The 144,179-nt window shown below is 35.4% G+C and overlaps 1 pseudogene; it reads left to right on the top strand.

The window, feature by feature from the left end:
- The first annotated feature begins 27,248 nt into the window (after positions 1-27,248).
- On the top strand, positions 27,249-96,879 carry LOC134380245 (dynactin subunit 6-like; annotated as a pseudogene).
- Positions 96,880-144,179: the final 47,300 nt, after the last annotated feature.

The raw sequence follows: 144,179 nt of genomic DNA, 5'->3' as shown, positions 1-144,179 counted from the left end.
AACTGTATTCTTGTCCTTGCCAATCACAGTGGGAGATCTTAAACTAGATAGAATATATGCTGGTGTAAGGAGCTGACTTACTCATCTCTACACTCAGCTACAGATTCTAACAATTTTCAGTATAGCTGTGCAGAGTAAACTATTAAATTAATAATATGTCAAATTTCTCTTTAAGAATCTACTTCTCAAAGTGGTGTGTGTGTATATACATACATGAATGAAATCAGTATTAAATCATCAGATTGTAGTGGCCAGAATTGGTATTAATATTAGTTAGACTTGACACTATTTTACATTAAATAAATTTTGTTTCAATATTATATGATTCATTAGCACAAAGCACCTAATGTATGAAAGGACACTGATTGCATGTTGGAATTGTAGATCATCTTTGGATGTCTATGTTTTACAGGACAAGAACCTAGAACCTAAATTAATTAAATCAACTTATATAAGGTCATACAAAAGGCAGTTAACAGAGCTCGGAATAGGAAGAAAGTCTCTTCTTACTTGACTCTGTGGATTTACTTTTCCACTGTGTTCCCATGTTCCTTTTTATCATTCTATTCTTCGGTGCTAACCATTAATAAAATGTTAATATTCTTGCCCTCCTAACAGCAAATAGTAGCTTTAGTTAGGAGCTATGTTAGCTCTTGCTATGTACTATCACTTCAATGTCTAAGGAATTTACTGATACTCTGATGCTGAATGCCACTGGATAAGCTTAAAACTACCAATGGCCATGTTTTAGCAGTTAGGGATTGTGATTGTGGACATGGCTGAATCCTCTCTCCTGCCACCATCTTCTTTGGCTTCCTAGTAATGCAATGTCATTTATGAAGTATAGTCTCTAGAGGAATAAAATAAAACAGGAGTTAAAGATTTCTGAAAGATGTAAGGAATGATGTGATGATTAATTGAATCAGAGAAAAATATGACAATGGATTAAATCATTTGTAGACAAATGGACTAAACATACTCTGGTACTAATTTTGTCCTTGTTTACACTGTGGTGAGTGTTACTAGTACTTCTAAAATAAGAAGACAGGATTTCCTTGTAATGTCTAAAATGTCTTATTTCCCAGCTCTATGTTTTTGTGAGTAAAACTTTTATTAGAAATGCCCATTTCTTGTAGATCTGTTACTTTGAAGAAGTCCTTCAGTAATTTTATTAGTTTGCTGGGGCTGCCATAACAAAATAAGATGGGGTGTGTGGTTTAAACAACAGAAACTTACTTCCCGCAGTTATGGAGGCTGAAGTCTGGGACCAGGTGTGCAAGCATGGTTTCTCCTGAGGCCTCTCTCCTGGGCTTGCAGACCGCCCCTTTTTGCTGTTCTCACGCAGTCTCTTCCCTGGGTGTGGGTAGCCCTCATTTCCTCTTCTTGTAAGGACAACAGTCAGGTTGGATTAGGCCTCATTTTAACCTAATTACCTCTTTAAGGGTTCTAATATCAAATATAATCACAAAGACTGGGGATTAAGGCTTTAGTTATGAATTTGGGGGTGGGGCACAATTCAGCCCAATTAAAACCCTTAGTAATGATGAATACTTATCAAGCCATTACTATGAGCAGATGCTTTCTAAGTGCTTTTAAGGATAGCCTCATCTAATGATTATACAAATCTGTAGGATAGGTAGTATAACCACCATTTCACAGAGAGGAAACTGAAGTTCAGAAGGGTTAGTAACTTGCTCTAGCTCCCACATTCATTTAACAAATATTTCTGAGCCTCCCCACTGTGCACTAGGAACTATTCTAGCAATTGCAGATATCACTATCAAACAGATAAAGTCTCTGGTCTGGTGGTGTGAATAGATAGTAAATGATTCCATAACCACTTAAGTTTTTGTCACATTGTGATAACTACTCTAAAGAAAAATAAAGCAGATTGTGCATAGATCGGTGCTTAGAGAAATTTGTTCAGACAAGGGGTGTTTGAGCTGAGACCCCTCAGTGAGCCAGGCAGGTGGCCTCCTGCTGAAGCGCATTCCAGCTGAGAGTAGGGCAGGGGCACGCTCTGCAGGTGTGAGGACCAGCAGAGGCCAGGCTGCCACAGCACAGGGAGCCGAAGAGAGTGTGCCAGCAACGGAGCGCAGAAAGATAACAGGGGCCAGGCTCGAGGACCAGCCATCGTGTGTTGGTGGAAGGATTCTCACTTTTGCTTGTAATGACTTAGGAAGTTATAAGTAGACTTGTGTATGAAAGAATCACTCAGGATGTGTTGGAGAACACAGAAAATAATTTCCATTCACACGGAGAGATATGGTGGACTGGACAAGGTAGGGCTCTTTGGTGAATCTGGGTCAGGTTCTGGATATGTACTGAAGAGAGAGTTCACGGATTTGCTGGCGGGTGTCGATAAGAAAGGAATCAAGTTGGAATCCAAAGTTTTCAGTCTGATTAAATGGACCAACCCATTGCCTAGTCCTATTGATCTTATCTTCCAGATATGGCTCATCTGACAACACTTCTTTCTATTCCCATGACTTTGGTTTACAATTTCATCCTCATTAACTACACCAGTGAAAGCACCTGCCTGCTCTCTCCCTGCCCCAGGTTATTTACTGCAGCACAGCTCTGAGGTGCCAGCTGCTGTCCCTTCCCACTTCAGTCACTCTCTGAATAAAGGACTGGCACCACAGTGATGTTAAGAAACAAATCAGAGGCCTGAGCCTCTTTCACACTCTACATCACTCACAGTTGATGGGGCCACCTGACATGCATTTATGTTAACATTAAATTAAATAATGGATTTAAGGCAAATAACACAGTCCTGTTCTGATTTTCACCAAAACACATAGATCTACCACCGTGGATCTTTTAAGCAAAAATATAGCATGTTTTAGAGCTTTACCCTTTTAAAATTTTTTAAATTTGTATCCAAGTGAATAGTTTAAAAGTTAAATGAAACAAAGATATCTTTGCTCCTTATATCAAAAACAAAACAAATCAGAACAAAAACATCCTGGAAACAGCTTGAAGTCCATTGATAACAACCTATTTATATAAATTTGCAGACATACATAGAGAGGAATAGTAAGCAGGTGTTCAGAATCATGGAGGAGTAGTGGCTGTGCCTATACAGACAAAGGACATAAAAACACTAAGTTTAAAAAGTAAGTTACAGTGTAGGTTGTAAAATCTTATAGACGTTGTTTGCATTAACCAGGACAAAAAATAAAAAAGGCAGAAAAATGCCTGTCATATATATATATATATATATATATATATATATATATATATATATATGTATACATATGTATTATATATGTGTATACACTTATACATATACATGTATATATATGGGGTTTTTTTGGCAAGGAAATTAAGGATAAAGGTGCTATGGACTTCCTTTTAATTTTATATTTTCTTTATTGTTTGAATTTGTTTTACCTCAAGCCTATATCACTTCTGTACCTAAAATAGTTGTTAATTAAAAACAAAGAAGATAACAAGAGTTTATATATTCACATAGAAAAATAAATTAAATCCAGTTTTGGAGAGTTTTTAGTACATTTAGTTCCTGACATTAAGTTTAAAAACATTATGTAGTCAAATGTGTAACTCTCACAAATAGAGAAGATATTGTAAAGGTAAACAGCTTGTGGCAGTCAGTGGAAAGGATAATACACAAAATAATAGGCATTTAATACTTCTTTTAGTCAGAACCATAAAAAATTCATGCTTACGTCTAATACATCCACTTATTCAGTTTTTCCACAAGAAAAAATAAATATAATAGCAGCCTCTTTCCTTACTCTACAATTTGAATATTTTAAATTTGATAGGCTTGGCTGTCCTTTGGATTTAGCATATGGCAGTCTCATGAATATCAGCACTGATATAAAGATGATTTAAGAAAAATTCAGAAGCACAAGTTCACTTTTAAAATGTGGATTTGTTTATTTACTTAGCTTGACTTATGATCTTTCATTTTTTGTACTTATTAAGTATAACTTGAAAAGAATAAATTGCTGAAACTGTAATAGGAAAACCATATAGAAACCTTTGGCTGAGAATGCACTAAATACACAGGGAAATTAAAAATATGAACATTTCGTATATTTGACGCAATAGGATGCCATCCATATTCAGGAAATGTCAGAAAGAACATACACTTTAAGGGAGATAAGAAGGAACAAAAGACTAGAAATGACTGAGATCTGTGACTTTTGTGGTTAATTTTGAAAGTATATTTTAGTTGAGTATTTCAAAATGCCATGTATTAATTGAATTGCTGAAGAAATAGAATTTAAACAGAAATTATGTGACCAAAAGCACATTATGACCAACTCAATGACCATCTCCTTGTGCCTACAAGTCAACCTTCAAGTTGAATTGATTGAGCCCCTTCCCCAAACAAAAAGTAAAAGTTATGTTGACCACGTTCTGTTCTCTGACAAAACCGTGTTATAGTTGTCCTTATTGGCGTTCACTGCTCAGGGACTGAATGCCCACAGCGGTGTATAATGTTAGCCTGTCCTGTCCTATATTTTGGTTTTGACATATAAGGTATTCAAACACATTTGATAATAACCTGAAGTACCTGATGTATTTAGTCATTCAAATCACTCATCAATTTATTCCAAAAGTACCTGTTGAATCTATTTGTGCAATGGAGACACAATGGTGGGTGCAGGATTATTAGATATCATAATGTAGAGAAGGCAGTGAGATTTGGAGAGATAAGATTTGGGTTCCTATCCCAGCCTTGTCTTTCACTAGTTGGGGAAACTAGGGAAAATCACTTTTCTTCCCTGAGCTCAAGAATGCTAATCTATAAAATGGAAGTACCTTGTTGAACGTGCCTATATATTCGAGCAATTCTTAAATAATATTATATTTCTGGAGGCACTTTGTGGGTTTTTACACGTATGTTTACTGTCAAACCTTTTATTGAAAATACCATACAGATAGCTTTTAGTACAATAAAAATAGAACAGAAAAAGTTTAAATTCTTAAGAAGAAAACTCATTTCACATGAATAAATTTAAGGCGTTTTGATGAAATTATCTTTCTAAAATCATATAAAACTGTTTGCAACTGCCTTGACATGGTCACATAGACACAAATAAAACTTACATGATCAGAACTCAAAGTTGATCATGCGTTTATATTTAACAAAGACTGTCAAATCCCTATCAGTATGGAGTGCCCATTGATCGTTTGTGTGCTGGCTGCTCCACGAGATGTTGGAATCATGAGGGAAGAGTTTCATCACTTGGCTCCCCACAGTGATTGGAAATTCAAGTAAACCAAGCTGCGGCAGAAGTCAAAAATGAATTCTATTCCAAGACTTTCTAAAAAAATCAAAGGATGATTCAGATTCCAAAGTTGAGAATAGCTTGTGAAACTACTTTCTTTCCCCATAGAAACCTACACAAATAAATAACGTTTGTATACCACATATAGTTTATGGACCAGTTGCCTTTTCTTTTTCTCATTTGATTATTACAAAAAAAAAAAAAAAACTTACCATAGTAGTTATTGTCTTCATTTCCAGCATATGAACATGAAATCTCAGAGATGTGGAATGACTTCCTTAAGGTAACTTGGTAAATTCCTGCCATCCCCCTAACTCCAAAGCACTGGTAGTGCCACTGAGCTTTTCCTCTGTAGGCGTATGGAGAGAGAATGGCTGAGTACAGGCTGCGTTATGGAACGCAAGGTGTAGAGTACACAGATTTGAACTCTCTGTGTCATCACAAGGAGCTTCATTCTTACATTAATAATCTCTCAGTTAATAATGCTTTGAGAAATATCTGTGCATCTGCCTAGCCAATACAAAACCATCAACTCAAGGTGCCTTTGAGGATGAGGCGTGAGTGAGCTGAGGATGAAGGGGCAGAAGAAAAAGGAAGCTGTTTAATTAATGTACACCTGCCTCTACCGTTATGTAGCTATGAAAGAAAACCTTTGGTGGTCATCCAAAGTTAAAAAAAAAAAGAGATGGCATTATGTGCTTTAAAATACTTATTCTAATTCCATGCTATTATAGCTAGTATTCCCTTATTTCTAATCCTATTTAAGATAGTTCTCCCAAGTATTAAAAGAGGGATGCCTAAGAAGCCACTCCCCGTTTAGCTCACTTTAATGCTGAGGACTAATATTGTATATATGAATGTGAGCATTTCTATTATGGACAGTACTTAGTATGCACATTTACCAATAGTTGGAATAAGAGAAAGATTGAAGGAAGTGAGACTACTTTGAAACTTAGAAAAGATGCCAGACAAGACTAGCTGTAAAAAAGACTTGATGCAGTAACAGTTCAAGTTGATGCACTATTTAGGAGAAAACAATTCTTGGGGTGACTTTGGGGGTCCACTGATAGCCTACTTTAGACTCTATGATAATGTAGGTGCATGAGAACACAGAAAGCTTATAATGGGAAGGTCTGTCATCTGAAGTTCTGTAGGGACTGCCGGGGCAATTACTCAGACTATACCATTTTAAATGTTGACCAGGTGTGACATTCCTTATATTTGCATATTTGCTCTATTGAGCTCTATAAATTACTTTTATAAATAAATATAATAGATGCACTTAAAAATGGAGGCAGTATAAATGATTTTCTCAGTAATTTAAAACAGGTCGAATTTTAAGGTGGGAAGAAGACAACCTGTAAGTTGTAATACCAAGTTATTAGATGTTCTTATTGCTAAATGTATTTTTGGCTTTTGATTTCTAAATTTTCTCATGTAAAATAGCATTTTGCAAAACTTTTGGTCACTGTAATCACACAGTCAAGAACACTAAGTAGAGATTGGGTGAAACAGGGATAGGTTATGCCACAAGGTTTGGTGATTCCTATTCACATATTTGTGCTTTTATTCATAGCACATGTATTATTCATGTACTTCGCCATTAGAACTGAGGATACGATAAAGAGGAAACACAATGCACATGCACACACACAGACTATCTCCTTCTAGAATGCACTATCTAGTGGAAGACACTTATGGTCAATGGTAATCACAATAGAGTGATTTTCTGGATCATGATTAAGAAAGCCCAGGAGCTCTGGGTACACATTAGAAGGGCAGTTTTTTTTTTTTTTTTTTTTATGCTGGGGGAATCTTGAAAGGCTTTCCATAGGAAGGAAGTTGGAAGATTGGATCTGAGGCAGATCGTGCTTAGTAAAGAAGAGCATACAAGTATTCCAGACAGACTTCAGAGTATGTTCTAAGGGTCGGAGGTTTGCTTCTTGCATGAAACGTTCAATTCTGAGCAAATACAGTCACTCTTAGGGGTTAACTCTCCCAGGTTAAGTAAAGATTCTCTAAACTGTTACAAAGGCCTTTTGCTATGAAACCAACATATAATAAAAAAATGGTTGATAGAGCAGAGCAATTAATCAGAACAACAATAAACACATTTCTCTTGGGGTGAGTACACATTACATATACATTCCTGCATGCACACATGCACACACACACACACCCCATCACTTCTATGGGTGATTAATATTCTTTGGTTATCCTTATCTTATCTGAGTGAAATAAAATGTATTTTTTAAATTATGCATTGTGTATTGATATGCATCTCAATTTTTATGTTCATAGTTTAAAGTGTCATTTTAACAATTATTAGTGAGTTTGCTATTACATTCATACATATGGAGAATATTTTAAGAGTATAGTGCATAGAAATTTTTATCTTTAAAATGATCTTAAAGAACTTAAACTCCCATAAATTTACATTGTACATGTTGTATAAAACAATAATGGTTTTTAAGATAGCTTTGGAAGATTAAAACAGAATTTATAATGAAATTTGGAATTTCCTGAGTAAACCTTTAAAATATGAAATATGTTCAACACTCCCATTCAGATGTGTTGACTATGTATGTTGCTTCTGGCTGGTGGCAGAAACTTCTAAGTGCAGTGTGAAAGGGAAGTTATAAGTTACTTGAAAGTTGGCTGTTTCTGACCCTCAATCACAATCACAATTTCTGAGAAAAGGTCCTAAGTAACTTCATCTGTGAGTACTGAGAAAAATTATCTTGTTGCAGAAATACATTTTTCTATTGAAAAAGAATTTTATTAAACAGATATTCAAGATATGGCTGATTTTTCTAGATTCACAGTATCAGCCTTTCCAATAAGCATTTTTTTTCTCTAAAGGCTTTGTTATTAATATTCTAATTTTCCTCAGTGTGGACTCAAAAATCGGTCACTTGTAAGCATTTTTTTTCTCTAAAGGCTTTGTTATTAATATTCTAATTTTCCTCAGTGTGGACTCAAAAATCGGTCACTTGAGTCAGTTGATTCAAACAATCATGAAAATAACACTACTTACAATATATTTTAGTAGCGTTGGGGTGAAACTATGACCTGTAGCATAAGCTTCTTAGGAAAGAAGCTTCTTACGAAAAAAATGTATTTCTGCAACAGGTAATTTTTCCCAATGCTTACAGATGAAGTTACTCAGTATTATACATATTACAGATATGAGGCGGAATTCACCTGATTAAACTACCTCAACTGATCTCAACATTATCTTCTATTTGTCATCTCCTTTTATTTTTCCCCTAGTGTCTTAGTCTATTTTGTGCTTCTATAGCAAAATACCCTAGAGTGAGTAATTTATAAAGAACAGAAATTTATTTATCATACTTCTGGAAGCTGGAAGTCCAAGAGAAAGGTGCCAGCAGGATCCTTGTCTAGTGAAGGCTGCTTTCTGATTCCAAGGTGGCGGCTTGTTGCTGCATACTCTGGAAGAGGCAGGAACACCGGATCCTCACATAGGGAATGGTGGAAGTGCAAGAGGGAATGAACTTCCATCAAGCCCTTTTATATGGACACCCAACCTCATTCATAAGGGAGCAGCGTTATGGCCTGATCACCTCTTCTATGCCCCACCTGTTAATACTGTCACACTGGCAACACATGAATTTTGGATGGGACACATTCAAACTGGAACACCTGCTATGTTTGTTATTGGTACAAAGTTGTGGAGGATTGACATTGAATCTTTTCATATTACAGTACACAGTATTACCACATTTAGAGTACTAAATTTGAATCTTTTCATTTTATGTCATTTTATGAGTGATATGAAGCTAATGTAAACTTTCACTATTTCTAACATAATAAATGATGACATGCTTTAAATAATCATAGCTCACAGATAATGTAAGTTAAGTCCCCATGAATTTTTGCTGTTATGCTTACAAAACTTGGCCCTATTTCTACTGTACCAAAATTATTATTCATTTCTGCTAAAGTTTAAGTTTTGTAGCATGAAAGAATTTTGCAGTTACACCTAAATTATGGTTCTAAATATACCTAAATTGGCAAAGCTTTTTTGGGGTCAAGAGATTATTTCTGAAGTATAGCTATGACTAAATTACAATGGATTTTAATTTCAGGTATGTTTCAACTTTACAGGAATTTAATTTTACATCAGAGACTTTGAGTACATTTCTGTGCTAACCTTTTATAAGTGAGATGAAACATGTTATTTAAATACATAAATCATTATTTTCTCTGTTAAACTATTGCCTTATTGAAGGTAGTGGCTCTGTGATATTTATCCCTGTGCCTACATGGATCACTTTATGGTTCACATATTTTAGGTGCCAGACAATACCTTCAAATTATAATGAGCAAAAGAAAACAAGCAAATAAACCAAACACACACACACACACACACACACATACACCAGAACCTCATTTGATTACCAGTGGTAACTATTTAGTCACCTTTAATATCTTATATATAATTAGCTTTCTATTGAGGTATAGAAAGTTACATTTCTTAGTTGTATTTGTCTGTGGTGATCATATAAATGATATATGCATATACATAGAACCACACACATCATATAAGTGTTTGTATATAAATTATAGAAACATCCATGCTCATATATACATGCACATATGTGTCAGAGTAATAAACAGAAAGTTTTTGAGGAATTGATGAAAAATTTATAATTCAAATAACAGCTTTATTTTGCTGACTTGGTAAAGAAAGAAAATGTTTATCAATTTGAACTGACCTGATTTGCCTATCACTTTTCCGCTTTGTATCTTTTAAAGCACAACTTCACAGTTCTTATGTAGGCAGTGAAAGTTGTTTCATTTTTTAAAAATTTTTATATTCGAATCCGTTTCCTAACAAATAGTTGGGTAGAAATACATATTTTGCAGTGAATTAGAAAATGAGTAAAGAAGTCAAGGTGAATGGGAAGCAGGGCAAGAGTAATTCAAGAACGCACACCAAAGGCTGGAGTCTAGGAGGAGCACCTACATTTGGCTCTGAGATTCCCCCCCAAAAAGGAAAAGACAATACGCGATGTGATCTCAAAGCTCATAAATACAATAGTGAGTCTCTCACAAGCAGCCGGTGTTCTGGATTGCAGAGGGGGCAGTGAAAATAGTCCCTCAGCCCTCCATGAACACCACCTCCTCTGTAATGGTTTCCATTGCAGGAGTCACCCAAAGCCAAAGCAAGAGCTCATTCAAAGGGAGAATTTCTCGGGGGGGGGGGGTAGTTTTTATATAATAAACGTTTGAGGGTTATTTTCATTTTTAAATAGGGTAACTTACTTAAGATCATAGAAATAAAAGACTTAAACATCGCCAAGTCTAGTATTATTTTACAAGTGATTTTTTTTCTTTTTTTTCGATCATTTTAGCTTCATTATCACACGTGGTAGAAAAGCTCATCTTCTTAAACATATTTTCTGTATCCCTTTTCTGACTATAAATGCCTTATGAGCAGTGACTAGTCTAAAATCCACTTCACTTTCAATGTCCATCTCAAATGCTACAATCTTCAGAAATTCCTTCCTCTGTCTGAACCGTGGCCACGTGCTGGTCCTGTCTTGCAGCACTTTTCATATTCTGGGTTTTCTTGTTATGATTTGTACAGTAGGCATCTTTGTTTTGTAGATACTCACATTCTAATGGTTCTACTGGGGCATGTACACCTGCGGATGCCTGCTCACATGTCCTACACTCTGTTGACGTGAATGCTGGCATTCACTAGTCAAGAGATGTGATGTTGACCAGGAATAGCTATGTAATTTATGGCAAAGTAAAATATTCACAAGGTTTCTGTTGAATGTATTCTCCACTTTTGGTATTAGCTCAGTTACAATTCCAGGCCTAGGTTAACATCTAGCTATAAGCTTTGTTAAAATATGAACTTTGAAGATTTTTTCTTTGTCACAATAGCTATGGTGTGTTAAAAGACTTGCTTAAATAAAATCATCTGTAAAGAAAATTCTTAGACTCTTTATGTAAAATATTTTCATTAGAGGTTATTACTACAGAGTTTCCAAAGTAGGATAATCTGATATTTAAACTTTTCACACTTTATCTTCCCGGGGTGTTTTACTTAGAAGTGCAGCACTGAGCATCACGTGCACTTTCTACTTCTAGAAAACTGCTTCCAGCCTTCATATCTCAGTAAAAAAGAAAATTTCCTTACTTTGCAAACTGAACAAAAAAAATCTTCATTGACAAATGATTCAAAGTATGCAAATGTAGCACTATGTGTTCCAGTGCACACTGATTCTAATACCATGATACTTTTTTTCAAAGGGTTGTGCCATATTTCTAAGTTGCCCAAAACACTGCCAACGGTATCTGCTGATGTTAAGAACAAGTGTTTAATTTGTTATTGGCCAGCTTCTTGTAATCCTAATGTGCTAACATTCTATTTAGTTTTATAATTATGGTCATATATGGAACTGCCTCAAAGTGTTCCCATGGAGAGTACTCTATTTTCTTTTATAAAAACATTTTTATGCCCTGAGTTATCTTCCTGACTTCATCAGATGCCTGCTGAAGCACCACCTGTCTTTTTGGCAACTGAATGTGATTTGAAGTGCTGGCTTTGCCTTTCCAGGGCAAAGCTTGTCTAGTCTATGGACAAGAGTCAACAGGTGTGGCTCTTGCAAGGAGTGGGGCTGGGGATGGGGACTGGCAGAAGAAAAAAGCTTTCTGTAGAAAAGATGACACTTGCAGTTTTATTCAGACTCCCTGTGAAGATTCACTCCTGCCGGGAACCTATGGTTTACTGAAAAGATCCAACCAACTTTGAAGTGGGCAGGATACCATTCTGACAGATGGGTCTCTGTGTGGCCAAGATGCCAAGTATTCTCTCCATCAAGTGTCTCTGATAAAAGTTTGAGTCTCTGCCAGGAATATCCAAATGGATGTCTGTCTCCAGACCAGGACATGATGTGTACGTCATGAGACTCTTCCTAATTCCATTGCCACCAGGCATTAACTTTCCCTTGTGTAAAGATCTGGGTGAGAAGTCTAGGGAACTGACAACCCAGAGTGAAACTGGATACAATAGTCATCCAGCTGTTTCTGCTTCTGCCCTCTACTGGGGACGCAAATCCATGAAACCTCAGCCATGTGCTCCTGGCTATGTATGCTCTTTCGTGGAAACTCAAGAAAGAAAATCCACGTCAGTTATGAGGAAGGGAAGATTGTATACAGATTGATTGTTTCTTCTTTATATTTGACAACTCAATAAAAACACTCCAGTATCTAAAATATGTGTCAGAATCTGTCATTGTTAGACTATGTGTAATACATTTTATCAACAAATAGCATTTTACTCTTAAGATAAATCCATGTAGAAAATCTGCTTTTGGGAGGTGGGGTAGGGTAGGATTACATCTGTGAATAGGGCTTAGGTTTTTAAGACATATATATATATATATATATATATATATATAAATCTTATACATGTATCATATATAAATGTATATCGTGTGTGTATATATTTCTCATATATAAAGATAAAAACACAGATTATGTTTTCTTCATTTTGCAGCTTCAATCTGTAAGAATTGACTTGGCCTGACCTCATCAGATATGAAGAACTGCATGTGTTTAGCATAATTATCAAAATGAAGTATAATGGCTATTGCCCAGTAGTATGACATGAAACAGAAAGTGTATCATCTTCATTGGATAAAATATGCTTTTACATTTTCTTTGACTTTAGAATATCCCATATCCTTTTTGTGATCTCAGTAGGGGTAGATTAAACAGCAATGGGTCAGACTCTCAGAGTGTCTTCAGGCCTGTTCTATAGTGTTTTCCTTACATTGCTGTTATATGTGAACTTATTTAGGAAGTTACATAAACTGAGAAAGTATATTATGCTCTGGAATATGAGAAAACCTAATTTTTATTTCTTCTTGCTTTCTTAGAATTTATTGTTATAGATTAGTGTCTAAACAGAAGATCTGCTACAAATGTTGCAAAAGTAAAAGGACACCTGTTCCGTTTCTATTTTCCAGTTTATTTTAAATATTTCTCTCCCTTTCCCCTCCACGCATTGATATGCATCACTCTATCTATGTATTTTTAACATGCATTATTAGATCTATAATACTTTAGAGTCTCATAATTTCACATTTTTTTGCCTTTAATGAGCTTTATAGGAAGAAACTATTTAAAGAATTCCACTGAAGAAATCCATAGGTTTAAAATCTTTCTGTCTGCCCAGTTTAAGTATCACGTTGCCATTTGTCTCTTCAGAAAATGTGTTTAAGAAAAGGCATCATCACCATCTAATATATGGAATAGTAGTCACTGAATTTACAGTGTAAAATCTTAATTGGATACTATTAATTAAAGCCCTATTTTTTACAGATTCCTTTGATAATCACATTAATTAAGAAGGTTGCACAGTAATTGGGTTCTATCCAAACAATAATATCCCTTACAGCTGTTGGCGGGAAAAGCTGTTCTAGTTATGAAGCCCCAAAGAATATGGTGGAAAGCCTGGCATACAATTTAGCAGTGTGTACATAATTCCAAAAACACGTGGACCATTCTCTTGCTTACAGACTTGTCAGTGGTTTTTCCTAAGATTAATTACAGTCAGGAAAAGTAAGAAAATGGAATTCTAATCTGCAGAATGCATCTGGTGGAGATGCAATTCAGTCTTGACCTGGCAACAAACACTGCAGAGCATATGAGTTGGAGAATTATTAAATGAGCTGTGTATATTGCATATATTGATAGCATGCCCCCACACGGTTTTTAGAGGGCAAGTCTCTTGTTTAAAATAAGACTTCTGGGACAGTTTTCATTCTCTATTTTATTTTGATAGACAAAACGTCATGAATAACATTCAGTAAACAAATATTTATTTAGCTTCTATCCAAGCTCTATGAATTAGGAAAACAATAAAGGCAAAACCAGGTATTAGGAAAACATAAAGGCAAAGACATGTTCCTAGCCACCCCCCCCCCCCCGCCAAAAAAACCCCACATTTCTAGTAAGGGAGGTGAAGCTGTTAAATGTTGAAAGTAATTACAATGATATGTGACAAGTGCAGCAATAAAGAAAAAGAAACAACTAATATTGTCTGAGGGAGTTAGGTTGCTCCTCAAAGAAATGCTAATTTGCACAACTCACTGTCCTATACATGTACTGAGCTGCCCACTCCTTTCCCTTTTCTGCTGTCTCTCACAATTTTTTTTTTAAGTGTTATGCCATTTGGCCTGCAAAACTTTCAAACTAATTAAAATTCAGTGGTTGTTAATCGGTTTCTCTTGATCAAAAAAAAAAATTGCTAAACTCTTTGGTACTTGGCATAAGTATAGCAGGTACTTAGCAAAGAAGCAAAGAAAGCCTGAGCTAAAATAAACAGTAAGGGAGGTTTCAGAGTGACAATTCCAGGCCACCGCAGTGAAGTCACTGAATACGGGACTGAGAAGAGCTGCAGGTTGTCTGGCATGAAGGCTGCAACACCCTGTCCATCGAGTTGAAAGAGTTTTCTATAAACCCTCTCCTGCTGTTCTCTTAAACCTTTTCTGCTATGGCACTGGTCGCCACAACTCCACATCAAGTGCTCTTGTAAAAAAAAAAAAATAGCAGAAAAATATTTCCATATCTGATGAATTCTTCTCTCTTCTTCTTTTATTCAACTATAATTCCTACAATGTCTTTTTAGTACAGCCACCTTTCCATGTTTTTCCCAGTCATGTCAGTGTTAGCTCTGCAAGGAAGCCTCCACCTTGCACAGTGAGAGGACTTTTCTAATTTTAGACATTGTCTTTTTTTTTTTTTTCTTTTTAGCTATGTTGAGTATGAGAAAAGTACAGGCTTCAAAATTGGAAAGAACCAGAATTCAAGCTTTTTAAAATTATTATTAATTGTATAACTCTGAACCTTAATCTCTTTATCTAAAATCTACAAAAATAAAACTAATCCTGCATGAAAATTAGAGATTTCAGATAGGAATGATTAACAGAGAACCTGGCACATTTTGGTACTCAAAAACTGATAAACATATTTGTTTTTACGATTGGCAATAATACTTTCTTCCTCCTCACGCTTTACATAGTCAGGGAAGAGTTTGTTTCTCTTGGTACCAAGTGTAGAAACAGGGAAAAGCAGACCCTCACATATCTTCAGGAATTAACTTACTTAAAATAAAATAGGATGATTTGGTCTCTGAGGTTCATTTGAATGTGAGTATCCTAAATAACACTAAATAACATTTAGTTCATTTGAATGTGAGTATCCTAAATAACAATAATATCCATCACTACTGATAAGTGACATGAGTCTGGCACTATGTGTATTACTATAAACATGGTGTTTTATTTCTAATCACCACAGCAGCCCTACCAAAAAAATTATGATGGTTCACAAATATCATCACACATCAGATTAAGGGTGTAGCTAGGAGCTGATGCGTTTCCACTGAATGTCAACCTCTATACTCTGCTCAAAACACTGCACTCACCCTTTTCTAGAGAAAGAGCAAAAACCAAAAGACTATAAATTATTAACTATAAATTATTGCTACTGTTTCTCAAATTGGAGTAGGATGAAAGTATAACCATTTGTATCCATATTTAGGAAACCATAGAAACATTACTTTAAAAATCTCAAGGGCTTTCAAAAAATAGCTTCAACCTGGTGTTATCTGAGTGGGAAAATGATCAGATGACTATGACTCCTTGAAAATTAGTTTATTTTTTCTACGTTCATCTGTCTATCTATATATCTCATCATACATGTTTAGAACTTTATAGTATAATTCATTAAGAACTTTTTAAAAATTCGAAGTCTATGGCTATAGCTTTTTTTCAGTTAAAACCATGTGCCTGTTTATAAATAGATGTGGTTAAACTTGAAATTTAATTTTAAATTCATGTGTCAGAAATTGTCGCTGTTGTTTAATTGTGGCTTGATTCATCCTGTATCTGTGGATGGTTGACTGAGAAGGAAGATGTCCTGGAAAGGGACTAGAAGATGTGGACAGTGCACAGTGCTATGATGCTCTGAGGGTCACATCCCGGGCATCTGGACCTTGTTGTCTGCATGGTCAAACGAGAAGCTATGATGAAACCCTTCTGGAAGTCTTCTCTTCCCCCAGGATTCTCTGATGCAAGGATCACAGGACACCGTCCAAACACTGGCACCCTGAGGATTAACTCCTGGGTCCCTGTGTATATGCAGGGTTACAGAAAGAAGATGAAGGAAATGTATGTGGGTACTTCAAAAAGTTCCTGGAGAAATACAATAGAAAGATAATATGAATCTTTACATTAATTTTTGAAATACCCTCATATACTTCTGATGAAGAAGTTACTAAACTGAACTTTCTGGGTGGGACTTAAAATAGTGCAAGTTAACAGGTGTTACCATAAAATATGTGAGCAATTTCCCTGATAAAGTTGTCATCAACTTGAGAGTGGGTACTGTCAAATTGAGTTTGAAAGAAATGATGAGACACCCTGAGATCTCAGGAGTAAGCTCCAACTCAGTAGTGAATTTGGTTGGGGACTTCCACATTAGAGCCCCAAGAAGAAATTCACTGCGTGGTCTGCCAGGCCCTTGCCAGGCTGCTTTAGTTCCAGGATAGTTATAGGAACGTGTTATTTCAGCCCATTTATACAGACTTTTAAGGAGCTATTTAATTTATAAGTTATATAAGCATTTCCTCACAGGAACTCAAAATGCCTCTGTCAGGAGGACTCTGAGATCCCTGGAGGCAGATAAAGGGCAGGTGTTAATGGCAAAGATTTGCACTGACCTGATATTGAGGAAAATTACTGAAGAATGTTAATAATACTAATGTATAGACCTGCACATTAATCATGTAATGTTGTGAAAGTATATTGCTGGGACCAGGATAAACGCAGTGTGTCAGAGGCCAAGGGATTTACCTGACAGATTTGTGGAACAACCAACAGAACATTCCCTCATAGTTTTCAAAAACAACATGTCATCCATTTGTACATTTGTTAGGTTATTCCCTTGGCAACCTGATGGAGCACTTTATCCAGACTTACCAACAAGAGGGATAATTATGTTAGGTTGACAAAGGTCATTTGAAACTGATGGAGAAGACAGAATTTGAGATAAAGCTTATATGCATTTATCAACCAGATGAACATATTTTCTCATATAAGGAAAGTATTTCGTGTTGGGATAATACAGAAGGTCATTACCTATTGTATTACTTTTCTAACTATTTCATGGAAAACCCTAAAACACATTGCTATGGACAATGTTTGTGTCTCCCCAAAACTTGAATGTTGAAACCTAATCTCCATGGTGATGGTATTTGGTGGTGGGGTCTTTGGGAAACAATTCAGTCATGAGGATATGGCCCTTATGAATGGGATTAGTGCCCTTATGAAGGTGACCCCTTCCACTACATAAGGACACAACAAGAAGACACCTCTTTGATCCAAGAAATGGGTCCTCACCAGACATCAAATCCACCAGCATCTTGATCTTGGACTTTCCAGCCTCCAGAACTGTGAGAAAGAAATTTACATTGTTTACAAGCCAACCAGTCTATATTCTTTTATTATAGCAGCCTGAATGGACTAAGAACCACATCAGTACTGACAGAAAAGTCTCATAACATTTTACAAGTCAAGATATATAGGTAATTTTTTGCCATTGTGAGACAGTCCAATGGAAATATAAATAGTCACATTTCCCAATATGAAAAAGAATTTAGTCCCATATAACAGTATTTTTGAACTGCATGGTTCCGCTTATACACACATTTTTTTCAATAAGGATATTGAAAAATTTGTGGTTAGGTATGTCATGAATGTATGACATACCTAACTAATTATGAAGCCTACCTAACAGTAGGACACTAGTAGGCTATTAGTATTTATTATTACCTAAGTATTTAAGTAGTTAAGTACTACTTATATTCAACTGTGCAGGAGGTCGACAATCTTCACCTCTATCTTGTTCAAGGGTCAACTGTATATACATACATACTTCAACTCTGTATTTCATAAAGTGACAGCTGATTTGGGAATTTGATGAATACCATAATTAGGATTCAGTCTCAAGTAGTATCTAAATTGGGTGAGTTAAAAATTTAATGTACTATGAGTTATTTGAGTAGACTGAAACATTTCAACAATTAATAAAGTTTAGAAAGGGATGTAGTGAGAAAATAAAATTGTCCAAGAAACCAATTTCAGCTCGACATGTCAAGGGCATAGAATTTGTCACTTCTATCCTTGCAACAAGAAAACAGTGGGTAAACCAAAAATCAATGACTTTTCTGGACCCAGCAGAGAACTGGAATTGCAGGTCAAACGTTCACTGAAAAATTTAGAGACAGGTGGATCCAGACAGTCACAACCAAGACGTGCGTGTCTGGAGCAAAAGCCACTGGAGCCATACATGGGAAGGAATATTTGAAGGGTCATTTTGATAAATTGCTAAAGACTGCACGTGGAGTGGTATGAGTGAGAAAGTCCTGGGGGCTGCAATCTTAGGGAGACCTCACACATTTGTGGTCTTTACTTAAGGAAACCCGACCAGGTACTCACTGTGAAAATTCCAGATTCTTCTTAGTTCTGGCAGAGCAAGTAGGAGAATAAAAACTGTGAAGTATCCCAGATCCTTCTGCATAAGGAAGGCTTTCTCTCTAGGGTAGTCCTTGCTAAAAGTTTACCAGGGGAAGGGTGTGTTTCCCATGGTAGACCTCTCTAGCTTTCCTGTCTCACTAATAAATAAATCATAGTGAACAGGGGTCAGGCTTCAAGAAAACAGGCTGGGAACACTACAACCAGGAAAGTAGTAGAAAACAGGAGGAAAAAGAAGCTTTTTTGCTGGAAAAACACTTAGAAAGATCACAGCCCCAAGACTCAGGGTCACTACAAGACTGACATTTAATAGTAAGGTTATAAAACACTCTTCCACTCCTTATACTACAGCAAGAGGGCTTCTGTACAGTAGCAGTGGACTACAGCTGAAAGTTATACAAAACACAGAACTGTCTCTGAGTGAAAATAGAAGGCTTTGAGCCTACAGCTGTGGCAAACATTAAATACAACCCAGTCCCCAGCCACAGTAACAAAAATCATCCTACTAAAGTTCTATTTACCTAAATTTCTATTAACCAATCACGTCAGGCTTTTTTTTTTTTTTTTAAAGATGACTGGTAAGGGGATCTTAACCCTTGACTTGGTGTTGTTAGCACCACGCTCACCCAGTGAGCTAACTGGCCATCCCTAAATGGGATCCGAACCCATGGCCTTGGTGTTATCAGCACCACACTCTCCCGAGTGAGCCACGGGCTGGCCCCTTTCACCAAAAAAAAAAAAAAAAAAAAAAGGCAAGAAGAGACGTGCAACAATACGACTTAGACACGACAGAGGCACTAGTAACACCATGGCATGAACTTAAAACAGTTGTGTCTACCAGACAAAATATAGAAAATAATTATGATTAACACGCCATGAGCTCTAATGGAAAAAGTAGACAACATGCAAGAGCAGATGGGCTGTGTTAGCAGAGAGATGAAAACCATACAGAAAAATCAAAATGGAGGTGCTAGAAATCAAAACACTGTAACAGAAATGAACACCTGTGATGGGCTCATTACGAGACTGCCATGATCTAGGAAAGAATCGATGAGTTTGATGACAGTTTAATAGAAACTTCCCAAGCTAAAATGCAAAGAGAAAAAGAAAAGAAAGACAAAACAAACAAACAAAAAAACAAACAACCAGAACAGAACAAAAAACTGTGATATGATTTCAAAATGGTATAACATAGGAGTAATTGGAATATCAAAAAGAGAAGAAAGAGAATAGAGCAGAAAAAATGTTAGAGAAATATGCTGAGAACGTACCAAAATTAATGATAGACACCAAACTACAGGATCAAGAAGCTCGGAAAACCGAGCAGGATAAATACCACAAAGTCTACACCCATATATTCAATCTGCACAGAACCAGAGACAAAGAGAAAATCTTGAAAAAAGCCAGAGTTGGGGGAACCACTTTACATATCAAGGAGCAAGAATAAGTCTTGCAGCAAATTTCCCTTCAGAAGCTGTGTAAGCAAGAAAACAGTGGAGTGAAATATTTAAAGATCTGAAAGAAAAAATTACAGTGTCCTAGAATTCTATATCCAGCAAAATTACCCTGAGAAAGTGAAGTATAGAAGAGACTTTCTTGGAGAAACAAAAACTGACTGAAGGAACTTATCACCAGCAGACTTGCCCAGAAAGAAGTTAAAATATATTTTTCTTTAGGAAGAAGAAAAATAAAATAGGTCAGAATCTTGGATCTACAAAAAGAAACGCAGGGCATCTGAGAAGGAGTAAATGAACATGAAACAAAATATTTTATTTTTCTTCCTATTAATTGATTTAAAAGACAATTGTTTAAAATAATAATATCAATGTATTTATTGTTTATAACACAGAGGTAATTAAAATTAATGGTAACAATGCCACGAAAGATGATGGAGGAATTGAGGACACTCCGTTGTGACATACCTGAACTGCATGCGCAGTGGGACCATATTATTTAAAGATGGACTTAGATAATTAAAAATGTGTAGTCTAAATTCTCTGGCCATGCTAAAATTATTTTTTAAAAGAATTATAATAGATATATTAAGAAAAAAGGAAAAAGTGAATGAGAGTAAATGCTCAGTTGAAGCCAAAGAAAGCAGATAAAGAGGGGAAACAGAAAAAATAATATGATGAATAGAAAACACATACAAATGTGGGAGATAGCAATCTAACGATACCAATAATTCCATGTGAATGATGTAAATAAAGCATTTAAAACACAGAGATCTCCATAGTGCATAAACCAGACAAACCCCAAGTATATTCTGTGTACAGTAATTGTATTTTAAGTATGAATACTTAGGTTAAAAACACAAGAGATGGACAAAGATGTATCATGCTTACCTTGATAAAATATTTAGAGTAACTAGGTTAATTTCAGATAAGGCAGATTTCAGAAGAAGGCAATTTATCAGAGACAGAGAGACATTACATAATTATAAAGGGGTCAATTACCCAAAAAGACATAATATCCTAATGTCCTTAATGTGTATGTGCCTGATAACAGAACATCAAAATACATGAGGCAAAATTTCAAGTAGTTGAAAGGAAAAATAGACATATTCACTTTATGGTTGGAGACTTCAATACCGCTCTTTCAGTAATTGATAGATGAGGGAGCAGAAAATCAGTAAGGACATAGTTGAATTGAATAGCACCATCAATCACCTAAGTCTAATTTAATCTAATTGATTTTTTTAAGACTACTTTAACAATAGCAGAATACACATTCTTCTCAAGGTCACACAGAACTTCACTAGAAGAGACTCCATCCTAAGCCATAGAATAAATCTTAAAAAAAAAAAAAAAAAGTAGAACTTATACAAAGTTTGTTCTCAGACCAGAGCAGAATTAAACTAGAAATTAATAATGGAAGGATAGCTGAAAAATCTCCTAAATATTTGGATTTAAAGAACATATTTATAAATGATGCATGGGTATAATAAGAACTCTCAGAAAAATTAGAAAATACTTTGAATTAAATGAAAATGAAAATAAAACTTTTCATAATTTGTGGGATACAGGAAAAGCAATGCTTAGAGGAATCTTGTAGCATTAAATTCATATATTAGGAAAGAGTTGTAATTAGTAGCCTAAGTGTACAAATTGGAAACTAGAGAAAAGAGAACAATTGAAGCCTAAAACAAAAAGAAAAAATAAAAGATTAGAACAGAGTCTGTGAAATTGAAAATAGGGAAACAATTGAGAAAATCAATGAAATCCAAAGCAAGTTCTTTGAAAAGATCAACAAAATTGATAAAATTCTAGCTAGACTAACCCAGAAAGAGAGAGAGAAGATAGAAATTACTAATGTTAGAAATGAAAGGAGTCACCATTTCTGATCACATAGACAGTAAAAGGATAATAAAGAAATATTATCAATAACGCTATGCTTACAATTTTGATAACAGATGAAATGGACCAATACCTTGAAAGATATAAATTACCAAAACTCACACAAGAAGTAGATAAACAGAATAACCCTGATATCTATTATATATATTGAATAAATAATTAATAACCTTATAAAATTTACCACGAAAATTTAAAATTTACATTAATATTAGGATAAGAAAAAAAAGCCTCATAGACTATTGAAAATTAGCCATGATTTCTCATGTGGACTGCTTTTATCTGTGCATGAACCAGAGCAAGATTAGTGGAAAAAGTAATACATTTGCTGACATAATGTCTAAAGCAAGTAGGTGTTATGGAACATACATGAGAAGACATGGAATCTTATTTTCCCTCATTCTAGTTAAAGTCAACTTAAAATAGCAACATTTAAGAAACAGATTATGCATGGACCTGATGCATTTAATGTAATCTGAAGCTTTGAGTTGCTAGAGTGAAAATTCAATTAAAAAGATCTCTGATGACATCATCTACTAAGAAACTGTGAAGTCTATTTCAGGTGTGTCAGAAAATACAGATTATTGCATCTATAATAAAGGAGGAAGGAGCTAAACTTCTAGGGAGTCAAAGTTTACAGGAACAAAAAATGGGCCAAATTCTGGGTTCATGGATGTGAAAGTCATAGGATAAGAAGGTTTCCACAGTAGTAAAACACCTTACATTAAGTAATAGGAAGTTGTTATAAGTTCCATAAAAGAAAAATGATTATTTGAAATATGACAGTTTCCAAATAGCATCACAACTTCTTGTATGTCACAGTATCTATACCTTTATCTGGTTCATGGCCTTACTTTTATTTTCTAATAAATGTTTTCAGCTCATTCTTTTGAAAAACAATTATTATTAATTTTTGATAGCTACAGATACTAAAAAAAATCATCCCATTTAAATCTAGCAAGAGTGCTGTGAGTTTAGGATTGTTGTAACACTTGTTTTACAGGTGAAGATGCTAAGGTTTGAAGTAGTTCTCTATCTTGCCCAGTGTCCTATTTGCAGTAAGTGGTGCTTGAGTGATTTGAACTTGGGGCCTTCTTACTTAGGAGCCCAGACTTCTAGCTATTTTACCTGACTGTTAACAGTGGGAAGTCTCTTTTTGTCTCTTTTTGGCTTTTGTAACAGAAGTCAGTATTGAAGATACATCATGAAATACGGAATAACTTATCTTTAAAGTAGAGAAATATTTTTCACTAGAAAAAATTCAAGGAAAATAGTAGTTGTTGAAAAATTAGAAGCACAGGGAATGTGATTTAAATAAGTATATCTCTTCCTCTCACAACCACAGAGAGCAAGAATTAGATCTTGGGTAGTGTGTTAGATACCAAACATAAAATATAAAATTCTTTCATTGTTGTGTTAAATCTAAACATTATGATGGCATTTTAAGAGGTAAACATAAATGAAGTTGTGAATAAATACAATTGTACTTTAATTAATAGGAAAAAAATTTAGGAAAGACTAATAGAAAAATATGTATGAATAAAATCAGTTTGTGCATTAACTCACATTGTGGAACTTCTAAAAAGTTCAAAATGTAGGAGCTACTTTAAAAAGACAAATTTTTAAAATATATAGAAGAAAATAGGAAGAACTAATAGAAAAACAAAAAAGGATGTGAAATAAAGTAAGAGGATGTACACAGGAACTTCAACATGTTCATGGAAAGGTTCGTGTACCTTTTATTCTATTTCTCCATGAATCTTTTGAAGTACCTCGTACTCCTTCCCTGCTAAAAATTAATCAACAAAGTCCCTCCCTCCTCCTGTCTCCTAAGTTGTTGGCGCCCGTTCACCTCTATTAATCTATGAATGGCATATCCAAAATAACTTAAACTATGTTCAAAAGAGTGTTTTAAACTGAAATATTTCTTAAAAATATAGAGCATGTTAATTTCATAAAATTCATTTGTTTTGTGAGCATTCCCTTGGAAAAGTGCTGAGGCGGTGTGAGTGCTCTGGAACGTGAGCACCGTACAGTTCCTTCAGCTGGTCGAAGGGTCATCTCTCAGACACTGATTTTTTCATATTAAGTTTCCTTTTAAGACTTGCTGTAGAATCCAGAAAGCTGCCAGGATAACTTGCTTATTGGTCAGGTCCAGACATGAGAGGGGCCTGACAGTTCCATACAGTCTATTTTTTTAATATACTTTTTCTTTTTCTTTGTCAAGTCAGGCTTCCTGCAAAAAGTGAAGGTTCTCTGAAAGTATTGTAAGACAGGAATTAATGAGCAGGGTTTGGGGATGGGAACTAGAAGAAAGAGTGGATCTGAGGAAGAACATGAGAGGTAGTAAGAATGATAATTAAAAAGCTATTAGGTAATTTTTCTTTAGAGAGCCAGAGACACAAAAGAGTGTAAATAGTGTAAGGAGTGGATGGAAATAATGTGGACCTTGTTTAAGAATGTCTGAGTTAAAAGGTCGAAGTCTTTTACTACATGTATCTATGTTTTTATAAATTTCCATATCTATCTATTGATCTACCATCTCTATCATCTAATTATCTTTCTACTATGATCTCTATCATCTATGTAATAGGTTGTATAATAAAAAGTAATTATAGCCTTTACAGTAAGGTTTTTTTTCCTTTAATTTCTGAAAAGTTTTTCCACGTTTAACTAACTTCAAATCTTTGCTAGACTAAGAAAATTGAAGGCCAGACAACTTAAAAGAATCTTCCATTCTAGGGAAATGACACTTTCAATCATGTATTCTTTGATGAAGTGGTGAAATAAAAGGTCATAGTTAAACTCTGGAAACCCTAAACTTCAGCAAATGACTGAAAATAGTTGGGTAATGTGTTACTTATGAAATAGAGCCTGAATCAAAATCGCAGGTGAGATATCAAATAGAACTTTTTTCTTCCCGAGATGTTCAAATAGTACTCTCAGGATTTCATTGCTTATGACATTTAAAAGCTGAGTGTATGGAGCACTAAAAATACACTACAGGGAACAGTCCTATGCTGGCAGAAAAAAGTTCAAGAGCTTCAAAAGGTCCCTGCTATTTTTAATTTCTACTCTCACACTACCAAAGAGTGAGTAATACCTTTGCAAATTCTACTACGTCAGTTGAAGTGGTGGCAATGATCCTTGGCCCAAAGAAACACGGGACAATATTGTAGAAAATTGCTTGCATGCTCTTTTTCAATGGAAGGTAAATGTCTTCGGTAAGGAAAGTTACCAATTTAAAAAAAATTACTCATATGGCTCTTCATGTCAGACTTTCTCTTACATGTTACTGTAACTACCCAAAATACCTGAAATTTTATGAGTAAAATTTAATTTTTTTCTATAAATTTTGGTTTAAGACCACATTTACTAGTGCTATTCTCTTCCATTCTAGTCTTCTCGAGTGCTTAACAAGAGTATATCCACCACACTCTTGAGCTTCTGGTCGACTTATATGGTGGAGTGCCCTACTGCACACTCATATACTTGTTTACTCATGCACTCCTGATTGCTACTTGTCCCCTTATGACCACAGAGAGGCCAAGTGGTATCTTAAAAGGGCCACCGGGCTCTAACATATGTTTGACTTTTGGCATGTCACTTACCTCCTCAAATAATTAGCTTTTTTATGTGTAAAATGCAGGTTATTTTTTCTTTGCCAGAGTATTGCGAAAGAGATAAAAATTTAAAACACAAGCTTTTTGCATGCTGTAAAGCACATATCTCTACTGATGTAAAAAAATATATATTGATTTTGTCCAAGAAATACACTTATAGTACTTTTATTGTTCCTAAACTGGATGGTTTAAAAATTATCAATTTTTGAGATTGGTTTTATGCTTAATTTTAATTAATTGTTAATTGTCGTGATTTGGCTACAGTTTAGATATTCAAAGAAGGTGGAACCTGTCTGTCCCCATTCTCTCTTACCCTGGAAATGATTCAAGCATTTACCACACTGAATTAGGGCCTGTCCTTGTGGGTCTTTCTCATGCGAAGTCCTTTCTCTAATCTTACCCTGATGTCAGTCCTCCAAAGGGTTATTATAAAACAAACTAAAAATGAAGTGATATGGTTTTACTCTTTCTGGGAGTATTCATTTGAATTATAATAGCAAATAAATAAGCTTGGGGAAATGCATCCCTATCGGAGACATTCACACAGCTAATGGCATTAAATGAAGGGTTGGGAAGTGCTTCTTGGCCATTTGAGCTAGAAGAGTCTACCTGACACCAGATCCCACTGCTGAGGAGACTCAAATTCCTTCCCTATGTTCTCCATTCTGGAGCTCTAACTGCATCATCTATTATTGCTCCTTTGAGTTGAATAGCACCGTTAGTCCCTTTTCCTACAAATTGTCTCAATTTTTTTTTCTTTTTTTTTGTGACTGGTAAGGGGATCGAAACCCTTGGCTTGGTGTCATCGCACCGCGCTCAGCCAGTGAGCGCACCGGCCATCCCCATATAGGATCCGAACCCACAGCGGCAGCGCCGCCGCTGCACTCCCAGCACCGCACTCTCCCGAGTGAGCCACGGGGTCGGCCCAAAGTTTACTTCACAATTTATTATCATGTGACAAGCTGATTGTTACAGGTATTTTTAATTGCAACCAGAAGGAGATGTACTGCTAAATATGTCTCCTGCTTGAGTATTTATATAATTTTAAGCAAAATAGTTCATAAATAAAGACATACAAGAGTCTTTCTTTAAATTGTATGTCTACAATTGGTGTATGCTTTGGCACAGTATCATCCTCAAGAGAAAAAAAATCACTAGTTGGACATAGCTTTAAAAAGATGAAACTTCATGAATTGAAACCACAGATGTACATTTAGGAACTAAGTATCAAAGACAGTGACTTTATTTATAAAGCAATTGCTGAATGGAAATCAAAATGTCAGTTGCAATTCACTCCAGGGAATCAAAATGACACACGAAGCCAGGCTGCAGGTGCTGTGTTGGTCAGAGAAAGGCAGTGTTGGTCAGTGCCTCCATGTGTGTTCCTGGGGAAGGTTGCATTGAAACACAAGCAGATCTGACGGGATGGCCAGCTCCGCGTCGCTGGTCCTCAGTCGAGGCTTCACACCAGTCTACCCGTTTGTTCAGCAGGGAGGCATTTCAAATTATGACAGCATTTTTACAGAGCAGATAATTATGGCAAGTTATGAATGTCAGAAATTACTGCAGCTACAGTTTTCTTTTTTTTGCCTTTGCTGGCTCTTGCATCCATTATAGTTTCTTTTCATAGCTTTCTTAGTTATGTGCAGTTAGTTAACATCAATAAGTGACTGGAAATGCTATATAGTACTTTGATTGCATTTTTATCTTTTTTATTTCTTTCTTTAGGAAACTATCCTCCTAATTTGTTATGACTGTTGTTAGCACTGAACTTAAAATGATTCTTGGTGTTATTTTTCTTTTAACATAACTTACAATTTTTACTCTTTGGTTTCAAGTTACATGCTTAGAAAATATGTATTTTAACAATATCTATAGATGCTATCACAATGCTACCTGGATGGCAATAGGATTTTTTATACTAACCTCATGTAGCACTAATTTCCTGTGACAATATAAGCAAAAGTACATATTATGGTATTTCTGTATGAGATTAGCCTAGGCTTTTTTGATAGTTCATTTCTTGGTAAGAGAGTTAGTTGTTGACATTTTGTTTAAGTAGGCGAGATTTTGATATGGTAATTACTTCTGAAATGCCATTTAATATTTTTCACAAGAAGAGGGATTTTTGTTTATTTGTTTGTTTGGCCTAGTCTTGTATTTTAATCTTCTCTATAACAATTTTTGGAAGGTCATTTATAATCGCATGAGTGCCACTAGAGGATGCCTGATTTTAAAATTTTCTTACAAGTATTGAGCCTTAACTTAATAGTGTATTTCAATTTCATTTTTTATTAAAATATACAAGAATAAAATAATTATTATCATCCTCTGTATTATTCAAGCTGGTGGAATTCCTGGAAAATCTAAATACTTTTTTTCTCTCTCTGTCTCTGTCTCTCACGTTCTCTTATTCTTTCTCTTTTTCTATCTCTGTATTTACAGCATTACTAGGTTGTAGTGAAATTTACAATATTTTTGTAGAATTCATACTTACTGATGGACATTACCTGTGTAACTTGTCAATTAACCAATTGTGACATCAAAAATTGAATCTTGTTTTCTTTAAGCATTCAAATTTTGTGTGCGTTAATGGTTGCATATGTATAATAAAAAATAGTTGAAAACTAAGTAAATGTCTATCAACAGAGCAAAGTACATTCATATTAATGAAATACTGTATGGCTTTATATATCTGACATAGAATAGTTTTTATACTTTACCATTGAGTTTAAAATGAAATATGCTGAATGTGTTTATGGTAGTTCATAGAAATATTCATATTACCTTTTGATTCTATTTTTCCCCAAACTTTTTGAAGTATCCTCATATATGTATAGGTCCACATAGCCATAGTCATAGTATTTTTGCTTCAGATCTGTATTTTTTTTTATATAATCCTCTTAAATTATGTTCAAAGTTGGCACAATGGCCTTTGTATTTGACCTCTGGCTGTAAAGATGAACACTTGATCAATAATCCTTTTAATACATTTAAATAAAATAGAGGTGTCCCTATGGCTAGTGCATAATTTATGTCTCAGCACTATGATACTATTTAAACAGATTTATCTGATTCTTTGAAAATATGTAATCAACATTGTGCTTCCCTATAGGGAAGATATCTTTTCCTATTGTTTATCTACCATCCCCGATGCAATGTAAATGCCAGAGCAAGTTGCATTTTAAAAAGCTGCAAAGAGCTTTGAGAACACCCTAGTTTTAAATCACAAATGTAATATGATAAGAAGATCTAATAAAAGTGTCAGGAAAAGCACAGAAATAATTGACTTTTTCTTTGTTTTTTGAGGGGCAGGTCATATGAATTCTTACAGTGGACTATTTTAAGCTAACAAAGATGAAATAAAATAACATATAGCTTTACTTAGAAATAATTCTAAACTGTCCACTAAATTCTATGAAAACTCAAATAATGAAAGTCAATGAACTTATTTTAAGTATAGAAATCTATATATTATAGTTTTCTATAGATTACACTTCTAACAACGCTATACTTGAAATTTTCTGTTCAGAGTATATGAGCAAGGATAAAAAGGGAAATATTAAAAGCTTTGAAGTATGTTTGTTTTCCAGAGTGGAAAAGGATTACCTTGAAGAAGAGTTGGAAATATAGCTGTTCTTCCAAAAAAAAAGAAAAAAAGTTAATTTGTATCAATGTTTGGTTAAAAAATTATTTTGGGGCCCCAATTATACTGTACTATAGAGTAGGGAGGAGTGTATATTATTGCCCCAAATAATTACTTGAATTGCTGCAACTGTGTATGATCACATATTTGCAATAGTTTTAAACATCAACATTCTTTATTGTTAAAAAATAGTATTGTAAATCTTTCATTTGAATATATGTATAGGGGCTTTCATGTGGCATTCAGGGCAGGAGGCCCAGAGGACGAAGTGGTGTGTGGTGACCCACATAGCACCTGCGCTGTGCTGATCGCTCTCTGTTTTGAGGCTGCTGCATGGAAAAGGAACCAGAATACCCAATTGAGAATTTAAAAGGTGGTCATAATTGGCTGGCTGGTGACTGTCTCTCCAAGAAAGTCTCTGTAGAGAGCAGCCCTGACTTGAAGTTTAGAGGGTTTTTTAAAAGGCACATTTTTACACTAGTCACATAGTTAAAATTATAAAATAGTCGCACACTTATAGTTATCATCTAGTCACATACATACACACATACCCTCCTGGCATGAGGAGGGGGTTTGGGAGACCTAGCACAAACTGATAACAGAAGCTGAAACAAGCTGGTTAATTGCTCAGAGACAGCTTGGGCGGGGAACAGCAAACAAAATTCAAACTTCTCTAAGTGCAGGCTAATATTTAGCTTTTAACTTCTATTAAGAGGGCTGAAGAGCTGAGGGGGATTTTTAAACAATAGCATTTTTTAAGCAATTCAAACATTATTTAAACTTAATCAATCTACCTTGTCACACAGCAAGCAGTTTCACAGAAGCGAATTGCGTATGTAATGAAGGTGGGGGTCACCCTACCTCAGCTCTACAGAAGGAGGGTTGCCTTAACCAGATCATGGCAGCAACAAGACACATAAGGACGAATGTGTCACAGTTTGGCCTAGACAGAAAAGTCGGTGAATTCTGTTCAGAGAGCTTGACTTGTGAGCTGAAAATGGAGGGGTGAGTTAAGTCATTGAGTGGAAGAGGGTATAGGATTTCCCGAGCACCACATGTCTGCAGAGCTGTTGTGGCAGCCACGAGCGTGGCCATCCAGGGACCCAGGGCACAGCTAGGAAGTGACAGCCTGATCCGTGGAGGCTGGGAGAGCCACAAACATGAAAGAGCTAGGGACAGGTTGAAGGCACGGATGGGAACAGCAGCCAAAATGGAATATTACTGAGGAGGCAAAATCCACAGGATGCAGTGAGGGACACAAGGCAGAGGAGTGTGGAAGGAGGAACAGGACTGTCGAGGATGAATCCAGCACTCCTGCAGTGGAGCTGGAAGACACGAAACATGATGAGCTGTACATGCTAATTTTGCAGTGTCAAAAGGGGGTACAACTTGCAGGTGGAGCCCACGTGGAAGGTGCCAAGGAAGGAGGGTGGTGGGGACAGGGGGACGCAGGGACAGGGAGCTGCAGAGTGAGCGAGGGCTCAGGAGAGGTGTGTGGTGTAGCTGAAGACAAGGCAAGAGAGAAATGCTGCTTAGAGGACAAATAAGACCCATTTATTCAACAGCTATTTCTTCAGGGCCTACTAGGAGCAAGACCCTGGATCAGAACAGGTGAAATGCTTGTCCCTGAGCAAGTCTAATTCCAGAGAAAAGTAATGTAGAACACGTACTAACCTATCTCACTGCATTAGTCTGTGTTCTGTTCTTCTATCTGCTTAAATAATGCAGTTATAATGCATGTAAGCTTTTTTTTTTTTTCCTCCTCAAAAGAAAAAGGTCCACTCAGATATGATTAAGGATTTTTAATTTTACAACTTTAAATGAGAGTCAGTTCCTGACATGTTTATCTCCTGTTTTTAGTAAAACTAAAAATGTGATTATATAAGTTGTACAACCAGAAATAACTAATAAAAGTAAAAAAATATGTTGACTCTCAGTGCCCAGATAACCATGGCAAGAAAAGAGAATTGAAATGTGTTTACTTGCTTCTTTTTCTTTTATCAATGAGACCTAATGTGTCATGGTTCCTTCTTTTAATTGATTATCAGAATGCTCATCTAAATATACTTTACAGTTACCTAAAATATCTCTTGGAATAAGTGTATGTTTAAATCCTTTCAGATAACTCTTCAATATATTTAATTTTTTTTGAACTCATTCCTTTATTAGTGTAAACCTCTTCAATTGTAGAAATACAGAAAAGATCTATGTTCTTGATAAATTCATATTTTGATACTTATGCATGAATGGCAAAACTTACAATCTACAATTTACAAAACTGACGATTTACAATCAAAACTTCTGTGAAGCATTTGCTTCAAATGATGTTTCTTATAAAGGCACACATACCCCCCCCCCCCCACATATATATAAGTAGCTGGGAGAAAGGTTTTTAGCTCCATGTTGCTTACTAATATTAGGTTTATAGCCAAATTAGCATATTAGGTGTACATTAACTAATCATACTTAAATCAAAGGACAGAGCCAAATGTTATGTGATCAAGCTGTCTCAAAAGGGGGCAGTTGTGGTTAGCACAAAACTCTCACTTTTCTGTTTTAGAGTAGACATTATAAGCCCAATGACTAAAAATAATTTTACAATCTTTGAATAAAATACATTATCTCTAAATCTAATTTCTTCAAACTGTAATTAATATATTTATCTGTCATGTTAAAACTTAGACAAAAAGCACTGTAAATTGTGTTCTGGTAAAGATTTTAATTTAAATAAAAGGTAAATATTTATTATTCAATTTTTATCTGGTGACCTCCCACCCCTCTTCCAACAATGAACTAAATTAACACCACGTTCAAGAGATTTTAAAGCATTATAATAAAATCTATTCTGTTTTGTTTTTCTCAGATGTTCCTTCTTATATAATTTCACAATTTTTATAAAATTTATTCATGAAAAATTTCATTCAGCAGACTGTCTTTATTAGCCAATCAAAGCACCATGATATGATTCATGAGCAATGCTCAACCCCAGATTTAAAAGAACAGAGGCAGAAAGAAGGAGGCAGAAAGTCACACTCTCGCTCTCTGGCCCTGCTGCTGTGGAAACGGTGCAGCGAGCGTTTGCATTTGGGTTGGGGGTCACTCTTTCTACACCACAATCCCTCGTGTGGATCACCCTGTCCCGCTGGGGTCTGAATTGCTATGCTTGAATGCAAAAAACGTCAGGTGAGATATACAAATTACAACAAATAATTGTCTAATGGACGCTGTCAATATGTGACAGGTGTCTAGAAGAAATACAAAACGAGCATTTTACTTCTGCCCACAACTGTGATCTAAGCACCCTGACACTCTCTCTTCAAACATGCATTTTAGCCATTCCATTTGCAATATCAAGACACATGCTGGGCTTTCCTCTCCCAAACTTTTAAAGGCAGAAAAAGCATACACATATATGTGTACGATATTTAGTTACTTACCCGTCTGTTTCTTTTTGTTTTACAAATAATTTATATCTAAATATTTCCAACTAATAAAACTAAATTTCCTTTAAGTTTTTTTTTTCTTGTTGCGTAAGTTGGGGTCTGTTCCTCCAATACAGAGTAAAAAGAACATGGCCTGGAATAATTTAGTGCCAAGGATCTCATAACTGTTAGAATTACGCCGAGAAACAGAATGTCCTCACTTGACAAAACCATGCCTAGTCATTGTTCTACAAGGGATCGATGATGATGTCAGTGAAAGTTCTTAAAACTTAAGACAAAAGTTTTAAGTCGAAATGTAGAGACTACAAAATCTAGATTCCTTTTTGCAGCTCAGTATTATAACAAAAACTTAATTAAGTCTCTGTCTCCTATCTCTCTATCTATAATTTGAATTCTACAAATAGATTAAAATAGCACAATGTAGTAACAAGTTGAGAGTAGCAATTTCTTATCATTCTTTATGTGCAGATCTAATATCTTTAGGTAAAATGTAAGAAAAAAAAAGTCATGTTGGCTGAGGGTACTGGGTACTGTGTAGGTAATGCCATATTATTTAGCATTAACATAATGGCAAGCAATGAGCTTTGCGCTGTCTTTGTGACTAAGGATTTCTAAAACCGAGTATTGAATTGCACTATATTAAACATCATCAAATACATAATTTAATTTTGTGAGCAAAAATGATGAGAGAGATTAGAACCAGGGTCTACAATATCCCCAAACCACTCAGAAGGTGGAGAAGAGTTGTCTATTTCTCTAGTATGTCAAATTTATTGTAACTTAACTTGGAGTAGACTCAGTCAGTACTTCTCTTAACCACAGCCTATAGAAATAAAGTATATTGACATGTGTGGTAAAATTCTATTTATTTCTTCTTCTTTTCTATTCTTCTTGTTCTTTCTCTTGGGATAAGCCTACCATTACAGTGTCTTGCCCCTGCCCTCTGGACTCTTGTAACTGTTTCCTCCCTTCATCTCTCCAGTCTCGGGTGGTAGGCTTCCTGCTGCTCAGAATATGAGGGTTGTGTACCATCCCATGCTTGGAGAATTGTATCTTCCACCACTTATGTAATCAGTAACCTGCAAAATAGCTTTCTATTTTTCTATTGAGACTCAGAATAAATAATTAATGAACATGGTTGGATATTGAAACTATCTGTAAAGAGGTGAAGGAAGTGTTCCAAGTCATAAAGCATAGAGAGACTGATAATACAAGATCAAAATTTAGAGACAGAGTTTCAGTTCAGGAGTTCCAACATTTGCCTAATGCATATTCCACAAAGAAAGAATTGAGAAAACATAAGTGAGTAAATATTTTTATTAAAAAATGCTAAAGAAACCCCCCTGTGCTGAAGATAAACTCAAATATGCAGATTAAATAACTAATTAAATATGGAAAAGCATGAATAAAAAGAGACCCATAATTAGCAATATACTAGTGAAGGACTCCATGAGGTGACCTGCAAAGTTAAAAGAACAAGATTGAAAAGACACTTCTCAAAAGCCACACTAAATGTAGAAGGCAAAAGAAACATTTCTTCAAATCTGAAGAAAAATTATCTGGAGGCTATAATCCATTAAAACTATTATTGAACTCAGAAGGCAAAAAAAAAAATATTTTCAGACACGCAGAGGCCACCAAATTCTGCAGACTAGACACTGCACTAGAAAGAATGACATGAGGAATCACTACAAAGAACTCAATCAGAAAAGGGAAATGCAAGAAATTAGGTATTGAAGATTATAATAAAGTCTAAATAAACGGAGGGATGGTTTAAAAAAGAATTACCCCAAATTCGATATACTTATAACAAGGGAAGCAACAAAAGGCAAATAAAAGGAAGATAAACAATTTGTATTTAGAAGAATAGAAAGAGGCTATGTAGCCTTGAAGCCTTTGAGAAACACACACGCACGCACGCACGCACGCACGCACACACGCACACGCACGCACACACACGCACACACACGCACACACACAGAGAGAGAGAGAGAGAGAGAGAAAAGTGGGGGGATGGGTAGAAATTGGGAAAGACAAGCCTCAACAATCTAGCATCAGCAACAAAGTAGGAAAAAAACAACATGGTGAGCAGAAGCCCAAACGTACTGTAATCAATACCCATGAATCAGCAAAATTCCTTTATTAACAAAACCACTAAAACTGAACTTGAAAACAAACTTTCATATGTGTGGCATATGTGTAGGTATAAACACATGCTCATATTTTTTTAAAAAGTCATATATTTAAATATTATTATAAAAGAACTGAAAATTAAGAAAGGAAACATATACTAGACAAATGTTAACAATTATAAGGCAGAATAACAATATTGTTATCAGAGAAGATGCAACTAACTCTCTCAGGCTTTAAATGAAAAAAAAAAAAAAAAAAAAAAAAAAAGAGGCACTCATTATATTCAGCCTAACATGCTATAACTACACTTACCATGCTTCAGAAACTGAAATTTGGAGGAGAAATAAAGAAAAGTAAATAGAAATATAAAGACCTAACATTTTTAAATCATAATACAACTCACTCAGAAATGTGAAAAATCAAGTAGACAATAAAATATAATTAAGATATAGAAGATTGGAAAAATAATAACAGTAAGTGAGGATGATGATGATAACCAATAATTACCAAATGCATATCAATATGCTAGGTATTCTGTGCTCTTTCTATTCATTGACTGGTTTTATGCTTACAATTGCTAAAACTAAACTCAGAAACCACGCACCATGTAAAGCTGGTAATGGGATGAATCCTAAATTTCTATCCATCAAAATGCAGATCTGATAAGACTGTTCATCTTAAGTGTACATAGCTTACTTTTTGTAGTTGTTGAATCTTCTAAGTCATTCTTTTATACAAAGAAATATATGTAATTTTAGTTTATTTTGAGTAAAATTTCTACAATAACCAATTCTTGAAAATGAAATATAGAGAGAGCATGTTTATTATACAGAAATAAGCTGGGTAGTCTTATCAATGAGAAAACTGAGGCAGGAGAAGGTGAAGTAACTTCCCAAACGCCAAAGATCAAGAAAGTAGATTAGGATTGAACCCCAGGCATTTGGATCCCTGATTAGTGTTCCAAATGCTACTGCTTTGAAAACGTATACACGCCTGGCAAAGACTGATGAAACAAGAACTTGGAAGGTCACACAGAGAATCTTAATAAAATTCAAAAGCAAATTGGCACCAGTCAAGTTCTCTGTCCATGACAGAGTAACAAGAAAATTCACTAACAAATAATATTTCCCCAAGATTTCACACACACGCACTGCACACAAACAAACCCACAAACACTGACACACAAACACACACAGGGACACAAGCACATACACACTTATATGATTTAATTTTTAAAGTAAAATATATGACATTAAATGCAGGAGAAAGAAAGAGTGAAAGAGAGAGGGAAAGAAAATAAAAGTATGTTATCTAAGCGTTCTTAAGAATCTACAAGTAGCAAAATTAATATTAAAAAAAAGAGAATATAAATAAAAGTAGGAATAAGTTTTAAGAAGCCAAGTAAATAAAACAGAGACTTGAGAGGTAAAAGATAAAAGCTTATTCTTCAAAATACCCAAGAAAATGGATGAACTTTTTGTATATCTGATGAGATATACAGAAAGATAGATAAATAGATAGAACAAATAACCAATGATAAGAAAAAAAAATGTTTATAGTTAAAAATGGGAACATTTTCAAATATATATAAGATACAGTACAGTTTTATACAAGTAACTTTGGTAAACTAGCTAAATTACTGTATATGATTCTGTAGGAAAACATAACTTAACCAAAATAAATCAAAGAAAGGTCAAAAGTCCAAAGGTACTAATATAATAGAAGTTGAAAATTTATCAAAAATCTATACCTATCAAAACATTGCATTGTGTTCCATAAATATATATAATTGTTATTTGTCAATTAAAAATAAAATTTAAAAAAATCTATAACTAAATAGGCAAAAAACAGTTTTATAGCATTTAAAACCTATTTTGAGAAAAAAGACACTTTTTTCTTTTTTTTAATTTTGGTTAAATAATTTTTTCTGAATATTAGATAAAATAGTATAAAAACAATGAAATATCACTTGCCTTTTTAGATATCAACATATATTTTTTAAACACAGGAATTCAAACAATGTGGCATTAGCATTAAAAGTAGCAAATAGATTAATGAAACAAAACAGGTAGTCCAGAACCAGACTCTTATGTAAATGTGAATCTGGCCTATGATATGGGTGACAATTTTAACCAGTTAAGTATGGTTGTGTCGATCTCGGCTTCAGCCAGAGACTGCACCATGGTGGAGAAAACTCGAAATTGTTGAGTGACTCCTCGGATTTGAAACCCACGGATACGGAGGGCCGACTATTAGCAAATTAATGACTGGAAATCAAAATTTTGAAAAATTAGGACAGAATTATAAAGACAAAATATCTAAAATGTGTGATGATTGCTCCTGGAGCAATTCTTTGTGTAGGAACTGAAATCAGAGGAGATGTCACCATCGGACCCAGGACGCTCATCCAACCAAAAGCAGGAATTGCGCGGAAGCAGGGGTCGGTAAAGAAGGTGACCTGACAGAAGAACAGGCTCTTATCATAAATGCCCACCGAGATAATATCACTCCTGACCCGGAAGACCCTGAACCCAAGACTATGACCATTGGCACCAATAACGTTTTTGAAGTTGGATGTTATTCTCAAGCCATGAAAATGGGCGATGATAACGTCATTGACTCCAAAGCGTACGTCGGCAGAAATGTAATATGACAAGCGACTGCGTCACTGGGGTCGCTGCAGCCTGAATGCTGTTGAATCTCCCCTGAGAACACGGTGATCTATGGCACAGGCTGCCTTCGTCGGGGACAGACTGAGCGACCACTGCCCCAGCCGCTACAGCTGGATTTCTTATGATAATCTTGCAGATTATCACCAGGTAAAGAAGAGCGTGAAAGGAAGCTCAACTCCAGTGGAGAACGAAGCGCAGTGTATGACAGGAAGGTAACATCTCATCTTTGACGCTGTCTTTTGAAAGGGCCACAGTGTCTATGCACTCTTAGCGCTCGCAGAATAATACATGTTGACTTTATTTAGTAAAACTGAATTAGAGAGGAAAGTAATGGATTTTCGTTGTAATTGTCCTGTATAATTTATATGAAATGTATTATTTTTATGTCTTTGAACTTTTTCTGATAATTGACATATTTAGTTTATCTTGTTTTATATAAAACATTCCCCATACATTTTTATGTAAAAGACTACCCATGATAAGAAAGGGCATATTGTTATGTATTAACATATAAAACTAAATAAAAGTGCTCATGACAGGGCTTTCAGTGAGCATATTTTAATCGGTTTTTCTATTTGCATTAATCTTCCCCAAATAGATGTCTTGATTTTTATTATGTACTAGCTGTATTAAAGCACATGTATTTAAAATAGTAATAATACTAATAAAATAAACTAGTTAGAAATAAAAACAGTTTGACTTAAAGTATTGGCAAATTAGGATATCTTATTGGGAAAAAGATGTCATTTATGTAAATACTTCACACCATTTGCAAAACAATTCTAATAGGGGTTGAGAAGCAAAAACATAAAATAATTATTAAAGTATTCGGAGAAAATAAAATGTGAACTTTTAGAACACTTTAATTAGACCTTTAAAAGCAAGACATAAATCCCAAAGCCATAAAGAAAAATACCTGGCTACGTAGTTGACAATACAAATATTTTTAAAATTCTGAATTAACAAAAACATGGTAACCAAATCAAAAACAAATGACAGAAGAAAATATTTAAAATATGTAACAATAGGTTACCCTGCAGAATATATAAAATGTTCCTATAGTTCAGGAAAAAAAAAATTATAAACATTTGTAAAAATATAACCAAGAAACTGAAAGAAGGAAGACAAATACCAATACAACTATTTTAGTAAGGTAATAAACCTGATTAAAATAAGGAAAAGGCAAATAAAAATAAAGTATTTTTCCACCCATCCCCTCACAAAAATTAGAAAGAAAAATAATATTCAGTGTTGAAGTAGATGGAAGAATAATTGATAAAGCACTCATTCCTGGATTCAATCTGATGGTAACTATGCACATTTCAAAAGGCAGATATAATCACAGCAAGCAACTTTATTTCTAGGAAATCTTAGCCAATATGCTCATATCCATGCAAAAGCAGAAATGCAAAATATATTCACTGCATTAGTATTTCATAGAGCAAACGAGAGAACAGCAAAATGCCTATCAATAGGGTAATCATTACATAAATTAATATGCTACTATAGAGTAGCACACAGCAGCTACAACCTATGAGGTCGATTCACACTGTTTTGGGATAATATTAAGATAAAAAGAAGATGTAAATCATAATGGAAAAAATGTTTTAAAACAATATATCAATGAATATACATAAAAACCTATGTAAACGTATAGGAAAAATAGGTCTGAAGAGGAAAACACTAAAAAGTCAAGGGTTCACATCTAGGGAAGGAAATGAAATTGGGCTAGTGGTGGGACAATATGTAATAAATGACTTGCACTTTTTAAAAAATATATACTGTATTAATATATATTTTTTGCAATTAGACAATACCTGAAATCAGTACAGATATTATTATGCTTAACTGTCTTATATTCCTTCCAAGTATTTATTGTATTTTCCAGTTAGAAAAACAGGACTCAAAGACATTAATATATTTTTTCTAACCTACATTTGCAGCAGTGGGACACAAATGGGTTTTAAACCCAGGATTTTTGGCTGCCCACCAACTTCTATCAAACCATTTTTCTTTCTGTGGGTTTGGCTACATCACATAAGTGAAATAAATATCAGACATCTGTGTATGTGATTGATTTCTAATTAAAATAAAAGGACACCTGCCTACAAGAGTTCTCTTATCATTTTAGAAGAGCAGTATTTTATTGACAATGCATTTTGATTCTTCAAAAAGATCTTGAAAAGTTGTTTCCATTATGTCTAAATGAAACTACTTTGTTGAAGTTGCAGGTGAGGAATGGCAAAAAACTCACGTGTGACGAGGAAAAAGAAAATAGCACATCTATTTCTTCACTCTCCCACACCTTCCACTGACTCAGAGAATGTTGCATGTGGTGGTGTGAGTGGAGCTCTCATCACAGTGTTTAAAATCTATTTCCATCTTATCTCCTCTGGAATCTATGTCTCTGAAGGCCATCATCTTTTTCTTCTGTCTTTGATAACCTACCATCTGTTTATTTGCTAAAATGGAGTATACAAGAATGAATTTTGACTGTTGGAGTCAATGGATAATACAAGGATATGTCTACACACATAATGTAAATGCATTTAATTAAGTTAGTCTTCCTGGGTTGCTAATTAATTGCTTGACTGAAATAAATAGGGAGTTTTAGAAAACAACTTGGTCTTTCCTTTGAAAACTATTAAAGTGGTTTGTGTGCATTGATATAAATCCTAAACGAATGAGATATAATATTTCCAATTTCAGGGAATTTAGATTCAGCATCTTTCAACAAACACCTGATTATGTGCTTAAGAAATTTCCTAAAAGAGATGAAAAAGAAATTGCAGTATATGCTATGATTTTCAAGTTAAACTTGCCTAGAAAAATATATTTTAGTAATGCACTATTGTCTAATTATTTTAATTGCAAACTTTTAAAATTAAAAACCTTTTGCAAACTTAAGCTATGTTCACACCCATTAGGATACATTAGAAAATCAAAAGCTCAACCTACAAACCTCATCAAGTGTTACATTATTCAAGGAATAAAGTGCTCTGTACTAAGCAAATTTGCTCCAATAAACCTCAGTCTTTTAAGTAAGATTTCACTGTCAATTTGGTGTCTTAGATTCTAGGATTATTCTTGTTTTTCACAAGGGCATAGAGATAGATACAATTATTTGCACATAGAATTTTGCCTTTAACCAGCTCTTGATAGTGAAACATGATTTTCACATGTTTAGGTTACAGATCTATTTTCAGAAATTTCATTGACTTGGAGACAGTGCACATAAAATTACATAAGCAGTTGCTCAGGGAAAAGGTTTTACTTAGTTCCTAACCTAGGAAATTGCCTATTATTCTACTAATTCTATTGATATGTGTATTTAACAAATACAGTCATTTGCACATACAATGATACTTCCAAAAGTCCATGGAAAGAATGATACTTCCAAAAGTCCATGGAAAGATTTGTATTATCTTTTAATTTTATTTTTTTACAAACTTTTTGGAGAAGTATCTGTTTGGAGGTACCTATTTGTTCGGAGGTGTCTTAATTTAAAACATGCTTTCTTAATATGAATGAGACTTTCCCTTTGATTCTCTGTCTTGGTGCCTTCCCCACCCACACTGCTTTCTCCATGCGACCAGGGTTGAGGAACATGGGTTTTGACTGAAAAAAACTCAATGTGATGTGCCACAAAGCCAAAACACATCCTACTGTTGTAAAAAATTGTATTAACAGGAAAATGATGAAACACGGAACCACACAATGGGGTTGGGGGGCAGTAAGAGTCCTGGAGTAGGATCCAGTGTCACCTCCTCTCCGCAGTCTTCCGTCCTACAATCCATTGGAACTGGATGTTCTCTCCCCTCCTTTTCAACCTACTTAATAAATGCTTGTATCTCTCCTCACACCAAATCGACTTTGCTTTATCCTTCCTTAAATCATAAAATTCCTGAGGTAAAGGAAGTCTTATCCCAGTGTGAGCCAAGACCAAGTATGTTTACAAAATATTTCTTAATTTGACTGGAAATAATTTCTTTAAAAGGACTTAGAGAGAAAATGTTATTTTATATGTAGGTCATCATAAATTGAACATTTTCCTTTCTCAGAACTAGTTTCAGAGTTACAAAATTGTTGAAGATTGTTTATCACCTTTTCACTTTGAGGCCCTCATGACATATTAATTATTAGTTACAATAGCAAAACTTATGCATTTCTGTTTTGTGGGTATGATGTAATAAAAAGATCATAAATTCTGGCACTAAAGAGGACTATGTTCCAAAACTGGCTCTGTAAACCTGACAGATCACATTTTGATTTTATTTCATCATCTATAAATACGATGTAACAGCAGCTCTGATTGCTGTGTCTGAATATCTAAACATAGTAGGCACTCAGAAAAAGGCTTCCTCTATTCTTTGCTAAGGTTCTAGGAACTACACATGAAATTCAGTGTGTCTAAAATAGCCAAGGGACTAGTTAAGGCTAATTTTCTTTGCCTTTCATTACATTTACTTCCTCATTTCTTCTCATTTTTACCTAAAACTCCATACTTCCAGTCCCTTTTTGCTACCAGTAGCCTTAAGACAGCCTTTTCTTTCTTTCTTCCTTCCTTCCTTCCTTCCTTCCTTCCTTCCTTCCTTCCTTCCTTCCTTCCTTCCTTCCTTCCTTCCTTCCTTCCTTCCTTTCTTTCTTTCTTTCTTTCTTTCTTTCTTTCTTTCTTTCTTTCTTTCTTTCTTTCTTTCTTTCTTTCAGCATTTTAAACTTGTAAACAGTTGCAAAATACAAAGAATTCTTGGATACCCTTTATTCAGCTTTCCCTAATGATAACATTGTACATAATCATATCACAATGATCAGAACTAGGAAAATAACATTGATATGAGACTATGACATCATCTACAAAGCTCATTCAAATCTTGGAAGATTTTCTGAACCAGGATAGAACACAGGATCACACATTGTATGTGGTTGTCCTGACTTTTTAGTATTCTTTACCCTGAGGCAGTCCCTTTGTCATTGAAGAGGTTGACACATTTGAAGAATATTTATTTTATAGAATGCCCCTCAATTTGGGTTTGTGTAATGATTCCCCAGGTTAAGTTTAGACTATGAATTTTTTTGGCAGTTTTTTTAATTGAAACATAATTGATTATACATATTTGTGGGGTGCAGATTTCAATACCTCTGTACAATATGTGGTGATTAAATCAGGATAGTTTGTATACTCATGTTTACAAAACAATCGGTCTTTGTGACCCTTAACCAGTTTCTCACTAATTCTCTCTTCCTCCCCCATCGCATCTCTACTAGCAACATTTCTATCCTCTTTTTCACTGAAAGTTCAATATATTATTGTGATTGTCCTTCCTTCCTTCCTTCCTTCCTTCCTTCCTTCCTTCCTTCCTTCCTTCCTTCCTTCCTTCCTTCCTTCCTTCCTTCCTTCCTTCCTCCCTCCCTCCCTCCCTCCCTCCCTCCCTCCCTCCCTCCCTTTCTTCCTTTTGCTCCTACTTATGAGTGAAGACAAGCAATATTTCTCTTTCTGTGTCTGGCTTATTTCACTTTACATAATTTTCTATAAGTTTATCTATGCTACTGCAAATGACAGTATTTCATTACTTTTTAGGGCCAAGTAGTATTCCATCGAGTATATATACCACATTTTCCTTATCTAATCATCTGTCGATGGGCATTTAGGTTGATTCTAACTCTTGGCTATCGTAAATAGAACTGTGATAAACATGGGAGTGCAGATATCCCTTTGACATGATGATTTCCATTCTATTGGGTATATACCCAGCAATGGGGTTGCTGGATCATATAAATTCATGGCAATAGTAAAACTAATGTCATGCCCTTCTTAGTGTCAAGATTTCTCATTACTGGTGATACCAGCTTGCACTCTGGGTCAGGGCATGTCTGCTGGGTTTCTCCACCTTAAAGTTACTTTCTACCTTTGTGATTAATGAAAATATGGTTGGCAGTGCTTTGAGACTTTGTTAATATTAAATTTCTCATCAAACTTTTATTCACTAGGTTTAACACACATGGATACTTCTTTCCTGAAATAATTAGTACCATTGTGTTTGCCAAATGGTAATTTTTATATTTCTATTATTTCTTTGATGTTTAGTAGTTAGAATTTTATTGTAAGGATTTTCCTTTCTCCCTATTCTTAATTTCTTAATTATGAATTAGTGTGAATGCATGGACCACAAACCTTGACTGTTATTTATTTTCTTGTTGAAATGATCACAGATTTATCTGTTGGGGGTTTTCTTTAAGTTTCCCCTGTGTCCTTTTGATATATTCCACAATTTTTTGAAAATGTTCTTATTTTCTAGGCCTAATAGATATACCAGGCTTTACTTGTATTTCCCTTGCTCCAGCCCTGATTTAGTCATTTTCTCCAGGAACCCAGGTTTCTTTTATTGGAGAATGAAATAAAGGGCCACAAAAAACAATTAAATTGTATAATGAATATAATAATTATCCTGATTTGAACATCACATATTGCACACAGGCATTGATATTTCAACTCTGTACCCCACAGATATGCACAGTCAATTATGTTACAATAAAAAATAAATTAGAAAATGAAAAAGATGATATAATAAATATCTGGGTGCTAAATTTGCTTATTGCTACTGAGATGTCATTGCTTCTAGACATCCTTAGCAGACAGAGTTAGGATATAGGTATATATCAACCACACAAAAACACTTTTCTTTCTCTCTCTGTCTTTCTCTTTCTCTCTCTCATCTATCTATCCATCTAACTATAACCCTGAGTTCATACTGGTACCTCTGACTCTAATCCAGTACCATAGGATTCATTCTATTCTTCCTTCTTTCTTTATTTGTAACTCCTTTCTCCATAACTGAGAAACTGGTCCCTCATTATCCAAAATATATTTATTTAATTATTTTCCAAAAGAAATAGCATATACATAAAGTAGTTTAAGAACTGTAAATCATACCCTTGAGAAAAATAAATTTGCTTATTAAGAGTACCATATCCATGCATAGATTTTTATTTATAGCCTCGTATTATATAACCAAAATAATATTTCACATTAATAATGTTTTATTTTTAAATTTTCTCCCTCCTCATCCACTTTATTGTAGTAATGTACATTTGTAATACTTCTGGCTTTATTTGTTACTCATTGTATTCTAACTTGAGTTACCCTAACATCCTTGTTGATTTTAATTTACTTTTGAGTATGTGAAATAATACCATAGTACTAAAAGTTAAAGATATTCCAAAAAATATACTCAGAGAAATGTCTTTCTGATCATTCCTTCTACGCTATTTCTATTAATCCTTTCTTTCCAATCTCTATCCAACAAGCCCCAGTAGGTAATCATTCTCATTAGTTATTGGTTTAGCATGTTAGGATTTCCCTTTTTTTTACAAATGAGGAGACATATGCAAATGACCAGAGCCTAAGAGATATGTGAAACAATAAAGAACAATGCACTTGTAATTGGAGTACCAAAAGGAGGTGGTAGAGAGAAAAAGAAGCAAAAACAACAACAACAAAAAAGAAAATAATAAAAAAATAATGGCAGAATGTTACTAGAGATGAAGTGGAATATTTAAAAATGATAAAATTGTCAATCCAGTAGAAAGATACAACAATTATAAATATACATACCCCTTACAACAAAGCCTCACATAAAAGAAGGAAAAGCTGCCTTAAATAACATCATAAATCATCTACAGCTAACAAAAACATCTGTAGAACTCGCTAAAAAATACCAATATAATACACACTTGTTCTCATTTGCAGATAAAATATTCTCTATGATAAACAATATTGTAGTCCATAAAATAAGCCTTAGTAAATTTAAATGTTTTGAAATCTTACAAAATGTTTTCTTCAACTACAGTGTAATTGAATTAAAATTCAATAACAAGAAGAAATTTGATAAACTTTAATTGTTTGGAAATTAAACAACACACACCTAAATAAATCATAAAACAAGGAAGAATTAACAAAGAAAATTATAAAATACTGTACACTGATGCAAATAAAGACACAACATACCAAAACTTAAAGTATACAAGTAATCAGAGATTATGGGAAGATTTATAGTTATAAATGTCTATATATGAGATGAAAGACATCAAATTGATAACCTAATCTTCCATCCTGAGACATTGAAAATTAAACCTAAAGCAAGCATAAGGAAGAAATAATAAAATTAGAGCAGAAATTAATGAAATTTAGAATAGAAAAAAAATGATAAGCAAAAACAAAAGTTGATTCTTTGAGATCAACAAAATTCTAAAAAATTGCATTAGATAGCCTTTCCAATAAAAGCAGAAAGAAGACTAAAGTTACTTAAAACAGAAATGATAGAAAGATGAGATCTTATTAACAACCTTATAAAAATAAAACCTTCTAAAAAACTTTATACCAATATATCAATAATTTAAAAGAAATGAAAAAAAAAAAATTCAGAAAGCCACAAAGTACCAAAAGTGACTCAAGAAGAAACAGAAAATCTGAATAGACATATAACATGTACTATGATTTGATTAGCAATAAAAATATCTGCTCACAAGGAAAAACCCAGGCCTAAATAGTTGCACTGGTGAGTTTTACTCAACATTTAAAGAAGAATTAACACCAGTTCTTCACACTTTTCTGAAAAATACAAGAAAAGAGAACACTTTCCATCTCATTTTATGAGGTCAACATAAACCCAATACCAATAAAACACAAAGACCTTACAAAGTAAGGAATCTACAGAACTATAACTCATCAATATAGTTGCAAAATTTTTCATCAAAATATTAGCAAGACAAATCCAGCAACAAACAAAAAGGATTATATGTATTATGAACAAAGAAATCAGGGTTGCTTCAATATCTGAAAATCAATCAATGTAATATACCATATCGATAGAAAAAAGGAAAAAAGCCACATGATTGTCTCACACAGACAAAGCATTTGACAAAATCTAGCATCACTTCACAATAAAACCACTCAACAAACTAGGAATGGAAGAATGTTTCTCAATTTGGTAAAGGGAATCTCTGAAAAATGCACAACTAACATCATAGTTAATGTTGAGACTGTTTTCTGCCGAAGATCAGGAACAATACAAGGATGTTCATTTTCACTAGTTCCTTTCAACATTCTTCTGGAGGTTCTACCAAGCCCATTAGGTAATAAAATGAAGAAAAAGACATCCAGATAGAAGAAGAAAAAGAAGTAAAAATGTCTGCAATTACAGATGGTACACTTTGTATGTGAAAAATGCTAAGGAATCCAATTGAAAAAAAAAAGAACTAAAAATAGAGTTCAGCAGGCTTGCAGATTACCAGATAAAGTACAAAAAATCAATTGTATTTCTATATACTGGAAATGAAGACTCTGAAAATAAAATTAAGAATACAATTCCATTTATAGTAGCTTTTAAAAGAATGCAGTAATACTTTTAACAAAGGAAGTTCAAACTTATACTCTGAACACTACCAAATATTGCTTGATAAAATTAAAAGAGACCTAAATAAATGGGATGAAATACCAAGTTTATGGATCAAAAGAGTTAATATTGTTAAGTTAATCTTTCCCAGTTGAGCTGCAGCTTTAAAGTAATACCTGTTAAAATTTCTGCTGGCTTCTTTGCAAAATTAGCTAGGTGGTCCTAAAACTCATGTAGAAATTCAAGGTACCCAGAATATCCATGGTTTTTGAAAAAGGAGAGCAAAGTTGAAGGACTCACTTTCCAAACCTTATTACAAAGCTACAGTAATCAAGACAGTGTTATACATACTTAGGGTAGACTTGGACCCCAGGAAGAAAACTTAAGGTATAAAAATAAGCCCTCACATTTATAGTCAGCTGATATTTGATAAGACTACCAAGATAATTCAATGGGATAAGTAATAGTCTTTTCAATAAATTGTGCTGGATAAACTATCCATATGTAAAGTAATGACATTGGACCTTGACCCAACTCCATATATATATATATATATAATTAACTATAAATGTATCACAGACCTAAATACAAGAGTTAAAACTACAAAACTCTTACCCAAAATGAAAACAAACAAACAAAAAGACATAAGTCATTGTGACCATGGAGAAAGCAATGGTTTTTGGTTTTGGTTTTAGATAATAAGACAGTAAGAGCACAAGCAACAGAAGAAAAATATGCATAAATTGGACTCCATCAAAACTAAAAATGTTGTGCATCAGAGAATACCATCAATAAAGTGACAACTCAGCCCCCAGAATGACAGATGTATTTGGAAAATCATGTATATGATAAAAGACTTGTACCTAGAATATACAAAATACTTTTTACAGATGAATAATAAAAAGACAACCAAATTTTAAAAATAGGCAAAGGATATGAATATATATTGCTTAAAGTAATATATACAAATAACCAATAAGCATCCAAAAAGCTATTCAGCATCATTAGCCATCAGGGAAATGCGAATCAAAACCATAAAGAGACACCATTGACATTCACTATGATGGCTATTATCAAAAATACAGATAATAGCAAGTGTTGTAGAGGACCTGAAGAGAGTGAAAGCCTCAGAAACTGCTAGTGGGAATGTAAAATTTTGCAATGTCTTTGGAAAACAGTCTGGTAGTTGCTCAAAATGTTAAACCTAAAGTTATCATATGACTCAGCAATTCCACTCCTAGGTATAAACCCAAGAGAAATGAAAACAAATGTCTGGGTAAAAAGTAGTATACAGTTGTTCACAACAGGATTATTCATAATAGCCAAAAAGTAAGAGAGAAAAAATCTATCAAGCATTGAATGGGTAGGCAAAATGAGGTATATTCATACAACTGGATACTATTCTTCAATAGAAAGGTATCAAGTATGGATTCATGTTATACCATTATAACATGAATTAACCTTGAAAACATAATGCTAAGCTAAAGAAACCAGTTACAAAATATTATCTAACTGCATTATATGAAATGCCTAGAATTGGCAAAAGTTTAGATATGGAAAATATGTTAGAAGTTGTCATGGGTTGGGTGGTGAGAAGAAAGGGCATTGACTGCTAATGGCAGTGGAGATTTGGGGTGGGGGCTGATAAAACTGTTTAAAATTAGATAGTGGTGTTGATTTTGCATATCAGTATAACAAAAACCACTGAAGAAGTATATAACTTAAAAGGGCAAATTTTATGATATGTCAATTATATCATAATTATATCTAAATAGAGGTGTTATATCTCACTATATCTATATCTGTATACATATATCTATAACTCACTCTAGCTATCTGTTATCTATCTATATTAAGTTCCACCATTCCTTTTTATGTGATCATTGTTAGAAATTCACCATGCTGCTCTTGCAGAAGCCGAAGTTTATTAGTGATATACAGAACACGGCTATGCACTCTTGTATAAGGAAAAAATGACAACGCACAACTGTGATACTGATTTTTTAAATTTACTTTCTTTTTTACTATAAAATCTTTCATATGATTCCAAATTTTGTATGATAGTGCTTCCAATAAATTCACAGGGCTCTCCTAAGAGATATTGCTATCTTATAAAAAGAACTCTGAGCTAATTGTCACTGCCCCCTTCTAATCCATCACTTCATTAAGTTTAATTTGGAACTATCATTGCTGTCTCTCAAGCTCTCTTAATCTAGTCACAAAATTTACATTGGACAATTTTCCTCCCATTTCTGATTTTTTCTTTCTTCAAATTCTTAATCTCGACTCTTCAAATCAAAGGAAAGTAGAAATATTTTCACTCATTCTTACTTTTAAAAAGAGGAGGGAGGGTTTGCTATACAGCATTCTAAGAAAAAAACATTATTCTATTATAAAGAGGTTTTAGTTCAGTTCCATCAGAAAACAGACCTTGCACTCAAATTGAATAATTTGAAAGAGTCTATACAGTTGTGCACAGAACATGGGAAACTCAAGAGAGAGTGGAATACCTCAAAGGATCCTTTACTATCCCTAGGACTGAAGGTTCACAGGGAAGGTGGGGTTGTCTCATCAAAGACAGATGGCCACTGACAGGAGCCATGACCTTTGGGGGAAGCAACCATCCTCTGACAATCCAACAAGAAGGGAGCAAAAGGAATGAGATTCCCAACTGGTTCCCGAATCTCTCTTCACACTCCTGCCGGTGCTTACCATCGTTCGAGCAACTGGAGGCTGGCAGTTAAGAGAAGTCATTCATCTGGTTTGTGCCATCCAGCCACCTGGGTTATAGAGATGGGAGGAGAAGAGGGTGGCATCTTTCTAAAGGACAAATAGAGAATACTTATCACAATATGCATTAAAAATTCATCATGTAATGAATGTAATCACCCAGTCCAAAAGAGACCACAGGAATTTGAGCATTATTGTGCTTCAACAGCATAATCCAATTCAACTTCACAAAATAATATGGTTAAATGGGTACTTACTGTTTTTACTTTTTAAATGAGAAAATGGAAGTTCAGAGAGATTACTTGCCCTGGATTGCAAAGAATTTTTTTCAGAGCTGAGATTTCATTCCAGATCTGGCTGAGTCCCAAGCCATGTTCTTTTTATTACATAAATTGATCCTCACCTTAGAAAACAAAATTGTCCAGCATCAACATTTTTCTCCTCCCTCATAAAAATCACTGAAAAATAACAAAACAAAATGGTGCTCAAATACATTGGCTTTTAACTATAGGTCCCAAGGCATTTATTCCATACAATTAGTGAATAAAACACCTTATAGTGTTAACACTGTATGTGTGCTGCAATTGTGCAACTAAAAAGTAAACCACTAGTGTGTGCTTTTTACTCTAAATGTCAAACATGTAGGATGAGGTTGCAGAAACTCTTAAAGGATGCTTTATTTATTTAAACCTTTGTCTAGGGATTTTCTTACTTACAAAATATAATAAAGCAAGGAAAGATGAATTTAATGAATAAATTTCAGCTTGTAAAATATATTGATTAATGAATGAGATTCAAAAAAGTCATGTAAATTCTAGTTTCTGAACTTATAGAGCCTAACATTGTAAGCAAGAGCCTGCTACAGGTGGGGAAACAAGACAGACAGAGACAGAGAAAGGGAGAGAGATACTAGGTATACTTATTCAACTATTTATCCATTTACTTGCTCACTAAGTAGTTATTAAGTACCTGTACTGCATTAGTTACTATATATTCAAAGAACAAAGCATACATTATCACTATTCTTATGGAGGGTATAGTCTATAATGCAGTCATAGAGAGACACACAAGTTGAGAATTCAGTGAGAAGTACTACAACGGACCAATGTGTAATATATTATTTGTATAGCACACTAAGGGAACTGCTAAATTGAGAAGGTAAAAGTGAAATATGATTAAATATAGACTCTAGATGCTAGTGACACCATCAATAGGGGTAGATCAGTATGGATTGGAGTAGCTGGCAAAGCCCTCTAGGAAAAGAGTTAGAAACTGAGCTTTGAAAAATGGGAGAATTTGGATAGGTGGAAAGAAAAAGAAAGGGCCTTTTTTATTGGTTTCAGGAGTAGTAAGAACATGAATTCCTGGCTAATTATGAGTGTTTGATAAGTCCAAAGATAGTAAATAAGGAATGTGACATTCCTTGAATTCTCTTTATGTAAAGTCACATGAAATAATACTGAATAGGTCAAACCCATTTTATGACATGATATAATATTGAATTGGTCAGACCCTTTTTATGACAAGAATAATAAAAATAAAATTTCTATTTTGAGGGCAGGAAGGAAATGCACAAAAGAAATGAGTACACTGAAGGTAAAAGGTTTGTTTCAAATTATCTTACTATGTATACGTGTGGGATATTTATAGAATACAAAATGGACAACTGCAGGCACAACAGAAGAGACTTCCCATCTCCATTTCCAATTATTGTATGAGGACACTTCATAGTAAGTAAATCTAAAATTCAGTATAGGCAGTGTGAGCTCCAAGAGCACAAGAGGTGTATGTACCTAATGAAGAGGATTTCAGAGGAGGGGACTGAGAAGAAAGGTGGCATTTATTTATTTATTTATTTTGTCTTTTTCGTGACTGGTACTCAGCCAGTGAGTGCACTGGCCATTCCTGTATAGGATCCGAACCCGCGGCGGGAGCGTCGCTGCGCTCCCAGCGCCGTACTCTCCCGAGTGCGCCACGGGCTCGGCCCGAAAGGTGGCATTTAAAGGCAGTTAGTTGTTCTGTATGAGCGATCCATAGGATAAGCAACACCGCAGGAAACCAGTTTTTTCCAGCGACATCAACTCACCAAACACGTTGAAGGGAGCCTGTCATAGTGTAATGCCCCCTCTTTTGGAAGAAAACACATGACTTGTGTGTTCAAACCTCAAGGTAAAATTGACTACCTTAGCTGCAGGCTATGAGTTTGCAATTGAATCAGCATGGTGTGTGAGATTCCCAAGCTCACTTTATTTTTCTTTCTATCCTTTGGGAAACACGCCATAGAATGAATACGTCTAAGGTGTAACAGCAGTGTGGTCTTCCCTTAAATCTCTTCTGAAAGAGGAATTCAACCCCGTGCCTGGCATACATGTTGCTATATCTTCAAGTAGGAAACAGAAGAGTTTCTTAGACTAAAATAATGAGATTACAACTACCAAAACTGTTAAGTCCAATAGAAAGACAGGAGATTATCCTTAAAGCCAAAGATCTGTCAGTAGATGGTTCAGTACATTAATTTTTAACCAAAGGGAATGAACCTCAACAACAACAAAAAAATGAGTTCTGATCTGCATAGTTCATGACATAGGAACCAGAGTCCTGAGAACATCAAGTGATTTCATAATTGTGTTATTTGTTTACTTAAATTAACGGGTAAAAGTTGTGTACTTTATTGTGTACAACCTGATGTTTTGAAATATGCATACATTGCTAATTGCGTCCATCTCTCCTTCTATCACTTCTGATTTCTTTTTCTTATAACATTGTAGATCCCTAGTTCTCCTTTCAAGTGCTCTTTTCTCTCAGGCCTTGTTCTTTCCTGATTCTTCTCCTAGCTTCTCTCGGACAGTTTATCTCAGATTTTGCTATGCTGCCTCAAGGTTCAGTCTTTCCCTTTATTTTCTTCTTGCTTTTATAGAATCTCCCTGGAAATTTTATTCGTTTTCTTTCAAACAGCTGCCAATTGCGTATTTCTGTCCCTTAAATCCACAAGAAGTTGCAAATTCATGTTTCCAAATTTGACATAGCTCATAAATTTCATCCCAAACTTTCTCCCAATCCTTTATTACAACATCAACTGGTTGTGCTAAGTCTAGCCACTTACCCATGCTAGAGCTTTCAGTTATTCATAAGTATTTCTCCTGCCTCATTCTCCTAATTTAATTGTCTTCCAAGTCCTGTCAAATATATCTAATACACAAATCTTGAAAATATGCTCTGTGTTCTGTTTCCCCAGTCTTTTCTCAAGTTGAGATCTTCATCCCTTAACGTGGAATATTACAGTAGCTTTTGACCTGGTCTCTTTGTGCCTGCATTTTCTTCTTTGGTGCATTTTTCAAGCTACCGCCATACTTCTTGCTCCAAAACATCAGTGTTATGTTATTTTCTTGGTTATAAATCTTGTTTGGTGTCTATAATATCAAGTTATACTACCTCCACCCTGAAATCTGCTCTCAAGTCCTGCCACTCACCACATGCTTTCCTGCTTCCTGGGCTGTGGTCACCATGCACGGTTCATCGTGGTTCTAGCCATTGTCATCCCTCTGCCTGGAATACCATCACCCACCTGTGTCTAGATCAGGCCTTCTCATTCTTCAGGTCTCTGTGACATAGTGACAGTTCTTCCTCTGTACTCATTTTCATATTCATACAGGTGGTATAAATTTGAACTATGATCTTAAAATCTCCAAATTCACTGTGGGTGTTTTCTATGTGAAAGACACTGCTAAGTGCTATCTCAAACTTAAAGATGTATTAAAATGAAGAATATATGACCTTACATAAATAATGAAAGTTCCCTCAAAAGCATTTCCAATAGCTTCACTCACTTGTGATGAAAATTATGCTCTTTTCTGAATCATTTCTATGACCATTATTTAATTAATTTCTTGGTAAGTACACAACCTTCAAAAGTTAGTAGAATAATATTCTCCAAAAATAACAAGTCTATACCCTTTCCCTCTAATTACATTCTTCCAAAGGACATAAGGACACTTTTTTATGCATTTCTAATCCTTTCTGGGACATAGAAAATCATTTAGCAGCATGGTCTTAGGCTCCCGTATGATTAGATGCTTCTGGCATGTGTGTATTCTGTCCATTTCTTCAGAGCTCCCAGGAAGACTGCGGTCCAGGTGTCCACCGCATTGACTTGCTCAGTAACACGCAGTTACTTTGCTCCTTCCCGTCTCTCATCTTCCTTTTCTTTTCTCACCTTGTCTTTTCCTAGTGTTTCTTGGCATCTCCTCCAGAATGAATTACTCACTCTCAAATAATTTCTTAGATCCACCTCTGAGAAAATCTAAAACACAACACGAAAGAATAACTGATAATATCCTCAGACAATAGTAGTATTTTACAGGGATTTTTTAACCTCACAGATTAAATGGTTTATTTACACTGTGATGGTATTTGGACAGGTAATGTTTTGAACAGGGTGATGAATGTGTGGATGTGTATGTGTGTGGATTTTAGTTTGTCTCCATTTAGGGGGCTCCTTTTCCCATTACATGTGATGAAAACTTCCTTGTTCATGACTTGTTTATATGTTAGAAGAATTTGGTTGTTTCAACATTTCCACTAAAAGGCAAAGAAGATAGATATGTTAGTCAAAAGATTTGAGCCACCGAATCATCAAAATTGTACTTTTTCAAGGTAAGACTGTACCTTTTTAAAGTGAAAAACAGTCAGTTTTTCTCTTCGGAGAGAATAGGTGAATGATTTTGGATGGTTCCACTTATTCCTTTCTTCTGTAGTTCTTTATAATAAATAAAAATGTAAAGAAACCTTATTTATTTTAACTCATTAATATAGAATATTAAAATGCAATAGACCTTATATTTCTTATAGTAGTGAAAATACTGACTACAAATTGGGACTTTTCTGTGTATGTATCTGTACATTTAGTCTCATATTTTACTCAGCTACATTTCACTTTTTCAAGTGCCATTGTCAGCAGACAAACCTTTGAATGTAACCTATGTGGTGTTATAAATAAGAGGATGAGAAGAAAAACTTAATTCTTTATAAATGAAAGGCAATGCACAGTAAATTTGAATCAGAACTGTTGAAACTAATCTCCAAATAAAGAGGATGACTTTTATGCTTTATTCTGAGAAACACCTTGATCTTTTGATTATACTTATTATATTTTATTGTTTTAATTGTTATGAGATTATATAATCTGTAGTATTTGTGTGTGTGTGAGAATTAGGAGAAAGCCAGCATCCTCAAATTAATGTATTCTTTTCCTTTCTGTTCATCCTTCCCTACAATGCTGCTCATAGCTTCTTATTCTTAACTTCTATTACTGAACTAATTTAGATCTGAGAAGAAAAAATAAAGCACTCCCGTAAAAATGAGAAATGACTCCAAGTGTAAACTGGTGCAGTCAGCACACAGAAAAGAGGTCACAGTTGTTGTCTTAGAAATTAGCACAGGAAGAGACCATTGAGATATAACTACACTTGAAATACAAGTCATTTAATTATACTTTTTCTAAAAAAAAGAAAAAAACAATTGTCAACTGATTTGTTAAGTTTTGGAAAAGGATATTATATGAATAAGTGTTCTTCTACAATTAGAGTTGAGGAAGCATTAAAATATACTGATTTGCTTGCATGTTTACATGTTAAAAGAAATTAACTTAAAGAATTAAGCATAAGAATTATAAAAATCTTCTTAATCTGTATGAAATAAAGGTCTTCACAAAACAGTCCACTTATATTTTTTAGCAATGTGTTCTGTATGTCAGAGAGGCATGAATTCCTGCACAAACAGTATTGTAGATTCTAAGCGAATTGTGTTGCCTATGAAAGCAATTCTCTTTTAAAGAAGCAGTGATTGCAACATATGAATTATCTTGTCATAGAGGGTAAAATTATATCATAGTAATAGACGACTAGAAGACTGAGTTCTGAAAGTGGCTTGCATGTTTAGTTAAATTCATGTTGTCACCCAGCAGGGGAACAGATCCAACAGCCATTTGTATGCCCTAATCTTGCCATTGTTCAAACCAAGCTGAACTTACTGTACTTTTTGTCATAATCATTATAATACATGCTACTTTTCTAATGGATCTTAATGAATTGTTGCTTTTTCCTTTTATTGAAGTTCTTTTTATTCTATATTATTTTGATGGAAATCTTATTCAGAATGAAATATAAAAAAATAGTGTCCCTTGTTAATAAAGTGAATATTTTAAATTGTTAAAAAATATTTTTATGACTAAATATTCATTAGATGGTTTTCATAAATTATTTAAGACTATGTTAATGCATGTGTGTATGTTTATGTGTACAAATCACTATTTCTTAGAGGTTCCTACCTTCTATGCTTATGGTTGTTTATTTGAATGTGCATATTTGCACAGGTGTGAGTTTTTATCTTAGTTTCTCAGCTTTATCTATGCTTATTACCAGTTAGCTTTCCCATATTTGTTTTGTCTAAATTCTCTTCTTTTTCCAATCATACCCTGTTGCAAACAACTAAAGCTAACATACCAGCTTCCAATCATGGGGATGAGATTCATGCTTCTGCTTGAGTTGGGCAGTAGATGGCGCTAGACAAATGCCGAAGCTTCATCTCATGGAGTTGCTCAAGTGAGGTGCTTTGCATCAAAATAGATGTAAAATTGCTTTGCACTTTAATTCAAATTTAAAATAAAATCTAAGTTTAATAATGTATTCTGGAGAAATAATATCTTAGGTTGAAGAAAACAGTTCACTTATCAATTCCAAAATATTAAATAACTGTTTTATTACAAGTCATTTCATATTTTCAAAGTATGTATCAATGAGCTTGCATATTACCAGATGAATTGGGTGTAACATTTGTTCATTTACAGTTCTTTTGATTATTTTAATTTTGAGTTTTTAAAGTGCTGCTGTATAGAGAAAGGAACAAGAATCCTTCAAGATCTGTAGGCAGATCACATAATATCATACAATGAGGGAAGAAGAACATCTGTACTTGCTCTGCATTCTAAATGCCAGGGAAGATTTTCTTAGGAAAGCAAGAAATACAGAGGGGTGCGAGAGAGAGAAAAGCGAAGAGAAGAAAGAAAATGAAGGAGAAAATAAAGAGGGAAGAAAACAAGACCAGGGAAGAAAAATAAAGCTTTTGAAAATATTTATCTATTAAAACCCACTGAAAGATTAATAATAAATTTTCCAGGCTCTGACTCTTAATATGCCTCAGTATGCCAAGAGTACCTGTATACTATATATACCGCAAAATATATACAGTATACTATATGTAGTATAATGTAGTATAGATATGAACCAAATAGGCATACATATGTGTCTATGTGTGTGTGAGATATATATATATATATATATATATATATATATATATATATATATATATATATATATATATATCAAGACACTAAGAATTCAGATACATTTAAAATATAAGTATCATCACTGCTAGCTATTCTACATGGTGAAATGAGCCATTTGGCAAGAAGTCTCTCCCACCATCTCCTTCTTTTCCTTTTTGTATTAATAGATGCTGATAATAATTATACACCAGTTGATAAACAATCCAAATAAAAAGTTAGAATATAGAAAACAATTTAACGTCATAGATTACATTATTTGACCAAAACTGTGGCCAATTAAACTGTTTCTTCCTTAATGCTACAAATCACATATAGTCATTGTTTACATTTTACAATGTAAACATAAAGCTATTTGGAAAATGAAAAAAGTTTCCATTGGTAACTCAGTTTCTGGAATACTACGGACCAAGTTCTTATACAGTGCCTGCCTATATTAGAGTTTTAAGAAATAGATAGAGAGAGAGAGGTGATAGATTAATAGTAAAATCACAACACGCATAGTGGTTATTTACTCCAAATGAGATGGCACACCTTTGACATAGCTCATTGCTTCTTTCTTTCCTTCTGTTCTTTTCTTTTTTCCTTCCTTCCTTCTAGTTGCTATTTCTGAAAAACATAGAAGGTCAAAAAATTATTTATCTAAACACCCTTATATGGAATAAAATATTAAACCATTTACAAGAGCCTCTTCTATGGTGATCCCACCTCCCAACTTTCTGCAAAATTGGTGCTCCACCTTGTTCTAAATCTATACTGTGAGCTCCTTGAAGTCAGAGACTCAATCATTGATTTGATTGGATTAGTTCCCCAATATATTGTCAATAAGTGTTTGTTGAATGAATGTATGTAAAGATGAATGGGTCAATGCATGAATGTATTGATTGCTTAATAAGAGTTCTAGCCTTGGAAGAAATCAAATTGTTTCTTGTCAGCAACTGTGAGGCATATGTTCCCAAATGCTGCTAAGATAGTACATAAAAGTTTAATCATTTCCAGACCCAATAAGGACACCCTCAAAAAGTAAAATTTCTCTCAAAAATTTTCTCAGGAAGTAAAAATTCCCTGGGTCCAGTTCTGGAGTTGTGTCTATTTTCCTGCTGTGTGTCCAGCATCACTCTGCACATGCTGAGTGTACACAACACAGGTGCGAAACCACAGGGAGTGGATCTAAAAATGTGAATGAAGAAAAGGATTTGGGGAATATTTTTTAAGAACTTTTGATTTGAGTAAATTTCAAACCTATACAAAATACCCACCACCCAACCACAAATATTAACTGTTGGTTATCCATTTTTGTCAATGTTGTGTCTTTTTTAAGCAAATTGCAGCCAATACATCATTTCATAAATTCAGTTGGCATATGTTAATTAGCTTGATTATGGGAACCACTTTACAATGAATGCATATATTACAATATCACATTGTATACCTTAAATATATAGAATTTTAATTTGTCTATCATACCTCAACAAAGCTGGAAATAAAATAATATAGAATATGCCTTTCAAAACAATTCAGATATCACACAAAATTTTTACCAGTAGTACCTTACTATTATCCAGTATTCAGTAACTTTTCAAATTTTGACTTGTTTCATAAAAGTAAGAAAAGTTTTTTTAAGATATGAGGTTTGATCACAGAAAGGAGCCCATGAATTGCAAATGTGTAATATGACTTTTAATTATCTCTTAATCTATAGAGTCTTTTATCTCTCTATCTCTATTTTCCTTGCAATTTGTACTGTGAGTGCTGCTCTCCAGATCTCTGAGACAGTATTGGAAAACAGCCGAGTAAGAGAGTGGACTCGAAAGCCCAAACTGCACTGCCTCGATCCCTGACTTGAGTCACACCGTCCAGCGGTGCTTGATCTTCATTATGTTGTTGTGAGATTAAATTGAGTTTATATATTTAAAACGATGATAACAGAGCCTGATAATACAAGGGTTATCTACTAATATTGTTTTCAGGAGCCATGGAGATTTTACAAATAATGAGAATTTGGGAAGGATGTGTTTCTGCAAGTGCTGGGTCCGTGATACTGTGACCCAACCTTGGTCCAGGTCACAGAGCCAGTGGATGAATGAGAGGAAGAGAGAGAGAAATCAGAATCCCACAGGAAGAAGGGTGTCATCAGTTAGAAATGACCAAGCGGAGACCAGCAGGCAAACACGGAGTCTTCTTGTCATCTGACGCTGTGGGAAAGGTTTCCTACAAATGATCAATTTAAGGGCAGAGTTTCTAAAGAGGGAAAAGTAGGTTCCTATGTGAATAATATGAACTGCTCAAATAACGTATTGAGCTTCTCTTTGGGATTATTGGTAGATTCATTAATATTTGGTTTTAGTGTTAGGTTTTTAAAGAAGAGTTGTTTGCTGTCTTTGTTGATGCTGTGGCTTTCCAACTGCTCCATGAGAAGTATCTGATTTTTACTTTACCAAAAAATAATAGAAACAAAATTAAAAACACCAATATGTTGGATGTTTGTATGACCGTTCATTTACAGACACAGAGGCATTGATTGGTTCAACTTGATTATGTTCACATGCATTCTTCTTTCTTGTGGCCACTGTACTGAGACCCATGGTATTAGATAAAATTGTCAGGCTTTAGAAATGCCATTTACATCAGCATGCACACATAGCCTGAAGCATGTGGAAATCTAAATCTATGAAAGAAACTAACATGTACATTGGAATGGACATTTTTAATTTCCTGAAATAATAATGTGGAAATTACAAAATTGTCACAATAGCCTTGCACATGTCTGTGAACCACACAGTTTCTTTCCTGACATGATCCCATAGAAACACTCGTACGTGTTGTAGGCCACATTTGTTTGCCTTCATAGCCTCGCTTGACCTCAACTGTCTTCCAACGCCCCCTGCCTGCTCCTACAGCCCCAGTGGGAGCTGCTGCCACCAGCTCACCCACCAGCCCCGTTCACTGTCCCAGCACCTGGTAGTGAGTGCAGCCTTGACATCCTGGCTAGACGCTGTGCATCCACTAAGTCTCTGACTCTTCTCAGCACTTTGGATTTGGGCGAGGATCCATCCCTGCAGTGTTTGATGTCTAGCTCCCTCTTTTGAAGTCCAAAGGGGTCAGGTGACAGAACCGGGACCTATGGGGCAAACTTTGATACATTTGAGACAGAAGTGGGCGAATCGATACATTCTTCCTGCTTTCTTCCTCCATGGAGTGTTCTGTGTCTTCTGATTGGAGCAGTCTCACAAAGACTGCCTGTGAAGCAATCTCAGGCTGTGCCAAGTACCATCTTGCTTTTGCTTCCCATCCCTCTATGCTCTATTTCTCTCTCCCCTCACTCTTGATCACTGAGATTTTACTCCTGATAAAGTACTATACTGAAGGCTTGCCTCATGCTCCGTTTTCTAGAGAAGACTGCCTGCAACACATGCACAAGAAGATGAATGTATGTGGATTCCTTGGCTGCATTGCATGTGACAGTGAAAAACTGGACAATGTCCATCTAAATTAAGACTGGCTATATAAATTTGGAAGCATTCAAACTAAGAAATACTATGCATCCTTTAAAAAAAACTGAGATATATCTTCATTGAAGGGTGTCTGAGCTACACTGTTAGATGAAATAAAGAGCAGTGCACAGAAATGCGACTGCAACCCAGTTGTGCAAAACGATACGTATTTATCTTTCACTTTTTTCATGTATCATTGAAGTTCTAGAGAGATACCTACTAAGCATTACCAGTTTTCACCGTTGGGTTGTGGGATTAAGGAGCAGGAAATTAAACAACTAATATTTGATGGTCACTAACTTCTAATCTAATTCCAACTGGTACCACATCCAATATGTCCAACCAGCACATCATGCTAGAATTGTTTTTATACCCAGATAAGCATTTTTAATTAACTTTGGAAGTAAATAAATTATTAGACACTTGTTCATCATTCCTCAATTTAGGTTAATGAAAACGACAAGCTGTTTAATAATATTGATAAGAGTAATGATAGTATGAATAAGAAAACTAATGTACAAAGTGGGATCAAACATTTTTCTAAGTTTTTTGCTTATATTAAGTAATATAACTTATTCTTCTATTATTTAATTTATTAATTTATGTAATTCTTCCATCAACTCATTATATCCCCCATTTATTGTGTGTGTGTGTGTGTTGTGTGTGTGTATATAGTAAGGTCTTAACTACAGAATTCTCCTCAGTGTCTATGACAACATATTTAATGCACAATATTGTAATGATATTAAATATCGATAATATGCAGTCAGTTAAATTTTGCCATGTGTATTGAAATGAATGTGTTCATTATGGTAATCAATAATACACTTCTGGTTTTTTATAAATATTTTATTTTATTTTATTTTGCCAATATACAATGTGGTTAATTATTGTGGCCAATTACCGAAACCTCCCTCCTACCTCCCTCTCTCCTCTCCCTCCCAACAATGTCCTTTCTGTATGCTTGTTGTATTGATTTCAAGGAATTGTAATTGTTATACCTTCTCCCCCCCCATTTTTTTGTTTATTTATTTATTTATTTTTAGCTCCCACAAATAAGTGAGAACATGTGATATTTCTCTTTCTGTGACTGACTTGTTTCACGTAATATAATCCATCCATGTCATTGCAAGTGGCAGTATTTCATTCTTTTTTTTTTATAGCTGAGTAGTATTCCATTGATACACTTCTGTTTAATCAACTGCAAAACAAACTGCATTGATCACTAGTATGGCATTATGTTTGAGAATTTAGAAACACACCAGTGACAGCATTCCAACCTATAACTTCCCTTAGCACCTTACCTGTGTTTCCAAACTTGCATATCAACATAATAAAGTTAAGTGCAAGGTAAATCAAAATGTAGCATCTATGAAAAAAAGCCAAATTATGGCTGCTATGGGACTATTACTTGCAATTTGCTTATGCAAAAATAAAGAAATTTTAAATTAGAGTTTGGCTTTGATAAAAAGAATGTTGGCTTCAGATAACTGCTGCATATAAACATCTATAACTTATTGGAATGTGTTATTTACATAAGAGATATTTATGTTATGCATTTTAGTACTATCTTTCAAATAATTAAATGTTGGTCAAGTATGTAAAGAGGAAAGAAGATAATCAAATGATCTTGGAAGACAACATATAAACAGTGGGGCAATTCATTTTCCAGAAGCAAATTGATGAGTAGGGAATGTTCATTAATTTGCACAGGATTTGACACTCCCCAGATTTTTAGCTTTCTTACCCTGGCAGTGATTAGAAAGGTGTGCATCAAAATTTTTCAGCTTTAACAATTTTTCAATTAATTATGAAAGTCAGAAATATTTGTCCAGTTGGTATCACAAAGGTCATTTTATTTTCTTAAGTGCCAACAAAATATTATTTTCTGGATGATTTATTTTGAACAGAAATAAATAGATAAATAAAGTTGCAACCAAAGCTTTAAGAGAATTGATGACTAGTAATAAGCCCAGCATCTGAAATCCCCATGCTATTCAAGCCTAATCCCTATTAAGGAATGAGAAAGTCACAGAATATTCTGCATTGATGATAGGGTTCTGTCCTGATGATAAGGTTACAATAAAAATACCTTTAAAAAGTAAGGATTCTACATTGTTGGAATACACATCTTTTGTTTTTCATCTATTTATCACCTTATGTCTATAATAATTAAATAGAAAATGAGTTTGGAAGATTGAATTTGAAAATTATTTTTATGTTAAAACTTTTATTTCTTTTTATGTATTTCTTTATAAGTTTGGTAAAGGAAAAATATCATTGAAGCTGAAGTTTCATTTTAGACTGTGACTTAGCTATCTATAATCTGTGTATCATTGGGCAAATAATTTAGTTTCTCTGGGCCTCTATTTACTTACTTGTGAAATGAATTAATAATACTCATCTTATAGGGATTAAAAATGCCTAGCATGAAGTAAATGCTACAATGCATTTTAAGAAAAGAAAAAAGAACACAGAAGAGGTCAAACTATTTCTTCGATCAATATTACCTTTGGGAAACAATTAGGGAAATGATATCCGCAGGAGGTTACTCTTCAGATAGTAGTTGTTATTTTTTGGTTCTGTCAGTTTGGGAACAAGTCCCTGGAGAAGTCAATAGATTACTGGATATATATGATATTTGCAGTAGGACAAAAACCCAAGAAAGTGAAGAGATTTAATATGAATTTTGCATTTCGAGAAAGCCTGGTAAAATGAGTTTTTGTGGAAAGCTTTTCATTTTCAGGGAAATGGTGGTCATTCACCTCTTAAACTGATGTTGTAAACTTTACAGTTTAGCATGACATAATTCTTAGTCATTTTGAATTAGTACTGCAGTTGGATTACTGTTATTGATGGTTCACATAGGCATTGAACCATTAAGGTGTCAAAAACTGAGCTAAATATGACATAATACCAGCCTTTTAAATTTGGATGTCATTGTGAGGTTACGTATCAAGGATTTCCTGTGTAAATAGACAATGACAGAAATAAATTTTTTGAAACAAAATCAAGTTATCTACATGGGAAAATTAAAGTTCTTCACAATGATTTTCCTTTCAATCTCATAAGTGAGTTTTAGTTAAAATTAAACAGAAAAAATATGTCCCAAAATGCATGAAAATGGAGAATAATTGTTAAAATCAGTCCTTTTAAGAACTGAGCAACACATTAATTGATCCTCTGTTTTTGGTGAGAGTTTGATTAGGGTTTGTTAAGGAAGTGTGTATAAACTTTGTATTAGAGCAATCCTGGTGGATGGGAAAGCTCCCTTCCACTGATTGCGAAAAAAAAAAGGATACAAAATTGAAGTTCATGTACTTAGATTTGTGTAAGAAAAGGAACTGAAAATTCTTACATAACAATGTAAATTGTCATTTTAGAATATTGGGATAATGAGCAGGATTCTTCTCCAATTGGTCCTCTCAAATGTTTTCACAACATTTTAAGTGGGGGAGAAACTTATTAAAGCTGTGTATTTATTGCTCGAAGTCATCAATTATGTGCATAACAAATTAAAGCAACTAATATCAATTGCTGATTTTATTGCACTAAATTAGAAGATTCTTAATGAAATTTTCTCTTTATTCAAAACAAGGGCAGTACATATTCTTTTCTTAAGGTAACTAAACTAGAAGTTTTGTGTAATTGCAAATATTTTTCTTTTCTAAATAAGGGGTTCAACATTATGTGTGAGAATTATTTCAGTGCATGTTACCAAAATAAAACAAGAATTAGATGGATTAGATAAAATGTTTAGAAATTTTGAATACGACCCAGCTATCCCACTGTTGGGAATATACCCAGAGGAATGGAAATCATCAAGTCAAAGGTATACCTGTTCCCCAGTGTTCATCGCAGCACTCTTTACAATAGCCAAGAGTTGGAACCAGCCCAAATGCCCATCATCAGATGAGTGGATACGGAAAATGTGGTACATCTACACAATGGAATACTACTCAGCTATAAAAACAAATGAAATACTGCCATTTGCAACAACATGGATGGACCTTGAGAGAATTATATTAAGTGAAACAAGTCAGGCACAGAAAGAGAAATACCACATGTTCTCACTTATTGGTGGGAGCTAAAAATTAATATATAAATTCACACACACACACACACACACACACACACAAACCGGTGGGGGGGGGGAAGAAGATATAACAACCACAATTATTTGAAGTTGATACGACAAGCAAACAGAAAGGACATTGTTGGGGGGGAGGGGGGGAAGGGAGGAGGGAGGGAGGTTTTGGTGATGGGGAGCAATAATCAGACACAATGTATATCGACAAAATAAAATTTAAAAAAAAAAGTTTTAAATTTTAAAAATTTTATGTATTACTTATAACACACATATATTTATAAATACATATAATTGTTAGGAAATATTTTTAAATGGCTTTCAAAATACCAGTGTAATAGGACAGTAGTACTGCGTGTGTGTGTGTGTGTGTGTGTGTGTGTGTGTGTGTGTGTGTGTGGGATAGAATCTGATATTTCCAAGATAATAGGACAAATATTTTAAATGTTATATGAATTGAAAACATCACAGAAAATACAAACATTATTTGCTCCAGCTAATGTATGAAAATAACCAAATATATATTATCCATGTGAGATTTATTCATTGAATCTCTTTTAATCACAGGGTAGTTTCCTTTAGTTCAAGTTATTTGAACTGTTAATATCTGCTTGTGGATTTCCACTGAATAAAATTTTTAAATTTTCAAAGCTACCCACCCTCAAGCGTCTCACCCAGCTGCCACAGAGGCCCCACTGGAGCAGTGACAGGCAGCCCTGCGGGACCCAGGCAAGTGAGCCCTGTCCCTGAGAGGCCCACCAGCTGCCACAGAAGCCCCACCAGAGCGACAGGCAGCCATGCATCAACAACACTCCCTGCCACTGCTGCAGACACCAGTGTGGAACAAGCAGGCTGCAACAGTTACTGCCACAAGGACAGCTTGCTGCCCAACGGCAGCTGCCACTACCTCATACATTACCTGGTGACCACTCATCAGCATAGACAGAGGGAGAATCACCAGTAGAACCCAGGGAAAGTGGAAAGAAAAAAGAGAAAACCCATCCAGAGTCACCTGTTCAAATTGAGGAGCACTAGTATACCCCAGTGCACTCATCAGGGTCTGGGTGAGCTAGCCGCAGTGCCAGCAGTCTTGCCCAAGAATACCCACTATAACCTAAGAGTGACAAGAATCCAAGGTGGTTTCCCCCAAAATTTAAGAGCTTGCCCACGTCCTGACAATCTAATATATTGTCACCAGCCTGAGCAAGGAAATAATGTGTCCCAGGGACTAGGTCACAGAGCACTCTCATGCAACTCTAATGCTGAATTCAGCCAAAATACCTTCACAGTAACTACCCTACTGTGTCTACCTGGATCCAATACTAAAACACCCCACTCAGCTGCCATTATAAAACAGACCTGCAAGAACTCCCTCTCTGCTAACCCCACTCCAGAGTACTGGAAAAAGTAACTTCTCTACCAGATGACTAAACACCAATGGAAAGATACTAGAAATATGAAAAAAAAAAAAAAAAAAAAAACGGAAAAATTGACACCACCAAAGGAATATAATAGTTTTAAAATACCCAGTCCTATAGAACAGGAAGTCCTTGAAATGATTAACAAGGAATCCCCAAGCAACAATTCTAAGGAAAATCAATGAGATACAAGAAGACTCAGTGAGGTAACACAACAAGATGAGAAAAAGTATATAGGACCTGAAGGAGGAAATGTACAAAGAAATCAGTGCTCTGAAAAAGAAAGTAGCAGAGCTTATGGAGCTTAAGGATTCATTCAGTGAAATCAATAAAAATCAACAGCTTAAATAGCAGGCTAAAATAAGCAGAAGAGAGAATTTCTGATCCTGAAGATGGCCTTTTCAAAATAACTCAGTCAGACAAAAAAAAAAAAAAGAGAGAGAGAGAGAGAGAGAATTAAAAATGAAGAAAATCTAAGAGAGATAGCAGACAACCTCAAGCACTCAAATATTTGAACCATGGGTGTTCCAGAAGGGGAGGATAAAGGAGAAGTCATTGGAAACCTATCCAATGAAATACTAGCAGAAAACTTCCCAGGTATAGAGAGAGATACAGATCTTCAGATCCAGGAGGCTCAAGGATACCCAAACAAATTCAACCCCGAAATGTCCTCTCCAAGACATGTTATAGAAAAATTGGCAAAGTACAAAGACAAAGAGAATCTTAAAAGCTATAAGAGAAGTGTCAATTAACCTATAAGAGAGCCCCTGTCAGACTAACAGCAGACTTTTCATAAGAAACCCTAAAAGCCAGAAGAGAATGAGATGAAATATTCAAAATACTGAAGGAGAAAAACGCCAGCCAAGAATACTATAACCAGAAAGGCTGTCCCTCCGAAATGAAGGACAAATACTATATTTCTGAGACACACAAAAACTGTGGGAGTTCACCACCAAATGACCAGCCTTACAAGAAATTCTCAAGGGAGTATTGTGCCTGGTACCTGAAAAACAACTGTCACTAGTGTGAATACTCAAGAGAGAACAAAACCCACCAGTAAACCAAAAATGAACAGTAAAACAAAAATGCAAACAATAAAGAGAAAAGAAGTTTATCTGCCATCAAACATAGAAGACAAATAGTAAATCAGAAAGAAAGGAAAAAAAGATTTCTAAAACATCCAAACAAAAATCAATAAGATTCCAGGAGTAAATCAATACCTTTCAATAACTCTTAATGTAAAAGGATTAAAATCCACACTCAAAAGACACAGACTGACTGACTGGATTTAAAAAATGGACCCAACAGTATGCTGTCTTCAAGAGACTCATCTCTCCTGTAAAGACACACACGGACTAAAAGTGAAAGGATGGAAAAATATATACCATGCAATAGAAATGGAAAATGAGCTGGAGTAGCTATTGTTATAACAGATAAAATAGACATTAAACCAAAAACTATAAAAAGAGACAAAGGCGGCCACTATATAATGATAAAGGGATCTATCAAGCAAGAAGACATAACAATGATAAATATGTATGCAACCAACACTGGAGCACTATATATATATCAAACACTATTAGACATAAAGAAAGAGATAGACTCCTAAAATGATAATAGAGGGGGACCTGAACACCCCTCTCTCAGCATTAGACATATCATCTAGGCAACAAATAAACATAGAAACACAAGATTTACACTACACCTTAGACCAATTGGACCTGCCAGATATCTATAGAACATTTCATCCAACAACTAAAGAATATACATTCTTCTCATCAGCACATGGAGCATTCTCCATGATAGACCACAGGTTAGTTCACGAATGAAGTCTCAACAAATTCAAAAAAATTGGAATTATTTCATATATTTTTTCAGACCACAATGGATTAAAACTAGAAATCAATAACAAACTAGAAACTCTGGAAACTATGCAAATACATGGAAATTAAATAACATTCTACTGAATGCCATATGGGTCCAAGAAGAAAATAAACAAGAAATCAAAAGGTTTATTGAAACTAATGAAAATAATGACACATAATACCAAAATCTGTGGGATACTGCAAAAGCAGTAATAAAAGGAAAGTTTATCACAATAAGTGCACACTTCAGAAGAATGGAAAGATGGCAGGTAAACAGCCTAACACTTCACCACAAATAACTAGAAAAACAGAACAATCCAACCCCAAAGTTAGTAGATGGAAAGAAATCATAATTACAGGGCAGAACTATATGAAATAGAAGCACCCAAAATAATACAAAAGATCAATGAAACAAAAAGTTTGTTTTTTGAGAAGATAAATAAAAAAGACAAGCCATTAGCTAGGCTAACTAAAAAAAAGAAGAGAGAAAACACGAAGAACAAAAATTAGAAATGAAAAAGGAGACATTACAACCAATACCTCAAAAATAAAAAGAATCATTAGAGACTATTATAAACAACTATATGCCAAAAAATTTGAAAACCTGGAAGAAATGGATAAATTTCTGGACATACACAAACTACCAAGACTGAACCAAGAAGACACAGAAAACCTGCACAGACCAATAACAATCAAAGAGATTGAAGCTGTAATCAGCAGTCTCTCAACAGAAAAAAACCCAGGACTAGATGGCTTCTATGCAGAATTCTATCAAACCTTTAAAGAAGAATTAATACCAATTCTCTACAAACTATTCCAAAAAACTGAAACAGAGGACCTTCTCCCAAACTCATTCTATGAGGCAAACATCACCTTGATAACAAAATCAGACAAAGATACAACAACAACAACAAAAAAAAACTACAGGCCTATATCTTTGATTAATATAGATGCAAAAATCCTCAATAAAATAATAACTAATAGAATACAGCAACACATAAATAAAATTATACACCATGATCAAGTGGGATTCATCCCAAGGATGCAGGGATAGTTCAACATACACAAGTAAATAAATGTGATATAGCACATCATGATATATCATGATCCCTTCATGATAAGTCAGCATCCCTTCATGATAAGTATTCTCAACAAATTAGGTGTAGAAGGAAAGTATCTCAATACAATAAAAACCGTATATAACAAAACCACTGCCAATATCATCCTAAATGGGGAAAAGTTGAAAGCTTTTCTCTTAAGAACTGGAACTAGACAAGGATGCCCACTCTCACCACACCTGTTAAACACAGTGTTCGAAGTACTAGCCAGAGCAATCAGGGAAGAGAAGGAAAGGGCATCCAGATTGGAAAAGATAAAGTTGAATTGTCCCTGTTTGCAGATAACATATAAAACCACCTATAGACTCTACAAAACAACAGAAACAAAAACAACAAAAAACCTCTTAGAGTTGATAAATGATTTCAGATGATTTCAGCAAAGTTGGAGGATAAAAAATCAACATGCAAAAATCAGTAGAATTTTATACTATAACAATGAACTAGCAAAAAAAGAAATAAAAAGGTAGCCCATTTACAATAGTCACCAAAAAAATAAAATGCCTAGTAATAAAGTTAACAAAAGATGTAAAAAGACTCTGATGAGAACTACAAATCACTGTTGAGAGAAATTAAAGAGGACACAAGAAGATGGAAATATATCCCATACTCTTGGATTGGACAAATTAACATTGTGAACATGTCCATACTACCCAAAGTTATCTACAGATTCAACACAATGCTCATCACAATACCAATGACATTCTTTACAGAAATGGAAAAAACAATCCTAACTTTCATATGGAACAACAGAAGACCCCGAATAGCCTAAGCAATCCTGAGCAAGAAAAATAAATAAATAAAAAATAAAGCCAGAGGCATAACACTACCTCACTTTGAAGTAAACTATGAAGCTGGAGTAACCAAAACATCCTCATACTGGAAAAGAAACAGACACATGGATCAATGGAACAGAATAGAGAACCCAGAAATCAGCTCATATACATATAACCATCTGATCTTTGATAAAGGATCCAAGACTGCACACTAGGGAAGAGACTGCCTCTTCAGTAAATGGTAATGGGAAAATTGAACATTTGCAGAAGAATGAAACTAGACCTGTACCTCTCACCATCTACCAAATTCAATTCAAAATGGATTAAAGAATTAAATGTACATCCTGAAACAATAAAACTCCTAAAAGAAAACACAGGGGAAACACCTCAGGAAGTAGGACTGGGCATAAATTTTATGAATGTGATCCCAAAAGCACAGGCAACCAAATGAAAAATATACAAATGGTATTATATCAGACTAAACAGCTTCTGCACAGCAAAAGAAACAATTAACAGAGCGAAAAGACAACCAACAGAGTGGGAGAAAATATTTGCAAAATATTCATCTGAAAAGGATTAATATACAGAATATACAAGGAACTCAAACAATTTACAGCAAACATACAAGTAACCTGATTAAAATACGGGCAAAGGAGCTGAAGAGGCATTTCTCGAAGGAAGATATAGGAATGGCCAACAGACACATGAAAAAATGCTCAACATCAGTCAGCATTCGGGAAATGCAAGTCAAAACCAGTTTGAGATACCATCTCATTCTAGTTAGGATGGCTAATATCCAAAAGACTGAGAATGATAAATGCTGATGAGGATGCAGAGAAAAAGCAACCCTCCTACACTTTTGGTGGGACTGCAAAATGGTGCAACCCTTATGAAAAATAGTATGAATGTTCTTCAAACAACTACAGATAGATCCACCATATGACAGCTATTCCACTGCTGGATGTATACCCTGAGGAATGGAAATCATCAAGTCAAAGAGATAACTGTACTCCCGTGTTTATCGCAACTCTATTTACAAAATAGCCGGGAGTTGGAACCAGCCGAAATGCCCATCATCTGATGAGTGGATAAGGAAAATGTATTATATTTACACAATGAAATACTACTCTGCTATAAAAGAGAATGAAATACTACCATTAGCAGCAACATGGATGAACTTCGAGAAAAATATGTTAAGAGAATTAAGCCAAGCAGAGAAAGAGAAATGCCACATGTTCTCACTTACATGTGGGAGCTAATAAAAAATAAACAAATAAATAGAAAGAAAAGACACAACAATCACAATAATTCCTTGAACTTGTTAAGAGAAGAGAACAGATACGATGTTGATGGGGTTGGGAAAGTGGGAGAGGAATGCAGGAAAGGGAGGAATTGGTAAAGGGCCTCAAAAATCAGCTACATTGTATAATGATAAATAAAAAAATGAATTTACAAAGCTGATAACTATAATAAAGTTCATTATTAACAGTGACAAAACATCATTATGATGATGACCCATTTAAAAAACTGCATGCAAAAAACAAATGTAAATTAAACTGTGTTTTAGATTTTCTGAGCAATGGTTTTTGTCCATTAAAATGAACAGTTAAAGGAAAATTTACAGATAACACAGTGAGGAAGAAATATTTCTTAAACAGTTGAAAGACAAAAATATACTTTTAAGTAATTGCTTGTTTTTATTTACATTCTAAATATATCTTATGAGTTTGGCATAATCACCTTTTAGCTTCAATTTTTTTTTTTTTTTTTTTTTTTGTGTGTGTGTGTGTGTGTGTATGTATTCTTCAAAATGGTAGATATGTTATTTTGGACACTTCAATAGCTACTTGGAATAGTGCAGCCTGTTTTGTGTGCACATTATTATCATTTGAGATGTTGCAGGATAATCCACAGAAGTGATCAATTCAACAAAAAATACCTAGATAAAGTTTTAAATAACAACTTAATAACAAAACTCTATAATTACAAGACCACTTCATATGTAACATAGCAACAGAAAGAATTAATGGTCCAAGAAATAAAAATGCTATTAATATAAGCATGATAATAGTACCAATTATAGTTATGTGTTGAGCCAAATATAAATTATTTTTGAATAATGTCTTGACATTTATTTTAGGGTTCATGTATGAGGAAAAGTAACATTTTGCTTATTCTTTGCTTTTGTTTTAATTTATACCATTTTAGAAGGGCAGTTTTAAATCAAGAAAGAGTATGTGCATATAATTTGATTTTTTTCCTTTGAGGAATTGCATATTCTTTTCAAATTTTCACTAAAGAAAGAAAATATGTAAAACAACACATGCATCAAAAACATAAATTGTATTGTATGTATATTTATCAGATTAGACATTCATTTTGAATGGAAAGATTGAAAAGCTTTTGTTATTGATTAATCAGATTTGTGAAATGCACACCTTTGGATCCACACTAGAGAATCTGCAGAGTCCCCGGGTGGAGATGAAAAGGGAGTGCTGGTCACATGAAAGTGTGAAATGGCCATGCAAAACTGCTGCTAAAAATGCAAAAATGAGAGCATGAGACAAAAATAGAAGTGAGTTACCCTTTTCACTAAAATATTCAGTAGTGAATTGAATGTTACCAGAATATGTATGAGATTTAAGGATTTAACGTTCTAGAATCTGGATGCATAGTCTACTATATGGGTTCTCATGGGGAGATAAAAATTCTCTTAAGTCAGTATTTAGATTAATGTTGGGTAAGGACTCCAGTGATTTTTATGATCTTAATATGACAACAGTTGCCTTTTATTGAGAATTTATTATATATCATGCACTATCCTACATTAAAAAAAAAACATATCTTTTTTACTTCATTATCTAAACACATTATAAGATTATTTTTCTCCCATTGGGAGATTTTAAAAACTGAGGTGAAAAAAAATGAAGACTTCCTGAATTCATACAGCTAACGATATACATAAATCCAATAATTTATTATTTTATTTTTTATAATCTTAGCCGCTGAGCTTTCCAACTAATCTACATGATGTCCACTAGAGCTCACCAAAGACCTCGCACTGTCAACCCTGAGGATCCCTGCTCAGTTTTTGTTCCCCCTAATCCATGAGAGGTATTTATTTGGTATTTCCTCCTGTGTTCTGTCTTGGTTCCACGACCATTCTCTCTCTAGGTTTCCCTCCAACTTTCTAGCTACTGTCTTTCTTGTCTCTACTTAATATCTTAAGCCCCTCGGATCTGGGACTTGGGACATCTTCCACTTTTTAGCAGCCCTAAATTCCTTTATGTTATCACACGATTTCATGGCTTCAAGCACTTTCTCAAAGTTGTCGACTACGACTACCACTTTTATATTTCCTGCACGCATGTCCCTGAACTATTCCCCATGGTTCTTCTCATGGCAGAAAATGGCAATTCCTGGTGTTAATTCAAGAAACTTGAAGTCATCCTGGATTTCCATTTTTCTCTAAAGCTGGATCTCTAATCTTTCATTTTGTCTTGTTGGTTTTAACATCAAAATAGATCCATGATCTAGTCACTTCTCACTACCACTGCCACTACTCTCCTGGTCCAAACCACCAGTTATCACTGGTTATCACTGTAGACTTTTAACCAGACTTCTTACATTTATTTTTCTCACACACACCCTCTCCCCAACACTCAGCTTATCATATGCTACATAGCTTCTTAGAAGGAAATAGAACTGGTCAGATCTAGTTATTCCTCTATGCAAAGCCCTCCGATAATTTTCATCTCATTCAGAGTAGTATGTAAGGTTCTGACAATGGCCACCAGTATCCTAAATAATCTAGGCTCCCAATACCTCTTTAACCTCATCCTGGTTCAACCCTATCCACTTCACTAATGGCACTCAAGCCACACAGGCCTCATTGACTTTCCTGGAACCTATTACATCACCCCCATCTCAGGCACTGTGCACCTCCCGATGCCTCTTCATCCCCACACCCACGTGACCCATTCCCACCTTTCTGTCAGGTTTCTTATCAGAAGCCACCTTCGCCAAGAAGATTTCCCTGAACAACCTGCACTAAAACACAATCCTCTGTCTATTCAGTAGCTCCACAGTCCTAATTTCTAATTTATTTTTCTTTTCAATACTACTAAATGCATGGTATTCTATATATTTGCTTATTTTTATCTCCCCACTCTAAAATTTAAGTAGAACAACAGCAAAATCGTTCTCTCTCTCTCTCTCTCTCAAAAAAAGTCTTTTAGGTCTTTATATTTCAGACATTTTATTCAAAATTTATATCCTCCAATCTTCAACTTATTCCATATTTAAAACAAGTTAGCCCATGGCTTGGAATTGTTATGTGATTAATTATGTGGTGGAGAATACAACAAAGTTTTGGGTGGATTTATAATTTAGACAAATTTTAATTACATATGGTCTCTATTTAGAGAACTTCAATTGACAACGCCAAATAGTGTTTAGATTTTTCTTGATAATATCCACCTATGTCATCTCTTCCATTCTCCTCTCCAGACACCAAATCTTACACTCATCTTAAAGACATGTAGTAAGGATTGCCTAATTCCATATGTGCAGCTCCAAGAGCTGATTCCTTTCTTCACGTGTGTCCGGATGTTTGCAGTGTACTAATAGAATGAAGCTGCTCTCAGGAAGAACCACTGAATCCACAAAGATTTGAAATGCCAGGCTTCACATTTTGCATTGAATATGTAAATTTTCAATTATGCACATACAATATATTTGATGCTATCTTTTTCAACATATAGTTGCAATGAAGTATTGCTATCTATAAAATTAGTAAAATAAATTGAGGAAGTTTTCTGGGATAAATTTCAGAATCAATTATCATTTTTTATTCGTACATTTTTAAACAAATATTTATTAAATGTGTGTAAAGTACAAGGAACTTTTCTAGCACTTGTAAATAAGATAAGATTCTGCCATTAAGGAGCTTTCAGAACAAAAAAAAAAAGACACAGATGAACACCTGTAATGTATGTTATAATAGTAGTAGGAACATTAATTTTAAGGAGCATGGGACACAGCCACCAAGAGTGGTTCACATTCCTGAAACTGTTAATGCCAGAGCTGAAATTTGAGGGATAAGAGGAGTTTGAGTATATAGAGGCAGGCGAAGTTTTCTTTTGCAGGAGAAGCTGGGGTTTGAAAGTTTATGGATAGGAGAGGTTATGCTGGGTTGAGGATACTGCAAATGATTAAAGGTAGTTGCAATAGGTCATCCAGCATGTGGTGAGAAATGACACTGGGAAGATATGCCCACATAAAGGTCATTATATGTTATAGGAAGGTATTTGTCTTTATTCTGAAGGCAGTGAGGAGTATTTCAAACATTTTAAGTAGGTGAGTGACATGACCATATTCACTATTAAAAGAATAATTCTGGCAGCCATAGATTGGAGAGAACAAAAATTATAGGGTGCCCAGTTAGGAGAAAATAGCAATATCACAGGTAAAATCAAAAGATGATCTGAACTGAGGAAGTAGATACATTTAAGACCTACTGAGGAGGCACACAGTTAGGTCTTAGAGGCAGTTAAAAGTCATGAGAGAGAGTAAATCCACAGGGAAAGGAAATAGATTGGTGGTTGCCCAGGGCTGGGAAAGGAGCAGAGGAGAGTGTGATGGCAAATGGGCACGAGGTCTCTTCAGGGGATGATGGAGATGTTCTGAAAGTGGGTTACAGTGAGGGTTGCCCCACTCTATAAATGCATAAGAAAGCATTTAGTTGTACAAGTTAAAGGGGGAAAATGTAAAGTGTGTTAATCAAAATAAAGCAGTTTTTTAAAGTGAAGTCTTAAGATGTTTGCTTAGTCATATGGGTGATTGCTGGTGCCAATTGCTGGAAATCTCAGCCCAGGAGAGGAAAAGCAAGGGAAGCGTAGGAGACAGTGATTTCAGAGGAAGCCAGGGAGCCATCTGCAGAAGCAGACTGCAGGAGTGTGGACCTACGAGGGTGAACGACAGAGAAGTGAGAAGTAAGGAGAGACAGCGATGGAACACACTAATGTTGAAAAAATAGGGACTGTCAGGGGAAGAAGAATCTAAGGAAGTGCTGGAAGAGGGGCAGCCAGAGAAACAAAAGGCAAAAAAGGAGTTGGTAGGATCATGAAAGCCAGCAAATGAAGGGATTGAAGGAACAGGCCCTGGGCAGCAATGGTTTAAATGATATAAGAACTAAACACAGCTCACTGAAGTTAGCAAAAAGAAGTCACTGGTTGTACATGTAAGAACAGTTTTGGTAAAAATCATGGGCATGCTGCTGAGTTTAGAGTAGGATGGAAACTGAGGAAAGGGTACAGGGAGAGCACACAATGGTTTCAAGATGTTCGACAATTCATCCAAAGACAGGAGGTAGAAGGGCAATGAGGAAAGATGTTTGTTTCAACAGAAGAGTCATGAAGGAGAAAAGAGGTGGGGACATAGAGACCATGCAGAGAGAAGAAAAGAATCCTAACAGAGACATCTGCGGAGAGTGAGGCGGGTAGGGTGGGGAAAAGGAGGTAATAGGAATATTCAGGGAAGTGCATTTATCATTGATTGAAGGAGTAAGCTGCCTGGAATAATCAATAAGGAAAGAAGAAAGATGTTTTTTACCAAAGGCATGAGCAACAAAAGAAAAAAAATAGTAAATTGGATTTCATCAAAACTGAAAACATTCTTCCTTCAAAGGACACCATCAAGAAAGTAAAAACACAAGCCACAGAATGGGAGAAAATACTTGCGCAAATTGTGTATCTGACAAGGGACTTGTATCCAGAATATAGAAATAACTCTTACAATTCAATAATAAAAAGAAAAATAACCCAATTAAAAAATGGCAAAGGATCTTAATAAACATTTCTCCAAGGAATATATATAAATGGCCAATAAACATATGATATCATTAGTCATTAGGGAAACACAAACCAAGACCACAATGAGATAGCACCTACACACCCACTAGGATGGCTAGAATCAAATAATCAGGCAATAAGTCATAGTGCAGGTGTGAGAAATCGGAACCCTTATCACTGCTGGTGGGAATGTAAAATGGTGCAACCACTTTGGAAAATAGTCTGGCAGTTCCTCAAATGATTAAATATGGCATTACCATATAATCCAGCAATGCCACACTTAGTAGGCATGTACCCAAGAAAAATGAAAACATACACACACAAACTTGTCCACAGATGTTTATAGCAACATTATTCATAATGGCCCCAAAGTGCAAACAGTCCAAATGTCCATCAGTAAATGAAAGGACAGACACAGGGTGGCATAGCCATACAAAGGACCCTCGTTCAGCCCTCAGAAGGGATGAAGTTCTAATAGACGCTACAACCTGAATGAGCTTTAAAAATATTACACTAAGCAAAATAAGCCACAGAATTAGTCACAAAACAACATCACAGGTTATATGATTCTATTCCTATGAAATGTCCAAAACGGGGAAATCTAGAGGAAGAAAGTGGGTTAGTGGTTGCTTAGTTCCCAAATGATTAGGGTGGTGGGTGTTCGTGATGGTAGTTAAAAGGTACAGGGTTTCTTTTTTGAGGTGATGAAACTATTTTAAATTGACTGTGAGGGTTGCCCATATCTAACATAATATCTATCCATATTTCAGGGAATATACTAACACCCTGAAATTTATTAAATTTAAAATGGATAAATTGTATGGTACATGACATATCTCAATAAAGCTGTTTAAAATAATCCCAGTAGAGGGGCATTCTACAAGAGACAGACCAGCACTCCTCATAACTGTCAAGGTTGATCATGTAAAACGAGAAATGTCTGAGAAGCTGTCACAGCTGAGAGGAGCCTAAGACAACACCATGACTAAGTATAATGCAGTCTCCTAGATAAGATCCTGGAACAGAGAAAGTGCATTCAGTAAAAACTAAAAAAATCTGAAAAAAGTATAGACTAGTTAGTAAAATGTGTCAATATTGGTCCATTAACAATGACAAATGTTTAATGCTAATTTAAGATGTTAATAGTAGGGTAAATGGGAAGTCTGTATTATCCATACAATTTTTCTGTCAATCAAAAACCTCTAAAATTTTTAAAGTTTATTAAAAAAATTAAGACTTCTTTTTTACTTTACTCTTTTAAGAGGTGATGTTGCAATCATTCTTTAGGATTTAAGTATTCAAGATCTATTGTCAGAAATTGCTTACACCAATTAATTCTCTTAGAATCTACTTTGAGATTCTAATATTGCTAAAGACATGGCGCATGCCCAAACTATCATTAATTTAAACATAAATTAATTTGGCATAGGCAGGAATCTTGAGAGAAACGTAGGAGAGAGTGGGATTCAGAAATAAACAAATATCCAAGCTCTCTGGTCAAATCAAGATTTGGTCAGAGTGGTGGCCTATTTTAGCTAAGTTAGTCAATTATCAGGACAAAAACACTTTTTTTAAACAAATGCTGTTTCTTTTACTGACAAATCATTATGCAAAATAATATCATGGATCTTGAAAAATCACTGTATAATTTTTTCTCACTATGAATAGTTTCTTTTAGAAGTACATACTTCCTAGTTTCTAGGAAACTTTAGTATTATTCTGTCATGCATTAATATATTTCAAATACATTTACAGATAGAGCTTATGTGAGTGTTTGTGCCAGATATTATTTTGCAAACATATTCCTTCTTCCATTTACTTTCTAACTAAATGTAAAAATAAGATACCTTTGACCTGGAAAGGAGTGTTTAAAATAAGAACCAGATTCTAAACTAAAATGGGACCAAGTTTTGAGAAGGAAGAAATTTAAACTGCCAGTCCAAAAGTTCATGTTTTCCTACTTAGCTATTAAAATTTCTAAGAGCATGAAGGGTAGTCACCCAAACTTGAGCCTCTGGTGGGAGATAGAAAAGCACCATGGATTTAGTGCAGAGTCTTGTGAAATCTGTAGCTGGAAGAAGTGCCAATTTGGGACTTGGTGTCAGGAGGCTATTCGCAGGCTCAGTCAACCGAGCCAGAGAGCAGGTCCCATCAAGAACTCAAGTATAAGCCTGGCAGAGAACACTGACTGAGTTGGAAGTGGCATTAGGATGCCAAGGGGGTCAGCGTATCAGGCAAGAGAATCCATATACCCACATGCTTCTTACTGGCTATGAAGTACTAAGACAGGAAATGAGGCATGAATGGAAATGAAAAATTAAAAGTCTTTCTTCACATGATTCCCAATCTGATAGTAAGGGCCATATTTCTTCCACGGATAAAAAAGAAAAAAAAAAAAAAAGACCCTGGAAATGAGTCAGTACTTCAGTGCATGTGCTGGTTTTCCCACAAGACAGTCTCTAGAATGTGTAAGTTCTAACTCCCGCAACTAATATTGGAGGTAGCATATCAAACAGTGATTGGCAAAACTCTTCCTTCTGGAAAAACAGAAAATGAGAAGGCAGATGTTCTTTCTGACTAAGTAATTTCATAGCAGATTCTCTATCAGGTTGTATATTCCTGCTAAAAAGGCCAAGTTCATAGGCTAGTATGAACTTGTCGTTTTGGTTAACCAAATGATTGATAAAATCCTCATCACGAAGTGGGAAAAACTCAGCTACAAATATTATTTAAATATCTGATGTGAATACCAGTGGTCATTAGCTAAATGCTCCCTTGGGATAGTGTTCAATTCAAGTTTGTCTCTGATACAATGTGAGTACTTTTCCTCTGTACTCCTTTGACCCAAGGAATATTATTCTATCCTAGATCTTATCAAAATGTAACACAATCTTTTACGAACCTCTCTCTCTAACTTGAATGTAAAGCAGAAACCATGCTTTTTCAGCTTTGAATCCAAAGCTCCTATAATAGTGCCTTGCTGTTTGACTTTTCAAAGTCCAAGAATCAACTGGAAACCAAAGTTGAAGAGTGGCCAAGATATGTAGTTGATGTAAACATTAGCTCAAAATTGGACATTGGTTAAAATTTTTGCTGATTGCACATGAATATTATTAGTTGATTCTAATTCTCTATGGAAGAAATCAATATAAAAGCATGGTGTGTGTAGATGCAGATATGTATTCCCTGACTAGCCAATGTCTTTATCAAGAAAACAACGAGCATATCCGTCAGTGTTCATGTTTTGATTCTAAAAATTTTGATTGTTTTGTTGTGTCCTTATGAAATGCAATAATGACAAGCACAATTAGCAAAATATGTACAAAATATTTGTATAATAATTTGTTACACTTTACTTATAAGAAGTGATTGTTGTTAGTGAGAATTTTTATATACTAATAATTTCACTTAGGAGAGAATGAAGATTCAGATATATAATAAGGAAAATTAGATAAATGATTGCAAGTACTTATATTTAATAAAATTTAAGTACTAAATATGCATGGAGAATGCTAAATATTATGTGAAAATGATTTTTTAAATGTCATAGATCTGATTCTACTTATTAAGCTTTACAATTTCCCAAGTTGACTCATGTCAATTTGGGAAACTCAAAGTTAAATAAAACCATACCCTTTTATACTGTTGTGTGCTGTTAAGTACATGCAATACTGCATATACCTCAGTATACTAAAGTTTCAAAGGCTGGTTTGAATTGCCTTATAAATCAGAAAACTTTCATCAGTTAGTGAATTTGCCTGGAAAATTGATTAGGCTTTCAATGCAATGGTTTTTAAATAATAATAACTGTTATCATTACAATTGAGTAAATTCTATTTCTTTGTGGTCCTGAAAAATACAGATATCTTCTGCGTGGATTGTTTACAAGGGAGGCTTATTAAATGGAGATACAGAAAAAGCAATCGTGTCTATTTAATTTCCTGAACCCCCCTTATGGCTGGTTATTGAATTGCAAGTCAGTTTCAGCAGGCAGTCCTGACCTTGAAGCAGGGAAGAGTGCTGATTGAGGCTGTTATGAGCAAGAAGATGGCATTATGCTGAGTCAATAAAAATCAAAAATAAAAGGAGTGAGTGAGAGCTTCAGCATCCATCTTCAGATTTGCTCATTTCCTTTGGGAAGGGCGTGAGTCCCTTTCCACTGATCTTTTCTGCAAAAAGTGATCCTCAAAGGCCTATTCACTGGTGCTTAGGGACGTTTAAGTAAACATAAATACCAAGTGCAAAAATGCTACCTCCAGTAGGAAATGTAACCTTACGGTAATACTTGCAATTACCAGGTGGCTACAATTAACATCTTTTGTTTTCCAAGAAATTTAGTACAACATGATTCATATTTGGCTGAAAAAATATAATTTGTAAATAAAAACCTACGTCGTATGTTCATATGTTAGATAACCACTGGGTGGACTAATTTTTTTTTTTTCCTCTAATGGGTAGAAAGCTGAAGCATTTAACACGCATGCAGTAAGCACAGTCTACATGCTGTGATCACCCTACTCAAATGCATCACTATCTCATCTTTCTGCTGATTCATGAGAAGTGCACACGTTTCACAGAGAAAAGCTTCCTTTACCTTAGGTTTTGGAATTCCCCTTTGTGCACCCCAAAAATAGCCAGCTGGGTGTGGGAGGCATGCTAAGGCCTCACTGAGTAACAGCAGGCTCCAAATGCAGTGTCACAGCTCCAGTGCTTCCCCTGCTCCTAGTTCATATTTCATCACTTTGTTCACTCAGCAAACACCTACTAGAGACGTTTTATATGCAAGCCCAAGGCACTGTAGTTGGCGCTGTGAAAAACAGATCTCTATATTCTGGAAGAGTACGTGAAACATGGACCTAAATAACTACAGGATATGGGAGAGAGTGAAATTGCCTTAATATGATTGAGGTAGAGTTGTATAGGGCCCACAGGAAGTGAGACTCCTGGCTGGGGCATAAGAGGGTGTTTTATGGAGATGGTCAAGTCCTGTAGATTGGGCCTTGATGATGGCAAGGACTTGGGCCTGCAGAAATGGAGGTGTTAATGGACATACCTTTGCTTCTTCCTTTATGTATAGTTTCTCTCTCTTTTGTTCTAGTCTCTCAAAATGCACTGTCATAAAAGGATCATGTAAGCACATGAAAACAATCAAGATTTTTTAAGGTCTTTATCTTCCTCAAGGTATTTAAGGTCTTAACTTCCTCAAGGTATACACTTCAATAAGCTATTAATTTCTAAGCATCAGGAGAGAATCTCTAATGATAGAAATACTGGCACAGTACCAGGCCATAAGTGATACCACTTGGTGATACTCGGTTAGGGAGATTTTGTAATCCTCTCGAATCCCAATATGTAGGAAATTGCCTTTTCCATCTACAATCAGTGTAGTGTAATGGAACAACTGTACCCAGGAGGAAGAGTGGAACTAAAGCCTTGGGCATGTTGGTTAACTTTCCTGACTCTCAGTCCCCCCATTCTTACCAATTAATAAGGTTATATCTAGCTTTAGGAGGGCAAATTAGCACATCTTAACTTGCCCAGTTGGTAGCCTTAAGCATGTTAACCCCACAGATACATAGTCAGCTATATTCCAATAAAAAATAAATTAATTTTTAAAAAAGACTTACTAGTTAATAACCACAAACGTAAAGAAAAGTCTTTGCTGATTTTCACATATACTGGTCATCTGTTTCTGTATATTTGCTCACCCTGGATTACATAACCTTTAAGAATCATTTCAATTCTACATTTCTATTGTTAGGTTGGTAAGACTTTAAATATTACAAAAAGCTTGGCTTTAGGAGCTAAGCTACCTTAAGATAGTTACTTAACTTTTTCAAAATTCATATAACCTTTATGAGTGATGCAACTACTAATTTCTGCTTTTCAATGCTATCATAAGGAATCAGTAATGATATATTAGTGAAAGCACAGGGCAGCACCTGTACAAGGTGTGGAGCGTTCTGCTCCTCTTTCCTCCGTAGTAGAATTCCTGAGAACTGTGGATGCTGCTGACCAGCAGGGGGCAGCACTGCTGGACTTGGCTTTGCACAGGTCACCCGGCTTGCCTCAACAGAGATGTATGTGCTCCGTGCTGAATATGACTTCTATTTCGTAGCCGGCGGTGCTAACTATAAGTAGATACCTGCCACCTTTTTCAGGAAGTCTTTTTCTCAAATTATCCATTGCACCTGGCAATTCATGAAAGGCTAAAAAAAGTAGTTCAGGAGATAAAAAATCATTAAAATTGGACTTGTATTTGAAGTTTTAGAGATTGGAAAAGGGGGAAAAAAAAATACCAACAACAACAAATTATGGAGAAGAGGGTTTAATTTAAGCCAAAGTCAAATATGAAAAGTCCATTATAAAATACTAGCAAATAGTTTTCCAATGGAAGGCAAAATTCAATCTATTTAATGTATTCACATTTATATTAAAATCAACTTTGACTCCTCTTGGTGTCTCAGTTCCCATACTCATTAACTTATCTTTTTACTGCTACAATTTTTTTATATGTATACAGCTTATCATTCAATAATACTGCAGATTCTAAAAAGGCCTGGATGGTGACTTACACTTCTTGACATCTATAATACCATAAGTGAGGTCCAGTAAATGCACTTGTTTATTGAAAACCACCTCTCTCAGCTCCCTAGTGTTCAGGCATTTCTTTGAGGAGTTCTGTGTCCATTGGAAGAAGAACAAAATGTGTTGGGAACAATAGCATTCATTGTTTCATGAATACTTCTTTTCATCAACACTTCCAATGAGTACCCAGGAATAGGAGGAAAATAATAAACAATAAATGTATTTTAAGATCATGGTTAAGGCTTTTCTAGTTTTGGTCTTAAAGTGCAGGCTCTGAAAGATTACATATTAGTTTCTCAAATCCCTTATTTACATTTCAGTGTTACGTTTACATGGTTTGTAGCTGACCTTTCTTCTATGCATGACATATTATTTCTTATTTACTTAGGGTGATCTCATTACTTATCCAGTGCTACTTTATTTGTCCAGTCATTGATTTAACGTAGACTGGTAAACTATGTGTGCTACTGACTTGGCTCAGAGGGCACTTCTAAAAGTTCATGGAAAAGCAGAATTAAAAGATAATACAAATCTTTCCATGAGCTTTTTGAAATATTCTTGAATGTTCAGAGTAAAAAAGGTAGAAAAATTATGGCTTCTGCCGAAGGAAGCTCCATGGTTCCAAACCTGGCTCTATAGAACGGAGTAGATAAAAAAGTAAAATAGAACTGTGATTATGTTTTCAATACTTTAAAAAGCCTAAGGAAAATGGTGTATTAATCAATGATCAAAGGGTACATTGGCAAATTAAAACTCACATTTCATATTTTCCCCTAGAATTATATAAACACAATGTATAATATTTGCTTTTGCAAGATGAAGAGACACTTTGACCATTTTTTATGTATGTGTTCAGTAATACAGATGATAATGGCAATTGTTTCTGCAGTAAACGTAAGTCCTTCAGAACAGGTGCTCTGCTCAGGTGGGAATGATTAAAGAAAAAATGTTAGCATTGACAATGTGGAATCAGGGAACTAACTGCAAACTTTAAAAAAGCAAATTACATTTTTAAATTTATGTATTATGAATATTAGTTTCTACTTTAAGATGTTTATGGTGATTGAGACTAAGTATTAGGCTCTCAATAAAAATGTGCATTTTTATTCATAGTGGTCATGATTACTCATAATTCTTCACCTAATAGTAACTGGTGTAAAAGTCCCATGCATAAACACATGGATGTTGTGGTCATTTAGTCTGTAAGTGGGAAAAAAGAACGTGAAAAGCCAAATGATATACACAGAATATTCCATAAAGGGTTGTCCCATTCAAGCACTGAGTAATAACAAAAAGATATTATGGGATGAGTTACTCAGAAAACATAGCAACACATTTGGCAATGTAACTCTACTTTTTCAAGTCATATTTCATCACATTTATGACGCCTCTCCGTATATTTTTTCTCTGGGAGTTTTATTGTGAAAGTTGTTCCTTCAGTAAATGTCTTATCACTATACCGTAATTTACTATTCCTTCTTCATCAAATAAGACAAAAGACATAATGTGTTATATTACCTGTGTCTTTGGAACTGACTGTAATCTCAAACGAATGAGCTGTTAATTCAAATTATTCTCAACATGTTTTCAGCGTTACCAGCAAGCACTCTATTAGAATTATCATTATTAACATTGCAGATAGCATTTAAATGGATGCCCTGAATAGAGGGAGGAAAGTAACAAGAGAAATATTTAATTCAGGAACACTTTACTGATATAGTCACCAGAAATAAAGTGCATTAATGGTATAAGAATTGGTCATCTGTGCAAGTATCTTAGGTCTACTGTATATTCTTAGGCTATTTTATGTCTACTTATGGATCAAACTCACAACTCTGGTAAAACTTTCTAGCATTTTACTAATTTGGATGTTCTACTATACACATCACTTTCACAGGCTGTCCTTGCTCAGTAGCATTTAACTTTTGTTCACTGATTTATTTATTCAGCACGTGACTTGTTTAGTCTCACACACCACACTAAGAGACAGACGCCAAAACGAAAAATAGTGGCCTTTGTGCTGGAGGTCCTTGTAATCTTGTGACTGGTAGAAAGACACTAACAGTATAACTGGATTAAGATGCAGTATCCTCCTGTGCAACAATAAGATATTTTAACTGAGTCCTCACATGTTCTAAACATGATTTAGCATTTTATTATTTAATTGAGTTCTCACAATAATCATATAATTGTTATCAATATCCAAATTTTATGAGACAGGAAGTAGAGGCTTAGAGAAGTTAAATAACTTGTTTGATGTATTATAATTAATTAGTGGTAGAGTTTAGGTTTAAAACCAAACTGTGTGAGCACAAAGCCCAGCTCCTTAGCCATCGTGCTGAATGGCGCCTCACACAGGACACTTCAGATACTGAAGAAAATTTTTGTTGGTGACCTGAGGGAAGGAAACTTATTCTGGATCAACAAAGGAATTCCATAGTAACATGTTCTTGTGTCACTCTTCAGTTTATAGACTGTGTAGATTTCCACACATATTTCCTAAATTGATCCTCATTATTATAATAAGGATGTTGTTGTGATTATTGTTATAATACAGACAGTGTTATCGAGGCTCAGAAAGTCTGGGTGACCGCTCAAGATTACCCAGGAAGTGTAAGTGACAAGGCTGGGGTTTGAACTCAAGTCTTTTAATTCAAACTGTGGTCATTTCCACCCACTGTGTTGCCTTTTGATGACTGGCCGAATGAAAGATGAAGGGGCCACCAGCAGGTGATGTGAAGGTGGCAAAGACTCGGAAGGGACCAGTGGGAAGACCCTGGTGCAGGTGTGGTTGATCTGCATAAGAGCCCTAAGGCACCTCCATGGGTTCTCAGTGATGGGGAGGTTACGCTAAGCACAGGGAAGAGACACACTGAAGAAAGAGACAAAACCCCAGGGCTGTGCAAATAGCAGCATCTGTGAAGCAAGTTCGGACTTTTGTGCATGCAGGATGGAAAGGACTTTTAAGTTCTACACGTACTATTTTACACTTGCACACGCTAAAGACTTGTGATCCTAGGGCCTCTGTCATGGAATTTTATTAATGAGACGTGCAGGAGGCAGGCTTCATTCTCAGAGAACCTGGTGCTAAATAGAAAATTCAGTGGATGCTTTTTAGCATTCAAAGATCAGCTCTACTAAGAAGATATTTTATTGAAAATGCTTAAGTCTGTTGTTTAGGGTTTCCATCAAAACTTTGTTTGATCTTTGACTTTATGAGAAGTGCAAAATCTGAATTCTGATGCTATGCAGTTTCATGTCCAAACGTGTGAGGAACACAAGTTCTTATTAATTGAAGTATTAAAAAGAAAATAATTATTTTATCTCTTGGGGCTGAAACTCATTATGTTAATGGCCCATTCTCTTGGAAGAAGGAACAGCCTGAACCCAATGGAATCACAATCCTTAGTTTAACTAGAATTTTTTGATGCTTTTGGAGTGTCATTCTAAATGTCAGTGACAATCTTTTGCAGGACCAGAGGTGAGAAGTAAAATGTGAAAAATGTTGAGCTAAGTGCGATAATTATAAAATATATTCCCTTGCTTGTATAAATTCATTATGTGCACTATTTTATTTCTTGTCTCTTCTATCAGCAACAAACAAAATGATGAATGAAGGAACAACTAAACAATTGGGGGGTTGGTGTTAGGTGGTTTTATTAAAAGGAAATTTGTATTTTAAGAGTGATTCATGTCAGAGTTTCCTTCTTTGAACTTGATGAGGGGAAAGAGGAACACTTTAAATTACAACATACAGCTTTCAAAGAAGTCACAGAATTGGAGGTGGGGACTGAGGCAGAGGAGTGAAATGGAAGTTCACAAATCTGAAGCACATGGGCAAGAAACCAGTTCCAAGAGATTCTAATGACATCACAAGTTTGAGCATTAAGAAAGCATGAATAGTTGTTTTTTTTTTTCTTTGTTTTTGGGGGTTTTTTTGTTTGTTTTTTTGTTTTTTGCTCCCACTTATGAGAGAGGATCTGTGGCATTTCTCTTTCTGTACCTGGCTTATGTCACTTAACATGATTTTCTCCAAGCTCACTCATCTTGCTGCACATGGTGGGATTTCATTCTTTTTGATAGCCGAGTACTATTCCATTGTGTAATTATCACACGTTTTTCTTATTCAGTCATCTGACGATGGACATTTAGGTTGATTCCAACTATTGGCTATTGTAAATAAAGCTGCAGTAAACATGGGAGTGCAGGTGTCCCTTTGACATGATGATTTCCATTCCTTTGGGTATATCCCCAGCTTTTAGATCGCTGGATCATAGGTAGTTCTATCTGTAGTTGTTTGAGGAACCTCCATACCGTTTTTTATAATGGCTGCACTAATTTGCAGTCCTACCAACAACATAGGAGGGTTTCCTTTTCTCCACACCTAACCAGCATTTATTATTCTCTGTCTTTTGGTATTAGCTGGCATAACTGGAGTGAAATGATATCTCTAAAAGGTTTGCATTTCCCAAATGCTGAGCATTTTTTCTTGTGATGTTGAGCATTTTTTTCATGTGTCTGTTGGCCATTCGTGTGTCTTCCCTGCCTATTCAGCCCCTTTGCCCATTTTTTAATCAGGTTACTTGTTTTTTAAATAAGGTGTTTCAGTCCCTTGTATATTCTGGATATTAATCCTTTTTTGGATGCATAGTTTGCAAATATGTTCTCCCACTTTGTAGGTTGTCTTTTCATTCTGTTAATTGTTTCTTTTGCTGTGCAGAAGCTTTTTAGTTTGATATAGTCCTATTTGTTCATTTTTTCTTTTGTTGCCTGTTCTTTTGGGGTATTATTCATAAAGTCTTTGCCCAGGCCTACTTGCTGAAGTGTTTCCCTCTATGTTTTCTTTTAGGAGTTTTATAGTTTCAGGTCTGATATGTAAGTCTTTAATCCATTTTGATTTGATTTTGGTACATGGCAAGAGGTACAGGTCTAGTGTCATTCTTCTAAATAAAAATGCCCAGTTTCTCCAGTACCATTTATTGAAGAGGCTACCTTTTCTCCAGTGTATGTTCTTGGTGCCTTTGTTGAAGATCAGTTGGCTGTAAGTATGTAGTTTGATTTCTGGATTCTCTGTTCTGTTCCACTAGTCCAAGTGCCTGTTTTTATGTCAGTACCATGCTGTGTTGGTTATTATAGCTTTGCAATATAATTTGAAGTCAGGTAAGTTATGCCTTCAGCTTTATTTATTTATTTATTTTTCTTGCTCAGGATTGCTTTGGCTATTTGGGATCTTTTGTTGTTCCATATGAATGTTAGGATTGTTTTTTCTGTTCTGTGAGCAATACTTATGGTAGTTGATGGGGATTGCATTGAATCAGTTGATTGCCTTGGGGAGTAAGGACATTTTTACAATCCAAGAGCATGGAATATCTTTCCATCTTTTTGTGTCTTCTTTAATTTCCTTCAGCAGTGATTCATAGTTTTCATTGTAGAGATCTTTTACCGCCTTGGTTATCTCTAGTTATTTTATTTTTGGGGTGACTATTGTAAATGGGCCTGAAGAAAGCATAAATAGATTAAAGTAATTACTAGAAAAAAAATGTATCTTGAATTTTTTAATTTGTCAAAAATGCTGTCTTTCATAAAAAACAAACAAACAAAAACAAAACAAAACAAAAACTTATGATTTGTGTAAGCTTAAAGCTTATGTTGTGAGTACTGGAACAAAGGAGTGATATTGGAGATAGAGCAACAAGAAGTGTCATATTCAAATTGAAACCCTTAATTTTGAAGGCAGCATCAGTCTGTTAAGACTGAACTCTGGGAGGGAGATCAGCGTATCTGTTGTTCATTTTAATTGGGTCCTACAGCACGGCATTCAACAGAGGGAGGCATGATAAAAGCCCCTCTGAGAATAAAGGTTCCTTATTAATGCTCTTATTTCACCCTGAATCTGCAATAGACCTATGATAAGAGCAGTTCTGCAATAGCATGTTTTATTCTGCCAAAACACTGATTATTTATGAATATACTCTCAGCATGCACCCCTACCCAAGTGTACACTGAAAGTGGCATAAATGCTTTGCCCTATCAAGGTAAGTGAAGAGATGACATAACCTCATTTGTCTGAAGTGCCTACATCATGAGTTCTTCTCTTTCCCCTAGTCTGAGCAGTACCTAATTATCACAGAACCTATACCAGGTTGCAATCATCTATTTGTTTTTCTGTCTTCACTACTTGATCGTGTGGTTTTTGAAGCAGAACCGCATTTTGTATTTTATTTTCATGAACGATTATGTTAACACAGTGACTGTCATGTACTGACACTTTGACACTACCTGCTCATTGAGTAAGTGGATAAAACCTAGCAGGAACCTCTAGTGAGATTTTAAAGGGTTAAAGAAAGAGGGGAAACATTGTGCCAAGCAAACTTTTAAAAGTTGCAAAAAGCTCTAATTTTTCTTGCTTTAAAAATGTTTTTTCTTCATTTTCATTTATTCTCACTAATTGTCATTTATCAGCAAAGCTGTTCCCCATCACCTCTTCATCCTGCCTTCCCTGCAGTTAGCTCTTGGGGTCAGATGGAGGACAGGGAATGGAGCTCCTGCCTGCTGCTGCCTTCGCAGTCAGTGCCTCATGGAGCATCTTTGAGGTTGTCTCTATCTCTACATTTTTCAGTTTAGACACAAAATTGTTTGAACCTATTAGAATCGAGATTGCTTATTGAAGCCCTCATGAATTCACACTTTTTCTGTGCCAGAATCCGGTCTCCTGGGTGTTCTTTTGCAAACTCTCCATCTTCACAAACTCTTCTTCATTTCTTACTGAAATGCAGTGGTTACAGTGCAAGAATAGTCTTAATAGAAAAAAAAAAAAAAAGCCATACATGCTACAGAGGGTTCTTTTTTTTCAATGTCCACTGCAGCAGGTTTCTGTAGTTAGAGCTCTGTGCAGTCGTTGGGTTCACAGACAGAATTATAGATGCTTCTCAGCATTGGACTCATTTCAGCTCTAGATGGCAACTTTTTTTCACTCAGCTGAAAACTAACCTGGGTTCTGTCCACATCAGTGTTTTTATATACGAGCCAAGGTCTCTGTGAAGACATATATGTTGATATTTGAAGGCTGAGACTATGTGACTTCTTTGCTCCAAGGTAGAAAAGTGGAAGAAGAGAGGTGAGCAAACAGCTGTAAAATTTCAAAGCTTCATTTCATAATGACTGCCTTTTAAGAGTAAGAACAAAAGCAGAGTATACAGCTTGTACTGCATACTAATCAAAATTTATTCATAAAGTTCAAGTTCAAACCTCACTGTGTCTAAATATTTTCATTATTTATTACAATTAGCATATGCATGATTCATGTACCTGTCTGCCTTTTTCAAGAGAGCTGGTCCTGTGCAATAGCACTTGAGGAAAATTTGGACAAATTTCTCCCACTAGATTGTGATAACGATCCCAGTGGAGCCACGTAGTGTCAGTCAGCAAGATGTAGCACTGTTCCACATATAAATGTTCACAGGGTGTGGAAACGGTACAATGCTGAAATGTATTAATTAGCATCTTAGAGGCGGAAGGTAAGGAAAATTAGTCTTCATGTTATGATTTGAAAAATGAGTCATGGTAGTTAATTAACCTATCTAATACCTCAAGGTAAATGAATGCCTGAATCACTTCACAATTAACAATTTAAATAAACCAACTTTTAAAGTAGCCTTATAATACCTATATTTAAAATTGGAAAGCTGAAGCTCTGATAGCTGATCTTTTTCCTGTGTTACTTGTGTATGTCCAGTGTTCTATCTATCAACTCATTTGATGGCTGGGAGCATCTCCATTTATTTTTCACATCCCACTCGGAATCTGATAGTTACTTTAATCTAGAAGGTGCTTAACAAAATTCTCAAAAAATAAATTACATTTCCCTCTCTGTACTCAAAATCTGTTAGGAAAATTTCCAGAATGAGAAAAAGATGTAGCATTTGAAACAACCAGCACTTAGTGGTCTTTGCAATGTTCACTGGCTTGACATAAATATTTGCATATCTTCCATGAGATATTATACTGTTGAGAATTACACATTTTTGTAGCTACAGGACCCTGGCACAGTGTCTTCCACCTGAGAGGTATTTGGTAAGAGCTGAACTAAAATAAACTGACCAAAATCAAAGGAAATCCACTTTGGTAAATAAGAGAAAATAGTGCCGTAACTGTTAAATATAAACTCACATATGTTTATTAAAATTTCATCTTTTGGGCAATCAGATTACTCATGCACAAAACATGGATGATAAATTTGTGTGAGGATAATTTCAACATCTCTACCTTATAGCTCAATCACCTTAGAATTTATAAGTGTCCACTGGACTTGTATACCTAAATGTCTCACAGGTATCTCAAATTCATCACACTTGTGTGTAAGCCTGAACTCATTATCCCTCCCCCTACTTCCAAAATAACTGGTTTTAACTCTTGTTTTCTTTATTTTAGCTAATGGTGTGCTCATGTGTTTGGCTTCCTAAACAGTAAATCTCCAGATCTTCCTAGACTATTAGCTCTGTGCATTAACCTTCATCAAAATCAACCTGCCTCCAATCCTGTCAAACTTAATCCCAAAAGATATTTCAATTATAGCCTCTCCTTTCCATCACCATTGTCACTGTTGAAATTCAATCCCTTATCTTCTCTCTTGCACTAATGAACAAGTGCCTATCGATTGTCCTTGACTTGAATCCCTGTCTTCTCAAGTGCATCCTGCCCAGGGCTTCTAGGGTTATCTTCTTAAAAGCAGATCACTCCCAGATTCTTAATAACTATAGGAAAATGTCCAAACATCTTTCTCATGTAAGAACTTTCATAATGGAGCCGTGCCCAGGAGCCGACACAGCTGCATGCCCTGCTTCCACCTGAGCACCAGACAGGGAGCTCACAGGCCCCACTGAACTACTATGCAGGCTGCACAGGTGAGCACACTCAGTACCCAACCCACACCTGGGGACTGACACAGCCACATGCCCTGCCCACAACCAAGCCCAGGAGATGGGGCTTGCAGGCCCCACTGAAGCATCACACAGTCCACACAGGTGAGGACTTGCAGGACCCACACACTGACTGAACAGGAGACAAGGCAGCCCACCACACACTCAACTGCACTGATATAAGAGGAGTCACCAACAGAATGTACAAACAGAGGAGGAACTCTTCCCCCTCATAACACACTCCAGAGTGATAGAAGAATTAATTGTTCTATCAGATGACCAAACATCAGCATAAAAATAGTAGAACTACAAATAAACAAGAAAGATATGACACCTCCAAAGGAATATGGTATTTCCAAGTACTGAACCCCAAAGAGCAAGAAACTCTCGTGATGTCTGAAAAGGAATTCCGAGCACTGATTTTTAAGAAAACTTCAATAAATAAGAGAAGAATCAACTAGAGAACAAAATGAAACAAGAAAAAATAACCAGGGTATGAAGGAGGAAATTTACAAAGCGATTAATAACTTAGAAAAGAATATAACAGAACTCCTACAAATGAAGGATTCTCTCAAATGAAATAAAAAACAGAACAGAAATCTTGAGCATCAGGCTAGACCAAGCAGAAGAAAGAATCTCAGAATTCAAAGATGGTCTTTTTGAAATAACCCAGGCAGACAAGAAAAAGGAAAAAAGAATTTTAAAAAGTGAAGAAAATTTAAGAGAGTTGGCAGACCACTTCAAGCACACAAACAGTAGAATCATGGGTATTCCAGAAGGGGAGTAAAATGGAAAAGGCATTGAAACCTTATTCAAGGAAGTAATAACAGAAAATTTCCCAGGTATAGGGAGGGATGCAGACTTTCAAATACAGGAAGCCCAAAGATCCCCAAACAGATTCAGTTGAAAAAGATTCTCTCCAAGACATGTGATAGTCAAGCTGTCAAAACTCAAAGACAAAGAGAGAATTCTAAAATCAGCAAGAGAAAAGCACCAAGTCACCTATAAAAGAGCCCCCATGAGACTAACAGCAGACTTCTCAACTGAACCTCACAGGCCAGAAGAAAATGGGATTATATATTCAAAAGAGTAAAAGAAAAAAATTGTCAGCCAAGAATCCTATACCCAGCACAGCATGGTACTGGCATAAAAACAGACACTTCGATCAATGGAACACAATAGAAAACCTGGAAATCAACCCACATACTTATAGCCAACTGATCTTTGACAAAGGCAGCAAGAACATACCTTGAGGAAAAGACAGCCTCTTCAATAAATGGTGCTGGGGAAATTGGAAATCCATATGCAGAAAAATGAAACTGGACCCGTACCTCTCACCATATACCACAACGAATTCAAAATGGATTAAAGACTTAAACATAAGACCTGAAATCATAGATTTACTAAAGAAAAATATAAGGGAAACACTCCAGGTAATAGGGCTGGGCAAAGACTTTATGAATAAGACCCCCAAAACACAAGCGACAAAAGAAAAAATAAATAAATGGGATTACATCAAACTAAAAAGATTCTGTACAGCAAAGGAAATAAACAACAGAAAAGAACGACAACCTACAGATTGGGAGAAAATATTTACAAACCATACATCTGACAAGGGGTTTATATCCAGAATACACAAATAACTCAAACAACTATATAGCATAAAAACGAACATTCCAATAAAAAAATGGGCAAATGAGATGAATAGACATTTTTCAAAGGAAGACGTACAAATGGCCAACAGGTACATGAAGAAATGCTCAGCATCACTAGTCATCAAGAAATTCAAATCAAAACCACTCTGAGATTTCATCTCACCCCAGTTAGACTGGCCATTATTACAAAGACCTAAAATAACAAATGCTGGTGAGGATGCAGGGAAAGGGGAACTCTTCTACACTGTTGGTGGGACTGTAAATTAGCACAGCCATTATGGAAAACAGTATGCAGGTTTCTCAAACAACTGCAGATTGAGGTACCATATGATCCAGCAATCCCACTACTGGGTATATATCCAAAGGAATGGAAATCATCATGTTAAAGGGAGACCTGCACTCCCGTGGTTATCACAGTGCTATTTACAGTAGCCAAATTATGGAACCAACCTAAGTGTCCACTGCTGGACAACTGGATAAGTAAATTGTGTTATATATACACAATGGAGTACTACCTAGCCATAAAAAAGAATGAAATTCTACCATATGCAGCAACATGGATGAGTCTGGAGAAAATTATGTTAAGCGAAATAAGCCAGACAACGAAACAGAAATACCACACGTTCTCACTCATAACTGGCTTCTAGGAAGGAAGGAAGGGAGGAAAGAAAGAAAAGACCACAACAATATGTTGAACTTTCAGAAGGAGAGAAAAAAAAATCTAAGGATACTAGAGATGGGGTGAGGGAGGGAGGGGGTTTGGGAAGAGATAGGTCGAGTAAAGGGTATAAAGAAATATTACAATTTGTAAAAATGAATATGCTACTAATAAACTAAAATTTTAATTAAAAAAAGAAGTTTCATAATTCGTTCCCCAAATAGTATTTTTTCCTGTTTCATGCTGTCTAGCGACTTCCTCTGCCACCCTCCACCTCTGGATCATGTTGTTCTTGTTCTGCTTGATCCCATCTTTCTTTGTCTTTTCTTGGTGACTATTGCTTGTTTTCAGAGTAGTTATCCTTATATTCTTCACCTATAGAGCCCTCACAACTTAGCTCAAACTTCACCTCTTATGTGAAAGTTTCCATGAACCCATCGGTGGTTACCTACTCAGTTCTTGCATTTTTTCATACAGTTGTTAGAATTTACACCCACTTTATTATATCTCTCTTAACTGACTTGTCTCTTCCCACCGATGATGTATTCTTACCACCACGTAAAACTCTTACCTATTTTTTCATCCCCAGTACCCAATGTGTTTAGTACATAACAGGTACTGACTTCCTTCCTACTAAACAGTTTTTTCTTCCTCTCTTTACCACATTCAAAGATTTATTATCTTCTAAAATTATAGGTTTGAATCTGACTTGATAATGCATCCTTGTTTCATCTATGTGAATTAGGTGTTTATAAAATTAGGCATGGTTGTATGCCATTTGTCTAAACAAGAAATAAAAAGTATTCACACATCCCCAGGAATCAAATATTAAAATCATGTGGTTGCTGGTGGCACCTACTGGCCAAATGCGATATTGCATCCCTGATCTATTATTTTTCTAATAATAAAGGCAAGAGACAAGCTCTTCTGGGAGTTAAGGTAGTGGAGTTGTCAGTGGCCACTGTGGAAGTGGGGGGCTGCATCCAGGAAGGTTTTTCAGAGTTCATTAAGTGCTGAACACCAATCCAAGTAGCATTTACTGTTTGTACGTAAACCTTCCCTAGGGTGCAAAGCTAGCCAATATATCCAACTTGCAATTAATTGGAAGTTTCCGGTTTAGTCAGTCTATGCTTTCATGGGACCATATCCTAAGACAATCAATAGAAGATAATGTGAATCAGGAGTTACTTTAAATATGTGTGAGTGACAAATCACCTCCCTTCCGCTCGATACTGATTAAGCACTTGCCGTGCCAGAGCACTCTATGCATATGGAGTCCTTGCTTTCAATAATCATGTGCTCCATTTGGAATATAACAATTAGTTCAGTATAATAATGTGTCTACTGCAGATAACTAAACTCAGTGAATATCAATTCTACCCTTAGTATGAGGAATACAGGAAAACTCACATTTACATTTGAATCTAATGAGAATTAAAATGTAGTGTACACTTTCCACCTAAAATGTTCTCATGTACCCTATTGAAGTGATGCTGCTCAGCTTTACAACTTTTAATCAGAGATGAAGACCAAGACAAGGCAGTGATTTCCATGCTGAAATCAGGCTAGAGATTTCTGAAGCAAGGAAACTAAACTTTGAATGCATGAGCGAGAGATCTGAGCTTTCCAATCTCTAGCCATTCCCACACCCCCCCACACAAATGCACCTTCTGTCACAGAGGCTGAGCTCATCGGCTCTGAAGACAGATGGTTGGGTTAGCTGGGGTCCACTCTTTAATAGCTGTGTGATCCTGCCCATTCAGTAATCTCTCTCCACTTTAATTCCTTTTCAATAAAATAGAGATCATTGTGACATCTACCTGAGAATTTTTTTTATGAAGAATAAATGAAATAATGTATTTAAATCACTTAGAATATATACTTGACACATACTGTATGCTCAGAAAACATCGACTATTAATATTTTTAACTACAAGCAGACCACGAATCGTTTCCATAAAATCTTGGGTATCTCGTGCTTCAGTGCTCCGGCCCACACAGCTCCTTCTGCCTAGAGAAGCTCCCCTCACTTCTTTACATAGACATTTTTTATTTTTTCCTCATGCCCGCATCGTCCCTTCCCTAGAGTTTCCTTTGACGCCCTTAGCAGATGTTGACCACCACCAGTCTGTTGATAATGCTTTATTTAAACTTGTCTCCTCTGTAGCCCCAGTGTAGTGAGTGCAGCTTGCTCGGAATGTGCCCATCTCCTCACACGCTCTGAGTTACGGAAACCTCTTCAGCAACCAGAACCAGGAGCATCTGTTATTGGCTAATCATGATTTTTCTCCGCTTCCCACCCGACTCCCAGTACCTCATTTCCCAGACACACGCTGAGCCTCCGAAGCGTGTTTGCTGATGTCTGTGAATGTCACTAAATCACGAGGAGAGCAGGGAGACAGGCCAGGTCAGTGAAGAAGCGGTGGAAACTTCTGAAGAGTCGAGAAGACAGCGGCTGAGTTTGGTTGTGAGGTGACATCCAGAATTGCTTCGGGGGGTCTCCTTCTGAGCCTGCATATTTGACCAGGAGGAATTTGAGGCTCCAGTCAGCTTCACTCCCAGAAAAGCAGTTGAGGTCTCAAAGGGCCTGGCCATCGGGGTGAGTCTGTGTCCTTGTGTCAGCAGCCTCGTCCCCCTCTCTCATCAACTCGCCTTCTGCGTGTGGGTCCCTGGTGTGCTTGGTCTTCCAGAACCCTGGGGAGGGGAGGTGGGGAAGGGGACAAGCTGGTGTCTGTGGCGTGCCTGCTCCAGTAGTCTCTCCAAAGTGCTGTGGATTAGACTGGAACACCAAGGCCAGGCACGGGCATCTACTTCCAAATGTTTGTGAATATGTATTGACCATTTCACTAGAGTGTGAGGAAGTCAGAGAATCATCATTCGATAACTCCCACAATGCAAAAGAAAGTATAGTGGCACCAGTGACTATGGAGTCAGGCCGAACCTGGTTTAAATCCTAAACTGTATGACCTTTGAAAAAGTTACTTAAAGCTTCTCAGACCTCTTCTGTTTCAACAAAAAAATAAGTACAATGAAATTTACAGAGTTTTGACATAAGACAAATAAGATGATATATGCAAAATGCTTGGCACATAGTAGGCACTCCATACTGACATTTGTAGGTATTCAATAAATGACTGCTGTTTTGTCATTTGTTGTTATGGTTGTATTAAAACTAATGAGGATACTAATTATAAGATGCTGTGACAATCAATAAGGCTCTAGAAAGATGTGAACCAAAATGAAAGACTCCAAATGGAGCTCTAATTTTCCAGTCACACCTATAATCTGCCCTTGTAGTTCTCTCTGTTTCTGCCAGGTGTGGAAAATGAAAAGACAGCTGCAGATAGCTGTATTTTTCAGATTCTAGAGTCTTTGTCCATTGAATAGCTCATGATTTAATGAAGTTTTGACAGTTTCTCTTTACTCTAAGGCACAGGTAAAATGGAAAAAAACAACCCTCCCACTTTGTGACATTGCGTGGTCGGAGTTGAAGTGAAGGGCAGAGCGACGTGTTAGTCACTGTCTGCTTGGTACAGCCCTCAAGATGAAGGGCCTCTAAATGCCTTGTTGATTAGCTCTTTCTCTTCAGGCAGCAAATAATTTCTGGGTAACATATGAAGAAATGTCACTGGAAGTTCATTAGACTATATTTTAGAGGCGTCTTTTCGTTATTTATTTTCTCCAGAATGTCTCCACCCATCTCATTCCTATTCCTCCCCTCTCCCTGTCATCCCACATTCACCTCAGAGTAGACTACACTTGACTCACTGCAGTGACCTATGTTTTCATTTCTTAGAATGCAAAGACTCTGATTAAGCCAAGATGTACAAGAACACAGGGTTGTGGTACAAAGCTGTCCTACCATAAAGTGCACTTTCCTCTGTGACCTCCCAGTAATATGTACCCATCACTATCAATCCATAGTTCGTTCTTTCTCTGTCTATTATCTCTTCTCTGTGTCCTGTGTGGAGCTGAATTTCCCAGAATGTACCTCCTTAGTGCCTGGGTATCCCTGGACTAAGCAGGACATGCACGAGTATAATAAATCACAGTTCCTCTGTGTGATCAGTGCTGTACAGGGTGTGGTTGCAGTTCATCCAGGGAACATGGAAAGGTGTACTACCAGATATGTTTGTTAGCAAACTAGTTTTTGTGAGTTTTCTTTCCACACCAGAAAGCCTCAAAATAGGACAATGCTAGCATTGCCTGTAAGGACTGGCTGAAGGTAAACTCCTCCATACCATCGTGACCAGCCCCTTGTCCCCAAGGTAAAGCCATCACTCTCTTCTTCCTGCAGTCAGAACAGTTCTTTAGACCATCAGTTGGAGTGTGTTCCCGCTTTATAACCTCGAGTTTTCACTGCTGAGTTGGGGCTTTCTTTGCAGTAAAATTTGTGAGCTAATATCTTTATATTGCTATTTCATTAGTTTTAGCACAGTGTTTGTCGCCCATTGTAAATATTAAATACATGTGTATTGGTTAAATGAAGAAACAGATTAATATACAAACTTGGTGGGATAGAGCTTATAAATGAATGGTGTAAAACAAACTTTTTACCTAAAAAATAAATATTAGAATGGTCATTAATGTTTTACAAAATTCTCATCTAACCAAATTGAGAAATCTTCCTTAAAAGATTGAAAGAAAAAGTTAGACTGGATTTGAGGTCACAATTGGCAAAATCAATTATAAACCGAAAGGAATGAAACAGATTTTTAACCATTAGTCACCCATTTGTTAAATTTAAATCTTATTGGAGAAAAGCAACCTATTAAGTTATCATTAGTTATCAATATCATAATATAATTCTAATGATAATGAGCATTAGTGCATTTTTGAGAAATCATTATGCATCAGTGTAATATGACAGGGAAGGTTATAAATTCTAGAGGCAGACTAATTCTTATCTTCTATAAGTTACTGGCTCTGTGGCCTTGGGCTGGTAAGTAACGTTTCAGAGCAGCTCAAGTACTGGGCTGTAGATGTGCAGTAGATATTTGTTATTGTCCTGATCCAGGTACTCTGCATGCACTTTTGAGCTGTGATCTCAGTAAATCTTGACAACAATACTGCAATGTAAGCTTTTTAATCCTATTTTAAGAGTGAGGAAACAGAGGCACAAGGAGTATAGGTAACTTACCCAAGAACAGTGTAAGTGGTAGTTAAGATTTTGAGCCACGCCTGCTGGACTTCGGTACACCTGATCTCTGACCAACCCACATTACCAAATCCATGCAAATTAACCCAAATAATGTTCTCAGCTTTAACGATGTGGGTTCAAGGGGAGAGGTTTTGATGAAAAGGTGGTAGGCAGGAAAGTCTAGAATCTGTGGCATGCCTAAGGTCGGAAAGGACAGCTCAGTCCACAGAGGGCTGGCAAGTGCTGGGAATCAGACTCCAGGACAAAAAGGAAACAGTAAACAGAAGCCTCAGTTTCTTCATGAGCTTGCCTGAGAAAAGTGCAGGCATCAAGTTGCCTGCATTGGGTTATCTGTAGGAAACCGTAGTAACTGCAGGAAAATGACTGCATTCTTCCATCTTCAGGTTAATAATTGGGCTTATACTATCTTATTTTCTTGTGCCTGTAAGAAAAGCCAGCAAACTTGTTGACATACTTTCCACTGAAGTTAACAAAAGTACTAAGTGTATGAAGTACATTTTTTTTTAACCTAATGATAGTGGCTTAGCATGTAGATTATTAAGTGACAATATGACTATAACACTGATTTTAGAACACTTAAATGAGCTCTGTATTTATGACTGTGAAGGAATTACCTTATGCTGTAATTTGCAGTGTTGAAAAATCAACTTAGCATAATTTTGTCAAAAAAGCTGAAGAATATTTTGCTCATACAAAACAAACAAACAAAAAAACCCCACTATTCTGCTTTCAATTGTAACTGGCTTAAATATTTAATATGTATTTTACAGCACAAAGTATATTATTAAGTGATTGTTAAAATTCTGTGTTTTGATCACTATGCTTTTAAAACTCACAAATAAGCATGCGAGTTGTCATTATATATTGTGCTTCAAGCAGTTGTTTGAGAAAAAAAAGAAAGATATTAAATACCAAACAGCAAGAAAGTTAAGAATTCGAGTAGGTTGTACATGTAGGTTACAGTAACATTTTTCAGAAGGTCTAAACACAAGCTTAAATTATCAATCTTGAATAAAAAACTTTGGGAAAAATAGCAAGCACCTGGGAGAAAAACCCATTCTCTATGGATCTGCAGATAATTAAAACAATTTACTCGGTGGCAGTGTTTCAGTAATCAGGGTGAAACAATAGGCTGGCAACTCCCAAAGACTTTGCTATTCAGTCTCTCTGAGACATAAACCCTAAAATGAAATACAAATTACATTTTCATTGATAAATAAAGCCTTGTTATGTTTTAAAAAAATACTCCCAAGAATCTTGGTGGAAAAGTTTTAGACTATTTTGAAAAATATTTAGCTAATATTAAGTGCACTTTATTTTTACTTGGCTAAAGAAGATTCTGCAAAGGAAAGAGGATTTCTGTGATGTTTTTCTGTCATCTGTATAGTTTTGAAGTTGGGGAAAGTACCATGAGCACCATTTGCATGTTGTCTTTAGAAATGTCTATTCCAGTTCTTCACCCATTTTTAAATCAGGTTATTATTATTATTTTTCTAATTGAGTTGTAGGAGTTTTTCTTTTTTCTTTTTTTTTTTTTTTTGGTATGTCTCGGATATTTACCCCTTTTTGGATACATGATTTGCAAATATTTTCTTCCACTGTGGGTTTTCTTTTTATTTTGTTGATTGTTTCTTTTGCTATGCAGAAGCTTTTAAGTTTAATGTAATCTGACTTGTATTTTTCCTTTTGTTGGATTTGTTCTTTGATTCCACTTGTATGAAATATCTAAGTCAGTCGCATGCTTAGAAGCAGAGGATAGAATTGTTGTTGCCGGGAGCTGGGGAGAGGGGCTGGAGATGTTGGTCAAGGGATATAAAGTTTCAGTTAAGCAAGATGAACAAGTTCTAGAGATCTGCTGTGCAATATTGTGCCTATAGTTAATTCTGCATTATACACTGAAAAAATTAGAGTAGATCTCAAGTTAAGTGTTCTTACCACAAAAAAGGGGGTGAATACAGGAAGAAACTTTTGGAGGTGATGAGTGTGTTTATTATTTTGATTGTGGTGATGGATTCATGGGTATAAACATATGTTCAAATGCATTAAATTGTATGTATTAAAAATGTGCAGCTTTTTGTACGTTGATTACACCTCAATAAGGATGTTTTTTTAAAAAGTTGCTGCTCCTCACCTTTCTCAGGTGGAAGATTGTTGAGTTCTAAAAGCAGCACGCTGATTTGTATTTTTCTTCAGTTTATAAATGTATGCAAAATTAAAAAGGGAAGGGAATAAACTGCCAAGAAGTTTGTCTTCAAAAAGGATAACCAACCTAAGTGTCATAAATAAGGAGCTGTGTTCAGATTTTCTTGGTTTCAAAAGAAATTCTTCGATTACTTCAACTTTAATTTCCCTAAATGTCTTGGCTTTACATTAGTATTTATGTGGCAGTAACAGCCCATTACTCTGTGGCAACAGTCTATTACAATGACATTATTTCACTGGGAAACACTGATTGTTTCTTAGATATAGGCTATATTCCTGGTCATTTCTAGTAAGTGCATTAAAATAAAAATTATTACTCTTCTTAGCTTTTGTCTGAGTGACAAGTTCCAAAAGTATTATTCCAAGCAATACCATGATGCCTACTATTATTTCATTGGATAAAAAGTTGTAAGCAGAAACTGTCACTTTTGTTATGAGTCTCCTTTCATTTGGTCTATAAACACACACACACACACACACACACACACACACGCATACCTCATCAACTACTTTTTTGAAATTAAGAAGGCTGCTGTGTTTGATACTGTTTCCATGGTGTAATTATTAATAGAATCCTCTTTTACTCCCAAAATATTTCAACTGGGACAAGGTTACACAATCACTGTATTCAAAAACCACTCTATGCTTTTAAAAAAGAAACATATTTCTCTTTATGCAATTTTTCTACCTAAAACCATGTTAGCTTAGAAGTCCCAGGGACTTAGTCATTCTTTACATTAAATCAAAACTTATCATGTCATTCAGCTTTATCGTTCAACTATCTGCTTCACAACCAAATAACATAAGTATTTATTTCACATTGATATGTACCCAGGGAAAAGTTACTGTATATTTTGTCCATACTCTCGTTCACATCTCTAGCCCTCTCCCTTGGCTCATCTAAACATTGTTAGATGCTACAGGTAGAGAATTTATTAATCTCCTTGGTCCAAAAATAAATATCAGTAGGCATCAATTGTGTTTCCTAATTTTTTACATAATTCATGCATGCACGTTCATGTGTGCATACATTTGCATTGTGTGTGTGCGTGCATTGCACGTGTGCATTGTGTGTGCATGCATGTACACATACACATGTATGGGCATTGTGTGCATGTGCATGTACATGTGTGTATGCATGTGTACGTGTGTATGTGCCTTGATTTGTTGTCTATGTGCTTGAAATTTACTTTTCTCTTTCTTCACTTGGCAAGGTTCTACTGACATTTCAAAGTTCAACTCAAATAGTAATTCTTCTTTTAATTCTCTCAAGCCTCATTTATCTCTAATCTCTGGTAGCCCCCCTTTATTTCTCTCCCTGCACCACTCCATGAAACATACACACACACACACACACAGACACACACACACACACTCCATCACCGCAACAATGGCTAAGTTTTCACCTCACTTTATGTCTGTAGTATCCATACTCCATTGTACAAATTCTCATCATGCAAAATTGCTTCTATGTCAGTGTCATTAGTATCATTGTTATTATTATTATTATTCTCTAAAGACTAGCATTTACTGTTTGAGGTACAGCAGGAGGTCAGTATATATTCTTTGAATGGACAAACGCCCCTCCCTCCCTGCATTCCACTGTGTTCTTATACTTACTACTCAGGCTTGTTGCTCATCTTCCAGACTAGACTTAGTGAGCCTTTGCTATGCATCAGCTACTTTGCTAACAACTTTATATGCATTATTTGATCCCGTGTCTGCAAGCACCTCTTTTAACTGGTGATGAAGGAAATTAAGGTCAAGATCATGTAGGTACTTTGTCCAAGGTGACACATTTGTTAAATATACATTGAGTCAGTCCCTAACTTGTTCCCCACACTTCCTCTCCCATATTTGGAAAGTTACATGAGATAAATGATCCCTAAAACGAATTTCATAACCAATTATTATGAAATATGTCAAAAGCCACTTAGAAAAAAAAACTTTAAAAAACCCAAAAATACAATGGATTTGGATTCGAAGAAGACAGTAAAAAATACAGAGAAAGAGATGAATATATTCATTATGCAGCAGAAAAGTAAGAAAACTTGATAAAATAATTTGAATTTTTTTTCAAATTGACAATCGTGGAGAAGTGTAATTATAAACATAATTTTTTAAAAATTGAAGATTCATTGAAGAAAACTCCAAAATTTGGAGAAAAGAATTAAGATTCACCTTTATTTAATTCTAAAAGTTTCAACATTTATTAACATAGGCATGACAGTTAGACAATTAAAGAATTTAGACTTTTGAATTAAACCTAATAAGAACCTAGGTTTAAACAGATCTGACATGAACCAGAAATTATGATTACTGAATGAAATATCCAATAGCTTCAATGAGACACCAGCATATTCCTCTCTATCAAGATATCATGTACAATAAACTTAGTGGACAGAGCAGCAGAAATGCATTTCACAGATACCGTGATGGAGTGAGAACTGGACATGGTGATACAAAATTGATTACTGGATTCCCCAAATGGTTGCTGGAGACAGGATCATCAGAGACTAAGTCAGAGTAAATTAATTATCAAAACAAAATATTAGTCACAGAAGGTGCATTTCTCAAATTAACATAAAATAAAGAGGAAGAGACAATGAGTCTGATGAAGGAGAAAATTATAGAAGGGACAAAATAAATATGGTTTCATCAAACTGAGAAATATGTTCTGGAAAGATGGGATTGTCACATCCAGAGGTAAAAACGATATTACTTATACAATTAGTAAATCATCCTTATGACAGTTTACATGTAGGAGATCACACTGTACGTGGTTGATTATATTTTAAATGAAAACTGTAGGGAAATTCTTTAAAGTATCTTTTTTTTTTTTTTTTTGGTCTTTTGTGCATTGACAAAAATAAATGTGATCTTAACCTTTCCAGTTCCTATCTTTTCTACAAATATCTTGTTAAGCCACAAGCAGGTTAATTACCTGGTAATCTCATGCAGATATGAAATATCTCAATCCAGTTACAATCCACTTGTATTCCCTGGTACCATTTTTTTTAATCCTGAATGCATATTGAACATATATATGTTTAAAAGTCTCCTGTCTGCGGAGATTGAGGATGAACAAAGCAATGAACATATTTTTCTCTCTCACTAAACATATGCTTATATTTTGATTATCTGCAGTGGGCAAGATTTCAATGGTATCTGGCTTGTAATACAGCAAAACCTATAATCCAATTCTGTATTTAGCAACTGGTGTAATGAAAATAAGTCACAAACCACTGCAAATCACACACAACTTTATTTTGCTTTCCTGGAATGCATTGCCACATAGACAAATTCAGAGAATTACAACATTTGATTTGAGAAAAGAGAAGGTGACAGTTTCTGATTTAGACATTTTTACCCCGTCAGAAAAAAAATTAAGGAGAATAAGGAGGAATCATAGTAATAGTAATAACATTAAAAGTCATTATATTAAACTGTACTTTTTGTTTTACATGTATTTTTTGAGATGCTTTATTCAATTTGATTCTTAGAAAATACCTGAAGTAGAAAAGTAAATATTATGACCCACAATCTACAGCTGAAGGTGTCCACATTGCTGGCCACAGAAGTCGCATGTGGAAACAGTGGGAGAAGTCTCAGGTTTCATACCTCGGAGTCTGTTCTTCACCTAATTACAGACTTTATTTAGTTACACACACCTCATTTCCGTGAGTCATGGTATCTGATGTGATGTACTAGGAGATCATTTTTAAAACAAGAACATCTCTTTTTTTGCTCAGGATTCAGCCAAAGCTGATAGGGCTCTTTCTCCAAAGGAATTAAGTGTCACCATTTCCTCTTCCAAAGTATGAATTAAGTATGCATACCTACTTCTCAGAGTGGTAAGGGCTTCATGAGACCCTGTGGGAATAGTGCTGAGTACTAAGGGATTTCAATGACGATCTAAGTTCCATTTGTGTATTGCTCTAAGACACTCCATAATGCATGCAAAATGTGCATGAAATATATATATATAATATATATATAATATATATAATATATATATTATATATATATTATATATATAATATATATATAAAGTTTATTATCTGTAATATCTTATGGCAAGGTAGAGATTTTTAACTTAAATTGCTATGGAAGCACTCAAGAAGTAGTACCTAAGTTTGCTTCATCAGGGAGATATGTACTTTTGTGGAGCTATTTTATTTTGAGATAAAGCTCATATAATCAGGGAGTTCTTAAGCAGATTGGATTATATCGGTACATGTTGCCAAGCTCTTCATATTTGCCTCGATTCAGCAATATTTCTAAATGGAAAGTGCATAATAATCCTTTATATTTATAAAAAAGTGTTTTTGCATCCATGACGTGACTTGAATGTCACAGTGACCTGGTTACTCTGAAGAGAGATAACCCGTGATATAACCCAGACCGTAAGCGTCAATCCAGTATCTTTTCATACTTAAGGAAGAGCTCTTTCCACTATGCCCTGTTCCTCCTGGTGTGGTAGAGTCTAAGGTATGTGATCTGTGGAGAACACAGTGATTATATGCAGACTGACTGTTTTACCTTTCTATTCAGCATTAAGAAAATGAAGTCTGAGGAAAGATAGGAGCAAAGTGAAGGTATACACACACCAGGGAATTAAGAAAAAACCTCAAATCAACTACATACAAAGACAGTAACAATAATAACCCCTTCATTAGTACCTATTATGTATCAGGTAGTTATTGTACTCATTTTACAGAATAGAATACTCTCTTGTGTCATATAAGAAAAAGTGGGAAAACCAGGGATAAATGCCTTCATATCTGAACACAAATCTGTACTTCACAATCCCTGACCTATAAAGCCTCCTTAAGGAGATGATACAGCCAGTTGAATGATTGGAAAGCACAGTCTTGAACTATTCTGAATTTTCAATTCAATTTAGTAATTTCATAAAATTTCTGTCACATTCATTTGTTTTTATGCCTTCTTTGTTTTTCTTAAGATTTCTTTTTTTAATTATTATCTTTCTATCATTCCAAAAGGATGCCGACCATTCTCTTAACGTTCTTTGATGGGCTTTTGGTTACTATCACAGGAAAACCATTGCAAAAATAGTTATAATTTAATCTTGCTCACATTTACATTTTAATTGCATAATGAACTCTGTTTAAAAAGCTCTTACCAAACAATACTCATAAAAGTGCATATCATTTATTACCATTTTTAAAATCCTTCTGAATCCTCAAGCTTATATGTTGATGTAATTGTGCCCTAGACCGCATTCATGATAGTCTTTACTTTGTATTTTTTCATTTTGTAGACAGGCCACCACTGTTATTCAACAATGTATATCATCCCTTGTCCAGAGTAAGACGGGATGCTGCCTAAATTCAATCTGATGAATAGCTCCACATTCGCAGAGAAGTTGTGGAAAGATGCCCAGCTCAATGTCAGCTAAGGTTCTCCTCAGATGGTTTCATTGGGTCAGAGGTACGAGGCAGGTGGATATAGTGTTGTTCTTTCAAAAAGGGAAGCTTCCATAATTGGAAACCTAGATGTTGATGAGTAGAACAATCTTATAGACCTACCAATTATAGTACAACCAATTAGATCATGGATAAATACTTTTAACATTGGATATGTTAACATAAATAGTGAGTTCTCTGACCCAGAGAAGTCTACGAGACAGAATCCACTTATCACTCAAGGAAGGCTTCCCTGTACTTTGATTTTTAACTTGGAGCTCTGGAACTTCTTTCAAAGACCCTGAGCCTTAGCATTTAACCCTGCTTTGTGGCAAAGCCACCAACTATCTTCATGTGAGCATTTTCAATTCAATGATTTTTTATGAAAGAACTCTACGGAATCATTTCCAGGGAATACACTTATAATTTAGTACAGAAAGACTGATGTAGACAGGGCAGATGATAGTTGATATTTGTTGAATATTTGATATTCCAATCTGATGAGGAGAATTTGAAGATACTTATCAAAATATATAAATTCTTATTAGGCTATAGATATTAAAAGTTGAATGTCTAACACGAAGGAAAATAAAGCCATAAATAATATAGGATGATGTATATCATATATTTGTGAATATGTTAACCCTAAATTTGGCAACAATATTTCTAGAACTTAATGGGAAAATTTTATTTTCTCTATAAACTTTTCAAGATTAGATAAAATAAAACAAATTTAACAAACCTCTTTCCATATTAAATAAATGGACACCAGTTCTCTATTTAAGCATGAGTCATGTTGACTGACATAATTGTTAAATCATATGAACAATTTTGTAATGATGATTTAGTTTTTGTTAATTGTAAAATTCCAAATAAATATTAGTAAGCATTTTAATAGTTATTATGATTTTTTTCTGCCAAAAAATGTAAATGAGTCTGGGTTGAGAAACAAACAACACAGTGGAAGCAAATAAAATCCATATGCTGCTGATTCTGTGAAATATGGTAATAGCAAGTACAATACAAGTGCCAGCTGTGGTTATCAGGTGCTGTTCTAGGCATTTTATACCTACTAAGCCATTTATTTCTCACCAACCATGGAAGGTAGCTAATATCATTTTCTATTTTATAAATGAGGAAACTAAGGCACAGTCATGAAATAAATTACAGGCTTTGGAATCAGAAACCTAGTTCCGAATCTTGGTCTCACCACTTAACAAACTGGAATTTCTTTAGTAAACAGCATAACTCCTTTGATTTTTATCTTTAAAGCAGGAAAAAATGATACCACATTCATCCTAAAGTGAGGCTCAAATGAAATGAGAATATTTCTGTTCTGCCAACTATCAAATAAAACATAAGTATCATTATTAGACTATGAATTATGTTTGCATTTTTACTTCCTTTTCCATATTATTTTTCTATCTAAATATTTGTTCATTTATTCTTACATTTGCCCTTTTTCTAAAGCTGTTATTTCCTTTACTTGGCACTTTCCTCCTGATCATGTGTCAAGTGGCCTGATTCATGATTTATTCAAGAAAATATATATATGGACATATTCAAATAATCTCCATACTTGTGTATGAAATGTAAACATACATATATTAAAATGTAAAACTGTAAGTTGGTGCTGAGATGGAGTCTAAGTTTGGATTCACTGAGCTTTTTGGTAATTAGAATGTTAAGAAAAAACCAATGTTATGTGGTGTATTAAAAAATGAATTGTTGAAAGAGAAACTTTCCATATTATTTGTTTAGGGGAAATAAATGATGTAATGGGCAATGTTCAAAACTATATATTAATAATTTGGCTATAGTCAATTTCATAAAACTATCAGACTATTTTCTAGAATAAATCAAGGGTCTTATTTGAGAAAATTATTAGGGATTATTAGGAATGATTATTAATCATTCCAAAATGATTTTTCTATTGTTATACATTTTAAAACATTTTTTTCAAGAAAACTCATGCTGAAATGAGATATTAAGAAATTCTAAATCTTATGAGTCATATAAATTATATAATTTTGTGAATGGGCTCCAAGATTTTAAATTCTGTATTATATGTGTTCAGTTCAATGTAATCTCCTGAGTTGATTATAGTGCTTTATAATTCATGTATAGAAAGTGCTGGTCACAGGGATGATGATTGAATATTATTAAGAATGATACATAATACCTAAATGTGAAATTTAGTATAATTTTAGGGTTGACATGTTAAAATATAGTGTTCAAGCAGATGATATTTGTGGCTGATTGTTCTAATTTTCTTTGCCAATGCTCTAACAAATCATTAACTATTTTCAGTTTTCACCAAATGATCTCATAGTCATAAGCTTCCTCCATTCCCATATTTCTCCTGATGATTTATTTCTAATCATATTGGGAGTACATATTCAGTGTGATAGCTGAATTATATTAATTTGACTACAAACAACATGATGTAATTTAAAATATTGATTGCAATAGCATTCTCTTTTCATAAATCCATCCTGTAATCCCACTGGTTTTAAGTATGTGATTAAATTGTTTGGTTTGATTTTTAAATTGTATTTTGATTATATGAGGAAATTTAAAAAGTGGAAGATTAAAATTTTAAGCTGAAAAGTAAACCATGGCCTGTGTGATAATGAATGGTGTCTGACTTGTTGCCTATGACGTGGACAATTCGAGCATGCCTTGTGGGCCTCCTTAGTAGAAAGGGAGGAGGCCTGTTCTATTCCTATCTGTATGACAACACATTCTCCCCTGTCAGTAGACATAAAGTGATTCCCAAGCAGGCCTCATTTGTTCACCTTTGTTATAGATTTTATCTTTGCGTATGAAAAATATGAACATGAGAAAATAAAAACTTTCATACATAACTTAACTGGGGAGCCCTGGAACATATCCATGGGAAAATCTTCATATTTTTATCACTAATCACAAATTTTAGTTAAAATCATATTTATATTTTAATTACTAAGCACAACTTTAGATTAAAATCATATTCATATAGGGGTACAGTGATATTAACATATGGATATAGTATGTGTATATATGTATTTATGTATACAGCATTATATATATTTACATACAAATATTTGAATGTATTATATACATCTATTCAAACAATATGTGGAATGTATAACTCTTTATGTGTGTCCATAAATTCTAACACGTATTTCCCATCCAGGAGTCTCTGAGCCTACTTTTCTCATCTGTGTCCTGCAGTATTTTTTTTCCTGTTAAATGGTGGCTGTTCTTTACATGCGGTACATTTGCTAGTGACAAACAGGAGTGATTGTTTTGCCAGAAACACCAGAAGGCATTTGATTGTTTCTGAGACCCCCCAAACAACTAGCTGCTCATCTATCGTCAATTGCCGAGGACCTCAAGTCTGACCCTGTGGCACCTCTCCCATCTCTTGCTCTTTCATCTCCACGTTCAATCCTGGTTAAGTCCTGCAACAACCTCCTGAGTGCCTTGTCTCCAGCAACCCCTCCTTTGTGGAAGTTTATGTCCAGCTCTATTATGAGCCTTCACCAGTGGGGGCCTGAGGCTCCTAGTGTTGGGGGACACATGCTCATCACTGTTTTCCAGTCCCTCAGTGGTGCTTGGCACTCAGAAGGCACTTGATAAACATTTGTGTTGAATTAAAAAGAGAATGAAACTGTAATTGAGTGACCAGGCTGGACAAAACCAGGTGACTCAGACAAACTTGAAGCTTTGCACTCTGTCTTTCTGCACCTCTGCCCAGCTCATCTTTCCAAACCCAGCTCCTTTCTTTCCATTTGTGCACCCGGGGTTGAGCCTCTGCACATTCTTTCCTCTCCAGCTTCACCACTTTGTCCTTTTGCTTTTGAATGCTCTTCTCATTTTTCCATTTCCAAGTCTTAATCCCCTTTCAAGGCCTGCTTTCCAGATGGCCTTAATGACACCTTAACAATGAAACCAGAGCAATCTCACTTTCCTTAAAACCACCACAGCACTTCTTAGGATCCAACATTTAGGCATTGATTACTATAAAATTTTTAACTTAAATTACTTATATCTATAATGTGTGTCCTTCGAGTATAAACTCCTCAAAGGAAAGATTTAAACCTGCTGTATCTCTGTTTCCCTGTACCTAGCATAACCTGGGAGAGAAAATACATGAAGCACTTCTGTGCAGTGCAGGAAAAGAGGACACGGTGAAACTCACAGAAAGGCCAATGATTGAGTCATTTGAATGCATTAAGTACTCCTCCTCTTTCAACACAAATATTATTCCAGCATTAGTATAGATATCCATGCTGTTCTATAGTATCCCTTAATTAATTTTCTATTCCCCAAACACTCAACACAATGTACAGAAGCCACACCCATCTTTCCTTTCTTGATATACTGCCTTATACCAGCCTGCCAGGTCAGCGTCCACAGATGAGCTCCATCCATGGGAGGACAGAGAGGTCATGCCCTGGGCCCAGCTCAGGTGGCCAATGAAGACAGTACACAAGTGCAAAGTGACTAGTTCGCAGCCAATTCAAATAGATTAGTTTGGTTGTTCAAATCATGAAACACCAAAGCTTTGCTCTAACAAGTTCAGTTCTATTGATTGCAGACTTATTAGGACACCCTCTGTCTCTCTATGATATTGACCTAGATATCACTGATTGAGTCAAACCTGTTATTTCAAATTTTAGGTCATCCAGTAAGATACTATAGAATTTCCTGCTGGTCATGTCATGATGTAGAAGAAAATTTAAACTACCTTCATATAATTAATAAATTTTAAAAATGGAAAATGAATTACTTTGAAATGTGAGTATACTTCATTTCTTATAATAAGCAGATATAATGTCAAATTATTAGTTTATTCAACAAAACATATGGTTTTATGACTAAATTTTTTAATCAGTTAAATATGAACTAACATTACTCCACTAATGAGTAAGGGTCCCCAATAGTATAATTCTGGGGTATCTTATTTGAATAAGCTAAAGTTAATAAAGACAGCTTTTGGTGTTTTAGAACATTTTCTTCTCAATGATCTCTATGCTGGGACAAAATACTGAAAGTAGTTGTCACAGAATGCATTGGCATGAGCTGGAATTATCTGCTGTGGTCACCTGTATACACCAAATCTCTCAGTAGCACATAGTAGGCATTTGATAAATATTGGTTAAAATAGTACAATATTATTTGCCTAATTCAACTTTTGATAAAAATTGTTATTTTAAGGATAGAATAAATCTAGTTTCCTACAATTTCCAAGGAATTCATTACATGTTTCAAAAAATAGGCTGAAGTTACCATGTATGTGATTAAAAGTTTTGTTTGAAATTATTTTCTAAATATTATTTCTGTTGAAACTGTACATCACTCTCTCATTGAACTATAATGATGAAGCTCAGAAATGGTGTTATTCAAACACACAATTAATATTGATTATTTAATTAACTATTAATATATGATCATTATTTAATTAATTAATGATACGTAATTAAGACAAGGTGGGTTGACCTACTTGTAAATTCTCTCTTAAGCTTGCACTGTATTTGGATAATGTAATATAAATATAAAGGTGATATAAAAACCGACAATACTGTTATGCATTTTAGAATTATTTGGTTGTATCTGATGAAATTCAGTGACAACCCTAGACATTTTCAAGCAACAGTGTAATTACTCAAAAACGCATTTCTAGAAGGCTTTATGTCAGGGGTTTATCTAGCCTGTTTTTATCTTGAATTGCTGAGAATTCTTGAATCTCTTAACAGGGTGGTGTCCTCGCTTGCAATGTGTGAATTGACGTTACTGTGGCTCTGGAGGCCTTTTCAGAAGTATGGCAAAGACGTTCGCCAAAGATTTGAACTTTGATGAGCAAGTTTCTCCCGGGTTCCTGGGAAGAGCTGACACATTTGCTGGTGTTTGCTCATTATGACTAGGATAAAAAGCAAATCATAAAATTTCTGATGTTTATTTTTAGATACTCTCTGTTGTATCTAGGCAGAATAAAGAAAACAAGGCATATTTGCAGGCCGGATTCCACAAAATTTACCTTTTGTCTTAAGATAGGTTTGGTGGCAGAGTTAAGTTCTTCTGAATTTTTTCTTTTCAGAATATTAGCAAATTTTATTTCTCTTTACAGCACAGTCTCTGGATAAGAGTGATTTATTTATTTTATTTTTTCTCCGCCTGCTTCATAACCTATAAGAACACAGGTGGTTTCTTTCTTTTTTTTAGTATTTTTTTTTTCATTTTAACACTTACTTGTGCATATTTTTGGGGTACAGAGTGTTGCTTCAATACATGCGTATACTGTACAATGATTCTCTTAGGGTAGACAGCAGAGTTTTGTATCTTTTTATCCACCCCGTCTTCTCTCCCCTGCCCACCCCGCTTCCCCCCAGTCTATGGTAACCATTATTCTACTCCCTACTTCTCTGGGAACCACTTTTTCTTTTTTTTTATGAGATTCCACATGTGAGTGATTTCATGTGGTATTTGTCTTTCTGTGCCTGGCTCACCTCACTTAACATGATGGTTTCCAGTTTTATCCATGTTGCTGCAAACGATAGGATATCATTTTTTTTATAGATGAGTAGTGTTCCATTGAGTATACATAAACCACCATTTTTTTTATCCATTCATCCACCGATGGGTATTTAGGTTGATTCCATCTCTTGGCTATTGTGAATAGTGCTGTGATGAACATGGGAGTGCGGGTGTCTTTCTGATATATTGACTTCATTTCCTTTGGGATAGCTGGGTCATAAGGTAGATCCATTTTTAGTTCTCTGAGGAAACTCCACACTGTTTTCCACAGTGTCTGTACATTCCCACCAACAACGCAGGAGAGGTCCTTTTTCTCTGCATCCTAGCCAGCATTTGTTATTTTCTTCCCTGTTGATAATAGCCATTCTAACTGGAGTGAGATGATATCTCATTTTGGTTTTAATTTGGATTTCCCTGTTGATTAGTGTTTTAGACCATTTCTGTTGCTTATAAAAAAAATACCTGAAACTGGGTGATTTATAAAGGAAAAAAAAAACTTCATTGCTTACTTTTTCTTAGGCTGGGAAGTCCAAAGTCCATCTGGTGGTAGCAATAGTCACCCAGGGTTCCACATTGCAAGATGGTGGAAGTACAGAGAGCAGAGAGAGAGTAACCTACTCATTCACTCTCCTTTTAAAGCCCTCAGAATCACGCCCCTGACCATCATTTTTAATGCATTCACTACTACACGGTGCTACAATCTAATCTCCTCTTCAAGGCTCCACCTTTCGCTTACCATAATAGGATTTCCCACCCTCTTAACAGTCACAGTGGGGGCCAAGTTTCTAATACATAAAACTTGGGAGACATAATTGAAGCTTCAGTGAGTTTGGGGGGAACATAATCCAATCCACTACAATTAGTAATGTGGAGGATTTTTTCATGTGACTTGTTGGGCATTTGTATGTTTTCTTTAGAGAAAGGTCTGTTTGGGTCTTTCACCCATTTTTTAACTGGGTTATTTGTTTTTTTGCTGTTGAATTGTTTAAATTCCTTATATATTCTAGATATTAGCCACCTGTCAGATATGGAGTTTGCAAGCACTTTCTCCCATTCTGTAGGTTGTCTCTTCCCTTTGTTAATAGTGTCCCTTTTTGTGCAGAGCTTTTTAGTTTGATATAGGTCCACTTCTGTATTCCTGCTTTAGTTACGTGTGCTTTTGCAGTCTTGCTCAAAAAAATTGCTGCCCACTCCTATTTCATGTAGCATTTTCTCTATGTTTTCTTCTAGTAATTTTATAGTTTGAGCCCTTATGTTTAGGTTTTTAATCCATTTTGAGTTGATTTGTTTATGGTGAGAGTTAGGGGTCTAGTTTCAATCTTCAGTGATCTCCAGTTTTCCCAACACCACATATTGAAGAGTGTCTTTTCTCCACTGTATATTTTTGGCACCTTTGTTGTAAATCAGTTGGCTGTATATGCATGATTTGTTTATTTTTTAACAGAATGATCATTACTAGAATTTCATGTTTGATTTTTCCAAGCACGTTTTTTTTCTCGAATGTATTCCTAAGACCAAAACATGCAAAATTTCTTTCAGTCTATAAATTAATCAATGAAGCTTTTGTCAGTGATTTAGAGAGCTCAACATATTTTAAGAATAATTTCTCTCAACTATGTAAATCATGCATAAATATCTACACCTGCTAGAGGGATCTTAAAAATGGGCGTATATTTCATTGTTTTTTGTGCTACCCAATGTTGATGTAAGTATTGATACATAAATAAGACAAAGCTATTTTTGTGTATGTGTGAAATTATTCATTCATAGAATTTTGTCAAGCAATGCATGTTTTGATGTTTCTGTATACTGATGTAAGTGCCATTACCTAGTTCTCAAGGGTGCAATAAAGCATATTGATAAAAAATCAATGTTAATAACTTCCTTTCCTCTAAACTACCTCCATAATATAATATAATTTTGCATATACAAAAATGCCCAGGAACACAAACTCAAGGTCTTTCTCTTCCAGGTACTTTAGGAAAAAAAGGCAATTTCTTTAAGTAGTATTTTTATTTTTATGTATTCATTTAATATCTTATTTCCTTTATAGACTAAAGAATACAGAGTATATTTGGAATCTTTTTTTTAATGATCTATGGAAATGTTTCATGCAAATTTGAGTTAGATTAAAGGAGACCAGAAGCATCCGTCTTTGAGGTGAAGCAGCCACTATCCCAAATAGGGAGAAGAAAACACCCTCAAACTTCGAGTTGTTCATCTGCAAAATGCAGACTTTGACTGTGGTTGTGTCTCACTTCGAGACGTAGGAAAGGCAGGGAAGGGACAGCTGTGTTTATCTCTTTGGCGCACATGGAGCAGCCAGCAAGCTTTATACAAAGAAATAATTGGTCACGTTCTCATTGCTGATGATTCTTGTCCAGCTGTGCAGGAATTTTCAATGACGTCAAAGTCAAAATTCTACAAATGACAGGACAAATAAAAAGTTGTCATTTCTTGGCCTACTGATATAATAGGAAGTTTTTATTTTCTTTATGTATTAATAAAAAACAGCATGCATTTGCATGCCTTATACTAAAGCCACTATCAGAAAATTCTATCAAGAGAGATAGTCAATTCCTTAAGGAATATTTCTCTGATTTGGGGCAGCTGTTGTACTGATTTCACTGTGTGTCAAAGGAAAGAAAAACACATCTTTTCCTGTTTCTCTGCAAAACTTGGTATTTTAAACCATATTCTTAAACTGCATATTGGAAAGAGACTAAAAGATGAGAGGAAGCAAAGGAATGAATGTGTGCAGAGCTCTTTCTCGTTTCTGAAGCTCAATGAGCCGATAGAAATTCTTCCAACTTAAAAAAAGTCTGGTAATCAGAGTCCCATCAGTATTTTGAAGTAAATATTGGGCACCATGTATTACAAGACATTTTGATTCATGCTAAAGAATGAAAATCACATGTATTTCTTTTCTTCCAAATCAATATTTACAAATACCTCTTGCTACTACAGCGCCAGTATATTGTCATCAATCCCCTAAGTTTGAAGAGATTGCATCTTTAGAAATCATGTTCTTCAGGAACAAAATTGTTCAAATACCAACAATTTTCTATGACTTAACATAATATATCATTTTTTTGAAAAAACTTATCCTAATGGCTAAAATTACAGTGGGTCAATATTCAAGATAGTTTGAAAGAAGGAACTTCTCTGATCAGAGTCAATATTTCCGATTAGTATGAGGTCTCTCTTTTCTTATTTAGGAAGATTAATTTGAAATTCAATAAAATTGAATTATCTACAGTTCTCTTATTCAACCTTGTGCTTCACAACTTTCTGGACATGAGAAAAGAAGAAATTAATGAGGCAGAGATTGCTGATACCTCTGTAGTCTTATTTTTCTCACTTTGCCTTTTATAAGTTGTCATAAAAATGCTTTTCATTTACAGAGCTCCTTTTTCTGACACGGTCAAATCACTTCACTGATAGAATCTGGTTAATCCTTTAAGTGTGGTGCCCATTTCCCTGGGTGGAATAGTACAGAAAATGGAACTCTTGGAACAAATATCCCTTACTCTCTTGCTTTTAATATCAAACCTATTTTATCCCACTCTTTAATCTCATATTGCAGGAGAGGTAGCAGTTTAATTTTATGTGATTCTCTCTAAAGGATCTTACAATTTTCTTATAAATCATTGAATCTTTATGAATTAATTTATAAAGTTCTCATCCTCAGTCTTTACACAATTTATTACTATACTGATGATAGGCAAGGCATTTTCTTAGGCTTTTTCAATTTCTTCAGAGCAAATGTATTGTTACACATGAATTATGAAAACTTCCAGTTCACTGATTCTCATTAACTTACTGGAACATTATAAAGATGCTATTAAATTATCTATGCAATACAAAATTATATCATCTGACTATTTTTCTCAAATCCCGATTGGAAAGAAAAAAAATCATATATATAAATTCTACCAAGTTTTACAGAGAGCTGTCAAATAATAATGCCAAACATGCATCAGGTAGTACTATGACTTAAAGCAAAAACACCGACTTGCTTTGTTTAGTTTCCATACACAGTGAGTTTGAAGGTGTAATCAAATTATTCATGGCTATGGAATAAATTACCAAAAGAGGAAAACAAAAGTGTCAAAATGTTCATTTACGAAAAAACAATAAATTGAGCAACACTTTATTTTGATGATAAGAAAAGCAATTTCATCTTATAAGCTAAATCATTTTCTATAAATGATAAATCTGAAAATTCAGTACAGAGAGTGAACGTGAGTTAATGTTACTTAGTTCTTTGAAGTTTATATTAAAACATATCAAACGTTATGAAATACTAAGGCACAAACAATTAACTAAAGTTTTGTGTTTATACCTAAGTGTGGAATTGCAGGGTAACATGGGAATTTTATGTTTAACTTTTGGAAGACCTGCCAGAAGTTTGCAAAGTCACACCATTTCACATTAGCACAGGCAGCGCATGAGGGTTCCAATTTGTCTGTATCCTAGTCAGCAATGTTGTTGTCCGTCTTTTTGATTATTGCCATCCTAGTAGGTTTGGAGTGGTTTTTTCCATTGTGGTTTTGATTTTCATTTGGCGGATAGCTAGAGTTATTGAGTATCTTTTTATATGCTTGTTGGCCATTTGTGTGTCTTCTTTGGAGAGGTGTCTATTTAGATCCTTTGCCAATTTTTAACTGGGCTATTTATCTCTTATTATCAAATTGTAGTTCTTTGTATATTCTAGAAACAAGTCCCTTGTCAAATAAATGATTTGCAGAAAATTTTCTCCCATTCTGTGGGATGTCTTTTCATATTTTTGACGGTGTTCTTTGAAGCACAAAAGATTTTAATCTTGATGATGTCTCCCTTGTCTATTTTTTCTTTAGTTGCTTGTACTTTGGTGTTATATCTAAGAAATGATTGCCTAATTCATAAACATGCATACTTATGTTTTCTTCTAAGAATTTTATATTTTTAATTCTTCTATTTGGGTCTTTGATCAATTTTGATTTTATTTTTGTGAGTGGTGTGAGGTAGGGGGTAGGATACATGGTTGTCTAGTTGTCCCAGCATCATTTGTTGAAAGGATCGTTTTTCCCGGTTGAATTATCTTGGAGTCTTTGTTGAAAATCAGTTGACTGTGTATGTGAAGGTTTATTTCTGGACTCTCAATTTTATTCCATTGATCTGTATGTCTGTCTATGTACTGGTATCATGCTGTTGTGGTTACTGTGGCTTTATAATACATTTTGATATTGGGGAAAAAATAAAGTTTTGTGTTTTAAAGGTTACTGAGGCAGTTACTAGATTAGCTAATTATAGAAAATGGTATTTTTATATGATGTTTACACTAGGCTAATTCCTATTCTATACCTATTAGTTCACTTGATATTCCCAACCATATTATTGGAGAGATATGGTTATTACTCCATTACAGAAGGGGAAATGACATATTTTAGTTATGTTAGGTTAAATATTATTACATTCCATTTTACCTGTTACTTTTTACTTTGTTTTTAATATGGTCACTAGAAAATTTGAAATTAGATATGTGACTTTCATTTTATTTCTCCTGCAGAACACAGATTTAAACTTTAATCTGGCACTAGAGACTAGACCCTTAAACTTAATGTCCCCTGCTCAAGAGAGAAACCAAGTTTGATATTCCTATTCATGTCTAGTGGTGATCTGCTAAAAGTCACTTATTAATTTATACATACAATATTCTCAGGCTGCTGGTTATGTTTGGGGATTTAAATCATATTCCTTACTGCTTAAAATATTGAGTATTTGATAGGAGATTTTGGAGGCAATTGTTTCATCCACTGGAAACTCTAATATGGATGTACAATGCTATTAATATGTATAACACATTTAGTTGAAATTTTTATTGCCCTTCAAGAGTATTTTTCTCTTATGTAAAAAAACAGTAATTTTCCCCCTAAAGAATAATGTCTATGAATTCAGATCCTAGCAAGACATGTATTTGTTATGAATGGGCCCAATGTTTGTCTAAATTAATAGCTGTAACCACTTTATTTGCAATAAGACCTGTCTGTTTAATTTTCAGTTTGGGTTGGCAGCCATTGGAAGTAGAGCTATTTTCATCTCTCCCAGGCAGGAAAGTAAAACTTTCTGAAAAACGACTCAAGAGAGGGAGAGTAAAATGTCCCCCAACTATAAAAACAAGATTCTGTAGGTCTCTCGTGTTCTTGAATAATGATTTCTATTCCTGACCCAAAATAATTTAGCTCAGTCATTTGAAAACATAGTTGAAGAATATTAGACTGAAAATTATTCAAGACATATGGAAAGAGAACTTTTAAATCATGAAAGCACTATCAATTTAACATATGACTGTTGGCCTGGAGAATATAAAAGATGATCCTAAGATTCTAAACAAATTTGTGGTTTAATGTTTTCTCCCATCAGGCAGTCTTTCTAAGTGGTCACACACAAAAGAAAGTAGGTTTTAAAACCAATGTGTTCTAAATGGATGGAACCAACTGGCCAAAAACCGTGTTTGATTGCTGGCTATGTTAAATTTTAAGGTGGGATCATTCACATTACAGCTATTATGACACGTGTCCAGAAACATATTATGTTGCCCTGTGTTTCTTCCCTGTGGCTATTATTTGAGAATGCAGGAACAAGAATCAGGTCAGTTAGGTGAGCCTCATTTCTCAGATCATTTTTCTGTCTTTGTCCCTTGAATCCCCAGAACATAGTGAAAGGGCCTATAATCTAGAAGTTGCTCTTCAAATGTTTGTCTCAGGAAGGGATGATGGAAGGATGTATTTACATGCTTTCCTTTCCACAGTGCCATTTCCACAACTAGCTGGTACTATCCACAGATGAGAGTAATAAGAAAGAAGATGGATTTGCATTCCATTGTTTGGAAAATGTTTCCAGTGAATTCTACTGGTGGAGGAACTTGTTAAATTTAGAAGGGCATAGAAAGAGAACTTGTACTTTCCTCATGGAGATCTTTAGGTATATACTCCTCTTCTTAATATTGATGTTGAGAGTGGGAACATAGCTTTTTATTGTTGTTAATATAAAGCATAATAATTATATTAATTATTGGCCTTTATTAAACTATTATTTCAAATATAGAGCTAATATTTTAAATAAATTATCAGATTTGATTTTTAAAGTAATAAGCCTACAGGTAGTATTTTTATTCCATTTAACAGATGAGAGAATACATACATGCATGTATATATGTATGAAGTATATATACACATATATGTACATACATTCTAATACTTATTATCCTAGGATTATTAATGTCACCATCTATTAATGCCAAAAAATACTGAGTAACAAATCATTTCAAAATTCAGTTCCATATAACAATAAACACTGATCTATCTCATGCATCTGTAGTCTGTCTGGGGTTTGGTTGATTCGGGCTGAGCTGAGCTCAGCTGAGCTCTCAGGCAAGCTTTCAGCTCACATATGAGCCATAGGTCTTTTATTTTGTGAGAATAGTGGGCTACCTGGAGCACATTTCCTTCTCATGGTAATGAGGGAGGCTCAAGAAAGTGATGCCTCTTAGCCTAGGGTAGAACTGACACACAGTCACTTGTAACCTTGGGAATTAGCCAAGGCTAGTCATATGGCCATGCCCAGAATCAGTGTGGCTGGAAATGCTGGGAAATGTGGTCTGCTTTTCTGTAGGAGAAGCTGTGAAGGTGCGTGGTAAAAGGTGGGGGTACAGGAAGAAATGAGAACTTGGGAAAATAATGCCCATCTACCATATAACAGACTTAAATACTTAAATTTCTTAAGTATTCATCTGTATTTTACACTAATTTTCTATTACAACTTATTATTTCTGTGATTAAAAAATTTAAAATATATAGTTACCTTTATATTTTAAGGTAAGTCTATTGTGAGATTATGAAGTAGTGAGATGACATTTGAAGTTGTTTTTGTAATATGGTTTGTTTTAGTCCATTTTGTTTTGCTATAAAAGAAATACCTGAGACTGGGTAATTTATAAGGAAAAGAGGTTTATTTGGTTTATGATTCTGGGACAGCTGCATCTAGCACGGGCCTCAGGCTGCTTCTACTGATGGTGGAAAGTGGCAGGCAGCCAGTGGGTACAAGCAGATCACATGGTGAGAGGAAGCAAGAGAGAGAGAAGGTGCCAGGGTCTTTTTAAGCAACGAGCTCTCACAGGAACTAATAGAGCGAGAACTCATTCATTACTCCCCCCACCTAGGGAGAGCATTAATCCATTCATGAGGGATCCATCCCCATGACGCAATCAGTCTCCAACACTGCCACACTGGGGATCAAATTTCCACATGAGTTTTGGAGGGGACAACACATCCAAACTCCATCATGATTCTTTTCAAAATCAAAAAGTTACATAGGATTAAATACAAACAAACAAACAGCAGTAGTTAGCATAGGAGCCTATGCAGTAAACTTCACCTTCCTCATTCAGCACCCAGGAAGGGAAAGGCAGTCTTTCAAGGAACTGTTTTATTATTGTTTTTTTATGGCACTTCCATCTTTCACTGCTTCCCCTCAAGTTCATGGTGCAAGAATTCAGGATAACCACACAACTCAATTTTTCTGATTAAATAGGTGATTTTCAAATGAAATTCATCAATTAATGAATGGATTTAACAAAATGTATTCTACATCAATCATGTAAATGTGAACAATATAAAAGGCATCTTTTTCTTTGAATGGCTTGAGAATGATTTTATTTAATACTTCCAAATATATTCTTATTCTAAAAAATAGTTCTTTTTTATATAAATGATATTTATCTTCAAATTTTTCCCTTTTGTTAATATGACAGTAGTGCGATGCTAAGAAAAGAGCTCCAGAGGAAAGAAGTGAATACACTTTATAAAAAAAATTATTGTCTATCTGGGAGTGAGGGAGGGTAGGAGGGTGTCAATGGTACTAATATGAACCAGGGACATTTTATGACATAAGGGACATTGCTTTATCCACAGGATGGAGCTTAGAGATTAGTCCAAGATAACAAAACTAAAAAAAGACAGATTGGGACTTCACATCTAGGGTGCAAATATGCCACTTTCCTAGGATCTAGCATGACTTTGGTCAGGTTACTGAACAACGCCAAACCCTACCTTCATTCTCAGGGAGCTGGTGTGTCTGGAATTTCACCAGGAAAGTTGGTGGTTGCTCACTGCGTGGCTGTCTGGCTACCTTGCATGAAATTGAGTCATCACTTTCTAGAAACTCCTACAAAGTTAGGTAACCTCATGTTTTTGTTGAGTTTATTTGAAATTAAAGATTATGGGTCCACAGATTATGTTAATAGTCCTAGTTTCTAACATCTCACTGTCTGTTTCATCAGGAGGAATCAGATCATACTTTTATTGAATATTCAGTTAGTGTGAAAAAGAAAAGTGCTTAGCAATTGAAAAGTAGTCTAGCAAAGGCTCGGACTTAAATATATGTGGTCTGCTGGCCACCTCATTTTAGTCAGTGTTAGTGGTGAATTCATGATAATTTCTATTGCAAGCTGCATCCGAGAGTGAGCTTGTATTCCTGGGTTTTCCAATGTTTCCACTACAGCATTTCATCTTGAAGGTTTTCTCCCCGGGTCATCCTGTATTCATCAATGGAATCTGACAGGGTCTGAAATTTCAGCAAATTATAATATGATAGATATAACAATAATAATAATAATAATAAGTGCTGTTATCTAAATTTAAATTATTTTTTTTTAAGATAACATGTTTTTAAAGCTGCTTCACAACTGTTAAGTAATGTAATGCATGCAGCACTTCCTTGGTTTGGGTTCCGTATCTTCATCTCCATTCCAAATCTAAAGCAAGTGAGAGAGAAAGGCAAGGAAGAGTGTGGCAGAGTGACAATTCGGGGTGCCAGAATAACCCTGCAGTCTTCTAATCTCAGGCTTCTCAACCCACTAGGCATCCTGGGTATATTAAGCAAGGATGAGAAATGATTTGTCACAGCGGATCACAGTAGGAACAAGACCACAAATTGGCAAAATGCTTCATAATTTTCAAAGGACATTTAGCTGTTATATAACGTAAAGCATATTACATGTAATAAGGAGGATATACTAAATATATATGAGAGGGAGAGAAAGAGAGTATGCAACACACGCACACATTCTTGAAACATAGTTTTTAAAGCTAAAGGTATCTTGTATATTATCTTACTATACAAATGAACAAATGAGTAAACCAATGTCCAGGAAAAAAAAAAAAGTCATCACAGCAGAATCTGGTATGTACCTAATATTATATGCCAATATTCCATTATCAGTTTCATAGTTGGATATTTTAAACAGTCTCCAAAATTTGAGCTGCTCTATTACAAATCTTGTTTTCTTCTTAATCCTACCTTCTTCCTAATGCAAAATTGGTCCATGTCTGTTTACCAGGAAGCAGAAGTTAATTTCAAGTTCCTATTTTTTTAAATTGTTAATTGTGCCATTTTAAGCAGTTTGTTTTTTTAGAGAATGTCTAGAGAATAGAGAAAGATTGCTCACACAGTATACTCGATAATGAGCTATTCTCTGTATTTTCCAAAAAGAATATGTTCTATTTTACCATATTAGGTGTCCTAGAAACAAACCATAACATGTAAACAGAAAAAAATACTAGGACACTTTTACTGAAAATTTCACAAGCAGTCATATTGAAATAATGTAACTTCCTCCCCTTCTTCTTACCTCCTTTCATCCCTCTGTATCCCCCGCATTTCCATCCTTTTCTCTGGTGGTAATAGTCAGGAGTTTCTTCTTACATTTAAAAAAAAAAAAGTCTTTTACACTGAAAACAGTATATGATTGGCAATTTATCCAGTAATTCCATAGAAAGATAAACAATATGTCTTTTTAAAATACTTGCATAAAAATCAATTGATTCTGTATTATAGTTTTAATTTCTGAATATCCCACAACATGAATATTTTCAATTATTAGTTGCTTCTGTTCTGTTGATTTTCTAGCTTCAATAATTAGAGGCTCATATTCCTAGAACCTTAGAAGATGTATTTTAACTCAAGTAGTTAAATATGGTTTGAATTTTTTGGAAATTAACTCATTATTTACTTCCATTCAGAATACAGGGCTATCTACTGCCAACTTTTAAAGGAAACAGTTTCTTGTAATTATAGGAATAAGTTTAACAGTTGAACAAATAACCAAGTAACCATGAAACAGAACACACCCCCTACTATTGTTTTGCTGGCACTTAGGAAATGTGGCTTTCCCATATGTGAGCACAGTTGCATCTCTTTCATGAGATGCTTTGGACTTATAAACCATTCAGTAAGGACTTGGGTTGCGTGAATGTCCATCTTATTTGTGGAGGCTAAGTGAGGGCTAGCTACTTTCTCAAGCAGTTGACATATGCTCTCATTTAATCCTCACAACAAAACTGCAACACAGATACGGTTATAGTAGCAGATATTCTATGAGACATTGAGCTCAAATGTAAAGCAATAATGGAGATGAGCACTGAGAAATCACAATAACATTATATGAAAAAATTATATTAATATTTCAAAAGGTTACCAGAATAAGTATCAGTGGAAAAATCAGAAATGAGCTAGTCCAAGTCGTTTCCTGATGCAGTTCTGGTCTGGTGAGTGTCAGAATCAGATTCTAACAGAGGGTGTCTGGCTCCAAACGTACTCTACTTCTGTCATGCAAAACCCCTTCACAGAAGAGAAACAAGAGATTAATATAGCTCGAATACACAACCACTTATGTTGATTTAGTTACTAGTAGTCAATAGTAAGTGAAACCGAGTTTATAGTTCAAAGTCTGTTTCTATGAATTTTTTATTGTATGCAGAGGGAGTAGGCTCTGTTAATATTTTCCTTTGGAAACATTTCTGAGTAAGCTGTAAACCGTAACATTAGGTTCAAAAGTTTGGAATTTATCCTTACTTTAAAAAGTGACCCTGATCACCTTGATACATATTAACAATTAGTTAATAATAGTAAGAAGTCCATTTTATTGGCAGATAATCATCACACATACAGTCTTTTAAATACAACTAAAATGCACTTTTCTATAATATATGACTTTTACGCTCACATTATATCAGGATCCCTTTTATTGAATTGGAGCTGGCACAGGAGAAAACAAAATGACATCTGGTGACTTTAGAAGTGGCTCTAAAAACATAAGGATTCTGAAAACAGAATTTATTGCATAAGCTTGTACTAAGATGACTGATTGTACCCCTCTTCAGCAGTCAGTGTCACACAATTTGAAAACACATGGATCTCATGTTATTTTTGCATCTGTAAGGATATAAGGATATATATTTTTCAAGAACAAAGTGTAGTTTAACTTGCCCTCTCCCTCTGAAATCACAGATTTTCATATACCAGGAAGCAAGGATGAGTATAACAATAGAAGTTTCTTCAAGTAAGAAAACTTTCTTTTCGGAAAAGAATATCAAAATAAGAAAAAAAAAGCAACCTTTCATAATATTAATAAGGCATTGCAAAATTCTCATAACCAGCGAAATCCGTGCCAAAAAACTGATAGGATAACTTTAGACATTGTGAATTCAGTGTAAGAAAAAACATGGTAAACTCTTTAAAAACTGTGCTTTGAAATGATAAACTCTCAAGTTGCTTGGAAATTTACCATTTATCTTTTGCTTCTTAGAGTCTAGTTTGAATTTCTTTTTTTTTTTTTTTCCTGTTGTTGTTCTCTTTTGGAGTCCAGTGTGAGATGGCAGATATGAGAAAAGATTATCCCTTCAGTTAAATCACCAGTGGGGCTGCTCAAGCTCGTCACCACCCTGTACACACGCACACACACAAGTGCATGCTTTGTGGTCGTTCCTAGTTACACGTCGGTGGTAGGTCCAGGGTGAGACAGGGACCATGAAATCCTGGCTGAGGCAGTGTAGTGAAAAAAGAGATGAGAGGACATCGCTCAAGCCAACTCTGCTTTGATGCAATACGAGCATCTTATATCTCAGTATAAGTGATCCGATTGAGTTTTTCTGTGCAATTACCCTTTGATATTGAGATCTCTCCAGCTATCCTTAAAATTGTTCATGGACAACAAACATTCTCTAGCTTTTATTGCACTCAAACTAGGCCGTGTGCCTACATGCATGGATGCACTTTGTAAACATCCGAGTTTATACACACACTGAGGGAACAAAATACAGAGCCTGGCACAATTACAGACACAGCAAATGCAGAAGAAAGAGATGATAGAAATGTAGAGGTAATCTTGAGTAATAGTAGGAATTCTGTCTTGCAATAGAACCTGTGCATAAAATACACCAGTCTAAATTGTCTGGAAAAATAGTTCTAGCCTTAGTCATCCTAGACAAGGGTGTGCTCTATTTATCTCCCATTTTACCCCCAGATTTTTTCTTCTCCCACTTTTTTTTTTTTTTTTGGTCTCTCAATGTTTCTATATTTTTCCTTCGATTAATGTGGGGTGGTGAGGAGTTTAGGCTTCTGTAAAAGGACAGCACTGCCACGACAGACAAGCTGATATCACTGGTGCAGGTTAAGAACAAGTTTCAGCATCCAGAATGTGGCAGCAAAGCAGCATGGAGATGCCCACTCACTGGGAATACTGAGATATGAAAAAGGTAAATTAGTGGCAAAGATTTCTTTATATCTTGGCACCTGCTTTTCCTCAGAACTGCATTAGGGACTGCCACCCACCCCACCCCCCATTAAAAAACAAACAAAGCCATCAGATGCTGCAAAGTCCATTAGGTGTGGCTGACTGCTGAGACAGGGTCCGCAGGGTGCATGTGGCCCTGGCCCGTCCTCCTCACCCCCTGCTCAGTGTCTGGCAGCAGCAGCAGCGGTTTGTACAACCTTCCTGTGCTTCCATCCTCTTAGTCTGTGCAGCTTCACACTTATTTTGAAATGGATGATGACTTGAAAACGCTGCCAAATCATGCATCAGTCCCCAATGTGGTCGCATCGAGGCCTAGCACACTGTCTGGAGCAAGACATTTAGTTAAGGTAAAATACAGAAAATGCAGGATGCTGACTTTTTTTTTTTTTTGGCTCATGGATTTATAATTATGAATTTTCAAATATATTTCTTTTGCTTTTTCCTTATGTATCTGTCAAACAGTGAGTCTGAGACATTATAGATGTAAGACTCAAACAATTTTGCTCCTCGTTAACAACTTGGGATAAAACTAAGGAAAGGTGATTGGCTGTTAAAATTAAACAGTCAAGAGATTTATTTCAGGTATCATGGAATCTATGTGATACGTTCAAAACGTGAATTCAATGTGGTGAAGCTAGGAACTAAGGTTGAGGCTTCAGGAGACTCCCTCCATGCTCTACCCACAACCCCTGACCTTGGACCTGCACTCACCTTGCAAGTGCTGTCCCTCCCCAAAGCCCTTCCTGCCAGCCTGGTCAGGGGCCTTAAGCAATGCAGTTCAGGAATGAATGGCAGCTCCAGACTAGCCTAGCTCCCTACATAGCTAATCTGGAAAATTCTAAGCCTTCACTGTCCCCTGGCAGATTGTGCCAAAGACACCTCTGTGGCTTTGCACACTAGCTTGTCTTCCTTCCCTTCCCTGTCTCTGAGCCTCTGAGGGCTTTATCCAAGAGCCCTTCTTATACTGCACTCTCACATGAACACTGATCTCAGCATCTGTATTTCCAGGGAATGAAACCTAAGGCAAAGGTTATCCATTTCTAATTTTCCGTTTTTATATTAAAAACAATTGTATAGAAAACAAAAAGGATATACCTTATATGAAAAAAACAAAATAATTGATTTCCTACTATCCAAAGATAACTACTACGATAGTTTTGATTTATTTTCTTTCAAACTTTTTTCTTATGCTAGGAAAAAAACGAGACACATCTGTGCAGTGCATGCTTATGAGTGTGTATCATTTTTGAAAGCTGGATGTACAATCCTTTTATCAATTCATGTCCATTGAATATTTGTGTTGTTTCCTACACAAATTAAAATATATAGTGCTGAGAAGAACTTCCTCACACTTATCTCTTTGTATATTGTCACTTTTCTTTAACCTGGGAGACATTCCTAGAAATGGAATTTCCAGGTCAGAATGTAAAGCCATTTGACACACAGTGCCAAATTTTTTCAAGAAATGTGGCACTGACTTATTCTCCCAAAATCAGTGAAACTAAAGTCTCGAGTTTTCTAATAGCTTATGTGATTGCTCAGGGGTTACCATTTAAACAAAAGTTTTATATAATCTAGTAGGCATAAAATTATACCTCATTGTTTTACTATGTATTTCTTTGATTATAAAGTTGAATATATTTCGTAGACTTACTAAACATCTTATCATTCATTTTATTGTCAGCTACATCAGTGTTATCACTTGCCATTCTACCATTAGATATTTTTACCTATTTTTGTATTGATTTGTGAGTCCCTGTCATGTATTAACTTTATTAGCCTGCATCTTTCGTATATTGAATTGGTCAAGATCTGGGACTGTTGGGGTGTGGGAGGGCTGGCATTCTAAATGACTAATTGCAGGCTGAATGATGAAAGGTCTCTGTAAAGATATGGGCAGCAATGGTAAGGCAGTTAATGAAGGATGCAGATGTATCTCAGGCCTGGTGATGTTGGAAAAAATGATCACTTGCGTGGCCTGCGGGAGTAAGATGGCGTTCCAGCGACCCAGCGAGACCCATGAGGCCTGTGGGAAGATGCCCAGTAGGAACCGTGGCCTGCACTGGGGGAGTCAGCCACTAACAACCCATGGTCTGGAGGGACAACAGGCAAGGCCTGGAATGCATGCTGTCAGCTCTGACTTAACCAGCCCGTGCTGCTCACTGGAAAACCCAAGGGAGGAAGATATGGATGTGCATGTGCGTGGGGAGCCTGAGGAGCCACGTGGAGGGGCGGACAAGAACTGCCAGCAGACACCTTGCAGGTTTATTTTTGGTTTTGGTCTGAGATTCTCCTTTATCTTTTCATTTTATTTATTATATCTGCAATATACAGAGGTTGTATATAATTTTAGGCAGCCAAAATGATTAACTGTTTCTCTCAGTTTCTAGTTTTGAGGTTCTGCTAATGAGGTCTTTATCAGCATATTCCATATATATTAATATATGTAAGTTTCTACTACTTTGTAAAAAACGTTGATATTTTTCTGGAGGTTATTTTGGTATATGCTTGGAGATTGGTATTTTTTCTCCCCCCAAATTAGCCAGTTTTAGAATCACTTTTTATTCAAGAACATTGCCAAACACGTAATCTGGTATCTTTTTTGCCTGAACTTGCCTGTTACTAGTTGTCCTAACTTGTTTATTACTAGTTGTCAGATATTAACATGTCTGTTCACATACCAATACTAAGCTGTTTTCAATTTCATATTTTTTAATAGATGTTTCATATATTGAAAGTCTTCCTTTCTTTTTACAACATTTCTCTTTAAAAAATTAGAACCTTTAAAAATTTTTTATTTTTATTTTTTATTTGATATTTTTATTTTAATTGAAACAGAATTGATTATACCTATTTGTGCAGAGTGCAGAGTTAGCCACCAGTATTTGTGTGCAATATGTGGCAATTTCGTCATTATAGAACATATTCATTATTTGTGTCCATTAACCAATTTCTCCCTAGAACATTTTTTGAGTTATTAAAAATTCTTTGAGATTTTTAACTGGGATTACTTTGAATTTATAGATTCATTTTGGAAAACTGTAGTCTAGGAACACTGTATGCATCTCCATTTATTCAGATTTTTTATGACCTGCAGTATAATTTTAGATATGGTTTTCTTCAAATCACTAGTAAATATCTTTACACATTTTTTTACTTGATAATTTATACCTTTTGTTACATGAATTGGTATTTTTACATTTTTCTAAATTAATAGTCTTGATGTTCATGAAAGCTATTTACTTTATATATTTATTTTGTACCTATTCCACTTAAGGATATTTCTTTATTGCTAGTGATTTTCAAGGGAAACATTCCTGTTATCTTCAGATAATTTTGTCATGATATCTACAGCTTCTCATTTATATTATTTAAATTCTTTTTTCTCTTTTTCTATATCCCTCTCTGACCCCGCATTCTTTGGGTATGATTCTTTGGAATTATACCATTTTTTGCTATAAATATGAGCTACCTGTACTAATTAAGTGTCCTGATTTTTTTCCCTTAGCCTTTGAAGTGGCACCTTGATTCCTAGATCATAGGCATAAGTACATGCACTAGATACTTACTTTCTTTTGCTTCCTTTCAGGTCTCTGTAAAGATACACTTAGCTGCTCCAAAGACACAAAAGTGCAGTATGATCATTTTAAGAAACAGTTTTCAACTAACTTAAAACTTAATCATGCATAATAATGGAAACATTAAGTTTTATGTCCTTCATTTAAGATCCATCCTAATTGTGTGGATTTCAATCAGTCTTCTGCCCTGAGCCTCACTTTCCCCTACCTGCATTTCACTTCTTCTTTGGACCACCTCAATCATCCCTGCATTCATCTCAGATTCTAGTCTCACTGCATTGCAGCACACATGGACAGAATCTTATTCTTCTCTCTTAAGACTGACCTGACAACCTCCCTTCCTTTATAGAATGAGATGTGAGATACTTAGGGTGGCATTACAAAGGGCTCATGATCAGGTGATCAGGGCTGCTCTGTCCTGTGCCTCTCCTTGGCCATGCTCAGAGACTTCATGTGTCCCCAGACCTCAAGGTGCCTGAACATGCCATGCTCTCTGAGCCCTCCTGCCCTTTGTGCTTGTGTCAAAGAAAACTTGCACTGGGCAAATTAAACAGGAGAGGAAGAGTTCATGCAAGACTATTGCAATAGGAGAGAGAGATTTAATTCAAATCCACTCAAATGGCGTGTGTGTAGGTTTTTAAGCACAGGGGTGGGCAAGTGGGAAAGCAGGGCAGGACATGAAAAGGGAGTTTGACCAATGGATGTGTCCAGCACGCTCAGTTACTTCTGAGTTTTCAAATGTTCTTCTCTGTGATTAAGTGCTCTGTGTTGCTAATTGGTGCCCATCACAGAGACTGGGAGACAGGGGCACTGAGCACTTTGGTAAGTACCTTTCTAAGGGATGGCTCCCAGGTACTTGGAAAGACAGTCCTAGGTTGTAAAACTAGCAAGATGCTCTTAAAAAGATCTATCTACATTTTGAAGTGGCAGAGAAAGAATTTGCAAATACTAGTTTTCTGAAGTAAATGCTCTAAAATAGAGAGGTCAAAAGCCTAGACTTAGGAACAAGCCTGTATGCAGCTTAGTCCGATGTGGGGCACATTAAGGCTTCTCAGTGCCTGTCATTTCCTCTGCCTGGGATGCCCTCTGCCAGAGCATCCAACTGCACCATTCTCCAAGCCTCACAGAAAACATGCATTTCTGTGCAGCCTCTGGAACAACCTGAGCAGACTGAGCTGTTCTTCCTGTGCGTTTTCTTCCCTCCACCATGACAACCACCACGATGGGGTTTAAGTTTGTTGGTTGTTGATCTCTCCATAAACAGTAAACTCCTTGTGGAACAAGAACATCTTACCTACCCTTGTAATCCCAGCAGATCCCCTGGTGAGTGTTATATTTTAAATACCTGACGTCTTGCCCTTGGCAGTATTTTTTTTTTTTTTTTTTTTTTGCTTTATGATACGTTGGAGCAGCTTAAAAGAAGTAAAATAATATCATGTAGTTACTGTTTAAAAAGCCTTTTGTATTTCCCTTAGCAGCAATATTTTCAGTCTACCTTAACATGAGGACAACAACTCATGGTTCCATTTATAGCTCATTTGTGCTTAATTTGAAGAATGCCTGCCTCCGTGCAGTACTTAGTGTGATTTATGAATTGTACTCAGAGTACCTGAAGGCGTACATGAGCACCGAGTTAGTGGAAAGACCATGGGAGGACATGTTAGGACACCTCCTCACCTGGAACTGTGGATCCAAGTTCACCATGGATAATTAGTTTCCATATTTTACTCATTTATTCTAGAATTTCCTGTTTGAAAAGCAAGTGTTTGTTGCTATGCTCAAATAAATAGAAGATTTGAAATATTGCTTGAGAAAGCTGTGGCACCAATAAAACTAGAAATGCATTCTGTGTGTGGACATTGATTGAAGACATCAATATGTGAATGAGTTAAGCTATTTTCCACATGTAAAAACATTGCCACCACAGTTACCTAACTCTTTTCCGATTTTCTTCTATTCTTGATGTATTTTTCTGTACTCATTCTACACAGTTCTTCACTGTAGACTTAAAGACTGTGAAACCTTGAATGCACACACACATCCACACCCCTCTCTTTCTTTGACTTGTCCACCCAACTTGCTGAGACACCATTCTTTCTCTTCTGTTCCTTAAATGCTGTCATGGAAATAACAGCATGACTCCCTTCCCACCGTCCTACATGACCCGCTCCCTGTTTTACCTCTTGCCCTCTGAGATCTGCAGTCATCACTTGACTTTGATTCTCCTCTTGGAGGTAAGTTTTCCTAAATCGTACCTTGGAACATAGAGTGCTCCTCCTCAAAGTACTTCAGAGTCCCCAACCTTTGGCATGGAACTTGAGTTCCTCAATAATCTGGTCAGAGATTTTTCTTTTCCATGAGGAAAAACTATCCAACCTGCCCTAGAGGCAAATGGGCAGTGGGAGTCAGCAGAGGAAGGCAGGTGAGGGAACAATTCCAGCCCAGAGCAGCTTGCAGGACAGAGGATGGGAAGACTCTCCGGGCTTGTAAGCACGGGTGGGAGGGAGTGGAGATTGGGCTTAAGAAGGAAGCAAGGGGCAGAGAACATGTGGACTTGTAGTTCATTTCTAACTGAATGTTATAAGCAATGAGAACCCATTTTGTTTTAAAGAGTGTGGCAAATAAGATGACCTAACTTGATTCTGTCTTGATTTTCAAATGAGAATGTTAGAAAAGAAGTTCTCTATGTATGAGAAATAGTTGATCATTTCTAAGAAAATCAAGACACCTTGTTGTAGTGACAGTTGCATAAGGGTTAGATAATAAGCTTTGTATATACGATATGGGGTTTTTCAAAATATCACTGACAAGAGAGGACACAGCAATCACAACAATTCCTTGAACTTGTTAAGACAAGGGAACAGATATGATGTTGATGGGTGGGAAGGGGGAGAGGGAGGGGGGAAAGAAATTGGCAGAAGGACATGAAAATCAACTACATTGTATATTGATAAAATAATAAAAAAATACTCAATGATGTGTGAAAATATATAAGAATAATTTTTTTTTAACAATTGAAGAGGACAATATTCTGATTGAATCTGATTATTTATTAGAGAAGAATACATATTAGGGAAGAGTTCCCATGTGGCTTACCTCTATAAAGGGATTTTGAGAAAATGTATAAATCCAACATTAAGCAAATTATTTCCAAAATCATGGAAGTAGTTTTATAAGAAACTATTTTTGAAATCTGTGCAAAGTATTCCTCTAAGCCTCTTTAGTAAAATTTTCCTAACAGGGATGCCAGTTAATTTTCACTGGAACCTCAACTTGTGTAGCATTTTTATTAGTCAGATATGCTAACCTGAGCATCCTTACTAACAAACTCCTAATCAGTAGAGATTTGCCCAGTGTGGGGCTGCTAAGTACTTTCTAGACCACTGGCCATGATTTGTCATAGAAAGATTTCTTCAGAGATGGTAAAATGAATGTCTGCATTTCAACAAATTTCCTTTCTCCTATAAAAGAAGTTTTAGTCTTCAACCTGCCTATGTACATTTTCTTCTCCTGAGCATGAGTCAAATTTACTATCGGCAGGAATTCTTAGTGTTTTATTTTCCTTTGAAAAAGGTATGGTTCTGAACAGCTAATGAAATAATTTTGTATCATTAAATGATAGAAATATTTTCTTCAAGCATTATAGCTGTTTACTGTGCTCAGGTGTCTTGGAGACAGAGAAAGGCAGAGTGGGGAAGAGATAGGAAGGGCCAGGGAGAAGAGGGAAGTTAAAATTTTACTATATCTTAAAATAAAACTCACACTATCGTTTGTGATGTTAATGCTGTAGTAATCAAAGGTAAAACAATACAAAACCCCTCTCCTGTATTATCATTTGATACAATATGATCTATTTTTCCCAATTTAAAACAGATCAGGTCCTGTAAACATGAAGAAAAATTGATTAGCAATCATCACCTTTTGTGCTGCACTTACTTGCTAGATACTAGTTGTTACTAAATGCTCAAAGACTTTTAAGATTAAAGACGTTGGTACTTGCCTTGCTTATTTTTCTACACTGTGTTATATTTCTAAAATAACAAAAATGTTTTATTTGTCAGTGCCTACGTAATATTTTCAATTTAAATGCTTGAATGGCAAATTAGGCAACGATTAAATACATGTATATGAAATTTACATCTCTTTTCATTATACTGCATCCTATATATAGACTTACATGTTCTGGCAGAGGACTCAAGATAAGTGGGCAGTAAAGGTTTGCCGAGAGCCCTGTTAAAATTCAGCCTCAGGAGTGCTGGTTACTTTAACTACGGCAAATGCCACTGCAGAGTGTGGTGCTCGGTGACAAAACATCCTGTATTCCTGGGCACTTGTGAAACTGAGTACAGCTTCTTGGCAGCACTTCCTAGAATTGTTCCTTTTGGTTTTGAACCCATTGATTATAAATTGAGTCTTCCGTATAATTACAAAAGATTAGAAAATAGTAGTCTAGCAGACTGCTGAAGTTCATTGCCTGGAGGTGCTGACTGCTGTTGAGTGCTGCCCAGGCTGGATGGCGCACCATCCCCCGCAGCAGTGATGGCAACAGCAAAGGCTGAAGGAACAGGAATAGAAAATTAAGAACATTTGAAACAGCTGATGAGTTCAAAGATAGACTGATTTGAGGTACCGCTGCTGAATATTGAGTAGATGTGCAAAGACTAAATGTCTCCAGAATTAAAGCCTGAGTGTTATTTTAAAAAAATAAATAAATAAAAATATGTATATATATATATATATATATCAAATTACTTGCTCCTGGTGGACTGTCTTAAGGATTAGAGAGCTCTTGGGACCATGCATTTTTATAGGAGGATACTTGAGGGGTGTTTGCATATTTTCTTGCTGTATTATTTTCAGGTAAATACATTTAACATCTAGTTCGGTGTCTGGCTAATTGTGTTTATTTGATAAATACCTATGGGGAGAAAAGAAAGAAGGAGAGAAAGAAAGAAGGAAGGAAATTTCTGCTAACAAATATAGAGGAGGAGATCTACAGAAAGAAGGAATCAAAGTTAAAATTAAAACCAGGACAATCACTCTTGACTGAGAATGTCACCAATTTCCTATTGATGTGGGGTTTATGATTATTAGCCTTTGTAACACTGTATAAAGAACACTTGTATAAGCACTCTTAGATTAAAAAAAAAAAGAAAGCTAACAGATGGAAACTAAGTAAAGCTACCTTAGAAAATAAGATAAACCAACTCTTTATGAATGCAAGCTAAGAAAATAACAACATAAACAAAAAGACAGGAGGGTGTATCCAGTAGAGTGTTCTAGGCCAACGTGAGAGAATTCCATTAGAACCAGATTAAAATTAAAGTAAAACTTTCCGATGTGAGACTGATGAAGCGTGGGGTCTGTCATCAGGAAGTACGTGAGCTGGTGGCCTGATTGGACCAGGCCTGTTCCTCTTTCCATCTCCTAGCTGACCTTCTCTGTGTTGGTTCCACTTTTAGGTGAGCTCAACTCTCATGCTGGCAAAATGGTCTCTAATAGGCCACCTTCCCTCAGGCTAATTTCCAGCAGAAAAGACAGAACATACTTTTCCAGTGGCTCCCACACTAGTTTGGGGGATTTGGTTTTTTGTTCTTCCCTGAGCCAAACACTGGGGCTGGGAAATGTGCTTCACTGCTGGTTAATCATAAGCTTTCTTTATAGACCACAGACTTCCAGAGACCCGCAGGGCTAGGTTCCCACAAAGAAAACTGGAATACATTGTCAAAGAAGGGAGGAAGGGAGGGCGGGAGAGTGAAAACTGAAAACCACACAAGAAGCATGAAGAAAGTTTTGTGTGGTCCGGCCAGGGAAGGGGCCAGGACCTCACACTTCCTTCCCTGCCACACTCCTGTCCCTGCAGCCAGTGGCCTCTCACCGCTGCTCACGTGTGAGTGCTCGGGTTCTCTCTCTCTCAAAATCTCCCCTTCTCTCTCTCTGCTTCTTCGCAGCTTGTGAATTTACATTTTTCCAACTCCATTCACATAAATCTCTGAGTACAGAGCTTCTTATTGCTAATTTCTAATTTCTGTAAAGTCACCCACAGGTGGAGTGCTACAGCATAAACATTGCTCTAGAGAGAATGCACTTGCCATTTGAGAGAATTTCTTAGGAAAAGGTGATAGCAGTGAGTTCTAGAGATAAACCCTTCTCTGTGTGGGGGTGGGAGGGTGGGAGGTCGGTGTGTTTACTTATCTCCTTCAGGGTTATAAAGGAATGATTATTAATCTCAGATTGACCCAAACAACATTACGGTCAGGGTCAGTATATCTTGGGTATTGATTAAATCTAATCTCTTGGGATAGAGAGTTTATTGACAAGTTTTAACTGAACATGTCATTGGCTTGATTGCTTCAGATCCTAAGTCTTTCTTCATATTTTAACTAAAAATAAATACCCTGTCTGCCCACCTAGATCTTGTAAAGGTGAATGTATATCGTGTCCATACAGCATATTTCGCCATAGAATGTAGTACTGCACAAGGGTCCACATGTCATTACACTAGCAGAGTCATACAGGTCATAGAAATTTTGCTTTTGGAACTCAAGTCTTGCCTGGAAACTCCATCTTCCATTCTCATACTTGAGATATAGGTGGCAAGAAACTTTAAATCCAATTTAAATCCTGTGCCTGTATCTTCAGGTTCCAGGATGACTTAGAGTCTAATTCTCTTAGAAACTGACACTGATCCTCTCTTTTGAGATGGACCAAATCACAGCATCTTAGCTCTTGCTTCCTCTTGTCTTGTTTCTATCATTAATACTCCAGGTACTGCAAAAAAAAAAAATTAAACATCACATGAACCATCCTTTTTTTCCCCAGCCTGGCTCAAAATCTAACCCTACCGGACTCTGTCCTTGAATTTACACATGTGCATCACTGTTGGGATTAACCTGGTGGCAAGGGACTGAGGATGGGGTTACTGTCTCCGTGGGTTTGTGCTGGACTCTTAGGTGGTGGCTGGTTGTGACCCCTCTACCTGGGATGAGTCAAAGCAGGACGGACCTTCTAGGGACAACAAAACTGTAGCTATTCCTGTAAATTGTCCTTCTGGAAGTCAGGTTTTTATTAACTGCAATTATATAAACATATCTTTATGTATTCTTCTACCTGGTTATTTACAATATCCTGCATTTCAAGTCCGATGGAACAACAAGTAAACTGAACATTACTATTAAAATTCCTTCTTTAAAATTTCCAAAGCTAGGACGTTATTACTAGGTTGAACTGTATGTATTTGTCAAAAAAAGTAAAATACTAGCTCTTGTATATGATTCAGCTTAATATTTTCCCACAAAACTCCTGAAATGCTTTTATTCCCAGAATTCTCTGGAGACTTACAAATAATCACAGTTTTGTTTTCCTCACTATAAGCTGACTTCTACTGAATTATATCGAGGAGTGGGTAACAGCAACTTTAGGGTATACCTTTCGGATACATTTTTCTCTGGCAGAACAGATTTTGATGGTTACTACTGAATTTTGTTACTCAGGCAGAACTGAAAAATAAAAGAATACTACAAGGAATTAAGAAATTTAGACTATTTACTTATTTTTTTTAAGTGAAACATAATTGATTACACATATTTGTGGGGTACAGAGTTGACTATCAATAATTGTGTACAATATGTGATGATCAAATCAGGATAATTAGCATATACATCATTACAAACGTAAACATTCCTTGTGTCCGTCAACCAAATCTTGTTAACTCCCTTTCTCTCCCCATTTCCCACCTCAAGTAGACACAGTTCTTTTCTCTCTTTCTGAAAAGCGAACATGTTATTATGATTGTTTCTTTGTCTTTCTTTCTTTCTTAGCTCACACTTATGAGTGAGAACATGCAGTATTTCTCTTTCTGTGTCTGGCTTATTTCACCTAACAGAATTTTCTCCAAACTCATCCAAGTTGCTGTGAATGGTAGAAATTCATTTTTTTTAATGGCTGAGTAGTATTCCATTGTGTATATCTACCACCTTTTCTTTATCCAGTCATCATCGATGGACACTTAGGTTGGTTTCATATCGTGGCTATTGTAAATACAGCTGTGATAAACATGGAAGTACAGGTATCACTCTGACATGATGACTTCCATTCCTGTGGATATATACCCAGCAGTGGAATTTCTGGATTCTATGGTGGTTCTATGTGTGGTTTTCCATTATGACTGCACTAATTTACAGCCCTACCAACAGTATAGGAGGGTCCCCCTTTCTCCTCATCCTCACCAGCATTTGTTATTCTCTATCTTTTTGATAATGGCCAGTCTAACTGGGGTGAGGTTATATTTCAGTGTGGTTTTGATTTGCTTTTAACTGATGATTAGTGATCCTGAACATTCTTTCATGTGGCATTTGTATGTCTTCCTTTGAGAAACATCTATTTAGCTCCTTCACCCATTTTTTAATCAGATTATTTGTTTTTTTTTTTACTAAGGTGTTTGAGTACCTTACATATTCTGGATATTAATCCCTTGTGGCATGTATAGTTTGCAAATATTTTCTCCCACCCTGTACGATGTCTTTTCACTCTGTTGATTGCTTTCTTTGCTGTGCAGAAGCTTTTTAGTTGGAAATAATCCCATTTGTTTATTTTTTTTTCTTTTGTTGCCTATGCTTTTGGGGTCGTATTCATGAAGTCTTTGCCAGTCCTAAATCCTGAAGTGTTTCCCCTATGTTTTCTTTTTGGTGTTTTATAGTTTCAGGTCTTACATTTAAGTCTTTAATCCATTTTGAGTTGATTTTGGTATAAGGCCAGAGGTACTGGTCTAGTTTTATTTTTCCACAGATGGATTTCCAGTTTTCCCAGCACCTTATATTGCAGAGGTCATCTTTTCCCCAGTGTATTTTCTTGGTGCCTTTATCAAGTGTCACTTGGTTGTATGTATGTGGATTGATTTCTGTGTTCTCTATTCTGTCCCACTGATCCATGTGTCCATTCCTGTTCTCATGTCAGTACCAATGCTACATGCTTTTTGGTTAACATAGCTTTGTAGTATAATTTGAAGTCAGATACTGTAATGCCTCTGGCTTTACCTTTTTTTTTTGCTCAGGATTGCTTTGGCTATTTGGGGTCTTTTGTTGGTTCTTACGGATGTTGGGAATCCTTTTTCTATTTCTGTGAAGAATATCATTGGTATTTTGATGGGGATTGCATTGAATCTGTAGATTGCTTTGTGTAGTATGGACACTTGCATAATGTTAATTCTTCCAATCCATGAGTATGAGATGTGTTCTCATCTTTTTGTGTCCTCTTTAATTTCTTTCAGCAGTGATTTGTAGTTCTTGTTGTAGAGATCTTTCATCTCCTTATTTAAATTTATTCCTAGGTAGTTTTTGTTTGTTTGCTTGGTAGGCTGTTGTAAATAGGCTTGCTTTTAAACCTTTAGAGAAGAATTTATACCAATCCTTTTCAAAATATTCCAAAATATTGAAGCAGAGGTTCTTCTACCAAACTCATTCTCTTTGATGAGCATCACCTTGATGTCAAAATCAGACAAAGATACAACAACAACAACAACAACAACAACAACAAAAAAAAAAAACTACAGGCCAATATCCTTAAAGAACATAGACACAAAAATCCTCAACAAAACATTAGTAAACAACATGGCACCATATACAAAATATGACCAATTGGGATTCATCCCAGGGATGCAAGGATGGTTCAACATATGAAAATCAATTAATGTCATACACCACACAAACAAAATCAAGTGCAAATTCATATGATTATCTCAATAGATATGGAAAAAGCATTTGACAAAATTCAGCATCCCTTCATAATAAACATTGTCAACAAATTAGGTGTAGAAGGAAAGTATAATACAATGTAAGCTATATATGACAAACTCACCACCAACATCATCCTAATTGGGGAAAAGCTGAAAGATTTCCCCCGAAGAACAGCAAAAAGACAAGGATGCCCACTCTCACCACTTCTATTTAACTCAATTTTAGAAGTACTAGCCAGTGAAATCAGGCAAAAAAAGAAAGGGCATTCAGCCTAGAAAAGATGAAGTCAAATTGTCCCTGTTTGCAGATGGCAGAATCTTATACATAGGAAAAACTAAAAACCCTACCAAAACACTTTTAAAGCTGGTAAACAAATTCTATAAGGTTGCACACACAAAAAAAATCAATCTACAAAAATCAGTAGCATTTCTATACTCAACAATGAACTAGCAGAAACAGGCTAATTTTTAGTAAATGAAGCAGCAGGAACCAAAATGGCACCTCTTCCCATATTATATTAGGATTTACGAAGCAAGAGTGATTAACTTAAAAATGTACTAGCATAACCATACAATCAACCTTTATCTTAGTTACATAGGATCATTAAAAAGTAAATTCTAGAATATAATAAATTCTGGACCACACCTAGTATTCCAGAATTCAACAACCTAACACAAACTACCTAACAGTGGACTGAGGAAAATAGTTGATTCCCAGTCCCAGTGAGCTATTCAGTGGGCAAAGACCCTGCTGATAGTCCCCAGATGCATGCACAGTCAAAATAATTTAGGAAAGATGGGATTCACATTTATCCACAAAAAACCAGGTGCCAAACATTTAATTGTGTAATTTTGTAAACTCTATGAATACACATTACTATCAATTTTAGAGATGAGAATATGGGCAAAAATCACCCAAGGCCAGACAACTACATAGAAATAGGGCTAAAATTTATATTTAATTGTCTATACCTTGCTGCTTCTCGATCACAGACTTTGTTATCTGCCCTGGGTATTAAAAAGACCAGGAAAAAACATCATCATAAGTTATGTCATCTTCACACATGAAAAACTTCATACTTAAATGGATGGAATTGTGACTTCCTTACCTTAACCACAAATAATATTAATTTAATATTTACGATGTGTCAAATGTTAGTTTAAGCACATTACATGTTATTTCATTTTTAAGCTAATTATTACAAGAATCCTGTGAGGTAGTTTTCTTTTGACCACATTTTCTAGGTGGTGATTCTGAGGTAAGAAGAAATCGAATAAATAATTTGTGGCACAAAGAATCAGACCCCAGCAGCCTGACGTCAGCACAGGCTCACCCAACCATTGACTTCACTTCTGTTTATGCTCAGTCCATACTAGTAAAACTCTGTTATGTGATTTCCTTCTTATGTTTTGGCAATCTCCAACACTTGAAAACTGCAGGTATGTCCTAGCCCTGGAGTCCAGAAAGGAGCAGAGAGAATTTCTGCAGCATGATTTACAAAATTTATACACTTGTCACAGTAAGTTAAACATGATAGTTCCCATTTTCAAGAAAAGCAAGCTGAGGTCCATCATTTTTAGCACTGTCAGTAATTGTTTTTAATATTAGGAATTATCAGTAATTTAAAAAGTGATAACTCTGCTCTTTGTACATCATTCCGCATTGTCACGAGTGGGACATTCGCACAAGCAGCTATCGAGACTTCACTAGTACGTGAAGACTTTGCCTTAACCTTAAGATAAAAAGAATCTCTTAAACCGAGTGCCATCTAAACCATTTCTGTTATTGCTTACCACTTTATTTTAAAACTTACTATTTTCTTGGAATTATCTTCCATTATCTGAACTATGTACATTTCAGTCTTTTAGGTTTAATTGTCAAATCTATGCATGCATCTAGGTTTGGAGCCGAGATTAAACATGTCTTTAAGAAATAAAGCATAATATATTACTTTAAACAATTTTCCCATGTTTTGAAGAAAGCCAGATTTTTAAAAGAACATATTCCAGATTGTATTCAGACTCACATCACAGAGAGACACAAACATCATCATAACAACACTGATCTCAAATATCACACACTGCTGTATTTTAAATGGTCTCTAAATATAAGTGTCTTGTCTAAAAGCAGAGAACTGCCAACTACCAATTTCCATCTCATTGCTAATAAAATAAAAGAGGTTGTCCATGGTGTTTAACAAAAATTCAGCAGGGAGCATAGTGAATGCACTTAGATGCCACATCAGAAGTGAATATTTATTAATTTACTTAACTAATGCCTTTTCTGTACCCATCATTTAATCTAAATTATTATAAAATATTTTAGACAAATTTGTGTGTTTTTTAAAATGAGCATGGTTCTAGGAGTGCTTACTTCTGGAACAAAGAAGAAAATAACAAATCCTAAATGGATATTTTTAACTTTGTAGTAAATTAAATTGGTGAAACAAGATTCTTGATTAAAAGCCCACATGGTATACAAGTTGTCAGGGCTTATAAGTTGTTAAAATTCATTTTCAGAAGAAAATGAGTTGTTTATTTTTCTCCCATTTCACCAGTTCACTGTATATTGGCATCTTTTTAATATTTTTATAATTCCATCTATATAAAAATGTTGGTGGTTCTTTCTATTTCTCAGGCATCTCCTATCACTGATGGATAAGCCACACTAAACCACGTGTGATGTAGTGTGCCTTTTGTATAATTGTTGAACCTTTTAATTTAGGGACATGACTGGGAAAAGTCTTTTGTGTTGTCACTGTGGGGCTGGTTGAGTCTCAGGATCTCAGACAAGCTCTTTCGTCCTTTCAGTGTGTTGGTTTTCTCATTTATAAAGTCAGGGCAATACTTCCATCTCATAGGGCTTTTGTGAGAACTAAAATGTGATTTGTAGGAAGAACTGGTGCCAAGTATGTGCTCAATGAAGGATAATCCTCCTTTCACTTATCCTTTATTTACTATATCAAAGTGCTGGACTCTGAGTCTCTGTGTGCACTGAGGTTACCAGGGCCTGAGATGCTAGATCATTTTTCTAAGTGGCTCAGGTCTGAGGAGACAAAGGTGAATAATTCAGCATCCCAGACAATCAAGTTCTCTGGCAATATTCAGGGTAAGCAATTCCTATGTCTCTGCTGGTCTCTAGGTCCAAAGTTAAATGAGTGCTGCCTGAAGTAATGGTGTACCTAGCACAGCATGTGGCCTTTTGTCACCTAATAGATTCTGGAAGGACTGAATTGGTCCTTCCACATCAGCTCTCAGACCATGTCCAGACGATCAGACTAAAGACAACATTTTCCAGCCCTGTAACTGATCCAGTGTGCCCTGTTATGGAATCAC

Source organism: Cynocephalus volans, chromosome 1 (assembly GCF_027409185.1).
Source record: "Cynocephalus volans isolate mCynVol1 chromosome 1, mCynVol1.pri, whole genome shotgun sequence".
In the NCBI taxonomy this organism is placed as follows: Eukaryota; Metazoa; Chordata; class Mammalia; order Dermoptera; family Cynocephalidae; genus Cynocephalus; species Cynocephalus volans.
This window is presented reverse-complemented; position numbering and strand designations above follow the sequence as displayed.